This window comes from Chironomus tepperi, unplaced genomic scaffold, assembly GCF_022539635.2.
Source record: "Chironomus tepperi strain 1889 unplaced genomic scaffold, CSIRO-AGI_Ctep_v1 contig_479, whole genome shotgun sequence".
In the NCBI taxonomy this organism is placed as follows: domain Eukaryota; kingdom Metazoa; phylum Arthropoda; class Insecta; order Diptera; family Chironomidae; genus Chironomus; species Chironomus tepperi.
This window is the reverse complement of record NW_027226601.1, coordinates 1,045,261-1,170,258: the sequence shown is the minus strand read 5'-3', so window position 1 is coordinate 1,170,258 and position 124,998 is coordinate 1,045,261. Positions and strand designations below refer to the sequence as shown.

Below are 124,998 nucleotides of genomic sequence, written 5' to 3'. Positions count from 1 at the left end.
ATGAACATAACTCATGCATTAATTTATTAACTCCAATTCAATACCATTTCCAATTTGGTGCATAAACTTATTTTTTTTTTAACTTAACTGAAAACAAACGCGGAGGATTTGAAAATATTTTTATCAATTTTTTCTTGCAGCCAACTTGCAGCTGATTTGGGATGGTGCAATCGATCATCGATTGCAATGCTGATTTGTTCTATGTTATAGATTCACTTAGATATTCCTATGGTTTGACAATTGCGTACAAGTATGCTTATACTTTTTGCAAGTATTGCATTCATGTGCTAGAACATGTAAACTCAATTGTTAGTTATTCCTTAAACGACCCTTTAGTCATTTTGCATTAGGTGTTATGCCTTAAAGAGCCCCTAGTAACCGCTGCTAGTGACCAATCCACAGACCTTCATTCCTGCTACTAAGCTGATTACGGTGATCATTTTATTTTAGGATTAGGGATTCTGAGCCTCAGTGTGGCTACTAAAAGGAATCTTGTAGTGTCTTGTATCATCCGGATCAGAATATACCAAATTAAGAAGTTTGACTTTGAAGTCTATCTGGTTTCTAAATGAACGAGTGTCAAAAGAAGGTCAATGAAAGTTTCAATTGACGTAATGTCTAACGTACTTACTAGATTTTATTTGAAATTCCTATCAATATTGACCAAACCATAAATACCCATAGTTCAGCTTTAAATGTCCCAGGCTATCTCCATCCCAAAAATAAATTTCCTGCGCAATTTTGCTATCAACATTGTGCATCAATTTCCTTCCCACACTCTTTATCCTTCAACACACATCCTTTTATTATTATCCCTTTGGGAAATTCATTAGACACAAGAGCAAGTATTGAGCAATGTTGTGAAAAAGGCTATGACATTGACATTGATAGGAATATATAATGTCTTTAAGGAAAGGATAGTCGAATGACATTGAGAGGAAATTGAGTGTTGTCTCAAGATTAAAATAGAAACTTTCAATGTGCTTCACATTTTTGATCGACATATTTCTTGTTGATGGATATTATTGCAGAAAATCTAGCTTTTGACAGATTTTTGGACTGTTTCATGATTTATTTATAAGGTGGAAATTTCCGCAAGCTATTTGCAGTCGTGACAAACTGTCAATTAAGGTTATATTGAGGAAGGCTTGCTTGGCAATTTTGAGACTGGACAGCATACAGCATAGATTAAAAATGCACACAGATCCCTCTTTAGTAGACTAATTATTTATTTAGACCTTTTATAAATTACACTTTAAGGAACTGGACCATCCATTCGAGACTGCTGTTGATAAAAATATTTTCAAATTTTTGATAAACATCACACATTTTAGGCACTAAAATATCCATAATCGTCGGTCTTTGCCCTCATAAAATCTTGTCAATTTTACTTCTATAGTGCAAATCAAAGTCTACATGATGGATGTGTGGATTTGAAAATACTAGTGTGCCTTTAAATGCAATAAAATTAGGTTGAGGACGAAACTGTGTCAATAGCGTGCATTCATTTAATTTCTATATTGTAAGCAAAAAAAATTTACCTTTTCATGCTATGGGGACGCATTTACTTGTGGACACCATTACTAAGTATCCGTACAACTAAAAAAAGAATACAAGCAGTAAGTTTCTTTTCATTCATGCAACATGCTATCAAAGTTCAAACTCATAAAAAGTCGTACAATTCAGTTCCATTACCTATAGAAGCGTATAATTTCCATGCTTTATGCCATAAACTTAACTAAAATTCTAATTATTAATGAAAATTAAATCAAATTAGTAAATTAATATTAAGGAAGAAGAAAAACTTAAATTAATTAATCATGCAACACATCTAAGAATCTAAAACCAAAATTCAAAGAGAAACAAATGTCAATGATTTATGACTAAGAAAATAAGAGAGTGAAAAAGGGATTTTTGGGGGATTGATTTGACTGAAGTTGTTGAATGTTCTGAGTAGTTCGATGAACTATAATTATGGCTGATATTCAAATTAATTTTATTGATTCTAACAAAGACATTGTTAGGAATTATTTATAAGGTGGAGATTCTATGATTCGGAAATTGAAAAAGTGTTGTCTCAGAGTATTAATGATTGAAAATAGAAACTTTCTCTTAATATCCAAATGTACCAGCTATCACATTATTTGGTGGGTCCAAACAATTTGATCTGGTGACATATTTCTGAATGTTGATGGATATTAATTGCCTAGAAAATGCTAAGACTTTTGACAGATTCGAATTCTCGGACCAAAACTTTGTTTACTTACTATCTCACAAATCTATCTTATTTATAAGCGTGTTCTTGAATTTCGATTTCCGCAAGCTATTTGCAGTCGTGAAAACTGTCAATTACTCAGGTTATATTAAGGATAGGCTTGCTTGATCAATTTTGAGACTGGACAGCATACAGATAGATTAAAAATGCACACAGATCAACCTCTTTAGTAGACTAGAGTTATTTATTTAGACCTTTTATAAATTACACTTTAAGGAACTGGACCATCCATCTATATATGCTGATAAATAAGTAAAAATATTCCAAACTTTTTGATCTGTGTTTTTTTTTTTAAACAATCACACATTTTAGGCACTAAAATATCCATAATCGTCGGAATTTCCTTTGCCCTCATTTCAAAATCTTGTCAATTTTACTTCTATAAAAGGTGCAAATCAAAGTCTACATAATGGATGTGTGGATTTGAAAATACTAGTGTGCCTTCAAATGACAATGTTGTAAAAAATCATAGGTTGAGGACGAAACTGTGTCAATAGCGTGCACATTGCATCTTAATTTCTAATATTGTATATAAAAAAAAATTTACACGCTTTTCATGCTAAAAAGGGGACGCATTTACTTGTGGACACCATTACTAAGTATCCGTACATACTAGTTAAATATAGAATACAAGCATATATGTCAAGTTTACTTTTCATAATCATGCAACATGCTATCAAAGCGTGTTTATATGTACAAACTCAACTAAAGTCGTACTCATTCAGTTCCATTACCTATAGAAGCTTATAATTTCCATGCTTTATGCCATAAACTTAACTAAAATTCTAATTATTAATGAAAATTAAATTTAAATATCAAACCTATTGGAGTAAATCTGCTTGTTATAGCTTGTTGTGTAGTGGGCTTGAATTTCCAAGAAGAAAAATTAAATTAATTAATCATGCAACCCACATCTAAGAATCTAAAACCAAAATTCAAAGAGAAACAAATGTCAATAGATTTATGACTAAGAATTCGTTTAATAAGAGAGTGAAAATATTTCGGGATTTTTGGGGGATTTCGATTTGACTGAAGTTTAGCTTCGCTTGAATGTTCTGAGTAGTTTCGATGAACTATAATTATGGCTGATATTCAAATTAATTTTATTGATTCTAACAAAGACATTGTTAGGAATTATTTATAAGGTGGAGATTCTATGATTCGGAAATTGAAAAAGTGTTGTGATTGTTCAGTGTCTTGAACGGCCTTGAACTACTATTATAGAGTAGGTATCATATTGGGATTGGTACACTTGAGACAATTACTTGAGTATAAATGAGAAAATGGATCTTGGAGTCGGGTTGCCTCCTTTATAAAGCAGTATACTTTAGTTAAACTCTTAACCATACTGTCTAACTGGCTATTGACTACCAGATTTGAAGACGTATTTAAGGGAGCTAGAGTTTTTGATAGTCAACTTTTCTACCTAGTAAGTATTTTCGATGACAAGTTCAAGACTTCCCAATTTCGATTTCAATCTCGTTCACGATATGGATAACGGTTCAAATTCTCTAGACCGAGACTTCTAGACCCCAATACTTCGAGACTCGAGACCGATATCCTTAACAATATTACTTCCAGCTCTTCTTTATGCGATTCAACTAGAGTTTCTATTCTGGAAGTCTCGATTTGGACAAATTTTTGAGCCGAGACCGAGCCCGAAATTACAACAGATATCTTCGAAGACGTTACCAATTTGTGCAGTCCAGTAACATCCAGCACCGTATTTATACAGTTTAGGAAGATTCCAGAACCATTTGGTACAATTAAAGATCCAGTAACATCCAGCATCATATTTGTGCAGTATAGTAAGATCCAGTTCCAGCACCGTATTTTTACAGTTTAGGAAGATCCAGGAACATCCAGAACCATATTTATACGATATAGCAAGATCCAGTAACATCCAGCATCATATTTGTGCAGTATAGTCAAAAGAAAAATGAACCAATTTATACAGATATAGTCCAGCAATATTTTGCAGTATAGTAAGATCCAGTTTATTTATACAGTTTAGGAAGATTTCTCTCATTTTTTGTCAAATTTCATTTTTAAATGTTTTTAGCAATAAAAAAATATTTATACAATATAGCAAATCCAGTAACATAATCATATTTGTGCAGTATAAAGATCCAGTAACATAAATTTATATATTCCAAACATCCAGACCATTTTATACAATTAGCAAGATCCAGTAACATCCAGCATCATATTTGTGCAGTATAGTAAGATCCAGTAACATCCAGCACCGTTTTTTACAGTTTAGGAAGATCCAGGAACATCCAGAACCATATTTATACGATATAGCAAGATCCAGTAACATCCAGCAATATAGTAAGATCCAGTAACATCCAGCACCGTATTTATACAGTTTAGGAAGATCCAGGAACATCCAAACCATATTTATACAATATAGCAAGATCCAGTAACATCCAGCAATATTTGTGCAGTATAGTAAGATCCAGTAACATCCAGCACCGTATTTATACAGTTTAGGAAGATCCAGGAACATCCAGAACCATATTTATACAATATAGCAAGATCCAGTAACATCCAGCATCATATTTGTGCAGTATAGTAAGATCTAACATCCAGCACCATATTTATACAGTTTAGGAAGATCCAGTAACATCCAGAACCATATTTAACAATATAGCAAGATCCAGTTTCAGTTATGTTAAGATTCTTTAACATCCAGTCACACTATTTCCATAATATCAAGATTTTGTGAGAAAAATGAAGAAAAATGTGTTTTTGGAGCTAGATTGATTATGTCCCGATTCAATATTACTGAATAAATTTTGATGGAAATTTCATTTTAATTTAACGGTGATTCAAACTATAACGGTTTTTGAATTTTAAATATTCCATACAACTTTGTTTTTTCTCTTCCGAAAATACTTTGAACAATACCCGAGCACAATAAATCATAGAAACTACAACCTTATAAATGGTCAATTCATGTACATTAGCTTGATTGACTTCGGATTTTTTCCCATCTCAAATTTTATTTAATTAATTATAGCATAATTAAGAATTCTTGAGATTTCAAAATGCCTAAATATTGTATTGTCATCGGGAATACACATGTAGAAAAATTTTGAGCTCAATAGGAGCAACAGAAGTGGTCGAAAAATCGATTCCAAGATTTGACGCATACAAACAGAGTGACTTAAATAAAAGCGTGTAAAGAGCTTTAGCAGCGAAGCTTTGAAAGCTTCGGACCTGAACCTTCTTCATATCATAGCTCGGGTCATCAAAAACCACCAGCAGCCTGAGCAACACAATGCGACGAGACGCTTATTCGTCGCAAAAATTGGATCAGCCGTCATGGAGTCGTCAACAGCGTGCCCAAGTGAACACGCTGTGCCGTTCAGTATAGCTCAAGATCTCGAATTTTATGTGGAGTCGATTCGACTTAAGTCGACTTTTCCATACAAAATTTGAGTAGACTTCGAGTTCTGATCTTTAGGCAAGTCATTTACAAAATACATTTTTCTCCATTGACTCACAAATAGTATCCAAAAAAACTTTTCCATTGACCCGAATTTCTTCAATAAAAATTCTTCTTTTTTTCTTGGCGTTGTTCCTTTATACTAATTCCGATGATTATGAAGTTCGTTGACCCGGGGTAAAAAGTATTTTTTTATCTATGAGAAGTTCTACTCAAAACTGCATTTGTTTTAAACGTACAGTTTACGTATTAAGAAGAATTAAATGATGTGTGTATGTGTGTGGATAAGTACTGAACATCAATGATCATCTATATCCATTTATATTCTCTACATAGAACATTTAACATTGAGATTTGATATTCAAGTGTGGATAATTGTAAATTTAATCCTGACACGTTCTTTCGATTTTATTCAGCAATCCCTAATGAGCTTCAGCTATTTCTCATTCTCAAAATGGACAGCACATCATCAATTTTATAGTATAAAATCATAAAGTCGAGTAATTGGGACGGATTGATGTCATTTATATAAGAAATTAAATGCTTCTATAAGGGGAACTCTCTGTGTACATTGGCATGGAACAAATTGAAATAAGAAGCATGCCCTTGAGCCAAAATGGAAAGATTTTCGCCAGACTCCGTTTTTGCCAGATTTTCGCAAGATATTGGACGATTTTTTCTCGGAAAAAAATCTCCGTCCGATTTTGAAATATTTTTGGACGATATTGCCAGAAAAAATTTCTTGCATTTTCAAAAATCTGAAATCATAAACGTCCGACTGAGAATTTGCCAGACATAATTTTTGATAAAACGTCCGAAATATCTTCCAGTTTTCGGTCCGATTGTGCAAAAAATCGGATGAAAAAGCCTTTCGAGACAGAAATTGAAAGATTCTTGAACGATTTTGCCAGATATTTTTTGAATGAAATTTTTAGAAAATCTTATAAGTTATAAATTTTTTATTTGATTTGTTTTTTTTTACTAGATTAACTAAAAGTAGAGATTTCGGTGTCTCGTTATTAAATTAACTTGATTTTAAACCCAAAGTGATTTGATTATTAGATGTATATTGCATAAGGGAATTCGACTTTCCTCGCAATGCAGCTCCAATCTCGATTCTTTATCCATTTACAAATTATTGATACATAAGTTAAAAAAACCAACTTCCGAATTTAACAAATTCAATTCATTCACATATGAACAAGAATGAATTACAAGAAAATGTAAAAAAAAATTTTTTTTCAATAAGTACAAGATAAATTTAACTCGAAAAGTTAAAATCAAAATATAACAATATTTCATACTTGAAATTCATTAGTAACTTATATATGTTTTTTCGTTATATATTTCAGAAGCGGTAGCTCAGCGGTTAATGTAGGACATCAAACAATTTTCAAATCAAGCGATTTCGAATCCCATTGGCATAATCTGGCGAAAATGGACGAGTATAAAAGGTTTTAAAAAGATTAATAAGCTTGTGAAGTATATGAGAAAGAAAAAAAAAGATGGGATATAATTTTTAAAATTTTTTATTAAAAATCTTGCAATAAAAATCTGGCAAAAATCGTCCATAACTTGTATGCAAGTTGATCAAGTTATGAACGATTTGTCTGGCAAAATCTTTCAAAAATCGGACCGACAAAAAAAATCGGTCCGATTTATAGCTGTTTTCTTGCATTGTCGTGCAGTTAAGGATTTTCAATGTATGGAAAATCTTGCAAAGTCTGGCAAAAATCGTTCTCGGCCAAAAATCTTGCATTCGAATTCTGGCAATATCGTCCAAAAATCTTGCCATTTTGGCGCTAGGGTGAGCCATCCTTTTTATGCATAACATGATACTTTTTGAAGAGTAAGTAAAAAATCCGCATGAGAACTGCAGAGACGGAAAAGAGGAGGAATTGGAGTGGCTGATTTATATTTTTTCAAAAGCTTTACATTGTAAAAATGTTTAAAGAAGACTTTAAGAGCTCCTTGACCCATTCTTATTTACATTGATTAAGATGTTAAAGGGAACTAAGTTAACTTTTGTATTCGTTGGATTGAACTTTAATTAGGGATTTTGATTTAATGGTTTGAAAAATGTAAGAAATTGTGAATTGAATGGAATGTGAAATTCAGCACTATTTAGTACAAAATGATGGATTCAGTATTATTCAGCAAAACAGGCTGAATTCAGCATTATTCAACAAAACAGGCTAAATTCAGCATTATTCAGTCAAACATACTGAATTCAGCACTATTCAGCTAAACATACTGAATTCAGCACTATTCAGCAAAAAAGATTGAATTCAGCATTATTCAAAATAAATTGAATTCAGCACCATTCAGCAAAACAGACTGAATTTAGCTATATAGCAGACTATTCAGCAAAAAACATGCAAAATTCAGCACTATTCAGCAAAAAAGATTGAATTCAGCATTATTCAGCAAAAAGCTCAATTTAGCATTTTTCATGAAAAAAGACTGAATTTCGCACTATTCAGCAAAAAAGCTGCATATCCTAAATTACTGCTGAATTGAATTGATGTATCGAAATAAAATCGTTTAAAGTTACTAAAGTCAAACTTAATTCAGCAAAGTTCAATCTGATGCATCAAAATTGTAAAATAAAATTCACTATACTGTACATGTAATCCTGTACATAAAGCTTGGCAGTCGGATGATTTAGATCTACTTTGATATTTACGACTGCTGTTTAAAGTTTATCGTCATCAGACCCAATATGGATAAAATTATAAATTATTCGTCGATTCTATCAATTTTTATGAGCAAAGTTTTTTATTTTATATTTGCGGAATCAAAATTCAATTTTGGATATTTTGTAAAAAAATTATGGAAATGGAAATTCAAAAGAGAGAGAGAGAGAGGAAATTGCGTTTTTTTCATCTATTTTGATATGCGCTGTAAAAATTTTTCATTTTTCTTCTTTGTCGTTCCTATTTTTTATGTTTGTTTAAATGAGGAAAAAGCTCAGCTGTATGTCGCGTTTGAATGTTAAATCGAAAGCATTTCATGTAACTCAATTCACATCATTATGGATTGTGTAAAAAATGTAATATTTCATGCTGATGCTCACTGTACTTCTCCTAAGCGAGAAAGGAAACATCTCCAAAATTGGCTTGTGTGCGCTGAAGCTTATTTTTATGCTTTTTTTTTGTCGTATTTCTTCATTCTATTTTTTAATCTATTTTGCAGTCATGCAATGAATGATCGAGTTAATAATTCTGGAGGGATGGATGAATGAATTGCTGCATTTTGCTTTGTATTCAATTTTTTTTTAATGTTCGACAAGCTCTTATTATTGAATGATTATGGCTTTAAGTTACATTCTGAATTATTGCAAATTTTTTTTGTCTTTTGCTCATTTTTCATGCATTTTAAAAATTTTTTAATCTTAAATTTTATGGCGTTCATGCAAAAATTAAATTTTCATTCATAAGGTTTAAATATTTTTGGATTTTTTGACTTTTAAATCATTTTTTAGTAGTTTTTTGAGATCAAAAAATAATTTTTCTAATTTTTTTATATACTTTAATTAGCGTATCGCCAATTATTTTACTTAATTAATCAATTAATTATAAAGCTCACGATGAAATTCTTTTGAAATTTCCTTGGAAATTTTTGCTCGAGTGGAACTTTTGGTTAAATTTGCGATTTAACGGAAATTTTAAATTTGAATTAAATTGAATTTTTTGTAGTTTTACACCCTTTTTGTTTACATTTTTGTGCGCAAATAAATTGAAAATATTATTTTCAAAGGATGTATTTAATTGAATGTAGTGATTATTGTGAACTTAATGTGGCTCAATCTGTTAAAATTGAATCCATAAAGTCCACAAATCAATTAATATAACGTAATTCATCAGATTTTAGATTTGATTTCTAAAAGTTTATTAAAAGAATTTCTAAAATTCTTTTAAAATTCAACTTTTTATTATAAATTTGAAGTCAAACTATCAAATTCCTGCAAATTAGTCGCTTAATTGAAGCATACTAAGCAATTGCTGTCTCATCGCATTCCAAAAACCTCCACTCATATCAAAAAATTTCAAAATAAATTTCACAAGCATTTCTTTTGTATTAATTAATTAATTTCTAAACTTTTTTTTCTCAACCAGCTTTAAGAATTAAATAAAAAATTTCAAAGCAATAATTAAAAAATAGAAATAGAAAAATTATAAAAAAGAGTTCAATAATCAACAATCTTTTATCTATTTCTCAAGTAATTAAATGTTGTTAGAAAACCCAATATCATGACAAAAAGTAATTGCTTTTTCGAAAACATCGCTAGACTAATGCCATCGTTGCATAAGTCATCTTCACAGAAGCACTGCCGGGAAAAAATAGAAGAAAGAGAAAAAATTTAATTAAATTAGTAACTTTGTCATCTTTTAGTTCCAAGTGATTAAAACTTACCATATGACCAGTGCCAGAACTTTCCTGCATACACACGTGCTGTAATTAAGCAAGCGGATAGAAAAAAGTTTATCGTTATTAAAATGAATAATTTTTAAAATATTGTTAAAGTTTCTTTTGGATATGAAAGCTTACATCAACCATAAACAAGTTTATCTGCAATTGTGATGTACACAACCTTTTAATTACGAAGAGTTTTAATAATTTTCGTAGAAGGCGATGGAAGTAGATAAAAAAAATGCATTAGATTTGGAAATAAAATTATTTTTCAGTTGAATGAAACTTTTTAAAAATGTTGAAAGTTTAAAGTCTTTAAAAAGCTTCATTCTCTAAGTTTTATGGATTTTTTATTATTGTAAAAATTTAAGATTCGAATGACATGAAATCACGACATTGTTGGTATACCACAAATTTGTGGTAAATTAAGGATTTGAATTTGCAAAAGATCTAATTGAGGATTCTCAAAATTTACACTTTTTGAAGCATTTTCTGAGGTTTTAATTTCAACAAATTTTTGAAACCGAGAATTGTTCCGACTCCATGAGAATCTTAAGGAATCGGCAATTCTCGAGACCCAGGCTGAGTTGTCTTCAAGTCTATAAATTTGTATGTCGTATAAAAAGGAGCATATTCAGAGGAAGAGGAGAGTTATTTTCAAATTTGATCTGTACAGTTAGCGAAGTAAACTAATGCACAAAGCTATGCATATCAATAAGACATACATGAAGATTCTTCACGTATAACGTGACGAAACGTTGCAAACTAATATTATGGATTTTATGATTATTTTTTATGTATGTAGACGAAATATTATTAGACCTGACACTCGTTTTTAATCTTCAAATCGTATAAAACAAGCTTAACTAAGGCAATGAACTCAGTAAGCTTGCAGATATACTTTCAAATAAACAAAATAGTATATGAACATATTAGTTTAGACTTCCAACTGTCCTTATGAAAAGAAGAACTGATTTCCTGTCACACACGCAAATCAAATATTTACCATAGATTGTGTAAATATTGCTTGTCATGAAACTAGTCTCATTTCTCCGTAGACATTCTGCTCATAAAAATTGTGAATCCCCAATCAATCATTATACGACTGAGAACCTCAGAAATATCCACAATATTGACACATTTCAAATCCAAAGCAGAATTTCATGTCATTTTCTTGATAAATAATTAACATCAAATTCAATTCAAGTCTCACCAATTAGGATACAAAATATAAATTGTCTAAAAAATATCAAATTACCTTCTTACAACCTCATAAGCTGGAATGTCAGAAATAAAGATCCATTTGGATATAAGCAATATCAAAAATGTCCAACAAGATTATAATTTTAGGTTAAAAAATTCATCAGAATCAAGTTCCATCCAACTTACGTGTTTTAGCATGCCGCACCATTTTGACACAACATCCATTACATGTCATTAAAGGTGGCTGATCGCGTGGAAGTGCCGTATAATTGAATGGATCCTTACATCTTGCATCTGTCCATGAGTCGCACTCATAACAATATATCGAACGTGCTAATTGTTTGCAGAATTGTTGACGGAAAAGTTTGAAAATATGAAAATTTATTATTATTATCATTGTTGGATGTTATTTTGGTGATAGATTCAGGAAAAGGAACAAAAAAAAAGTTAAAATTTATCAATAACATTCATTTATTCAATAGCATGAGCTTTTCTGCATCCTTGAATAAGCTGAGTAAAATTTAAAAGCAAGCAAAAATATCCAGTATGAGAAAATGTGCGTGCTGAGGTTAAAATTGAGTGTAAGGCTGAAAACTGAAAAATGGCAGCTTATGTCGGGTGAAAGTGCTGATTGTTAAGCAAATATATTATGAAATAATCACTTGCATGAAAGGAAGAAAATAAAAGGAAATAAGTAAAATATATTCAGAAAAGCTCATGAATGCGGACAGCTTTAAATATAAGATATAATAATTAGCGGATATGTTTAAATTAAGGTATGGATACAAGATGTGGATGCTTTGGGAATTTTTTGGACTTTAGAACTTCCATTTTTGGCTTTAACTTGCATGTTTATATTCATTTGTTATAAAAATTTTAAACTTTACTAAAAAATTCTTGGCCTCGTCTAACATTAGCATTAAGAAAATCATCTAATAAATTGCATGTTTTGTTATAAAAGTTTGGTCTCGTCTCACATTAGCGGCCATTCACTTACTACGTTCAGACGGGAGAGGGGGCGGTGGTTATCCTTAGAATTTTCGAAATGTGTAATCAAAAGTTTCGAGCCGAAAAAATCCCAAAGCACTCACATTTTATCAAAAAAAATAAAGGCTATTAAAGCTTCATTATTCTCTATTTCATGTTTTTGTCTATAATTTGAATAATAATCTATAATTTGTTTAATATAATTTGATTAACATTTCCTGTAAATTTCATTAGAATTCGATTAAAATTTTGAAATTCATAAAATGCTAATTAAAGCAGGTGTTGCATAATTTCGATTTGATTTAAATACATTATTCCTGCAATTCTGTAATATTTTATTACCACAAATTTTACTTTAATATTCTGATTTATAAATTAATCAAATTGCTATTTTTAAGGTTTAAACTAGTAATAAACAACCTCATAAACTATGAAATTCAAAGAAAATTTGAAATTTAAAAATTCATTTGAAATGTAAAAGAAATCAAATTCTCAATTATTTAATTGGAATAGTTGAAGCATAACTGAGAATCCTCTGTAAATACATACAATCAGTAAATTCCGAAGTAAAATATTAATCAAAAAAGTTTTCAATTACAGCATGAAATAGAGAAAGATGAAAACTCTTTGAGGAACTCCGCTCAAAAGAAATTGATTAAATCAAATTAAAAGAAGTAAAAAAAGATATTTTCGCATGCAAAAACGGAATTGGAAATGATAATGAATTAATGTAAAAAAAGGAAAGGAAGTTTAGAATCTTGCGAATATTCACTTCTGTAACTAACATTTTTGTGTAATAATTGAAATTTTTTAATAATTAAAATATTCTAATTCTATATTTTCAACTAGATTCAACTAATGGAAATGTTAAAAATCACCGAATTTTCATTTCTATAAAATAAAATATTTTTTGGATTCTTTTTTTTTATATTTTCTTGGTCATGAAAGGAAGGTAAAAAAAAGTTAGTTAGTTACATTATTATAATGTTTATCACATTTTGGTATTTTTTATAAAAAAATTCTTTATTTTTTCAGCATAAAATTGCGCATTTAAGCATGTTTTTAGTCAATAAAATGAAATAAATTAAAACATTCTTACTTTGACACTCTGCTGATACTTGTGGAATTATCCATAGACATAAAAATCCATAAAGTACTGATTTGTTGGTTAGTTGGTTAGTTGATAAAGCCAATGGGAAAGGCATTGAAAAGAGATTAAAAAAAATGTGGATATGGTTAGTAAATTTTATAATGTTGATCAGTAAGGCAGCAATTCTATTGTTTATAAACAGACAGTTTATTGTTGTTTCTTGCTACTCAGCTGGTTTTATACAGCTTTAAGTGCAGTTCTATGAGGCAAACTGGTAATTATGTTCATAATATGTATTCTGTCTAAATTTATAGATCGAAATCGAGTTAAATTTGGATCGATTCATTAAAAACTTGCTGAAAATTGATTAAAATTTGCATGGAATTTTTTCTGCAAACTCTTGTGAAGTATAAAATTTTATACAAATTTTGATCAATTTTTGACAAATTTCTGCGAACTTAATTTGGTTTCGACTGGCGCACAGCCAGAAGGGGAGCCATTTGGGGACTGGAGCCCCTCTCCTTAAAAAAATTTCTTGATACGCTACTGCCAGCCGGCCGGATATTGAAAACCACGATAAGCTTCACCAATTAAAATCCCAAATCACCCACAAAAATAAACTTCCCATAAGTATTGTTATCAAATGCATAATTCTGATTTACAGCTTGTTTATATTTTTACATCACATGATTCTCACATCAATAACAACAAATTTCCCTTCTCAAAAAAATGCACAGACTATACATGTGCGTTGATCACATAATATTTAGAGTAAATCGAGGATGTAAAGGAAAGCAAAAAAAAAAAAAAGAATAAATCCGCTTAAAGTGATGACGTGAGAAAATATTCATTAAATCAAACAGCATGTTAATGTCGGAGACTCGATGATTGTTACCATATGTGTAGATTATATTTTACTATATACTTCCTTTTGTTGTGAAAAATTAATGACTTTAGAGGAAGATTGATAGTAATTGAATTTAGGTTTTTGTTGAGAGATACTAAATCAGAGGTGGGGAACCTGTGTGTGGCGGTATCCTGGCGTGCCATGATCCAAAAAAGATTGTCCACCACTGCACTAAGTCCATGTACATTTCGGTCATAACACTGCGCTGAAGACTTTCAATCTTGTTTGGAAAAGTTGTTGGACATCCAAATGAGATGTGGGAAAATGGAAGTGACACTTTAATGGGTTATGTATGTCCTGTCATCAGAAAGACTGGCATGGAATCAGAGAATCAGTAGGGAATTGTTGCTTTATGTGAACTTATGGATAAATGCTCAGACTAACCCGATCAGCACACATTATTCGTGGCAGTCAGTTGGTTGCCATTTGGGTTTTCGATTCCGGGATCAGAATTTACTGAACCCCAGGATTAGATACAAATCAATACCGGAATTGAAAGCACTAATTGCCATATACTAGTTTTCGAGGTAGACCGAAGATCTCATGGGATTACTTTGTGAACAGCGATGCAAAAGTGCTGGAAATTAGAAAATGGCAGAAGTTATCTAAAGAAAGATCCAGCTTTTGACGAACTCTAAATGCTGCAATGGCCCCCTGTTCGCCTTCCCGTCATGTAACCACCATTTGGCTACATGGGAAACACGTGTTCCAATCGGATTAGTAAGTTCAAGGACACAAGCTATCCGCTTCTAAATCCTCCCACCTTTCCCACAACCTTCATTAAAATTTAAATCACTTAATTCTTAAATAAATCACCGATTACTCACAAAAATACTTCCTTTTTCATGATTGACGATAATGAAAAATTCATAATCTAACTCATCAAAAATGCACAACCCTCAATTAGGATAGAACTAATTCATACATAAAAGTTGAAAAACTCTCAACAAAGTCCGCTTGTTTTATGTCAATTAATGTGAATAATTTATCGATCGATCTCATTTTTATTTAGCTTCGTCAAGTAGAAATTCAATGAAACCTCACAGAGGGAAGTGATTTATGTGTACATACATTTCTCACTGGACATGGACATGAAATGTCGGAAAGTGTTTCAGTTGAATTTTCACAATACATAATCGCTTTAAAATATACTTTTTTTTGCTTTATTCAGTTGTGGACGGAAGCATGGAAGTTATTGACTGTTTTTTTGTATGTTTGAGCTTTACTTTTTGTGTTTTTGAGATTTAGAATTTATAGGTCATTTATCCTTACACCCAGGATATGATTCATGTTTATTGGTCAGTTAGTTGATTAAATGGTATTCAAAGAATTTGGGATACAAAGCAGTGGTAGGCAACCTTTTAGTTTCATGGTACACTTCTTCCCTAGACAATTTGTCTCCTCATATCCAACCCGAAAGGCTTATGGTATAGAAATGATTCAAAATCTGGCTTCAAGACAGAATCAAGATGGTCTGTGGCTCAATTTTCATGTGCCTTCCGGGCAAGCTGTGTGTCGCGACAAGCTAGTATGCTGTTAAGCATTTCTGAAAATGCCATGAACCGTATGTCATGTCCGGTTTCAATCAAGGTTTACCATCAAGGTGTGCCACGCAAAATAAAAGGTTGTCCAGCACTGCCCTAGTTACCCTTCAAGGTATACCCGAGAAACTATCCCCTGGAGTAAATTATACATTCGAAATCAACAATAATCATTGCTATTTTGGATATGCCAAGTGCACTGACCTCAAACACTTCTAAATATATCGTCGATTCAATATATCATTGACACCTTAGTGCTTCCCAGTAGTAATTAAACTATTAATCAAATTTAATTACATCGTTGCTTTTGTTCAATTCCAAAACCAGCCATTACTATTCCTGATACACGTAAAAATTAAAGAAAAAGTATTCATACAGGTTGTAAATTCTCCTACTCCGCTTTGATATTAAACAATATATAGACAGACATAAATGAAAATGATATACTTAAAATAGATCATAATGAAAAATTACAATAAATATTTTATGTGAATAATATTCACATATTTAGCACAGAAAGTGAAATAGATTTTATATCCATTATTATTGGCATAGTTGGCAATATCGTGAGCATAATGAAGGTAATCGACTAGAATTTAGAATTTTATTGAATTAGGTAGTCAGAACGAATGTAATAATCTGAAGCGGCACAACAGTGCCATGAAGGAGTCGCCTAAAATTGACTTATTCTTGATACGATAGTCATATGGTTGCTACATGACTGTTGTATGACTGTCATATGGCTGTCTCTTTATTGTCATATGGATGTAACATGATTGTCATATGGTTGTAATGACTGTCATATGGCTGTCTCATCATTGTCATATGGCTGCTTCATGACTACCAAATAGTTGTCACATGATTGTCATATGGTTGTAATGACTGTCATATGGCTGCTTCATGACTACCAAATAGTTGTCACATGAGTGTCGTATGGGTGTCGTATGAGTGTCACATGACTGTCATGCCACGATATTCAGTTCGTGAGTGTTTTATTGACACTAGCCTGAATATTAGAACCAGAGTTGTCACCTATCGATTTGCTATAAAAGGCAAAAATCTATCACAGGCATTGCCTATTGAAAGGCAAACAAATTTGCCTACTTGTAGGCTTACCTAGCCAAAGGCAAAATCTGACATATAGCTGTCAAATAGTTTTTGACTTTGCCTAGGCGCTGCCTATAATAGGCATGCCTGTGGCTAGGCAAACCTACCGTAGATTTAGGTAGGTGTCTAGTGTTTTTTGTAATAATGAGAAAAAATCATGCACCTACTCAAATCTATGCTAGGTTTGCCTAGGCATAGACATGTCTATTATAGGCAGCGCCTAGGCAAAGGCAAAAACTATTGCCTTTGGCTAGGCAGTGCCTGTCAGATGCCTTTGCCAGGTAAGCCTACGAGTAGGCAAATTTGTTTGCCTTTTCATAGGTAATGCCTAGACAAAGTCAAAAGCTACCATGATACAGCTAGGCACCTACCCACAGGCACCTATCTGACAACTCTGATTACAACCATAAAATGCGCTTAACATCCTCATAACCCCTGTCGAGTTGCTCATAATCGTTACATTCTATAAACATTTAGAAATTTTCAATTTCACTCTTTGTTTATAATTAGTCTCTCTATTTTGCTAGCCTCTTTTTCACTTCAACCATAAATGTGAAATAATTCAATCAAGCGCAATGTCTAATTATCGATCTTCATTTCTTTATTTCTCTGTTTATTTTAATTATGAGTCAAAGCTACACAAAAAGCTCTTTGTTTGTGATTTTTATTTTTTATTGAATTTTAACAGCACAGAAAATCCGAGTCATAAACATTTTTCTAATCGAATTCGATGACAATCTTCAAGCTGAAAATGTCAGGGTATAATAATGATAGTTTTTGACAGGATAACAACTACATTGTGCTTTATTGTGTGATATATCAATTCAGGTAAGGTACGCTTAATGATGAGTTATGGAAAAATAATCAATTATAGGCATCAGATTGATTGAAAAGTGCCGGAAAATGAAAAAGTTCGCGTGGATCACTTGGTAGTTTGTACATGTGTCAAGGTTGACATAAATCAGAATGTTGCGGAAATCATCAAAATATGGAACTAGTTCAATTGTTCTCAAACTATTTTTCTCATACTATACTCTGTAGTAAAAACTATTGGAAAATCATTTATATTTGATTTTTTGAAGAAGTGTTGAAGGCACACAGAGTTGTCCATTTGTAAGGCATTACCAGAGTTGCCATAAGTTTGACGATACGTTGTCCATTCACTGTAGAATCAACTGATTTGACTAAAAACTTGTCATTCAGAATATCTTACTTTTACAGAACCCTAAACAGGCCATTTTCAATAAGGCAATGGCCTCAGAGAATTGAAGTGTGTCACCTTACAGACAGAAGGCATTCCAATTAGTATGGTTCAGAGAATGGTTCCCTAACAAGTAAGTAGTCTACGCTCAAGAGCATGCTCTTCTAGTAGGTTTAGAGAGTAAAACTTGTTTAAGTACTTCTAGAGCATGCTCAAAATCACGTTTATTTATGTATTCATGCTCTATGCCTGTTAGGGATACACAGTGACTTAATTAAAAATTGCAAACTTTTAGTAACAAATCCCTTACCATACCCCTAGTGTTTGTCCCCTAATATTACAAACTCCCAAATTTTCTTAAAAATCATTCAAAATTCCTCACTTAACCATAGTTTATGTTGTAGTTACTTTACGATTATTTCTTCGAATAAAAATTAACTCATTTGCCAAATGTAGCTAAATATTGACTTGTTTAAAAGATTTTTTTAATTACATCTGAATTATCTCTTAGAGCGTCTATAAAAAGCAAACAGAGAAAGAAAAATTCATAAACATTAACTAACTTCTATCATTTTTTTTGTTCAGTGTGTGACTATAGATGAGAAAACATAAACATTAGTGAGAAAAGCGGAAGCATGAGAGAAGCTTTTAAATGAAGTTGCTGTCAGCAGTTTTACTTTTTCTTCATTCAACTCTAAGAAAAATAAACAAATTTTGAGGAATGAAATTGAAATGCTCGTGCTCAATTTTGAGGCTTGAAATTCATAATTGACAACAGATCCAGTCAGTTTGTGGACAGTCAATAAACTCAATATTTCATCTACCGAATGGCAATAAACCAACTTGAAGCTTGTGTTTATACTCCAAATGACAAGTTCCTCAAGTGAATGCGTATTTATATCATTTAATATTCTCTTCCTTCCACTCATGATGTATTCATATTCAATGCGAAGTAAGTGATTGAAACTGTTTGGCTATTTTCAGATTTGTGAAATTGAAAAATATTTGCTTACTCAACTGCATACGTATGAATATGAATATGTCAGGAATTTTTTGAGTCATCAAAATATGTTTTTGATGATAGATTTATGGTTGATTTAATTGGTTTAGAAGAGTGATAGTCAACTTGTGTGGCGTGGTACGTTGGTGAGATGTAGATAATACTAAGGTATGTAGATAATACTACTTAACTATGCTAGATGAGCATGGCCGAGAGGTTTCAGTTTACTTTGCTATTGAGAACAAGCTCTTTGTCTGCTGGGGGCAATGGCGTGAAACTCTTCCAAAAATGATCAAAATGGTTTCATCCAGTAAAAAATTTCCTGTTGGGCAAAAGCGCAGTTTTCACTGATGATCTTCGGCTTAATGACTCAGATATAAGTTTAATGTAGCTGCATAACCCATTTTTCCAAAATGTATCAAACTTAAACTTAATATAAAATAAGCAAAGTTGCATGCCCCTCGAATAACAATAACCTACGCACCAAATTTCATTTGACTTAATCAAAGTTCACTTTTGTTAGAGATAGTATAGTTTATGGAGTAGTTGCATGCACCTCGAAACACATTATGACAGGGGCATACTCAAAAAGCATTTAGTTCTCCAAGCCTTTCTCTTCCCTTTCCTTTTTGGAGAAACATTCTTCAATTTGTGCAAAAATGCGAATCCCTCCATCTTTCCTTCTAAATGTGTGAGAAACCATTCCCCTACTTGGAGCCTAGACCATTACAAAGCGCTTCCTATCTGACTCTATTCCCATTCATATAGCTTGTTTCTATTTTCTACTTAAAGACAATGAACTCCACCTTCTGTCTGCACCAGAGGCGTATTTGGGGGGAAGGATGTTTAGGGTTCAATCCCCTCCCTCTTTTTTTTTGAAATTTACTAGGATTTTTCGGGTAAAAAATTTCTGACTTCATCCCTGGTCTGGACGAACAACACAAATTGTTTTACAAAAGCCATAGAAATCAATGCAAAAAAGCGGTATCATAATTCCATTATCACCACACCATCTGTTCTGCTGTCAATAATTAAATTCCTCAACCATAATTAAATTATTTCCATAACTGACTATTTCTATTTCATATCCAATCTCATGCAATTAACAGTGATTTAAATTACAATATTTAAAGCACCGCTAACTCATTTTACTCAATTTTTCCCTAAACTCTCATGCTCAGGAAATGCTCATTGAGCAGTGAAAAGTATAGAGAAAGAGTTTGTCACATGCTGTTTGTTTGTATTCACAATTTTTTTTTCTTCTCACGTCTATACACTCTTCAGATATGTATTTATAATTCAGTAACAAAAAAAAATAATATTTTTAGATTTTAAAAAGTGAGAATAAAGAAGTCTGTGTCATTTACAGAGCTTAGCTTGCATGAACCGTAAATGTGTGGATAAATTTGTATTTAATTACCACCGATTGATTGAAAATATCGTAGCACTTTAGATTATATATTGATAGACAGAATGGATATAAAATTTTATATTTTTGAAGGCTAAATTTAGCAGTAGAATTGGATATTTTCATATGATATGTAGGCAAATAGAATACAAAGTGAAGGTTTATGGTTTGAATAATGCGAGAATCGTGTGAATTTTTATTAACATAATTTTTTTATTGGATTTTAATCGAATGTTTTTTGGGTCATAACGAGGAACATTGGAAGCAATCAGAGGTGGAGTCATCAAAACCTTTTGTTTATGCTATGTATAGCTATATATTTGGGATTTGTCAGACTTTTAAAACATAAATAAAATGTTTGAATATTTTGGATATATTGACTAATATTAAGTGCCAAAACCCAAATAGTACAAGTCGGGTAATTGATAGAAAATCCAGCACGAGGTTCGCATGACTCTGACATGATGCCGGATTCGGTTTAGATTCAATAGAATTGAATATTATATTGGGTTTGCTTAAAGCAAAATCGGCACTTAGATCACTGATCTGTTGAACCATTCAAAAGCTTCTATAGAATGCCTTTGCACTTGATGAATCCAATGATGCCCAAATTTAGATCCAAAATCAGAGTCACTCCAGTATGAGGCTAGATATTGGATCTCTTAGCCAAATTGTTATATTGAGAATAGAGATTAAAAGTATTATTGGCAATAGTTGAAGTAACAATCGCTAACTGACAGCTCTCGAGAGCTTGCTCATCTCAAATAAAGTAGACAAGCCTGAATCTTGAGCATTGCTCTGCTCTAGAGAACAAGTCCTTTATCTACTAGAGAATGAAAATCGAACCCAAGTCCTTACAAATCAAATGTTTACAGATTCTAAGTTTGTTATCTGACTTCCTGTCCATAGAGGCCATAGTTTTCGACTGGCAGATTCATATACATAAGGCTCTATATCAGTGTTGTTCATACTATGTTTCGCGGTACAATATTGTATAAATGACATGAACCGCATCAAGTTTCGGATCTAGATTGTGGCTCATCACCAAGTGTCCAATGGCACAAACAATTTTGGACAACATTGCTCAACATCTCAGATTTCAGTATCCTTTCACACATCACCCATTACATTTAATTACCAAAATTTACACAATAACTGTTATTAACTCATCAAACTCTTAAAACTACCCATCTTCCATAAAATAGACAATTTATTTACAATTAAGTACAAATGAACTTTATTATACATAAAACCATAACATGAAGCCTTAATCGGTTCACACCCTGTATTTTATAGCACAAATTAAACATTATTCAAATCACACAATTGCCATGTAAATATTCATTAAGTTATTATTGGCGAATACAGCATAGGATGAATAATTTCTACAGAAAATTGTTTTTATCATTAATGCAAATTAAATCCAAAAAATTGACAATTAGGCGGAGAATTAGTATGTAGATTGGTATGAAATTAGTAGTAAATAGTAGAGTGGATGAATGGAGCTGGAAATTTACAAGAAATGTGGAAATGTGGAATTTTTGATCAAGTTTAAGATGAATTTTGAAATCATTAGACATGATTTAACTTGTCATCTATAAAAATACATAAATTTTAGCTGTTCAGAACTTAAGATCCATTGCTGCGCATTATATGTGTTTCTTGGCTAATGATAGTTTAATGTGTGAGGATTTTCGAGATCTCCCACTCATATTTGGTTATATAACTTGCCAAAATGAAACTAATTACTTGTACGCTTGAGTTTAAATCGACCTGATTAACGTTTGTAAATTGCTTATCAAACGAAATGTAACCCAAGTGGAGAAATTGACATAATCAGAATCAGACTGGTTATCCTGACAGCCAAAGAAACCGCTTTTAGGAACCGTGGGGGTCTTTCTGGGTCATAAAAGCATGTTCTTTACTAGATAATTTGACTAGAAGTGGACTAATGCTATATTTAATGGAAAGTTCCGAAGATAATGTCATTCGTCAAGAGCAGGTCTGGATCTTAGCCAGACATTACGTCAAGTTATCCACTCGGGTGATATAGTGCTTTATGTCAGTGCTGGACAACCTTTTTTGTACCATAGATCATGGGACACCTGGAAAAAATATTACGCAGCACACCTGAGATGTACGGCATACCAGAGTACCACGGCACAAAGATTGCCCAGCACTGCTTTATATTGTCTGATAAGTAATGAGGTCATTAGCTGACATAATCATTAAGGCTTAATCAAATTTGATTAAGTTTTAGCAGAAATTCTCAATTTTAATTAATTCTTGTTTTAGCCAAAATTCATAGCCTGTCTGTGATGCTTGCTTAATCTTTTCAGAAAATATAGTGCCAAAAAACTGCAATAAACAGCTAAGATAGAACTTAATCTTCTTAAAAATTCCACATTTGTCACATCACAAAACACTCCCAAAATTCACAAGATATAATTTATATTTCAACTTACATGGAAAGCAGTTGTCAGATGAGGCGATATCAAATATTGAACAAATAACTTGAAGAAGATATTGAATAATAGTGTTTAATTATTACACCTCAATCAATTAAATAATTGCGACATATTCATTGCGGAGGGAAATAATGACAATTAATTTCCATATTAAATTTCACTTCATTATTTCTGAATTGTGGTTTATTTGTTTATTTACTGAATGATGAGCAATTCATGAAGCTACACATTAAGTCTTGTAATTATTCTTAGCGATAAAATATCGCATTGTTCCTAGAGACATACTAAAGACAGGAAGATGTATCGTTTTATAAATGGACTCTAGTGGATTTTAGAATACCCGGCAAGGAACACCGGCATCAAAATGTTAGCTGGAAAAGCATATGGCGTGAAAATGACGAGATTGACGTGATTCTGAAATATTGACTTTACATCCGGTTTGAAGCTAAATTCATTTCGATCTAAAACCAGATTTATTCTATTTTAAGGAAGAACTTTTAACCTTTTCTAAATCGTGTGTTTACCGATTATGCACTACCATGCGGCAAATTTAAATTTTCGCTCTATAAATGAGTCGAAAACAGGTGTCACGTAGACATCATGTCATTCCTGCGTCTTGCTGTCAACAAGGTGGCGTATTCTAATTGAATTTAGCGAGTGTTTGACTAGACTGAAAATCTAATTAGGACCTAATATTTCGATATTGTTTCTTGGTTGTCTCAAATTCAAATTCACTTTCAAAATTGATCTAAATCCTGAGGTGTAAACCCGAGCCGTATCTTTCGCCGTGGAAATGAGTCAAAATCGATGCCATCAGAGCAACTTTATCTTGCCCCAACAGGCAAAGAGGTCTTGCTCTTCAGATCTTGTTGCAATGCTATTAGCTTACTCCGTTCTTGAGAGTATGCTCTTTACCTGCTCGGGTTACCATTAATATACAACCACGTAACGGTGCCCTAATGAACATGGTGTGCTCTTCGGGAGAGACACTGTCAGTGACGGAATAAGCATGGGTGTTTTAATGTGAAAATCTTTTATCGTCAAAAAATTTCTAAACTAAAGAAAGAAGAGATTTTAATAAATTCATAAATCCCACTAAAAAACTTAGAATGTCCTGTTTTGAAACATTTCAGATTGTACCCACCCCTGGACATTGCTATCTATTTAGATTTGGTCCATGAAATAGTAAATTATACCAATTAATTAACAGTCCACAATATGGCGATTCACAGCTCGGATTACAATTTTTTGATTAAAAACATGAAAAACTTTTTCACGATCATTAATTTTTTTTAATGACTCGCACTGTGAGTAGCTCAAATAAAAGCATTTTAGACTGCCGACGGAAATTTTATATCCATTTCGAAAAAATTTCCATACCACTTGGGGTAATTTTCGAGATAAAAAAGATTGTTCATTTGCCACTTAATCACTTGCTTTACTTACCAATTGAAATGATTAGCCAATTTGTTGACAATTTATCCCTATACATGATGATAAGTCCAACTGTGTGCTGTCTCGTTGATTACAAAATTCTATTTGACTTGCTTTACTGACTTTAATTTTCTTTTTGTAACTTTTTTTTTTTTCACTTCACAAAAATTTCGTGATTTGTTTAATCATTGCAGTCATAATTTTTACATTCTTATGGCTGGTTATAGCTTCATATAAATTCTCGAAAAATAAAGAAAGAAGGAACAGAAATTCCTAAATATTTATGCAATTTGACCACAAATCATTTGTCACTTGTTTAATTCACTTCTTAATCAGAATAATTCTCATTCCATTTGACTCATTTGACCAAAATTTTGTGTAGCCACAAGAGTCACAGAAAATATTTTGTATTTTTATCTAAAAATAATGAAGAGACACACGAATAGACGGGAGAATGAACGAATCGTAATGTATTCGCATCAAGAAATCAACAATAAATAAATAAGCCTGGCAAAAGCATGCGAGTGAGAGGCAAACTAATAAAAAAAGAAAGAATTGCAATTTTTCTCAGTCGCGCGGGATTGTCGTGAGAGAAAATAGAGAGTGGCAAGAGAAAGGAGAGAAGTTGGTTAAGTTGGACGAAGGGAGAAGAAAAATAATAAAAAAAAAAATGAAAATTGACATGAAAAACTTTTTGCTACTCTTTGTGACCTAGAAAATTGTATGAAAATTTATCACTTTTAAGTCCCATTTGAGACATTCCAAATTGCATAATTTAAAGTGATTAATTTTCAATACAAATCAACTTTCAAAATTGTTTAATTATCCTTAAGGTTTCAATAACTCTAGCACTGATTTTAAAGACTAATTTTCATCTGCATTGCGACATTGCTTATAGCGACAAAAAGAAGGAAAATTTTTATTTTTTGTGGTACATTTTCACGACTTTTCACTCATAATTGTCACTAATTTTCACATTTTTGTGACCATACACAGCACATAATCATCAATAATTGATTTTAAATCACTTAAATTTGAATTAATTTATTAAATTTTAATAATTTTCATCACAACACGGATTTTTTTCGTCCTTTTTTCACTTCTGATCGATTCTTTTTCCGATTTTGGAAAAACTTTTCCTTCCTCCTATACAGCACTCGAAAGGATAATTTTTATTCTCTGCGATGAATGAAAAGCTCTCAATTTTTAGTCTCTGAGAGGAAGTTTTTGAGAGCTTATGGAGCATTTTATGCAACATGTTTGAACGCGGTTTTTGAGGAAATGGAAATAATTCGATGCAGTTTTATTAAAATATTTGGAAACAGACGTTGAAGTCTATTTAGGTTCGCTCCGGTTCGCTAAAAATCAAATAAAATTTGCATGAATTTTTTTATGTTAAAACTTGTGCAGTTTAACATTTCATACAAAATTTGATTGATTCTTAGTGAGCCATGGCTAACTCAATTTAACTTCTACTTCTTTTGAAGACCCTTAAAGTTATTGGACGTGACATGGTAGTCAGACACGTAGCAGAGAATCATGTAGTCGGACAGACTAGTTTACTGCCGTATTTATTAAATAGTTCATATATCAATACTGCCCCGGATCACATGGGGTGAAAAAGCGGCCTCTGACCCCTAATCAGAGTAATGCCACATTTTTGATAATTTTTAGACATTTACTAGCGTGACTCCAAGGAGACCACCTCATTCCGTACAATTTCACCAAATCTAGTTAAATCCCACATTTTTACCTTTTCTACACCATGTGTTTTTATGGACATTTTAAGAAGATGAAGTGAGTCCCTTGGGCGCACCCCTGGCTGCCATTTAGAGATATTTAGACACATATTCCGAATGCGAGATAATCCACTTTAGTGAAGCAGTCGATTATGATTTTTGGGCGTATGGTTATAACATAATTATGGCATTATCGGGGATATGTTTGAAAAAAACCTCCCACTATTTTATGAAGAATATATTTTTATATTGGTATAAATAAATTAAATATCTAGTAAGTTAATTTTTAAATAGAATTTTTCAATTCCCCTCCCCGGAAAATGTTAATTTTTTCACCCTTATTTCGTTCCTACATCTACAAATTTAGGCCTAGACACACCAACCCTAAACATTTTTATTGTTATAGATATGTTATAGCTCTATGTTATATGTTCATAGCTAAATCTTAATAAAATTTTAACTGCACCATATAGACAGTCAAACATCAACACATCTAATGCTTCCCAATCATGACAATCTAAACCAAGGTCGACCGTCTATAAATTCTCAAAAAAATCTCCAAGTCAGCATAGAATTGCAAACAAAAAAATCACAAAAAGCGCTCCGCTCAACATTTATAACAGTTTATACTAATTCAGTATGTGTCATAAACTCACTCTTATGTGTTTTGTTTTGATTTTCGTTCCTTCTACATTATTTTTTTTTTACTCGTAGCACAAGAAGAGAAAAAAAAAACTATTTTTTTATTAATCCGTACTACAAATGAATGACGATGTTAGTGAGACATTTCATTGCAACGAGATTGGTTGTCAAATGAGTTTCTATACAGAACAAAATCTATCAGCTCATCGACAAGTGAAGCATAATAAATTAAATTTAGAAATTCCATCGAAAGATGCCACAATAAGCTTCTGTGAGTATTAAGAAGGGAAGATGAAAAAAATTTGTGAATTTAAAGGTCAAAAAATAGTTTTTTTTTCCTTGTCGTTGTCTTATGCCTTCATACTCTCCCACATTAGTGATACATATAGCTTAATTCTTTTTTGTGTATAATTGCAGCTGATCAAACACCAACGCCAACTAGGCTTCTAAATAAATGTGAGGAATTGCGTGTATTTGATGATCCATACATCCAGAATCTTAATCCATTTGATGAGGGTTTTCGGAAGGCAATAAGTGATGATCATCAACATTGTGGATTCTTGACAACACCATCGTCAAATCAGGATACACTTCATACACCACAAATTATACCTGATTTTATATCACGTGTTATTAAGGAAGAGAAATTAAAGCACGAGGTCCTCCTGCCTATACAAGATGAGCCTGAAAATTTATCAACAACACCTGACATTCCTAAATATACAATCACAGATCATCATGATCATCATCTAGTGGATCGATCACATCAACAGCCAATTCCTCTCCTACCAAAACCTAATATTATTTATGCTGCACCGATACTCACAAGCACAGCCTCAATGCATTTAAATAACTCACTTAATGACAGTGGGAAGTCCAGTGAAAGTGTTAAAGATAAATTAAAGAATATTATACTAAATAATAACCCGACAGGCACAACAACAACAACAACTGATGGATCTAAACGAATGAAAATGGATTCAGACTCAAAACTTAACCTTCCCGCCATCCTTATACAAACGGTTCCACTCATTGCACCAGCAAATTTTGTAATTAACAATAACAATAATGACGATGATAGTAAATTAAGAGTAACATCAAGCAACAATGGCAATAATAATTCAATAAAATTAAAGCCATTGGAAATCAAAAAACCTGAACGGGAATCAAGTACAAAAAAGCGAACACTAACAGCAAATAGTGATAGTAGTAGCAATAGCAATACAAAGCCAGATTCAGTTGCCTTAAAAGTTGAAAGAAATCGTGCTGCAGCACGACGGTATCGAAATAAAATGAAAATACAGAGTCAAGCACTACGTGATAAGTATGATAGATCGCAGAAGGAAATATCACAATTGAAAAAGGAAGTGACGGAATTGAAGAAATTACTGCTGCTGCATAAGGACTGTGAGGTGACGAAAGGTTTGAGTCGAATGTCGTAACAGTAGATTAATTTCGGTAAATTAAGGCACAATTGAGGGTGTAGATATTGAGATGGGGATTGTTGGAGTCAACTCTCTGTCTACTCTCGTTTTAAGGCAGCATGAGTAGTTTCGGATTTTTATTTTTGAGTATTCCGATCTGCACAAATTATTCATGGAAGCCAACTGGCTGCCATATGCCGTCTAAGTGGCAATTTGAATACTATTGCCATGTGGTTGCCGTGTGACTATCATGATTAACATGTGCTGGTCGGGCAAAAGTTAAATTAGTGCAGCATAAAACCTTCTTTTGTTAAACTTCCTTTCTAAGACTCAAACCTGCTTGACATTGAGACTCTTGCTGTAAAAGTGGATGCTGAGTATCCTTGATTCAGCAATCTTTATGACCCTAATTGAGATAGGACATTAATTAAATATGACAATACTTTCAATGATACATCTCTGGTAGACGAAATGGCTGCTTGCTATCACTAAAATTCATCTGCTGCCTTAAAAATTATTACACTATAAGAATTATATTTTTAATTAAGAAATCATTACTGTTACTGACGTCAAACGTCTTAGAATAAGAAGCTTTAAAGCATTGAAGACGAACAGGCAACATTAGATGAATTTTAATATTTCTCTATTCATCCTAATACTCTCTTAAGTCACGAATAATGTTGTAAAGCTTCTAATTCTATTGTCAATCACACTTGTTGAGTTTTTTCACCGTGTTGTTTCCGAAGTTTCCTTAAAAAAATTTCCTTGTTTTCTCTACTTAGTATTATAAGTCCTGAGTGGAACAGACTACGATAATTCAACCGTACGTATGTCAAGTAACAGACTTAATATAGTACAGTAGATCGGCGATCACAGTGCTACTCTGCTATAAGCAAATCCATCATATTATTCTAAATCTATTAAGACATTTCTGGAATTTGCCATGATACGTAAAGTTACTTAGAACTACGATCGATTAATCACAGCCTCTTCCACTCGAGTATGCATCAGCGACCAAGTGATCATCACAGTATTTTATTTGAGTTTACCACATAGTGGAAAAATCAGAATTTGGCCAGTATCCTTCTGAAACTTACCCGATCGACTAGTTTTTCATGACAACTAGATGGCGACCACATGACATCCAAGTGGCAATTTGCATGACAGTTAAAATGAAAATCGTCACATTGAGATCATGTGGCAGCCACTGAGTTGCCATGAATAATTTGTGCCTATCGACTAAAGCAGCATATACTAATCAGAATGCTGAAATACTCAAAACTTTACAGTAATTAAATGCCATATTCAGATTTGTTACCTACCTAAGGATGCACATTTAAGTAAACATCCTATTAAAATTTCCTGTCCAACAGGATTGCTGTAATGATCACTTAGTTACTAGACTACAACTTGCTTGTATTTTTTTTATTGTTAATTGTGTCAAACACGCTTTATTGTATTTTTAATAATTACATGACAAACATTGAAAATGTATAATGAAGATGTTTTCAGGAACTTGTAGCAAAAAATAGTAAAAATAAGCTTTGATGCTTAATGTTGAAAGATTTATGCTCTTATAAACAAAATTTTGTTTTAATTATTTTAATTTTTGCAAGCTGCACGTGCGACAGAAAGGAGACAAGATCAGTCATAACTGCCAAATAGGTGCAAATGAAGTTTTATGTCATTTGGACTAAATCAGTGGTGGACAACCTTTTATTTTCTCTGCACAACTTGGTGGATCCTCGACTAGAATCGTGATTCTGGACAACGGACACAATAGCAACACAATAGTGTACCGAAGGACATAGTTTGGCCAATTTAAATGTTTGGGCTAAATGATTAGTTTTGAAAGGACATATGGATTCAGTAAGGTCAATTTTGATGTAATTTGGATGATTGCGACGATGAAACCCTGAGCAACGCAAATTGGAAGCAGAGTGACGAGTCCTTATGGTCATACCTGCTATGGCCTTGCATTTAAAATACAAAATCATTTTCTTTATAACATCCGCAATACGATCAATCATATCAAAATCCCGAATTCCTTTACTAAAACTGATCGATCATGCACATTCTAGAATCTAGACAATCCATTAATTTTCCTTAAATCATCACGAACAAGTTAGAATGCTTCAATTTTAAACTACCTGCTTAATCCTTTGTGAATTATTATTAATTGAATTCCATTATAATTTGCTACTTCTGTGTCAAAATAATCTTGTTTCGCAACATCTTATAGTCATTTCTCATAATGTGCTGTGATCAATTTAAAGCCACAACATGAGTCATTAATTACATGTGTGCACAAAAAACAGTTCTGATTGGCAGAAAGCTTAGAGATCGAATGTGGCCTTGAGATTTGCAAATTCCTAAACCAGGCAGTATAAATCTAAAGCTGTTGACAAGTTTTTATGGATGAATATTAAGTTAATCAAATTATGGTCGGTCAATAGCCTTTTTGAGGATCATTAAAATTTTTATAATCAGTATCAAATTTATTAAGGTATGAAGACTAGCTGTGTAGACCATAAATTCGAAAAAACACATTTCCAACCCTGCAAGTAGCTTAATCTAAGCCTTAAATAACAAGAAAATGATAAACTGGTTCTCATAAAAGATGAACATTTGAATTTATTGAGTGCCTTATTGATTTACATTCGCAAAAATCAAAACAGATTTGATTGATCTTGTTGAGTCTAAAGATATTATTTGATATTCATAACAAAGCAGCAGAAACAATACGCTTGTTTTTGGAGATTAAAGGAATTTATTTATGCATTGAAATCTTATGCGATAAAAAATATTTTTCTGAATATTTTAACAAACACATTAAATTGAAATAAAATATTATCGCTATTTTATAAAGACCTGTTTCTGTGGATTAAGACTAGACTCAATATTGTCTAGTGAATTTTTGCTGAGATGTGATGAGAGGTATTCACACCAGGTTAATGATACAGCAGTGACAGATATATTGATATCATCCCAATTGACACATATAATAACAGACAAAGTGCATGATTTCTTGGTACATAATTACTCTTCTTGGTGCACATATGACAGACAAATTTGGGCGGCTTCCATTAAGTGCTACTAAAAACTACTTAAAGGTTCGTGGCGAAGCCTTCTTCATTTGTGTCGTTCGGGTTCAGTACCTAAAAGCAATCTCTTTGCCTATTAGGGATATAATGAAGTGTTGAAAATTTCGAAATGTTGTTTTCACTAAGTGATTGCTAATTTGTTCTAAGTATATTGCAAATTCGTCACTCAATAAATAAATTTAACGAAACATACATATTACTCATCAATTTGAGTCTCAATGCCATTCGCGCGTATTTATTTCAGTAAGTTAAATCGATAACATTGGGATGCTGCAATGCTCTTATATACATGAGCTATTGGTAAATTTATAATGTGATTAAAGTAAAGAAGTGAGTGGAAAATCAACATTTTTCTGAAATGTTGCATTACAGTTGTAAATTTTTAAAGAAGTTTGTTTACTTTCGTCATATTCGAGCAACATGTGGCTGCAAATATCTACATTCGCTATCAAAATGGGTCGAAAATACGAAGATGTCAGGGCATCTCCATTTGACATTTTGTATTAAGCAGGTAACAAAGTATTGTTCTGGAGATTATGCTATGCCGCTCTGAGTGGAGCTATTTAAACGTATGTAGTTCCAGGATATCAATCTTCAACAGGTAAAAAGCATGATCTCAAGTTCATGCTCATCATAAATATACATGTGCGTGAACGTTGTCCTCATCTTACTCTATTCTTGAGTTCACGCTCTTTGTCTGCTAGGAAATGAGGTCACGTTAGCTTCTTCCTCTTGACTTTTGTGAAGCTCAAAGTTGACTAGACTTCTCGAGCGTCTACAACAAAAACAACAACTTTTTACGGTGGCGTTACTGTGCTTTCATGTTGCCTTAAAAGTCTCGTTATTGCATATTTTATGTATTTACGAGAACATTGTGTTGTTGTTGATACAGCTCGGGTTTGATGCCATATTCAAGTCTTCCTCAAGCTCTTGTCCAATCCTTAAAAGACAATCATAGTAAAATGTCTTCTTTTTATCCAGAAAATCTATAGCCGGCATTTCACCATCGGCCGTAATTTCTCTCAGTAAGTATGGTGAAAATTAAAATGAATTTTTAAATCCAACTGAGTTTATTGAAAATGAAGTTGAAAGAAACGTTGGAACTTCATTAAGACAGCAAATCTACTTGCCATTTCATTATTTTATTATCCATAAGTTACAATCAATTTTAAGTCCCACATGAATTATAACAATTTTATAACAGTCGCACTTAATAACTTTAACGAACTTTTGATTTTTGAACCAAGTGATTCATGGTTGTTAATGCCTTGAGATGAATTTCAAAATTTCAACAATGTCATTTAAAAATTCATTCAAATTTAGCGATTAAAATTAATGAAATTATTAATAAAATAGAAATTTTAAGTCATCTCCAAACTTTTAATTCATAACTACCTTTTGTTTACATTGCAAATTCAATTTTCCCACGTCTACCACCAAGGAACTTGTCTATGCCATAAATTATAACAGTTTTGTGTTGTGTAGAAAGCAAATTTTTATAAGTGGCACAAGGAACATCGCGAGCGTAAATTTTATTAATATTTAAGTATTTATCGAATCAAAAAGCCTTTAAATCGTTGATAAAACCTTAATCGCATAGATGCTTTCGTAAATTGCTGAAAATTTTCTTAAAAATAAAAGAAATAGTAAGTGAAAAATGAAAGTAAAAAATTGGGTGTTACTAAAGTGATCAAAATAATTTCTTTATATGGATGAAAATTTCATGTACAGCAGTGATAAAAAATTGCAATTCTTGATAAACGATCACACCTAGTGTCATGAATGTTACATAATCGTGCAATTTATAGTGAAAAATATTGGATTAGAAAATTTTTTCATCAAATTTTCAATTCAAAATGTGAAAAAATTGTAAAAATATTAAAATATTTTACGGCGCCTACAGAAGAGAAAAAAAAAGAGAGAGAAACTGTCGGAAACATAAAGTAAAAATGCTCTCATAAGTGATTCATTCATCTTGTACAATATTAAAAATAGAACATCGCTTGAAGGAGTCATTAACTTATTTATAAACATATTCTTAATGCGGGTCCATCTTGATTTTAATTGAGTAAAAAGTGAAATTAAATCATAAGATCTGCTGATCGATTTTTATTCTCATATTTTATGTCGCCCACAAATTTTTTTTAGTTCCACATTCATTCATGTCACTTTTACGATACATACATTTTGTGGACGACCTACGCTTTGTTTATAATATTACTGTAACACCAATTCTTCTTATTATTTAAAAGATTTGAACATTCTGTCTTGTTTTTCTTATCGGATATATGTCAATCTGTGTGCAATTAGATGATCTTCATGTGTCTTTCCTTATTTTTACTTTGTATTGAGTTACATGTGTTTGGAATAATATTTGCAGTCATGAACAGATTGCAGATGTGCGAATGAAGACATCTTGTATTCATAAATTGGAGTGGAAAGTCTTCAATGACTGCACAATTTACATCTAAAAGAATTGAACTTCTTTATTTTATGGCTGTAAATGATAAGTCTCGGGATTCTTCGTTTCCGATCTTTTATTGGCTATTGTAGATTTTCTGTTGATATTAAAAGTATCAATAGACTCGTAAAAGTTACAGATTTACACACATGTGATGTCCATCTGTTTATTTTCAAATGAAACTACTGATCGAGGATACAAAACTGACCAAATGATCATGCTTTTGAGAAATTTAGCTCTCATGGTCATTATCTTTATGATAAGTGAACTAGTTTCTGCCAAAATTAAGCACTTTCAAATTAAATAGAATTGAGTACATTTATTAATATATATGACGCATAGACAATTATCAATTAAGTCTAACTTCTATAGTCAAAGTCTATATCTCGAATAGCAGAAGTCAAAATTCAGTACTTGAAGTCTATATCAATAATAGCACAAGTTGGATAATCAATCCAAAATCAACACCAGACCAGCGTGACTCTGACTTGGTGCTGGATTTAAACAGAGTCAAGTCAGAGTTACTGTTATCATACAGAAAAAGTATCACGAGGAGGACTCGAACCCACGGTCATACGATTTCCGGTCACATGCTCCTATCACTGAGCTATCGAGGGTTATTCAACTATATGGCAAAACTTCATATAATCTTACTCTAGTAGCTTTACCTCTCGCCATTACTTCTTATTAATTCCATCCACAAAGATTTCAAACAAAGACTTCCAAGTGTTAAAAGAAAGAAAATTGTAAATTTCCTAGCGGAATCTCTTGTTCCTTCATGCATATGTTACAGTGTATGTTCATTCAAGATTACTCAGAGTAGATATACATAAAAATTTAGCACGAATTTCAATTTATTTTGCTGGAAGCTACAATCGATGGTTTATAGCCAATAGTTCAAGAGAAGGTAGGACGTTGCAACATTGTAAGCTGAAGACGTTCACGACTTTTAAGTTTTGAATGCTCAATTTATTATCACTCTGAGGAGAAATGAGCTCAATGAATCTCAGTATGATTGTGGCAGTGCCATTGAATAGTAAACACGATAAAAATAATCATAAATCACAATTTAATATGAAACTTTTTAATTCTTTTTATGGATCTGGTAGAGTGATACTATATTTATTGTTTAATTACTCATATGGCACTTGATTCTTTTATAAATATGAGTTCACAGCATGGTAAAAATATTTTAATTCTAAATATTTCCTGAATACATGCAAAATTATTTGGATGATTAAGTTAGTAGCTAATTTGTCATAGAAGTGAATGAACAGCTTATGAGATTTGACTAATGTAATACTATGGGAAGGCTCGGGGTGACAAGACATGTGGAGGCGAATCTGTCATTGTGACATTGTTGAATGGTTAAGAAAATGGAACCTCTATGAACCTTTTCTGGTAGGGATTTATGTTCGATTCTTAAAAAATCTTCAATATTCAAATCCATGGCGACTCAATGATCCGAACAGCACAATGTGGTCCGTAGGAGGATCGATGGATGATTTCGGTTCATTTTAATAGCGAAAAGTGCAATTTCCCAAACAGCTCATCATGTTCACTTAGACAATGATGCGTCGCTGCATTGACGACACCGTGACGTCAGATTTTGACCCATTTTTATGGCAAAACTGCTGTTCGCCACATTGTGCTTTTCGGGTTTACTGTATCGTGCTGTTCAGACGAGCACTATGAAATCACACAGAGTTCGTCATTCCGTCCTTGTCTCATTTTGTTTCCCTTGAGAGTTGACATTAATACAGCGGCAGAGGAACTGACATTTAGTGATTTGAACTATGACGTTGATTATGAGCTTAAGCAGAAAATACAGCCAAAAACCTGATTATCACACAAAATCACACAAGAAAGTCTAAAATTCAAATTTTAATCACAATTTATAGAAATCTTCCGCAAAATCCTACGTCAAAAACTTAATAATCAAGTAGAATTTCAGCAATAAAATTCTTGTTAATCCATTCGTTCTTATGAATTGTCATGAGCACATTTGCTACTATACCAATGAAAAGAACCTTTAAAAGACAATCAATAAATAAACAAAAAATTATCAACACTAATATAATTAAACCGATGAAGTATAAAAAACAGCGCTTCCACATAAATCCGATGATGTCATATACACAACAATATATCGATAATAAGCAAGTTTGCACATTTGTGTGTTGCGCATTCAGATTTATTAGAAACTCAATGATTTTTCAACGGAAACACAACGTTGACTCATTTTATGTCTTTTATACTGTTCGCAATGATGAGAAATGAAATTAAATGAACAGACACAGAAGACGCACAGGTGATTTAAGGCACAAAATGTTAATGCTTGCCAAAAATAGTTTCTGCCAAATGTGACTTGCTCTTTTAAGTTTTTCGTGACTTTATCTTTTTTATTTTATTCTTGTGACACATGACATGATAAAGGAACACGAGTGAAATGTTGTGGCATAAAAGGAAGGACATTCCCTAATTTAATTGATTTTACTTTTGTGTATGTGGGTTTTCCTTAATGGGATATAACATTATTTACACAAATAATCTGTGTTTATTATACGTTAACCCGCATTTATTTCAACATTTCTTGTGTTCATTCTGAGTGACTTGTGAAGTTATGGTTAGGGTTTATGGGAAGTCGGTAGTTTTAATGGTAATAAAAATTTGTAGGAAGTAGAATTATCGATAGAATTTGTTGTTGTTTATTGTTGTGAAATTTTGAGGTGATTTTCAAAAATTCAAATTTAAAGATTTTCAAAAATTCAAATTTTAAAAATTTTGAAAAGTTCAAATTTAAAGATTTTGAAAAAATTCAAATTTGAAAATCAAAAAATTCAAATTTAAAGATTTCGAAAAATTCAAATTTAAAAGATTTTCAAATATTCAATTTTAAAGATTTTCAAAAATTCAAATTTAAAGATTTTCAAAAATTCAAATTTGAAGATTTTCAAAAATTCAAATTTGAAGATTTTCAAAAATTCAAATTTAAAAATTTTCAAAAATTCAAATTTAAAGATTTTCAAATATTCAATTTTAAAGATTTTCAAAAATTCAAATTTTAGAGATTTTAAAAAATTCAAATTCAAAGATTTTCAAAATTTTCATTGTAAAACATGCAGCATAAGCATCTTAAAAGTCACATCCAAAACTGCATATCCTCATATCGTTAAGCATCTGTTAAAGCAATTTCAACACATTATTTTAATTCCCAAAAGCCATAAAGCACTTACATTAACAATATTATAGTCACTTATAATGACTTTATTGTGATCATCACGATCTTTAAACAACAGAAATCATAACACCAAGCTGTGACATCTTTTTATCATCTTGTGTGACATAAGAAAAAACCAGTTCATTTAACATGTTTTCTTAATTCATTCATTCATTCGTTCTTGTTTATATTTATGTCTTACCTTCCTTCTTCTGTTTATTTTTATCATCCATAATGGAAAGAAAAAATGAAAACGAAGTTCTTAATGTAAATGTAAAGGAAAAAGGTGTAAACAGAAAGCAGAAATGACTCAGTGATTGTGATGTCAGAATACATTTTTATTTCATTTAAGCAGAATTGAAATGAATTCATCTTCAAGATAGTGAAGGAAGGAGAGATTTTCAAGTGATTCATTCTGCATTTGATTTGAAAATAAAATTAAAAATACGAGAGGCTTTTTCTTCAATTTCAAGGTTGTCGTGTGATACTGAGTTTGACTTTTGTTTTTTTGGTTGATTGAAGATTTGCGATGTTTAAATTGGGATCGTGAACTAGTGAAATTTTGTATGTGATTGCTATGAATCAAACTTAAATAAAATTCAGTTAAGACGTTTAACATGAGTTCATGATATCTCATGTTATGATCACAAAATCAATATTTACATTGTGTCATAAACTGTGATATCTAAATACCTAAGACATATTATATGAGAAGAGGGGCCATTAGCTTATTACGAAACACATTAAAAATGGTATTTCTGACAGCAATTAACTAAATAACTACCTAAGCTAAAAATACTTGATTTGCTAGCTTATACTTGAAACCTACAACAATCATTCAATCTAACCTCAGGCATGGACTTGATAATTTTTATCGGAGATGGATACAATAATGTTATCATCCGTTGGCCATGCCTGGCTCTGACCCCAAGGAAGAACTGAATCAAATTAAAAAGGTTTGCTTGTCAGCTGCTGTTCTCTGAGCAGCAAAACATAGTCACAAGGATACTGTTATAAAATCGTATTAACCTAATCTATGAGATTGTCTATAATTCCTCTCTAACTGCGCTTTTGATCTGGATGTCTTATACAGACGTGAGCAATGTGTAAGTTTCTTTGTCATATCGACAACGCTCTATGCAATGATAGGGAGATCGGTCTCTGGTGGGATGCGAACCCACGTACTCACAAAAGAGTGATATAGATTTCCAGTTTGTTGCCTAACCACTCGACCAGATAGGTCCTCCTCACGAACTGGAAGATTTCGCTATATATTTGTCGATTCTCTAGATCCCACTTTGCTCCAAAATCATAAGAATCAAGAATATTCTTTTGGTGACCTTTAAAACATATAATTAGAAAGCATGAACAAATCAAGTCGGCTTAGATTTGAATTTCGTTAATATTATTGGACTTTGAACCAATGATCAGTTTAACAGTTCAGTGAAGTCATTTGCTCTTTTGTAACCTTGAAAAAATTATCAAAGTCGTTTTTATCGAGTCGACTTGTTGAGAATAACAACTTTTTAATACACTATTCTTTATTTTTGATCAAATCTGGCAAAATGGCAAGCGGCATCTCCTAGTAGACAAAGGGTATGCTCTTAAGAGCAGACTAAGTCAAAAGCAACGCTCGCGAGCATGCTTACTTACATATTTCCTTGGTTGGGACGTACGAGGGTCCATTGCCGCGCGTAAGGAAAGTCTCCTTCCAAACCTTCTGCCAGTTCAGGATATTAAGGAATCTAGCATCCTTTTCAACATATCAAAACCAGGAATTCTTCGGTATTCCTCGCGATTCATGAGCATGTAAATCTAGAATATTTAAATTGAGCGAACTCTCGACAGCAAGCCTTTTGCCTATTAGGGTATCAACGACTTCAACCTTTGACATCTCTAGAAATCTAGACTAATCGATCCATACATGCCAAAAATCTTCAAAAGTAACTCAAATCTCCCATCATTTGTCCAAAATCTCACTTACTTTTATGGAAATGCCACATTTTATGACATAATTAATAAATTTCATTTATAGATTATTAATTATGTGTAGTCAATAGACCATTCACTGTAAGAAAGCCATGCCAAACATCACAACCACATCAATACTTTCACTAAAATAAACATTAAGCTATATCTATACTGCAAATTATCTTAAAAAACATCAATCTGTGTATTTATTAAGGCATAAGTGTTGGTTATGGGATGGGATTCGTGACATGAAATTTTTTGCCATAAAGAAATTTTTATTATGAGTCATAATTTAGTGCTTAACATTTTGACACATCAGTAACATATTTTATGGATGATCATGAGAACTTTCTAGCAACATAAATTCATCTGTTCCAATTTTTATTTGTAGATTACCTCCATTAAAGAAGAACAAAAATTATCATAAAGTGCCACATTAAAATGACCAGATACTCAATACTCCTACTCGCATCAGTGCTGTTAAGCACATTCGTAGCTATAAATTCACAAAATCTTGACAAGCCTGTCGCCCTCACCCAGAATCCATGTACAAGTAAAACAACATGTAGTGGATGTATACAGACACAAAAGTGTGCATGGTGTATGCAACCTGACTTTGGTGATCGACCTCGATGCTTCCAACCTGACTTAAGACCAGCAACGCCATGTCCCGAAGAGTTTGTTGTCAATCCAGACAATGAACAATTTTTATATAAAGCATTGGCACTCACTCGAGCTGGTAATCAAATTCTGAGTGGTGGTGGAATGGCAAGCGGTGGAAGTTATGAAGAAGAGGGTCATGCATCAGGTTCAATGTCTGGTAGTGGATCAGCATCAGGTGGTGCATCTGGTTCTGGAAGTGCTTCAGGAGGTTACACTGGTAGTGTTGTTCAAGTTAGTCCACAACATGTTGGTTTAAGGTTGAGAGTCAGTGAGTATTTAATGGATTTTTATTATGAATCTTTAACGGATTTTTAAAATTTGAAATTTAGAATTTTGAATTTTTAATGAATTTTCAAATTTTGAATTTTACCGGATTTTTAAAATTTTGAATTTTAACGGATTTTAAAAATTTGAATTTTAGACGAGAAGCACAGTATGACAGTAAGTTACTCGCAAGCTGAAGACTATCCAGTTGATCTCTATTATCTTATGGACTTGTCAAAATCTATGGAAGACGACAAGGATAAATTGTCATCCCTTGGTCACTTACTATCCGATACAATGAACAACATTACGTCCAACTTCCGTCTCGGTTTCGGTTCATTTGTTGACAAAGTCTTGATGCCATACGTCTCAACAGTTCCAAAGAAGTAAGTTGTTGTTACTTGATGTCGTTTTGCATTTAAATTTTGATTTCAGCTCAACTCAGCATTTGATTCAGACATTCAACATACATAAAAACTGATTTACATGCTAAAAAAAAAATTATTTTTTTAAATTATTCGAACACGATTTACAAAAACAAATTGCAGATTACAGACACCTTGTGATGCTTGTGAAGCACCGTATGGTTATAAGAATCACATGTCGCTTAGTAATGAAACAAAACGCTTTGCTGTAAGTGCAGATAACTCCTTAAATCTGTTATAGTCATTGTTCATGAAAATTATTATTATTATTATTATTATTTATAGAGCATATTTATCTATAAATTGCATTATTATTATTGGATGTTGTACGAATTATGTCGTTATATACACACATATTATTTATTATTTTTTATGTACCAAATTTTATTATTTTTTTATGTTTTATTTTTTAGTTCTAAATATGTGTTTAGATGTGTACGGTTAACGGAATTTATGTGTTCGAAATTTCAAAATTTTTATTATTTTTTTTTTTTTTTGTAATTTTTTTTTGTGGAATCGGCAACAAATTCTTATTCCTATTATTATTTTCTCATTACTATATTTATGTATGGAATGTTAAACATGAGAATATTATTATAAGTTTTGTGTTTGTGTTGTTAATTGTACTTTATATATTATTATGTTAGTGTTCGAAAAAATAAGGATGAAGTTTATGTCTGGAAATGTTTTTTTTTTTTTGGTTTTTTTTTTTTCAAAATTAACGGTATTATTGAATTTGAATATTTTCTTAACGATTTGTTAGACTCGGAATTTGATTGGATTTTATTTGGAATTTTTAACGGATTTTCAAAATTTCAAATATTTAACGAATATTTTGGTTTTTAGAATTATTAAATTTCAAAAATGTAACGTTTGACTAAAATGTTAACAAACTTTTTAAGATTTGAATATTTTACAAAAATATTTCAAATTTTATTCAACAAGTTTGGTTGAATTTTTAAAATTTGAATTCAATTCAGAATTTTATTGAATTTCTAAAATTTTAACTATTCAACAAAATTTTAACGAATTTTAAAAATTTGAAAAGTTTATCAAAACTCTTTGATTCAAAATGTGAACGAATTTTCAAAATTTGGAAAGTTTATCGAAACTTTTAGATTTAAATTTTTACGAATTTTTAAAATTTCAAAAGTTTAACGAAACTTTTTGATTCAAAATTTAAAAGAATTTTCCAAATTAAAAAAAATTTCAAGTTTCAAAATTTAAAAGAATTTTCCAAATTAAAAAAATTTTCAAGTTTCAAAATTTTAATGGATTTTCAAAATTTACAAATTTAACAAAACATTTTTAATTTGAATGTTTTACAGTTTTTCAAAATCTAAAATTTAACGAACTTTTTGGTTAATAGAGTTATCAAATTTCAAAAATTTAACGAATCAGTTTGGCTAAAATGTTAACGAACTTTTAAAATTTGAACTAGTTTTGTTGAATCTTTAAGATTTGAATTCAAAATTTTGAAAGTTTAACGAAACTTTTTGATTCAAAATTTTAACGAATTTTCAAAATTTTAAAAGTTGAATGAAACTTTTTGTTTCAAAATTTAAAAATTCAATGTTTTCTAAAATTTCAAATTTTTGGCTTAAAATCGCGAGAATTTCCAGATGTAAAAAAAACTTGAATATGAATGTTGGGCATGATAATCAATAGATGTTATAAATGTATGTTGTTGTTATTATTATACTTCCTATATATATGTATGACGCATAATCAAGCGAATCGAAATTCCCTACATAGCACATAAAAATCGTCATAAGCTGAGTTGAAATGAACTAATTATCATCGCAAATTCTCTTAAAACTATCAACAAATATTTTAATAATCACATACTTTATTCCCTTTCATCGCATACCTCTATAAAATTCTAAATAATTAAAGTTTGAGAGAACCATGTCAAAATTGCGAAGCTCCTTACGGTTACCACAATGTCATGGCATTGAGTAGCGACACAAATCGTTTTGCTGTAAGTTTAACACATATTTGGCCATGACTCACAGTCGTTTTTTTTAATTTTTTTTTTTTCTTTTCTAAGAATTTAATTGCAATTAATTTTTTTTACTGCTATTTATGATGGTTGGTTTCATCATCACCCATACACAGACTGCCCACTGACAATACGTACCAAAAAAAAAAAAAATTACATAAAATTCTTTTTCATATCTCATAATTTTAAATCATCATGGAATTCTGCAATTATTAATTTCTTTTTTTATGCATCTTTATGGTTATGATTTTTATGAATGGGAGTTCCACTAAAATGACAATAATCTAGCGGTTTTTGGTATGCTAATATATGATTTTGTGACTTTGAGGTTATATATAACCTCAAAATGATTCAGTATTCTTGATAATTTGCTTCTTACTAAATGCATGTCTGCTGTAAATTTTAGAATTTGTCCCGAGTGACAAAAATGAAGAAGGCTCCGCCAAGGTACTTTGAAGGCTCGGTCACAGAACGATTCTTGGCAGCCATATGGCCGTCAAATATAGGATGCAGCCATGTGGCCACAAAATGGTGGCTGCAGCCATATGGTCAACAACATTAAGGATGCAGCCATATGACAGGAGCCAAATGAAATTGTTTATTTGGCTGATGGCAGTCAAATGAAGACTACAGTCATATGGCCGTCAACGAAGACTATAGCCATATGACTGTCAAATGAAGACCACAGCCATATGGCCGTCAAATGAAGACCACAGCCATATGGCCGTCAAATGAGAACTGCAACCATATGGCCGTCACATGAGGACTGCAGCCATATGGCTGTCAAATGAAGGCTGCAGTCATATTACTGTCAAATGTAGAATGCAGACATATAACTGTCAAATCTTCATTTGCAGCCATATGACAGCCAATATAATAAGTTTATCGGACCCTTCTTCATTTGTGCCCTTCGGGTTTCTTATGCTTGCTGTGATAATGCTTTTGTTCTTACTAGTTTTATGCATGCTTATTATTAATTTTGTAACTAACTAGAATTTTACTCAAAATAATTTATTTTTTCTTTTAAAAACTTCAACTAATAAAAATTTTCATCACCAAAATCAGGAAAAAGTGATGAATGCTCATGTATCAGGTAACTTGGATGCACCAGAAGGCGGATTTGATGCCATCATGCAAGCAGTCGTATGCAAAGATCACATCGGATGGCGTGATCGTGCTCGTCGTCTTTTACTCTTCTCAACAGATGCTGGCTTCCATTATGCTGGAGATGGTAAATTAGGTGGTGTTATTACACCAAATGATGGTGCCTGTCATATGGCCAATGACATGTATACACACTCAACAATCCAGGATTATCCAAGTATCTCGCAGATTAACTTGAAAGTTAAGGAAAATGCTATCAATATCATCTTTGCCGTTACTCAGTCACAGCATGAAGTTTATAGGGAATTGTCAAAGCATATTGAAGGATCATCTAGTGCTATTTTATCTGAGGATTCATCAAACGTTGTCGACTTAGTTCGTGATGAATACAATGTAAGTTTGAATCCTAAAAATTAAATCCTAGGATTTAATTTAATCCTAGGATTAATTCTAAGGATTAATCTCACAATTTAATCTCTTTATCCACAATTTTGTAGAAAATCACATCATCCATCGAAATGAAGGACACAGCATCAGGATCCGTCAAAGTCACATACTGGTCAAAATGTTTAGGTGACACAAGAATCCAAACAAGCAAATGTGATGGCCTCAAAGTTGGCGATGTTGTTGCATTCGAAACTGAAATTGTTGTTACGTCATGTCCACCTGAATTGAAGAATCGTAATCAAACTTTCCAAATCTATCCAGTTGGTGTTGGTGAGGCATTGACAGTTGATCTTACAATGCTTTGTTCATGTGACTGTGAAACTAGTGGACCAACATTTGAAGTTGATTCAGCTGTTTGTAAAGGAAGTGGAACTCTTACTTGCGGTATTTGTGATTGTAATGATGGATTCTTTGGACGTAACTGTGAATGTAATAATAAGGATCTTGGTGAATCAAGTCTCGATGCATTCAAATGTCGTCCAGATAATACAACTGATGTTGAATGTAGTGGACGTGGTAATTGTGTTTGTGGTCAGTGCCATTGTAATCCACGTGAAAATCCAGAGGAAATGATTACTGGACAATTCTGTGAATGTGATAACTTCTCATGCGATCGTCATAATTCAATTTTATGTTCTGGTCCAGAACACGGATATTGTGATTGTGGAACCTGTAAATGTCATGAAGGTTGGGAAGGACCAGCTTGTGAATGTAGCAGCTCAGTTGATACATGTAGAGCACCAAATGGTGAAATTTGTTCAGGACATGGAACATGTAGATGTGGACGTTGCGAGTGTGATATTAAGGAGGACGTTAGATATTCAGGAAAATATTGCGAAAAATGTCCAACTTGTCCAGAACGTTGTGAGGAATTGAAGGCATGTGTTGAATGTCAAATGTACAAGAAGGGACCATTGAAGAATGAAGATGATTGTGCCAGAAATTGTACATTGTTTGTTCCAGTTGGTGTGGAACAAGTTGAATGTGAGTATTTTGTTGGAACTAGACATTAACATAAGGTGGTCTTACTGATTACAATTTGATTCTAATTCCAGTGGATGATGAAAAAGACGAACATTTCTGTCAATTCTACGACGAGGATGAATGTCGTTACAAATTCGTATATAACGAAACTGTAGAGAAGAACGGAACTGTTACTTTACATGTAAGTATAAAGTCATATCGCAAACTTCCTGCATATACTTAATACTTCTTAAAATTTTCAGGTTCGCGCACAAGAGAAACTCGAATGTCCACCAAAAGTATTCTTACTTGGTATTATTCTTGGTGTTATTGCCGCAATTGTGCTGATTGGTATGGCAATGCTTCTTCTGTGGAAACTCCTCACAACCATCCACGATAGAAGAGAATTCGCCAGATTCGAGAAAGAGAGAATGATGGCCAAATGGGATACGGTAAGTTGTACAAGATACTAAGTATAAAACTCAGGGTTTGTTGACGGACATTGGTTGTGATCGATGTGGTCGTGATGGCTAAATTTGATCAATGATCATCAATAATCTATTAAAATAGTCAAATTTACTTTGGTAATTTTGATCGGTTGATCGATGGTCATTCGATAGCTTTTGATCGATGATCTTGAATGATTGACATTTGGTAGCCATATGGACGCCAAACGGAGATGCCTATTAGTGACCGATCACTAATCGATCAAGTTGCTCGATCACGATCATAAACTTTTCTCAATCCTTTGATTGTCTCTGCATGCTCCGAAACAAAATCACTAATTTTAATTCTTATCAATCCAACAGGGCGAGAATCCAATCTACAAGCAGGCAACATCAACATTCAAGAATCCAACATATGCTGGAAAATAAATTTTGTATTCAATATCTTGACATCGATCTGGAATCGTGTGTCAAACTGCCATAAGAAACATTTTTTTCACAGATGTGATTTTGTACATCCAAAATACAACAAAATTGGTGATTAAGAAAAGCGATTTTAAATTGAATATCAAGGAAAAGAAAAAAAATTTTTGGACATGCGAAAATTTCGCGTTTAATATTTTTGTGTATAAAAAGTCATTCATTAAGACATAAAAAAAGGATTAGTGTCTTCTTAGAAATTAAATTAACAGTAAATCGGCCTTATAACAAGTGTCTTTTGCATTGTAGGAATTAAAAAGAATTGATAAAACTGTTTTAGTCATTTTATAACAAAATTAACTTTACAAATTTTTGAAATGCGCACATTTTACAAATAATAACTTAAAAAAATGTTTGGTTTCCAAATTTATTTTGGAAAATTCGATCGATTTTCTAATATAAAATAGAAAAAATAGTATTTAAAAATGGATTAGAATTGAATGAGGAACTTAACTTTGTGAATTTGATTCTATTTTGTTGAACGATTTGAAGTTAGGAATGAGCTAATGGTTTAGAATTTAACTAAATGACAAAATTTACCAAATTTTACCTTTCGAATATCAAAATTCTAAATCATTATAAGCAATTTCCATAAACTTCGAATGGCAAACGTTGAAAAATCTTGAAAAAATCAAAAATTATTTGAAATTCTGTGAAAATCTTAGACTTTTACTTAACAAATTTCTAGGAATTTTCCTACTTGGGTAGTTTTGACCAACTTATCAGCCCTAAACAAGCAGTAGATTTGTTGCTTTTGGACACATTTCGGTATATCTGTTTTTCACGACCATCATAAGTCTGAATCTGGCATCAGTACACAAACTTGTCGGCCTAGACTCAGGTTTTCAACCATTTCCCTCCGGGTATTAATTACAATCGCGTAGACTCTACATTGCCTACCATTATTTTGTAAAGATTAGAATCAAATATCACAAAGTTAGTTAACTTACCTCTTATTAAACTTAAACATTTCGATACATAAAATCAAGTTTAATCTGTTAGCGAATTATTTATTTTTAAATGAAATTCATTTTACACATTTAGAGACTAAGAGTTTTGTTTGCATCTAAGAATTTGACACTCATTTGAAACAGAGCTCGAAATCGAATCGTATTTTGTATGAAAAAGTCGATGCGAGTCGATTTCACTTCATACGAATTGGAGTTGACTTCGAACTCTGATCTAAGAATCTAATAATTTCTGATGAGTGTTCAAGTCTTTATTAACATCTTTTAAAATACTTGAAAGGCTTTCGGTATGGAAAAATCAAAAAATAGTGTTTTACGCCGACGAGACTAGCATGTAGCTAAATTTAGTTGAACCTTGACTTAGCCAAAATCACGTATGCCTTGAAACACTAATTTCCGACTTTTCTCACACTGTGTGCTTTTTGAGACAAGTTTGTGGACGTTTGAGGTATTTTATAGTGTAATGACAAAGTACAGCAGCTGAATACTTAAGCCAAGAATTGAGTAAATTTGTAGACCTTTTACAGTCTAATAAAATATGCTAATGACAGAATATTAGGGGATGCAACTAGTAATGTCTTGTTAATTTTAGGCAAGTTGTGTCCAATCCCCTTGCTTGTATATTCAGAAGATTCATTTCCTAATGATAAGCACTACTCAGAAAAGTGCCAAAAGTACGTAACTTCGTCCACTAATAACCCTCAAACTCACATAAGATGCATTCAAAACTCAATTTGGTATACACTTTGGCTAACAAGGAGAAAAATTTTTTGGAAAAAAAGTAAACTCGAGTGTTGAATTCTTTTAGTATTTTTGCTGTACTTAGGGAGAGACATGATCAAAAAATTAATGAAAAATAATCAAATAACAAGCAATATTTTTTTGCTAAACTTTGTCGTCGTTCTTCATCGAAAGTTACATTAATTAATTAATAAATAATTATTTTATATAGATGCCAAATTTATGAATGAAATGTATGAATGTTTCCAATTTTTTAATTTTCTTTTATATGTTAAATTAATTAATATTATTAACTCTCTAAAAACTTAACAAAAAACTTTATTTTTTTCTCCTTTTGTAAAATTTTAATTAATTTTATTATTTTTTTGATGATAGTTTAAGTAATTAAAACAAATGATGGAAATGCTTGTAATTTTTTGTGCCTTTAATTCTATTGAAGGAAGTGAAAAAAAATTAATAAATTAAAAAAATGTTTAATTAAACAAGGAAATTAAAATTGTTTTTCATTATTTTGTCTGGACTTTTTTTTGCAGATGTAAGGAAATTACAGCTGATGTTGGGATAGGAAAATAACTGAGATGTGTAGACTTACTGATGCTATTTTGAAAATCAGCTGGAGATGACCTAATAGGTCAGGCTGGAAATTATTTTTGTTTTGCTAACTTTTATTGATTCATTGGATTAGGGTAGACTTTTAGGAATCCCTATAGGGCTTGTGAATCAGTGTTTATAGTAGCTTCCATTCCAGCTATTCAGTAAGTTTCAAAATTTACATTCAATTCCAGGATTAGATCAATTTACGTGCATTTTAATCCCTGAATTGAAAACTACAGTTCCAAATGTATCCAGGCATAGTATCCAGTAAGTGTTTTTTAAGGGGCACTTTCCTGATTCGAACCTTGATAAGTAAGCTATATAAGCACTTTAGTAAATGACACAAAGAGTCGATAAAGTAGATTCCATACACAAACGATCAAAGATCATGCTAAGTTGTATATAGCAGCATCTTCATCTGTTATGAATAATTCACATGCTTTTAGAAAATCAGATTGAGTCCTTAGCTGACAAAGTCATGCTGAAATGGGAAAATTTTATTAAAATCGCGTGACGCAATGACAGATCAATAAATTGCTCATCACTCATCCCACCCTATAAAAGCTGATCATTCAAGTTACAAAAAGGAAAACAAAACTTCACCTATATCGCTAAAAATATTCCATAGCTAGGGCAGCCATCTGTTTCATTTTTGCCGAGACAGTGCTGTATTTTGCTCTAGTGCTGCTGTGTACTGACAAAGTCATATTATGTCTCGTTTTTGGGTTGAGAAATTTATCATTTGGAAAGTTAACTTGACAACATTTGGACGACTTTAACTTGTTTATCGTACAATAAAACTCAAACTAATCCAAAAGATTGCCTGATTTAAAACTATCTTGACCATTTCAAATTTTGTTCCGATATAAAGCGAAAATCGTATGGTCATCCTATCCATGATTCAACACGTCACGTTATCAGTGTCTACCTCTTCCAATCAGATGAAAGTGCAACAAAGTCGACACCAGAAGTAAACAATAAATGAGACAAATTAAAAATAAACTATTTAATCTGGACCGAAAATTGCATCAGCAAAGCTTTTATCTGCTCTAATCAATAATTTAATCGACAGTAAAAACAATCATTATACCTTTCTAGAACTGCTAAACTTGCATTTATTAAAGTATATAAGGATAGATTCTCTATTCAAAAGTCATTCAGTCTCGTCTTGTAATTCAATCAAGAAGAAACTATAACAAAATGATCAAGTTTATTTTTCTAGTTGTTTGCCTGATATGTATTGCTCAGGCAATGCCAACTGGTAGCGACCATAATGATTCCTCAAATAATAGTCCTGTTCGCCATACAGATGATAATACAAGTGAAAGTAACAGCAATGAGCACGGAGAAAATAGAAATAAGAGAAATGTGATTAACAGCGTCTTTAATGATGGTGATGATCGCAATGATAGTGGTGGTGACAATCAGGACAGAAGTAAAAGAAGTGTAGGAAATAATGATGATGATAATAACGATAGTGATGGAGACAATCATGACAGACATAAGAGAAATGATGACAATGATGATGGTAAAAACGATAGTGATGGAGACAATCATGACAGAAATAAGAGAAATGATGATAATGATGATGGAAACAACGATAGTGATGGAGACAATCATGACAGACATAAGAGAAATGATGACAATGATGATGGTAAAAACGATAGTGATGGAGACAATCATGACAGAAATAAGAGAAATGATGACAATGATGAAGGTAAAAACGATAGTAATGGAGACAATCATGACAGACATAAGAGAAATGATGACAATGATGATGGTAAAAACGATAGTAATGGAGACAATCATGACAGAAATAAGAGAAATGATGACAATGATGATGGTAAAAACGATAGTAATGGAGACAATCATGACAGAAATAAGAGAAATGATGACAATGATGATGGTAAAAACGATAGTAATGGAGACAATCATGACAGAAATAAGAGAAATGATGACAATGATGATGGTAAAAACGATAGTAATGGAGACAATCATGACAGAAACAAGAGAAATGATGACAATGATGAAGATAACAACGATAATGATGGAGACAATCATGACAGACATAAGAGAAATGATGACAATGATGATGATAAAAACGATAGTGATGGAGACAATCATGACAGAAACAAAAGAAATGATGACAATGATGAAGGTAACAACGACAATGATGGTGACAATCAGGACAGACATAAAAGAGATTTGGGAAGCAATCAACATGGCATTCGAAGAGATAATCAAGATAGAAATAGAAGCAACAATCATAGAGACAACGATTATGAAAACAATCAAAACAAAAACTTGAACGATCAAGGCAGGAACTTAAACAATCAAAGTCGAGATCAACATCACGGATTAAGTGACAGTGATCGTAATTCAGGTAGTAAGTATTCAGGTAGTAACAGTAATTCAAATTGGAGTCATGGTAGAAATGAAGATGGACGAAGTATTCATAACCAAGATCATATGTCTGGTCATAGAAATCAACATAACATTAGAGATGGACATCGTTATTAAGGAACTTAAGAAGTTGTTTTTTTATGCTTTTTAATGATACTATAGATCACATATATTATGTAGAAATCATACAGAAGTTATTTTTTATAAAAATATTCAATGCTTCAATAAAAAATTATAATTTGATTAAATATCAATTTGTCTATTTGGATTTGTCAATATTCGGTCAATTTATCAATGATTCTTTTTAAAAGTTGTTTTCTTGTTTTCACAAATTAGCACAAAAAACCCATTGTGTTTCAAAACTCGTTAGGTCACCGTAAGGTCCATATGTTCATTTACAGAAAATTTTATTCACAGCAGACTAAACTGATCGATGTACATTGAAATGCTGCAAAACGGCGATTAAGTAGCAATATATGTACTTAGAGCCATACCAAGTGGCTTCCAATTGTCCAAATTGTTTGTCTTTGCCAAATTTGATTGTCATGTCTGCCACCTTTCCGCTGAAGTAGCAACAATTCAATATGTATGCGTCAGTTGAGTGATAGCAAACTGTTCATTTCAAACATAGGTATTTGAAAATGGATTCAAATTACACTGTATCACAATTTCAAAGAGAAATAGAAACGAACTACTATTAAGCATACCCATCAAGGTTTAATCTACCCAAAAGTACATTAACTACCTCATTATTCAAAAACCAATTACCCAGAACCACTCAATATTTATTGCAAAAAATTATTCATTCACAATGCCTTTTTCATTCGCAAAATTTGATTATAAAAAGCTATAAAAATCCCACAAAAAAATCACAAAAATTCATCATTATAATCATTAAATTATCTATTATTAAGCTGTCTCCAAATAGTTGTGATAGTAAAAAATTAACTTTACATTTATTCCAATTAACTTATTGAATTTACTTTTTTTCATCTCCATACATGCGTGAACTATAGACACGCTTTTTGTGATTGACTAGGAAATGTGTGTTCGTTCAGCATTGAGCGGGAAATGAAATTTGTCAGTTATGTATTGACACTGTCTAACCCGAACAGCATAATTTGGTAGATCCCAGGGTAAACGAATAGAAAAACTGTCAGTTATTTTTGTATGGTTTTGCAAGAATTTGTACGGTTTTTAGCATCGGATATTTGAATAAAAAAATAACGGTAGAAATATTAAATTTTTAATGCTAATTTAAATTGATATTTGCTGAATTAATCAAATATATTGGTGTTATTTCTGCAAGTTATCAACAAATAAACCGTAAAAATTTAATTAAATGTTTTAAACTCAAAAATAAATCAAGTTTTTGTGATAATTTCTAACGGTTTTTCAAAATTCAAACATAAGTGCTAAAAGCAGGACACTGCTAAAATTGATTTGCTAAAAGCAGGACACTTTCCGTTTACCCTGGAGTAGATCAATTCAAATTTTGGGATCAGGCCGGAAAACTGACCGGATTAAAACCGAATCCGGCAACAAGTTAGAGTTACCCCCAGACTGGTATCGGAAAATTGAACAGTTAAGCTATTTGTGCTTCAGAAGTCAATTCACGGTAAACGACCGAATGATCAAAATTGATCTTATGTGTTTGATCAATCTTGCACCTTTAGCATTACCATATACCAATGTTGTCCAAACTGTCCTGTGTACTGAAAATATTTAGAACGGATTGCAAAAATTTAGAGGGCGGTAGACGATAGTCTAGAGTCATTTACAGGTTTCTGATTAGATGACCGGATGATCAAGACACCTTCTTCCTTTTCGAATCCTTCCTCCGTCACACTACACCATCAAGATCAGTTCTATATGAAAGAATCAAGTGATTGATCACATATGAAATAGTCAATTCCGACTTACAACAGCCAGACAAATCATGAAAATTATAAGAGCCTATTTTTACAAACACAATGTCATAACTTTTCACAAAAATCTTCTATACAAATTTTGACAGATCACAGTCGTGAATAATAATTTGAAGAACTTGAACGTTTGAGACATTTTGTGTAGTTCAAGATTTGCATAATTTCCTGCTCATAATTATGGAATCTCAGAAAGGGTCAGAATTATTTTTTTGATAAAGACATTATGTGAAAAAAAAATTAGATAAGCATGTGCTCAAGTGCTGCCTGCAATCATCATATTAGAATTGAACATAAGCACTGGCGCCTGTAATTTGATTAACTTATTAATTGAACATTATGTGTTTCTGTACAGGTCAAAAGATTATGATAAAGATATTACGCTTCAAAGCTACTTTCAAATTGGACGAATTCATGGGATCAAGTATTTAACGAGCCATAAAAAATATGAAAAGTAAGTGACGGGAGATTAAAAAATTGTTATTACTTTTTGTGAATATTTATATTGATAAGAAACGTTTTGATGAATAATGAATGAAATAGTGATTTGGAAATAATGTAATAAGATTTTTTGGAGTTTAAAATTTGGAACTAGCTTTTATATAATTTAAAGCAACTATCATCAAATATTATGATTATTATTACTAATTTCTGTGAAATTCCTTTAGATTAGACTAGTGTCGTCTATTATTTATCCCACAGTGTTACTAGTGTACTGTAGAAATACTTAAGTGAGAATAAATCAACCGTCGTTTATAATTCAAATTATATTTGAAACTGAATTTAGTTGATTTTCCATTTTAATAGTTGCTGGCCCCTTCATATTTACATTTAGTTTGTTTTCGATTTTCAAAGTGCAAAGAACTTGTTTATTTATATTTTCGTTCAGTTGTTGTTAACTTGATATAGTATGAACTAGTAAGTTCCTTCATTTACACTGATAGAGACCTATAACTTTCTTAATTTTCAAGTTAAAGCTGTGATTTCAACAAGTTTTCAGTAAATTTTCAATTTTCAAAGCAAAAAGATTGATTCAAATGGTTTTAAGCATTTAAAAATCCCAGCTATCAATGATTCACAGCGGTGGTCAGCAATCTGTGTACCACGACAGCTTAACTAGCAAGTTCTTTGCCAAAATCACTTCTAAGTTACAACCAAAACACTCTGAAATTCATCAATTATTCAAAATAAAGATCACATTACCCATAAGTGAGCATTTACACTCACTAATATTTCACTTAAATCATTACAATAAACATTACTTAGACTTCCTTCTAATGTCTCAAATAACAACTTATTTCTATTTATTTTTAGAATATTTTGGGGATTGGCTATAGTTACATCGCTAATATTTATGGTTTATTTCCTATTCATAAATCAAAATCAATCAACAATTGTCGAAATTAGTGAGAAGCTTCCCATACATCAAATTCCATTTCCCGCAGTCACAATTTGCCCCGAAACAAAAGCAAAAAAGTCAATCGTGAACGTCACTGATGCATATCACAACATAATTTACAACCTCACTGACTATCAATACGATCATGAATAGTAAGTTAATGCACCAGAAATGAGACAAAAAATGTCAACAAATTCATTAAAGCAGTGACTTTTGATTTTTTTTCAGTCTGTCGTATATTGAGGCACTCACGCAAGTTTGTGATCCACATTTGTTCTCGAGCGTGAACGTAAAAAGTGATTCGCCCACGCAAGGCGAAGACTTTTTACAAATTCTACGCGAAATTGCCGTCCCAAGGAATGAAATGATCTTGTTCTGTAAGTTTAGAAATGAAATTATAGACTGCTCGGAACTGTTTACTGAGTCAATTACGGATGATGGAATATGCTACACATTTAATATGATGGATTATGAAGATCTTTATCGTAAATATAATCATGATCCAAAAGAGCAGCATGAATGGAATTTAGAGAAAGGATATTGTTCATCAGATCTTGATGTGTGTCCTAAACGTGCACTAGCTGGCACCGATTATGGACTAAATGTTGTTCTTAATATGAAAACTTCAGATTTAGATTTTATGTGCAAAGGACCTGTTCAAGGATTTAAAGTTCGCGTCCATTCGTCAGATGAACATCCACAAATGATGAATGGATTCTTCCGAGTTCCATTAAATAGTGATGTTGTTGTTGCAATTCAGCCAGACATGTCTGTAGATGAGATTAATGTAAATAATAAGTGCCATACATCAGCAACAAAGTCACTCGATTTCTTCCATGGATATTCACAAAGAAACTGTCTTACCGAATGTTTCTCAAAGTTCGTATTCAACAAGTGTGACTGCATCAAGTATTCAATGATCCATAAAAATGAGACGAAAGTTTGCAGTCAACAAGACACTCGATGTGTCATTCAAGCCATGAACTCATTTTTCATAACTGAACGTTTTAAGTCAGAATTTTTGTGTGACTGTAAGCCATCATGTAAGAACCTGAACTATAAAGTTGAGACAAGCTCAGCAGAATTTGACTACAAAAGAGTATTTAAGGCATATAATGCACCGATGGATGAAGAGTTCCCTAAATCTGTTATGAGTCGAATACATTTATTCTTAGCTGATGATCACTATGTCAACAAAGTATTGAGGCACAAGGAAAAAGAAGATATGACAATAAGTGAGAAAATTTCACAAATTGGCGGACTTATGGCATTTTTCATCGGCGCATCAGTTCTGTCAATCATCGAAATTTTGTATTTTATACTTAAAAAAGTTTTACGTATTTAATTTCTGTGGCTTGTTATGTGTCAATTGTTATAGATTTGAAAATGCCGTGAACTGTATTAAGAATATTCAAAGATTTTACTCTAGTTTCTGTATTTAAAATCAATAAAAATAAAAAATTTAAAACTTAAATTTGACAGTTTTTCAAAAAAGAAACCAAAAAAGTGACAAAAAGTCAACAGCACGTAGCGTTCCCAAGCGGTCACCCATCTAAGTACTAACTACGCTCGACGTTGCTTAACTTCGGTGATCGGACGAGAACCGGTGTTTTCAACGTGATATGGTCGTTGACGGAGATTGTTGTGGCTAGTTCCACTTGTTAAATCATTTTGTGTTGTTATTAAATAGACATTTAAAGGTTGTTTTATCATCACAAATTAAGTCTGACATTCAATTATACAGAACTGATAGTCGTGGCTTTAAAAGCACAAATCCAGAATATTGTAAGTGCAATTAATTAAATCAACCATATTTACGGATGTTAAAAGCTTGTGCATATTAAATATGTATAAATTTGTTAAGTGTCCACCTGACACCAACTTAATATATTAAGCTTATCAGGGAATTTTCGTAAGGAAAGGTATAAATTCAGCACCAAAAGCCATAGAAATTCAGTCTAATTTTGAGAATCGTAAAGTAATGTGGAAAGGAATTTCAAGATTGATTGTTTTTTGCTGTTTGGCTGTAAAGCTTAGTGATTGTAAGAAGTAAGTTTGAATGTAGCAGAATCAGCACTTCCTGCTTAAATTGGATAGCATTAACATTTTATTTCTTTCAAAATGTTAATTTAGCTCATTTATAGTCACTGGCTCCAACATAATCCAGTTTCAAGGTAAATATTCAGTAGCAGTAGCATCAACTGGATACACTAAGCCTGAAACTCTTCAAATAAAACTTTATGGCAAGTCTGGAGACAAGATAGTTTATGAAAATATCAAAAGCGTAACTCTGAAGAACAACTCACTAGAAAAAGTTGATTTTGATGTAAGTCTGAGCATGTAACCTTTTAATCCAAAATTATCTCATTGCATTTTCACAGCTAAAAGACCAAGTCTTGGGAAACTACTTCCTAAAAGTCAAAAATCAGACATTCGAACAGACCACAAGTCTTAATTTGAATACAAAGAAATTTTCTGTCTATATTCAAACTGATAAGGCAATTTACAAGCCTGGTGAAAAGGTGCAATTTCGAGTTCTTGTTTTAAATGCAGAAACAAAGCCATTCCCAACTACAAATGTTGATATTTTTATCTCTGACGGCAGTAATAACCGAATTAAGCAGTATGAAAATATATTTTTCAAAAGAGGAGTTTACAGCCAGTCATTGCAATTGTCTGATGAACCAGTGCTTGGCATTTGGATGATTCATGTAAAAGTTGATGGTAAAAATCCAGAAACTACAAAAATGTTTGAAGTTGCTGAATATGTATTGCCGAAATTCGAAGTTACTCTAGTCACTAAGAATAAGGTATATTATTACCATGACATCATAGTTTCATACAGAGCTAAGTATACTTATGGTAAGGATGTTGAAGGAAGTGCAGTGGTGTCTATAACACCACTGTCTTACGCGGTAGGAAGTTCTGTTAGAAGGATAGAAAAGTCATTAGACAATTCAACTAAAACCACATCCATCAATATTCAAAATGATCTGAAGTTAGAAAGGTTTTATTATTCGACACGACCATTTCGTCTGACAGTAACATTTACGGAAGCACTAACAGGAATTCAAAGAAATGTAACAGAAATAGTTGATGTCTATGGACACTTGTACGATCTTGAATTAATCAAATCCGATAATAATTTCAAAGTTAACTTACCATTTACAGTGAAAGCATTCGTTAAAGATATTTATGGAACTCCAATAACTGATGACAGTGATCCTGTAAACCTTGATGTTGCTTTCAGTTTTATGAATGCATGGTCATATGAAAGAGTGACTTACAAGAAATTCTTGAACAATGGCATAGCTGAATTTCAAATTGTAGCAGCATCAAATGTCACATCAATCAGTATTAATGCAAATTATAAAGGATCATATGGATATTCTTATGCTTTAGTCATGCCAACAATAAACAAACAATATATTGAAATTAAAGTTCCAGGAACGCTTCCAATGGATAGATCAACATCATTAAAAATTGTTTCAAATGTCAACATTAATCAAGTTAACTACCTCATTTTTGCCAGGAACAAGATAGTTGCTAAAGGTCAAGTCAAAGGATCGAATACAAAATGCTTGAAATTTGACTTCCAACCAACTTACAGCATGACTCCGTCGGCTAGAATTATTGCATTTTATGTAACATCGGATGGAGAAATTGTTTCTGCTAGCAGAGTTTTGAGCTTTGATAATTTGTTGTCTAACTTTGTAAGTATCCGACTTTTCAATATTACCTACAAGTCCAACCGGCATGTACAATAGATTTAATTATTTAAGACTAATAATTTAATGCGTTCCTTTATCTAGGTAAATATTGATTTATCAAAATCGGACGCAAGACCAAGCAGTCTACTCAACATTTCAGTCAAGTCTAAGCCATTATCATATGTTGGATTACTTGGTGTTGATCAGAGTGTCTTACTGCTTAAATCTGGAAATGATATTGATCTGGGAATGGTTGAAAGTGAATTATATGGATATACAAAATTGGATCAGTATAATACCGACACGAATGAGCCTGTAAATTATTATTACCTCGCAGACTTTGCAAATTCAGATATTTTTATTATGTCAAATGCTAATTCTCAGTTTGGTGAGTATAAAGTTGTTTTATTACTAACAAAATATCAGCTTTTAAAGCCCTGACTTTTCTTAATTTCTTAGATGTATCTAGACCCTCGACCGGAGGTGGTCCACACGGAGGTAATTACACATTTATAATTAATATTCTAAGCTACAACAAAGCTTTTCATATCTTGTTTTGTTAAGAATGTGAATATAGGTCTGACGGCTAGTTTAAAGTAGTCTTAGTGCAATGCGAGCTCTGTGCGCCAAATATTTCACATGTTACTTTAATGTAACTCTTAAGTCACTCTCTTGTCGATTATCATTCACAGATATTTGGCTTCGGTTCCAATTTCTTTCTGCTTATGTTTTTTTAAATATGGAAACACTCTTCCCAACATGATTGCTGAGTCATTCTTGGAGAAGAAAGGAGGTTTTTTGAAGTGCAGGAGAGCTCTTTAGCTCTTTAGGCTGTTATTGTGGAAGCTACTTTAAGGAAGGTCTTTAAGTCTAACTTTGCAGAAGGTAAAATATCACGTGGCAGTCAAAAATAGTCATAAATGGAAGCTGTCGATAGAGACAGTATAGCACTTGAATTCGGAATTGGCAAGAGTTAATCAGTGATAGAGGTAGTTTAAGGAAATTATTGGAGGCCATGGATCACTATTGATCTTGATGGCTAGCGAAGTAAGTAAGTAAATAAGTAAACAAGCACGTTCAGCAGACATTAATCTTTTTAAAATTATTATCTTTGCAACATTTCATGCTTGGTGATATTTTTTAAAATAACTAAATAAATTGTATTTATTTGAAATAAAGTACCAATTCCACCACCTCCTCCTGGACAAATACCTAGACCAACACCTGAACCAATACCAAGCATTCCAGAAAACATTCAAAGTAGCAGTATTGTAATAAGGAAGAATTTTCCAGAAACTTGGTTATTTGATTGTGTAGATAAGTATGTGCTCATGTTTTACTTCCTTCTTATGCTATAAACCTTTGATTTTTTAATGCAGCGTCAACGGATTTAAGAACATAACAAGAAAAGTTCCAGACACAATAACATCATGGGTCATCACAGGATTCTCGATGAACTTCCAAAATGGATTTGGATTGACCAAAGAACCAACCAAATTAACAGTCTTTATGCCTTTCTTTATCTACTTAAACCTTCCATATTCCATTAAGAGAGGCGAAATCATTTCAATTCAAGCTGTTATATTCAATTATATGAATGCTGATGCTTCAGCCACAGTCACGATGTTTAATGAGAATCAGGAATTCGAATTTGTGGAAAAGACACAAAATCAGAAGATGTTAGCCAAGAAAATCACATCTAAAGCTAACAGTGGAACATCTGTGAAGTTCATTATCCGAGCATTGAAAGTTGGATACATCACTCTCAAAATGGAAGCTATAACATCAAATGCCGGTGATAGAATTGAACAAAAACTGCTGGTTCTGCCTGAAGGAATCACAAGATACATAAATACAGCTGTTCTTGTCGACTTGAGATCTCAGAATAAATTTAACAAAAAAATCGACATTGTCGTTCCAAAAGGCATTGTCCCTGATTCATTGAGGATTGAGGCTTCACTTATTGGTGACATTTTAGGACCAACTCTTGATAATCTCGACAAGTTAATGTAAGTAATTAAGGAAAGTTATTTTTTTTGATTCTAATTTTTAAATTTTACAGTCAAATGCCTCACGGATGTGGAGAACAAAATATGGTGAACTTTGTGCCAGATATTATAGTCCTTGACTACCTCACAAGTGCAAACAGACTGACTTCAGATTTAGAAACAAAAATCAAACGATTTATGGAATCAGGCTATCAGCGAGAACTAACATACAAACATGACGACGGATCCTATAGTGCTTTTGGAAAAAGAGACAAATCGGGATCAACATGGCTTACAGCATTTGTTGCTAGATCCTTTAATCAGGCTTCAAAGTACATAACTGTAGACCAAAACGCAATATCTCAGTCACTTGCCTTCTTACAAAACGTTCAAGCAGATGATGGAAGTTTTCCAGAAAAAGGGGTAGTTTTCCAGAAAAATTTGCAAGGCGGATCATCGAGTGGAATTGGACTTACTTCTTATGTATTACTTACTTTCTTAGAAAATCAAAAGCTTGCTCCAACTTATAAGAAAACAATTGACAAAGCTGTGGACAATATTGTCAAACATGTCAGTGAAATAGATGATGTCTATACGATGTCTATTGTTGCTTATACTTTATATATTGCTGGCAAAACATCCACGGCAGATATGCTATTGAAAAAATTAGATCAGCAAGCAAATAATAAAGATGGAACTAGACATTGGGACAAAATGTCAAATGAGTTGTATCTTACATCGTTAAGCATTGAAACATCAGCATATGCTTTATTGGCTTACTTACAGGCTAATAAGGATACGGATGCATTGCTTATAGCTAAATGGCTGGTCTCACAAAGAAATTCATTTGGAGGATTTGAATCAACACAAGATACAGTCGTTGGACTATTAGCACTATCTAAAATTGCATCCAGGATATCCTCAAAAACATTAAGCATCAAAATTGACTTGCAGTATCAAAATAATGTCAAGTCATTGAATGTTGATCTGGAAAATGCTTTAGTTCTTCAAAAGATTGAACTTCCATCAACCATTCGAAGCATTGATATCACGGCAACTGGAACTGGATTAACTATTGTCCAAATTTCTTATCATTACAATATAAATGAACCCAAGAAGACAAATAATTTCATTTTGAATGCAAAGGTTTCAGCTAATGCTGATTACTTCTTCACTTTAGAAACTTGTGTTGGACTTAAGAACATGAATCAATCGAACATGGCAGTCATGGAAATTTCAACTCCAAGTGGCTATGCCTTTGATTCCGACAGTTTAAATTCTATTGTTGGTTCTTCAAGTAATGTTAAGGTATGATTTATTTCTTGATTCTGTTTTGTGTCATATCTAATCAGAAGACATCCTTTAATTTCTATCCATAGAGAGTTGAGGCCAAGAATGGAAATACTTTAGCAAATGTCTATTTTGACTATCTTCAATCACAAATTCAATGCATGAATGTAAATGTCACTAAAATATTTGATGTTGCTGATCAAAAACCAGCTTCAATTGTTGTTTATGACTATTATGCCAATGGTAAGTTCCTTGAAATTCCAAATTTCTTCCATATACTCAAAATGAGGATGATTTTTCTAGATTTGCGCTCTGAAGTTTTCTACACGCCAGCAAAAGTTATTCTATGTGACATTTGTGGTCCTAAGGATTGCCCTGATGCTTGCAAATAATATTTAAATCTTCATTTATATTTCCTGCATAACCTCCAATAAAACTGATGTGTCAGAAATAAATAAAAGCTCTTAATAAACTTAAAAATTATTGATGACTTATTCTTTGTTTCATTTCCAATTTGTTTCATTTAATTTGCGTGTTTCATTTCTGACCGATGCAAAAAAGTAGCAAACAGTCAACAGCACGTAGCGTTCCCAAGCGGTCACCCATCTAAGTACTAACTACGCTCGACGTTGCTTAACTTCGGTGATCGGACGAGAACCGGTGTTTTCAACGTGATATGGTCGTTGACGAATACTGTTTTGGCTAGTTCCACTAGTTAAATCGTTCTTTATTCATGCTCTGTACAAAAATTAATTTATCGAAATTAAATCTGCAATAAAATAGACAATTTAAGGTAGTTTTATCATCACACATTAAGTCTGACATTCAATTATACAGAACTGATAGTCGTGGCTTAAAAAGCACAAATCCAGAATATTGTAAGTGCAATTAATCAAATCAACAATATTTACGGATGTTTAAAGCTTGTGCATATTAAATATGCATAAATTTGTTAACTGTCCACCAGACACCAACTTAATATATTAAGTCTTATCACCAAAAGAGAGGTATAAATTCAGCACCAAAAGTTGTTGAAAGCCAGTTTAATTTTGAGAATTGTTAAGTTATGTGGAAAGAAATTTCAAGATTAATTGTTTTTTGCTGTTTGGCTGTAAAGCTTAGTGATTGTAAGAAGTAAGTTTGAATGTAGCAGAATCAGCACTTCCTGCTTAAATTGGATGGCATTAACATTTTATTCTCTCCAAAACCTTATTTCTCATTTATAGCTCATTTATAGTCACTGGCTCCAACATAATCCAGTTTCAAGGCAAATATTCAGTAGCAGTAGCATCAACTGGATACACTAAGCCAGAAACTCTTCAAATAAAGCTCTATGGCAAGTCTGGAGACAAGATAGTTTATGAAAATATCAAAAGCGTAACTCTGAAGAGCAATGCACTAGAAAAAATTGATTTTGATGTAAGTCTGAGCATGTGTCAATAACTATCCTTAAATCCAAAATTATCTCATTGCATTTTCACAGCTGAAAGACCAAGTCTTGGGAAACTACTTCATAAAAGTCAAAAATCAGACATTCGAACAAGCCACAAGACTTCATTTGAATACAAAGAAATTTTCTGTCTATATTCAAACTGATAAGGCAATTTACAAGCCTGGTGAAAAGGTGCAATTTCGAGTTCTTGTTTTAAATGCAGACACAAAGCCATTCGCAACAACAAGTGTTGATATTTTTATCACTGACGGCAGTAACAACCGAATTAAGCAGTATGAAAATATATTTTTCAGACGAGGAGTTTACAGGCAGTCATTGCAATTATCTGATGAGCCAGTGCTTGGCAATTGGATGATTCATGTAAAAGTGGATGGTAAAGAATCTACAAAAACGTTTGAGGTTGCTGAATATGTGTTGCCGAAATTCGAAGTTACTCTAGTCACTAAAAATAAGGTATATTATTACCATGACATGATCGTTTCATACAATGCTAAATATACTTATGGTAAAGATGTTGAAGGAAGTGCAGTTGTGTCTGCAGAAGGACTGTACTTGTGGGAAAGTTCTATTAGAAAAGTAGAAAAGTCCTTAGACAATTCAACTAAAACTACATCCATCAATATTCAAAATGATCTGAATTTACAAAATTATTTTGTGCAACAACCTGTTCGTCTGACGGTAACATTTACGGAAGCACTAACAGGAATTCAAAGAAATGCAACATCAATAGTTATTGTCTATGGGCACTTGTACAACCTCCAACTAATCAATTCCGACAACAACATCAAAGCTAACTTACCATTTACAGTAAAAGTATTCGTCAAAGATATTTATGAAGCTCCAATAACTGATGATAAGGAACCAGTAATCTTTGATGTTATAACCTATTATAACGATTCACGGTTGTCAAATGAATATATTGCTTACAAGAAATTCTTGAATAATGGAATGACTGAACTACAAATTGTTCCAACATCAAACATCACATCCATCAGTGTTAGTGCAAATTACAAAGGAGTATATAAATATAGTTTTGTTTCAGTTATACAAACAATAAGCAAACAATATATTGAAATCAAAGTTCCAGAAACGCTTCCAATGGACAGAGCTTCATCGATAAAAATTGTTTCAAATGTCAACATTAATATGATCAACTATCTCATTTTTGCTAGGAACAAGATAGTTGCTAAAGGTCAAGTTAAAGGATCTAATACAAAATGCTTAAAATTTGACTTCCAGCCAACATTCAGCATGGCTCCATCGGCTAAAATGATTGCATTTTACGTCACTTCGGATGGAGAAATTGTTTCAGCTCGTAAAGTTTTGAACTTTGATAACTTGTTGCCTAACTTTGTAAGTATCCATCTGGTCGGAATACATCAACTTTGTAATGTTGCCTACAAGTCCAACCGGCATGTAAAATGGATAATTATTTAAGATTAACAATTTAATGCGTTCCTTTATCTAGGTGAATATTGATCTATCAAAATCGGAAGCAAGACCAAGCAGCCTTATCAATATTTCGGTCAAGTCTAAGCCATTATCATATGTTGGATTACTTGGTGTTGATCAGAGTGTCTTACTACTTAAATCTGGAAATGATATTAATCAGGAAATGGTTAATAACGAATTAAATGGATATACTAATTCTAATCAGTATAATGAAGATAGAAATGAGCCTGTTAATAATAGTTACTACACAGAATTTGCAGCTTCAGATATATTTATTTTGACAAATGCTAATCCACAGTATCGTAAGTATACAGTTGTATTGTTACTAATAATATATCATCTTTTAATACCATGAATTTTCTTAATTTCTTTGAAGAATTTAGACCCTGGCCAATTCCTAACAATAACCAACAAGTAGTTATCCCACATGGAGGTAATTACACATTTATAATTTTTATTACAAGCTAGTAGTCCTGCGTAGTCCTCAATGGAGGGTATTTTTTTACTTCTATATCTACATCCGATATCCTTTCATATTATTTTTTGTTAAGAATGTGAACATGGGTTTCATGGCTAGATTGTAAATGAGAAGTTTTTTTCGAACGTCGAGATGTGAGTTACTACTGATGAGGGAATAAAGTAGTCTTTGTGCAGTGTGAGCTCTGTTAGTCATATTCTACGTGCTGCTTTAATGACACTCTGTTTTCATCTATCATTCCCTGGTATTTAGCTTCGGTTTCCCATTTGATAATTTCGTTGATGAATTTGATGTTGTCATTTGGAAGTTGCCTGAAGTACCTATTTATGATGAATAAGTTATGCTAGACTCTTTCAGTCAGTACAGTGTTTTTCCAGAATGATATTGTTATCCTCCAGATGCTCATTCATTTTATTCAGGAACACTACCTCCAATATTTTGTTTATGGAACTAAGGAAGTTTATTGGGCTAGAGTCATTTTTGGCCCTAAGAAAAATGGGGGTTGTTTTAAGTGCAGAAGACACATGAAGATACATCAGTTCTTTAGAGAGGCTGACATTGTAGAAGATAAAATATCATGTGACGATTCAAAATACTCATAACAGTAGCCTGTCGACAGAGACAGTAGTGCACTTGGAATCGAAAACTGGCTAGCGTTAACCTTTGGATCATAATTGATCTTGATAGCTAGCGAAGTAAGCAAGTAAAAAAGCATGTTAAGCAAAATTAATATCTTCCCACCATTTCTTGCTTGGTGTTTTTTAACATGACTAAATACTATTTATTTTTAACAAAGTACCAATTCCACGACCTCCTGTACCAGTACCAGTACCAAGCATTCCAAATAACATTCCAAGTATCGATATTGTAACAAGGAAGAATTTCCCGGAAACTTGGCTATTTGATTGTGTAGATAAGTATGTGCTCATCTTTAGATTTTATATCAAATTGATCATCTACTCACTTACTTGTTATGCTTTAAATCTTTTTTTTTTTTTCAATTTAGTGTCAACGGATTTAAAAACATAACAAGAAAGGTTCCAGACACAATAACTTCATGGGTAATCACAGGATTCTCGATGAACTTCCAAAATGGATTAGGATTGACTAAAGAACCAACAAAATTAACAGTCTTCATGCCTTTCTTTATCTACTTAAATCTTCCATATTCCATTAAGAGAGGCGAAATCATTTCAATTCAAGCTGTCATATTTAACTATATGAATACTGATGCTTCAGCCACAGTAACAATGTTCAATGAGAATCAGGAATTCGAATTTGTGGAAAAGACACAAAATCAAAAGATTTTAGCTAAGAAAATCACATCCAAAGCTAACAGTGGAACATCTGTGAAGTTCATTATCCGAGCATTAAAAGTTGGATACATCACTCTCAAAATGGAAGCTCTAACATCAAATGCCGGTGACAGAATTGAACAAAAACTGCTTGTTCTGCCTGAAGGAATCACAAGATATATCAATACAGCTATTCTTGTCGACTTGAGATCCCAGAACAAATTTACCAAAACAGTCGATATTGTCGTTCCAAAAGATATAGTTCCTGATTCATTGAAGATTGAGGCTTCACTTTCTGGTGACATTTTAGGACCAACTCTTGATAATCTCGACAAGTTGATGTAAGTAATTAAGGCAAAGTTATTTATTGATTCTAATTTTTAAATCTTACAGTAAAATGCCTTACGGATGTGGAGAACAAAACATGATGTTCTTCGTACCTGATATTATAGTCCTTGACTACCTAACAAGTGCAAATAAACTAACTTCAGATTTAGAAGCAAAAATCAAAAAATTTATGGAAGAAGGATATCAAAGAGAATTTATATTCAAACGTGACGACGGATCCTTTAGTGCCTTTGGAAAGAACGACCAATCGGGATCAACATGGCTTACAGCATTTGTTGCTAGATCCTTTAATCAGGCTTCAAAATACATAACTGTAGACCAAAATGTGATTTCTCAGTCACTTGCTTTCTTACAAAATGTTCAAGCTGATGACGGAAGTTTTCCGGAAAATGGAGTAGTTTTCCACAAAGCAATGCAAGGTGGATCATCTAGTGGAACTGGACTTACTTCTTATGTCTTATTGACTTTCTTAGAAAATGGCCAGCTTGCTGCAACTTATAAGAAAACAATTGACAAAGCTGTGGATAACATTGTCAAGCATGTCAGTGAAATAGATGATGTCTATACAATGTCTATCGTTGCTTATACTTTATACCTAGCTGGCAAAACATCCACGGCAGATATGCTATTGAGAATATTGGATCAGCAAGCAAATAATACAGATGGAACTAGGCATTGGGACAAAAAGTCAAACGACTTGTACCTTACATCTTTGAGCATTGAAACATCAGCATATGCTCTATTGGCGTACCTACAAGCTAACAAGGATACTGATGCATTGCTCATAGCTAAATGGCTGATCTCACAAAGAAATGCATTTGGAGGATTTGAATCAACACAAGATACAGTCGTTGGACTATTGGCACTTTCGAAAATTGCTGCCAGGATATCCTCAAAAACATTAAGCATCAAAATTGACTTGAAATACCAAAATAATGTCAAGTCATTGAATGTTGATCTGAAAAATGCTTTAGTTCTTCAAAAGATTGAACTTCCATCAACCATTCGAAGCATTGATATCACAGCAACTGGAACTGGATTTACTATTGTCCAAATTTCTTATCATTACAATATAAATGAACCCAAGAAGACAAATAATTTCATTTTGAATGCAAAGGTTTCAACTAATGCTGATTACTTCTTCACTTTAGAAACTTGTGTTGGACTTAAGAACATGAATCAATCAAACATGGCAGTCATGGAAATTTCAACTCCAAGTGGCTATGCCTTTGATTCAGACAGTTTGAATTCTATTGTTGGTTCTTCAAGTAATGTTAAGGTATGATTAATTGTTGGTTGGTTCTGTTTTGTGTCATATCTAAATAGAAGACATCCTTTATTTTCTATCCATAGAGAGTTGAGGCCAAGAATGGAAATACTTTAGCAAATGTCTATTTTGACTATCTTCAATCACAGATTCAATGCATGAATGTAAATGTCACGAAAATATTTGATGTTGCTGATCAGAAACCAGCTTCAATTGTTGTTTATGACTATTATGCCAATGGTAAGTTCCTTAAAATTCCAAATTTATTCTATATACTCAAATTGAGGATGATTTTTCTAGATTTGCGGTCTGAAGTTTTCTACACGCCAGCAAAAGTTATTCTGTGTGACATTTGTGGTCCTAAAGAATGTCCTGATGCCTGCAAATAATATTTAAATCTTCATTCATTTTTGCTGCTTAACCTCCAATAAAATGGATGTGTCAAAAATAAATAAAATCTCTTATTGAACTAAAAAATTATTGATGACTTCTGCTGTGTTTCATTTCCAATTTGTTTCATTTCATTTGCGTGTTCCATTTCAAATCGAAGCAAAAAAGTGGCAAAAAGTCAACAGCACGTAGCGTTCCCAAGCGGTCACCCATCTAAGTACTAACTACGCTCGACGTTGCTTAACTTCGGTGATCGGACGAGAACCGGTGTTTTCAACGTGATATGGTCGTTGACGGGGATCGTTGTGGCATGTTCTAGTTCTTATTCAGCTTCTGATTTTCAAAGTTTGAAAAATTTTAAATTCTAATTCTAAACATAAGTACATAACCCTAATATTTTTAAGTATAGATATTACGATACATGAAGTCTTCGAGCAAAAAATATACTCCTGCATTGTCCGGGAATCGAACCCGGGTCGTCCGCGTGGCAGGCGAACATTCTACCACTGAACCAACAATGCGTTGTGAGATATAGATTTATGCTTAGAATTTGGAAATGATCTCATAGTAAACCTAATCTATGAACTGTCTAACATTTTTCCAATTTTTGTTCCTTTTTGCCATAGATATTTTGAAGATCATCGCATATGATTAGTGCTATTCTACTATGAAATTAATTCATTTGTACAGCACATGAATGAGAGACGGTTTAAGAAGTGGAACTAGCCACAACAGTCTTCGTCAACGACCATATCACGTTGAAAACACCGGTTCTCGTCCGATCACCGAAGTTAAGCAACGTCGAGCGTAGTTAGTACTTAGATGGGTGACCGCTTGGGAACGCTACGTGCTGTTGACTTTTTGCTACTTTTTTTGAATCGAGTAGAAATGGAACACGTAATTAAAATGAAACGATTTGAAAGGAAAATCACAGAATTTTTTATTTTTGAATCTTACAGATTGAGTCAACAAGGAACTCAAAATAATGTCATTTGAATTTAAACACGGGATGAAATTTTGTACATAATTTCATGTTTAGGTGTCAACACGAACTGTCTTGCATCATATTCCAGTTCTGTGTGTAAAAGCTTCTTATCGTCAAGTTCAAATTTAAACTTTGATAGAACAGCAACAAGTCCAAGTTTTGTTTGTAGCTTTCCCATTCTAGCTCCAATACAGTTTCTATGGATGTAAAATTGCGTAAGAAATAATCAGCATATTATAAAAGTAATCATTACCTTGGTCCATCACCGAATGGCATATAAAATAGTCCTTTAACTTTTCCATGTCCATGCGTTGAATCCAAAAACCTTTCAGGTCTAAATTCCATTGGATTATCATAAATCTCTGGATCTCTCTGCAAACCCATGACCGGAATCATTATTGGTATTTTGCTCTCAATTTTCAAGTTGCTGCTTGAGAATTTGTGATCTTTTGTGGACTCACGAATCAATGCAGGAACAATTGGATACAATCTTAAAGCTTCATCGATACAGCATTCAAGATACTTCATTTCACTCAGCATTTCATAAGTTATGTCACTTATGTCTGTATCTTGAAGGATCTTATCAAGTTCTTGATGAACTTTCTTCTGCTTCTCTGGATTCCTGCTTAGTTCAAACAAGCAGAAATTCATAGTCGAACTGGAAGTCTCAAATCCAGCAGCAAAGAACAAAAATGCTTGTGCTGCAATTTCATTAAATGTCAACTTTTTCACATCTCCATTGCTGCTCTTTTCTTGTTCCTCATCATCTTTATCAGCCGATAAGTATCCTTGATTCTTTAGCTGGATCATGAGCTGCATAAAATCTTTTCTTTCATTTTCCTTGCTTGCTTCACGATGGTCAACAGTTTGTTTCACAATGTTCATGAAAAAGTCTTCAAGATCTTTAGGAATAAGCTTTATTCTAGCTTTAACGACCAAGTTTGGTGCGAAAAATAACAAAGTTTGGATAAGTGCTTGCTTGAATGATATATGAAATATTTTTAATCCCATTTTACGGAAAATATTATCAGGTTCATTGATACAGTCGTTATCAATACCAAATGCCACAGAAGATATCACATTTGTTGTGTATCTAGCCATTAAGTCTCGCATATTTAGAACATTTTTACCATCTTTGACATTTTTGATCATGTATGATTCTAGGATTTTGACACAGCTACGGATTGTTGGGAACATTTGTCTTAATTTACCTGATGTAAATGTTGGAGATAACTTGACTCTCAAGTCACGCCATTTTTGGCCATCAAGATTAAATAAATGTGCAGCTAGTGGATCAACTTCATGATTGAATACAATTCCACGATTATGGAAACTGTTAAAGTCACGAATCATCACATCTTGCACTAATTCTGGATCATTGATGATCAATGCTGGCCGGTAGGAGAAGTAAATTCCAGTGACTTTTTGGCTGTTTTTAAATTTTTTGTAATTATTTGTGATAAATTCACCAAAAGACTGCTTCAAAAGAATCGTCTCACTGATGGCTCCAAGGATGAATGTTGGATCTTTTTGAAAAACTCCATGCTGTGTCCAATAATTGTGATAATGCTTGTCAGCAAAATAAATTAAAGTCACTAAAAGTGCTAATAATATCCAAAATATCATCTTAACTGCACGACTGATTAATACTGAATGAAATAAATGGATGTGAATCATATTTATTTTTTTGTGCCTGGTCATCCACACACAAACTCAATTATTAAGAATGTGTGAAATTTCCGTGTAATCTTATCTATCTACAGCAGTGGTGGACAACCGGTTTGCCACGGTACAATAGTATGTGGCTATAAATGTTATGAAATGCCATGAACTGTATGTCTTGCACGGTTTGAGTCGAGTGTTACCAAAAAATATTAAGTTGCCCACCACTGACCAACAGTAAATTGAATTTTAGCTGTATTGAAGGTCAGTTCCGATTTTTGTCAGTCAATGTCAAAATCATTGATATTTCGATATCATAAATGTCACTGACCTGCCAATTATTTTCATATGATTTTTTGCATCATCATTCAAAGACAACAGAATTAGAATACATTCCGTTCAATACAGTCACAATGGACTTAAGTATAGAATTAAAACTCAACAACAGATTAGATTACTAAATTACATCATTTTATTGTCAAAAATTGATGAAAATTTTCAACATGTTTTGAAATTGTAATCTGCCATATCATCACGGCTAGTAACAAGTAACGCTGCGGTCATATATGTTACGCAATTAAGCTTGGGTTGGATTGTAGAATATTTCAGTGCGGTAGTCTAAAAATATAATTAAGGAATAAGTAGTCATTCATTTTGAAATTTAATGTGATCCAAACAGGCAATGATTATGCTTTCATGGCACAGAAAGACCAATATGGTACATAAAAGCAGTCTCATTGCCTGTTAGCGTGACTCACCATTTTCATAATAGTCATAAACTACGATCGATGAATTCTTTTGGTCGGTAACTTCGAAAACTTTGGCTGATGTTACTGAGATGCATTGTTGTTCAGCTTGGAGATAGTCAAAGTAGATGTTGGTCAAAGTATTTTGCTTGTCAAATTCGACTCTCTGAAATGTATTGAATTATCTGATTAGTAGTTTGGTCGCAGTTATTATTTAGATTTGATAAATTCATTAGCACTCAAGCTCAAAACTCTAACAATCTAGTGGTTTGGTTAGTATCACACTCCCTAAACAGACAAGAAGTATGGTCATGATTGTGCTCATAAACTTGAACATACTCAATTATAATGATTGAGCTTTCTCATAAGTGGGTCGAAGTGGCTCGGTGGCGAAATGCATTCGTCCTTCAATACCTAATTATTGTGATACCGACCAAGCGGTCATGGGTTCGAGACTTGGCAAGAGGATCTTTTCATCTGCCCTTTTTCGAATCATATACAGTTGAAACGAGGCTAATAGTCTGCCTTTGTAGTCCTAAAGGACCATAAGCTGTGACAACAGCATCATAAAAGGACTGGTTATGATCCCACTATTAGCTGTAGATCTACAGAGTGCAATGGTCTGGCAAACTGTTTTGAGTATATTCATGAGCACACTCGGACTATGACAACTAGGCATTGGAAGTAAAATTCTGTGCTTAGCTGGTATACCACCTAGATCCTAACCCTGTATCAATCCTTCACCAGTCTCAAAATAGCTTACTCACCTTAATGTTACTATGAGAATTCACAATATCGCCAACAATACTAGCTTCAAAAATATAACCACTTGGTGCGGATATTTCCATGACTGCCATATTTGATTGATCCATTCCATTAAGTCCAGCACAAATTTCAAGAGTAAGTGAATAAGGTTGATTAGCAACAATTCTAGCACTTAATTGGAAGTAGTTTGATGACTTGAGATTGTTAATATTGTAATGATAAGAAACTTGAGCGAGTGCAGTTCCAGTTCCATTAGCTACTACCTCAATATGTCTAAGACTTGGTGAAAGTTCTAATTGTTGAAGGACCAATGCATTAGAATTATCGATATTCAATGTCTTAACATCATTTTGATACTTAAAGTCGACTCTTATGTTCAAGGAATTGGATGAAATTTTGCTAGCAATTTTCGAAAGAGACAAGAGACCAAGAACTGTATCTTGAGTTGACTCAAATCCTCCAAATGAATTTCTCTGTGTAACCAGCCATTTTGCAATTAAAAGTCCATCAGTGTCTCGATTTCCTTTAAGATATGCCAATAGTGCATATGATGTAGTTTCAATGCTCAAGGATGTAATGTAATTGTCATTTGTAGATTTTTCCCAATGTCTATTTCCATTTGAATTAACGGCTTGTTGATCTAATCTTTGAACTAATGAATTAGCTTGAGCTGTTTTGCCTGCTAGATATAAAGTATATGAGACAATTGACATGATGTAGACATCATCAACATCATTGACATGAGACAGAATATTATTGACAGCTCTGGTTATTGTGTCATTATAGTTGGCAACAAGTTGTTCATTTTCTAAGAAAGTCAGTAAGACATAGGCAGTTAAACCGATTCCATTTGATGAACCACCTTGCATTGCTTTATGATAAATAACTCCATATTCAGCAAAGCTTCCGTCAGGTTCTTGAACATTCTGCAAGTAGCTCAGAGCTTGTGCAATGACATTCTGATCCACACTTATGTATTTTGAAGCTTGATTAAAGGATCTAGCAACAAATGCTGTAAGCCATGTTGATCCTGATGGATCACTATTTCCAAAGGCACTAAAGGATCCATCATAGTGCTTGTATGTAAGTTCTCTTTGATAACCTTGTTCCATATAGTCTTTGAGTTTGGCTTCAGTTTGTGGAATCAGTTTATTGACACTTGTAAGATAGTCAAGAACGATGATATCAGGTACGAAGAACAACATGTTCTGTTCACCACATCCGTAAGGCTGGTTACTGTAATAAAGTTAAGTCTTTTATGTCTTCTATGCCTAAATATTTCAATACTTACATCAAATTGTCCAAATTGTCAAGTGCTGGTCCCAAAAGATCTCCAATAAGTGAAGCTTCAATTTTCAAAGAATCAGGAACAAAGTCATTAGGAACAACAATATCAATATTTTTTGAGAATGTATGTTGAGTTCTTAAGTCAATAAGAATAGCTTCGTTGATGTATCTTGTGATACCTTCCGGTTCGACAAGCAATTGCTGTTCAACTCTATCACCAGCAACTGATGTTGAAGCTTCAATTTTCAGTGTAATATAACCGACTTTCAATGCTTTGATTACAAAATTAACAGAAGTTCCACTATTAGCTGTTGCATTGATTGTTTTAGTCAAATAGTCCTGCTGAGTTCTTGGTACGTTCTCAACAAATTCAAATTCCTGCTTCTCATTAGACATTGTAACTGTAGCTGGATAATCTTGATCCATGTAATTGAAAATGACTGCTTGAATTGAAATGATTTCACCTCGCTTAATGGAATATGGAAGGTTCAAGTAGATAAAGAATGGCATGAAGACACTAAGCTTTGAAGACTGTTTAGTTAATCCTAAACCATCTTTATAGTTCAATGAAAATGCAGTAATAATCCATGATGTAATGGTGTCTGGAACTTTCTTTGAAATAACTCCTGATCCTTTGGTGCTGAAATAGTAATAGAATGTATTAAGAAATTAACAAAAGAACAGGCAATGACATACTTATCAACACAATCAAACATCCAAGTCTCAGGAAATTCTTGTCTTGTACTAATTTGAGGGTTTGGATTAAATGTTTCTGATCCAGATGATTCTGATGATGGGAAAAAGCTCGACTCTTGTGAAGACATTTCAGGAATTGGAGGGAATTCTGAGAAGCTTTCGGCTAAATTTTTATGATAATTACTTAAAATTGGTTTTGGAACATGCTAATTGTACTTACAAGATTGCTCGGAAAACATAGTTCCTTCTTGATATTCATATGTATATGATGGATATGTATAACTAGGATAAATGTATGGTCGGACTGTAAAGAAAAATAATTTTGATGAAGGCAGTAGTTCTTGGCAGAAATGTTGCCGCCATGACAATGAGGATGCGGTATACTTAGATCCAAGTAGCAGTCAATAGGCCACATTCAAATTTAGTTGCTTTTGTCAAGTGACTGCTACTTGGATCTAAACATACTGTCAATATGTGCCAATCGGATTCAGATCATTGACTTGCACTCATTTGTCGATATCATGCTAAGCAAGTTCAGCAATTAAGCCAAAGTTACAGCATATTAATAGCAATTTATTTGTCACTTGTTTGTCACTTGGTAGTGAGTTGATAGTCATTTACCAGCTACTGTGTAGCAGACATGGTTCTAATTTACTGTCCGCGTTACTATTATGTACTTACCATATTCCTGATTGGCATTAGTAATGATGAAATTATCGGATGTTTGAAAATCTGTGTAATAATTATAAGCTGTTTGTTCACTCCAATCGTTGTTATACTGATTAAATGGTAAATAAGTAGAAACTTCATTGCTGACCATATTGATGTCAATATCGTTTCCTGACCTAAGCAACAGTACACTTTGATCAACACCAAGCAATCCTACATATGACAATGGCTTGGATGTGATGGAAATATTAACGGAACTACTAGGTCTGACTTCATTTTGGGACAGCTCAATGTTAACCTAGACAACAGATATTAAATTGCTAACAAGTTATTTTTTTAAAAAAATTGTAGGTATGTCAAGACTCACGAAGTTCCTTAATTCGTTATTAAAATTCAAAGTTTTATAGTCAGAAATTATTTCTCCGCCAGTCGTGACATAAAATGCAATCATTTTTGCTGTTGGTATCATTTCTGCTGTTGGAACTAAATTTAGTATGAAGGACTTAGAATTAGGAACATTCAACTGTCCTTTAGCTGCTACCTTATTACGTCCGAAAATGACATAATCTACACTGTTGAGATTCACATTAGACAGGATTTCAATTTTATTTGTAGTTGTGGCTGAAAGTGTTTTACTTGGAACCTTAATAGATAGATATTGATCACTTTCCGTTGGCTTAACATCTCCCCAGAAAGATGAATCAGCTCCCATGTAATTTACATAAAATGAAACTTGAGTTACATTTGGTGTCACACTAAGTGTCACGTTAGCAAGTCCATTATTCAAGTATGTCTGACGATTTTCATAAATGGTCTTGAGTGGCTGCCACCAATAATAATACCAATAGGATGTATCATACTCATTTAATGTATAAGTAATGCTGAATGATACTGGATTTGTTGTATCTGTGATTGGAACTTCATTAATGTCCTTAACGGATGCAGTTAAGACAAATGGCAAGTTTGGTCTTATTAGAGTATCCGATCCAGTCAAGGAGACGGTGTATGGATTTTTATAAACATAAACTGTTGATATTGCACTTCTTTGAACGCCTGTTAATGCTTCCGTAAATGTTAAGGTGATTTGGACAGTCCGTGTGTAATAAACTTGCAAGTTCAAGTCATTTTGTAAGTTAAATGAGACTGTCTTTGTTGTATTGTCTAAAGTTCTATCAATAGTCGTTGCCCACCAATCGTCAATAACACGAGCAGTTATAACAGCAGTACCTTCAACGTCCTTACCATATGTGTACTTTGCACTATATGTGACTACAATATCCTCATTATCCTTAATTTTGCCTTTAGTGATTAAAGAAACATCGAATTTTGGCAACACGTATTCAGCAATTTCAAAATTCTTCACAAATCCAGAGTCTTGGTCATCAATGATGACATGAATACCCCATACACCAAGGACAGGCTCTTCTGACAGTTGCAATTCTTGTGCATAAACACCTCTTACACAATTAACTTTGTCGAATTGCTTAATTCGATTGTAATTGGCATCAGTTATATAAACTTGAACACTTTCAGCAGCAACAGGCCTAGTTTCACCATTTAGAATTAAAACACGGAACTGAACTTTATCACCAGGCTTGTAGATTGATTTGTCAGTTTGGACATAAATTGACCGTTTTTTAGTATTCATATTAAGTCGCACAGTTTGGTTGAAATTTTGAGTGTTTACATTTATGAAGTAGTTCCCAATTGATTGATTCTTGAGCTGTAAGAATCATATGAGTATAAATTATCACTGCTTACAGCTTAAATCCAGTTTAAACTTACATCAAACTCTACACTTTGCACAGCACTATTTTTAAGCAAAACACTCTTGCGATCCACGTATCTAGTTCCATCATTTAACTTACCGAATAGCTTTACTTCGAGATTTTGAGCTGTTGGATATCCAAATGATGCAATTGCTACTGAATATTTATTTTGGAAAGACAACGTATTCGATCCAGTAACAATGAATTTTCTGTAGGAGAAATGACAAGTGTTCCTTACTATAAGCCACTAAAACTTTTAAAAATTATCCATTACCGATCACTACGTGCACCTTTTAAGGCAAGGCACAACAGAAAAACTAAACTTATCACTTTTTTCCACATTTCCTTGACTAAAATCAAAACTTGACTAGCCACTTGATTATTTTTGCACTATATTTATAGTAATTTGCCTGTAATGAATTTTTCATATTTCGTGATGTTATTGAATGACTTTTTAAAATTAAAAATTGGAAGTAGTTGAAAGTCCAAAACAATAAAACAAGGAACAAGGAAGCTTATTGTAGAAACAATTCCTTTTAAAATTCTTGTTTTTTGGATCAAATTTTATTAAGGACTTCATTAAGATGGTGCCTGGAGCTAGACATTTCGGTGGATACTTCATGCTTAGTATCAAACCCTAACAGACGGTAAGCATATCTACCTAAATAAGCGTGCTCATGATACTCAAAGACTTTAATTGAGCATGATCCTTGTCTGGTCTGTAAGAGCAATAATATCCTATAATCAAGAAACTCGAATTTTCCACTTCAAAGCAAAGTTTATAGTCAGCCTATCAATTGTTCCTTTAATTATTATTATTTTTATAGACTATCGTGCCTCCAATACATGACTCGATGATTAAAATTTTATTAACCTAAAAGGAATTTTTTATCATTATTTTTCCGTGAACCGTGATTGTGACTAAGTGTTACACCTTGATACGGAAATTCGTCTATACTTCGCGAATTGCTATGTTATGCAACATGCTTGACCCCCAATTTTTCTGCCTTGATAATAATTTTCTATCCAGGAAAAAAAATTAATAACCAACAATACCTAATTTGGAATACTTTAAAGTGCATAGGTAAGGCTTCTCTATGTCTAGACAGAGACTTAGACTTCCCACGTAGTCTTCACTGTCTCGTAGTCTCGGTCCCAGCATCGATCTCGAGAATTTGTTGAAACCGAGACTTCAAGAACCTCTTACTTAGGACAGAAACACATAAAAGACGTGATACGATATTTTATGCAACACATATGTTTTATTTGGACTGGGTTAGGTAGGAAACTTATATAACAATTTCAAATATTATTTGCAGGTATCAGGGCATTCCTTAGGACCACAAATGTCACACAGAATAACTTTTGCTGGCGTGTAGAAAACTTCAGACCGCAAATCTAGAAAAATCATCCTCAATTTGAGTATATTGAAGAAATTTGGAATTTTTAGGAACTTACCATTGGCATAATAGTCATAAACAACAATTGATGCTGGCTTCTGATCAGCAACATCAAATATTTTCGTGACATTTACATTCATGCATTGAATCTGTGATTGAAGATAGTCAAAATAGACATTTGCTAAAGTATTTCCATTCTTGGCCTCAACTCTCTATGGATAGAAATTAAAGAATGTCCTATATTTAGATATGACACAAAATACCAACAATAAATCATACCTTAACATTACTTGAAGAACCAACAATATAATTCAAACTGTCTGAATCAAAAGCATATCCACTTGGGGTTGAAATTTCCATGACTGCCATGTTCGATTGATTCATGTTCTTAAGTCCAACACAAGTTTCTAAAGTGAAGAAGTAATCAGCATTAGCTGAAACCTTTGCATTCAAAATGAAATTATTTGTCTTCTTGGGTTCATTTATATTGTAATGATAAGAAATTTGGACAATAGTAAATCCAGTTCCAGTTGCTGTGATATCAATGCTTCGAATGGTTGATGGAAGTTCAATCTTTTGAAGAACTAAAGCATTTTTCAGATCAACATTCAATGACTTAACATTATTTTGGTATTTCAAGTCAATTTTGATGCTTAATGTTTTTGAGGATATCCTGGACGCAATTTTCGAAAGTGCCAAAAGACCTACGACTGTATCTTGTGTCGATTCAAATCCTCCAAATGAATTTCTTTGTGAGACCAGCCATTTAGCTATGAGCAAAGCATCAGTATCCTTGTTTGCTTGTAAGTAAGCCAATAGAGCATATGCTGATGTTTCAATGCTTAACGATGTAAGATACAACTCATTTGACTTTTTGTCCCAATGCCTTGTTCCATCTGTATTATTTGCTTGCTGATCCAATTTTTTTAACAGCATATCTGCCGTGGATGTTTTGCCAGCAAGGTATAAAGTATAAGCAACAATAGACATCGTATAGACATCATCTATTTCACTGACATGCTTGACGATGTTATCTACAGCTTTGTCAATTGTTTTCTTATAAGTTGCAACAAGCTGTTGATTTTCTAAGAAAGTCAGTAAGACATAAGAAGTAAGTCCAGTTCCACTTGATGATCCACCTTGCATAGCTTTGTGGAAAACTACTCCATTTTCCGGAAAACTTCCATCATCAGCTTGAACATTTTGTAAGAAAGCAAGTGACTGAGAAATCACGTTTTGATCTACAGTTATGTATTTTGAAGCCTGATTAAAGGATCTAGCAACAAATGCTGTAAGCCATGTTGATCCCGATTTGTCGCTATTTCCAAAAGCACTAAAGGATCCGTCATCGCGTTTGTATGTAAGTTCCCGCTGATAGCCTGATTCCATAAAACTTTTGAGTTTTGTTTCTTAATCTGAAGTTAGTCTATTTGCACTTGTTAGGTAGTCAAGGACAATAATATCAGGTACAAAGAACAACATGTTTTGTTCTCCACATCCGTAAGGCATTTGACTGTAAGATTAAAAACTTAGAATCAATAAATAACTTTGTCTTAATAACTTACATCAACTTGTCGAGATTATCAAGAGTTGGTCCTAAAATGTCACCAATAAGTGAAGCCTCAATCCTTAATGAATCAGGAACAATGTCTTTAGGAACGACAATATCGACTTTTTTGTTAAATTTGTTCTGAGATCTCAAGTCGACCAGAATAGCTGTATTGATATATCTTGTGATTCCTTCAGGTAGAACAAGCAGTTTCTGTTCAATTCTATCCCCGGCATTTGATGTTAGAGCTTCCATTTTGAGAGTGATGTATCCAACTTTTAATGCTCGGATGATGAACTTTACAGATGTTCCACTGTTAGATTTGGTTGTGATTTTCTTTGCTAACATCTTCTGATTTTGTGTCTTTTCCACAAATTCGAATTCCTGATTTTCATTGAACATTGTTACTGTGGCTGAAGCATCAGCATTCATATAATTGAATATGACAGCTTGAATTGAAATGATTTCGCCTCTCTTAATGGAATATGGAAGGTTTAAGTAGATAAAGAAAGGCATAAAGACTGTCAATTTTGTTGGTTCTTTAGTCAATCCAAATCCATTTTGGAAGTTCATCGAGAATCCTGTGATGACCCATGAAGTTATTGTGTCTGGAACTTTTCTTGTTATATTCTTAAATCCTCTGACGCTGATTTGAAAGACAAAGGATAAATATTAAGTGAGCAGTTTGGATTGGAAATCTTAATGCTATGTTAAACTAGTGATAACTTACTTATCTACACAATCAAATAGCCAAGTTTCTGGGAAATGTTTTCTTGTAACAATCTCATTATTACTACTGGTACTTGACCCAATTTCCGGAATGTTTGCAGTTTGTACTGGTTCAGGAATTATTGTACTTGTTGTTGGAGCTGATTTGCAAACGTATTAAAATTAGTTTCTAATATTAATAATAGAATGATTACCTATTTCGTATGCGACATGACCTGAAAAAGTTCTATAAAATTCTTTAAAGAAAATTCAAAGCATTAAAAGATGGCATTTTGTTAATAATAATCAACTTTAAACTTACCATATTGTGGATTAGCATTTGTCAGAATAAATATATCTAAATTTGCAAAATCTGAGTAGTAATTATAAGTTACAGGCTCATTCCAGTCTTCGTTATACTGATCTAAATATGTATATGAACGTAGTTCATTATTAACCATTTCTTGGTCAATATCATTTCCAGATTTGAGTAGTAAGACACTCTGATCAACACCAAGTAATCCAACATATGATAATGGCTTAGACTTGACCGAAATGTTGAGTAGACTGCTTGGTCTTGCTTCCGATTTTGATAAATCAATATTTACCTAGATAAAGGAGGAGAACACAGTAAATTGAAAGTCATAAATGCAATGTCGATGTATGCCGACCAGATGGATACTCACAAAGTTAGGCAACAAACTTTCAAAGCTCAAAACTTTACTAGCCGAAACAATTTCTCCATCCGATGTTACATAAAATACAATCATTTTAGCCGTCGGAGTCATGCTGTACGTTGGTTGGAAGTTGAACTTTATGCTTTTTTTATTCGATCCTTTGACTTGACCTTTGGCAACTATCTTGTTCCTGGCAAAAATGAGGTAGTTGATCAGATTAATTTTGACATTTGAAATAATTTCCATTGAAGTAGATCTATCCATTGGAAGCGTTTCCGGAACTTTGATTTCGATATATTGTTTGTTTGTCGTTGGCATGACTGGAGCATAAGAATAACTATATGATTCTTTATAATTTGCTCTAACACTGATTGATGTGACATTAGATGAAACTATAATTGGAAGTTCTGTCATTCCATTTTTCAAGAATCTTATGTAAGTCACTATTTCCATCGGAGGTGGACGCCAAGTAATCCACCATTCTGTTGGAATAGTTGTTTCTCTTCCGTCTGACGATGCGCTTGTTGTTGTTTCAGGAGGATATTCATAAGTATAAGTGACTTCAAAAGTTACAGGTTCTTTATCATCAGTTATTGGAGCTTCATAAATATCTTTAACGAATGCTTTAACTGTAAATGGTAAATTAGCTTTGATGTTGTTGTCGGAATTGATTAGTTGGAGGTTGTACAGATATTTATAGACATTAACTATTGATGTTGCATTTCTTTGAATTCCTGTTAGTGCTTCCGTAAATGTTACCGTCAGACGAACAGGTTGCATCCAATAAATACTTTCTAAATTCAGATCATTTTGAATATTGATGGATGTGGTTTTAGTTGAATTGTCTAAGGACTTTTCTACTCTTCTTATAGGACGTCCCCACCAGAAAAACAGTCCTTCTGCAGACACAACTGCACTTCCTTCAACATCCTTTCCATAAGTATATTTAGCGCTGTATGAAACGATGATGTCATGGTCATAATATATCTTACTCTTGGTGACAACAGTAACTTCGAATTTCGGCAACACATATTTAGCAACTTCAAATACTTTTATAGTTTCTGGATCTTTACCATCCACTTTCACATGAATCATCCAATTGCCAAGCACTGGTTCATCAGACAATTGCAATGACTGCCTGTAAACTCCTCTTCTGAAAAATATATTTTCATACTGCTTAATTCGGTTATTACTGCCGTCTGTGATAAAAATATCAACACTTGTTGTTGGGAATGGCTTTGTGTCTGCATTTAAAACAAGAACTCGGAATTGCACCTTTTCACCAGGCTTGTAAATTGCTTTATCAGTTTGAATGTAGACAGAAAATTTCTTTGTATTCAAATGAAGTCTTGTGATCTGTTCGAATGTCTGATTTTTGACTTTTATGAAGTAGTTTCCCAAGACTTGGTCTTTCAACTGTTAAGATAAGATAAATTTCAGATTCAATAAGTAAGAATTGTTATTGACACATGCTCAGACTTACATCAAAATCCACTTTTTTAAGTCCATTATTCTTCAGAATCACATTCTTGCTATTTTCATAAATTATCTTGTCTCCAGACTTGCCATAAAGCTTTATTTGAAGAGTTTCAGACTTAGTGTATCCAGTTGAAGCTACTGCTACTGAATATTTGCCTTGAAACGGGATTGTATTGGAGCCAGTGACTATAAATGAGCTAAATTCAGGTTTAAAAGAGAATAAAATGTTAATGCCATCCAATTTAAGTGCTGATTCTGCTACATTCAAACTTACTTTTTACAATCACTAAGCTTTACAGCCAAGCAGCAAAAAACAATCAATCTTGAAATTTCTTTCCACATAACTTAACAATTCTCAAAATTAGACTGAATTTCAACAACTTTTAGTGCTGAATTTATACCTTTCTTTTTGGTGAAATTATGAAAATTTCCTGATAAGGCTTAATATATTACGTTTGTGTCAGGTGGACATTTAATAAATTTATACATATTTAATATGCACGAGCTTTAAACATCCGTAAATATTGTTGATTTAATTAATTGCATTTACAATATTCTGGATTTATGCTTTTGAAGCCACGACTATCAGTTCTGTATAATTGAATGTCAGACTTAATGTGTGATGATAAAACAACCTTAAATTGTCTATTTTATTGCAGATTTAATTTCGATAAATTAATTTTTGTACAGAACATGAATAAAGAACGATTTAACAAGTGGAACTAGCCACAACAGTTTTCGTCAACGACCATATCACGTTGAAAACACCGGTTCTCGTCCGATCACCGAAGTTAAGCAACGTCGAGCGTAGTTAGTACTTAGATGGGTGACCGCTTGGGAACGCTACGTGCTGTTGACTTTTTGTCACTTTTTTGCATCGGTTAAAAATGGAACACGTACATAAAATGAAACATATTGGAAATGAAACACAGCAGAAGTCATCAATAATTTTATAGTTCAATAAGAGATTTTATTTATTTTTTTGACACATCAGTTTTATTGGAGGTTAAGCAGCAAATATGAATGAAGATTTATATATTATTTGCAGGCATCAGGGCAATCTTTAGGACCACAAATGTCACACAGAATAACTTTTGCTGGCGTGTAGAAAACTTCAGAGCGTAAATCTAGAAAAATCATTCTCAATTTGAGTATCTTGAAGAAATTTTGAATTTTAAGGAACTTACCATTGGCATAATAGTCATAAACAACAATTGAAGCTGGTTTCTGATCAGCAACATCAAATATTTTCGTGACATTTACATTCATGCATTGAATTTGTGATTGAAGATAGTCAAAATAGACATTTGCTAAAGTATTTCCATTCTTGGCCTCAACTCTCTATGGGTAGAAAATAAAGGATGTCTTCTATTTAGATGTGACACAAAACAGAATCAAGAAATAACCGTACCTTAACATTACTTGAAGAACCAACAATAGAATTCAAACTGTCGGAATCAAAGGCATAGCCACTTGGAGTTGAAATTTCCATGACTGCCATGTTCGATTGATTCATGTTCTTAAGTCCAACACAAGTTTCTAAAGTGAAGAAGTAATCAGCATTAGCTGAAACCTTTGCATTCAAAATGAAATTATTTGTCTTCTTGGGTTCATTTATATTGTAATGATAAGAAATTTGGACAATAGTAAATCCAGTTCCAGTTGCTGTGATATCAATGCTTCGAATGGTTGATGGAAGTTCAATCTTTTGAAGAACTAAAGCATTTTTCAGATCAACATTCAATGACTTGACATTATTTTGATATTTCAAGTCAATTTTGATGCTTAATGTTTTTGAGGATATCCTGGATGCAATTTTTGATAGTGCCAATAGTCCAACGACTGTATCTTGTGTTGATTCAAATCCTCCAAATGAATTTCTTTGTGAGACCAACCATTTAGCTATAAGCAATGCATCCGTATCCTTATTTGCCTGTAGGTAAGCCAATAGAGCATATGCTGATGTTTCAATGCTTAATGATGTAAGATACAAGTCATTTGACTTTTTGTCCCAATGCCTAGTTCCATCTGTATTATTTGCTTGCTGATCCAATTTTCTCAATAGCATATCTGCCGTGGATATTTTGCCAGCAAGATATAAAGTATAAGCAACAATAGACATCGTATAGACATCATCTATTTCACTGACATGCTTGACAATATTGTCCACAGCTTTGTCAATTGTTTTCTTATAAGTTGCAGCAAGCTGGCCATTCTCTAAGAAAGTCAGTAAGACATATGAAGTAAGTCCAGTTCCACTCGATGATCCACCTTGCATTGCTTTGTGGAAAACTACTCCATTTTCCGGAAAACTTCCATCATCTGCTTGAACATTTTGTAAGAAAGCAAGTGACTGAGAAATAACATTTTGGTCTACAGTTATGTATTTTGAAGCCTGATTAAAGGATCTAGCAACAAATGCTGTAAGCCATGTTGATCCCGATTTGTCGCTATTTCCAAAAGCACTGAATGATCCGTCATCACGTTTGTATGTAAGTTCCCGCTGATAGCCTGATTCCATAAAGTTTTTGAGTTTCGTTTCTAAATCTGTAGTTAGTCTATTTGCACTTGTGAGATAGTCAAGGACAATAATATCAGGTACAAAGAACAGCATGTTTTGTTCTCCACATCCGTAAGGCATTTGACTGTAAAATTTAAAAATTAGAATCAATAAATAACTTTCTCTTAATTACTTACATCAATTTGTCAAGATTATCAAGAGTTGGTCCTAAAATGTCACCAATAAGTGAAGCCTCAATCCTCAATGAATCAGGAACAATATCTTTAGGAACGACAATATCGACTTTTTTGTTAAATTTATTCTGAGATCTCAAGTCGACAAGAATAGCTGTATTGATATATCTTGTGATTCCTTCAGGCAGAACAAGCAATTTTTGTTCAATTCTATCACCGGCATTTGATGTTATAGCTTCCATTTTGAGAGTGATGTATCCAACTTTTAATGCTCGGATGATGAACTTCACAGATGTTCCACTGTTAGATTTGGTTGTGATTTTCTTAGCTAACATCTTCTGATTTTGTGTTTTTTCCACAAATTCGAATTCCTGATTCTCATTGAACATTGATATTGTAGCTGAAGCATCAGCATTCATATAATTGAATATGACAGCTTGAATTGAAATGATTTCGCCTCTCTTAATGGAATATGGAAGGTTTAAGTAGATAAAGAAAGGCATAAAGACTGTCAATTTTGTTGGTTCTTTAGTCAATCCAAATCCATTTTGGAAGTTCATCGAGAATCCTGTGATGACCCATGAAGTTATTGTGTCTGGAACTTTCCTTGTTATATTCTTAAATCCTTTGACACTGATTTGAAAAAAGATTCAAGGATACAAATTAAGTGAGCAGTTTGCAACTCTTAATGCTATGTTAAACTAGTGATAACTTACTTATCTACACAATCAAATAGCCAAGTTTCTGGGAAATTTTTTCTTGCAACAATCTCATTATTACTACTGGTACTTGACTCAATTTCTGGAATGTTTGCAGTTTGTACTGGCTCAGGAATTATTGTACTTGTTGTTGGAGCTGATTTGCAAACGTATTAAAATTAGTTTCTAATATTAATAATAGAATAATTACCTATTTCGTATGCGACATGACCTGAAAAAGGTCTATAAAATTCTTTAAAGAAGATGCAAAGCATTAAGAATGACTCTTGTTAATAATAATCAACTTTAAACTTACCATATTGTGGATTAGCATTTGTCAGAATAAAGATATCTAAATTTGCAAAATCTGAGTAGTAATTATAAGTTACAGGCTCATTCCAGTCTTCGTTATACTGATCTAAATATGTATATGAACGTTGTTCATTATTAACCATTTCTTGGTCAATATCATTTCCAGATTTAAGCAGTAAGACACTCTGATCAACACCAAGTAATCCAACATATGATAATGGCTTAGACTTGACTGAAATGTTGATTAGGCTGCTTGGTCTTGCTTCCGATTTTGATAAATCAATATTTACCTAGATAAAGGAAAAGAACACAGTAAATTGAAAGTCATAAATGCAATGTCGATGTATGCCGACCAGATGGATACTCACAAAGTTAGGCAACAAACTTTCAAAGCTCAAAACTTTACTAGCCGAAACAATTTCTCCATCCGATGTTACATAAAATGCAATTATTTTAGCCGACGGAGTCATGCTATACGTTGGTTGGAAGTTGAACTTTATGCTTTTTTTATTCGATCCTTTGACTTGACCTTTAGCAACGATCTTGTTCCTGGCAAAAATGAGGTAGTTGATCAGATTAATTTTGACATTGGAAACAATTTCTATTGATGTAGATCTATCCATTGGAAGCGTTTCTGGAACTTTGATTTCGATATATTGTTTGTTTGTTGTTGGCATGACTGGAGCATAAGAATAACTATATGATTCTTTATAATTTGCTCTAACACTGATTGATGTGACATTAGATGAAACTATAATTGGAAGTTCTGCCATTCCATTTTTCAAGAATTTCTGGTAAGTCACTATTTCCATCGGAGGTGGACGCCAAGTAATCCACCATTCTGTTGGAATAGTTGTTTCTCTTCCGTCTGACGATGCGCTTGTTGTTGTTTCAGGAGGATATTCATAAGTATAAGTGACTTCAAAAGTAACAGGTTCTTTATCATCAGTTATTGGAGCTTCATAAATATCTTTAACGAATGCTTTAACTGTAAATGGTAAATTAGCTTTGATGTTGTTGTCGGAATTGATAAGTTGGAGGTTGTACAGATATTTATAGACATTAACTATTGATGTTGCATTTCTTTGAATTCCTGTTAGTGCTTCCGTAAATGTTACCGTCAGACGAACAGGTTGCATCCAATAAATACTTTCTAAATTCAGATCATTTTGAATATTGATGGATGTGGTTTTAGTTGAATTGTCTAAGGACTTTTCTACTCTTCTTATAGGACGTCCCCACCAGAAAAACAGTCCTTCTGCAGACACAACTGCACTTCCTTCAACATCCTTTCCATAAGTATATTTGGCATTGTATGAAACGATGATGTCATGGTCGAAATATACCTTACTCTTGGTGACTACAGTAACTTCGAATTTCGGCAACACATATTCAGCAACTTCAAACATTTTTGTAGTTTCGGAATCTTTACCATCCACTTTTACATGAATCACCCAATTGCCAAGCACTGGCTCATCAGATAATTGCAATGACTGCCTGTAAACTCCTCGTCTGAAAAATATATTTTCATACTGCTTAATTCGGTTGTTACTGCCGTCAGTGATAAAAATATCAACGCTTGTTGTTGGGAATGGCTTTGTGTCTGCATTTAAAACAAGAACTCGGAATTGCACCTTTTCACCAGGCTTGTAAATTGCCTTATCAGTTTGAATATAGACAGAAAATTTCTTTGTATTCAAATGAAGTCTTGTGGTCTGTTCGAATGTCTGATTTTTGACTTTTATGAAGTAGTTTCCTAAGACTTGGTCTTTCAACTGTTAAGATAAGATAAATATCAGATTCAATAAGTAAGAATTGTTATTGACACATGCTCAGACTTACATCAAAATCCACTTTTTCTAGTTCATTGTTCTTCAAAGTTACGCTTTTGGTATTTTCATAAATTATCTTGTCTCCAGACTTGCCATAAAGTTTTATTTGAAGAGCTTCTGGCTGAGTGTATCCATTTGAAGATACTGCTACTGAATATTTGCTTTGAAACGGGATTGTATTGGAGCCAGTGACTATAAATGTGCTAAATTAAGGTTTTGGAAAGAATAAAATGTTAATGCCATCCAATTTAAGCAGGAAGTGTCAATTTCTGACCTCGTGCAATCACTAAGCTTTGCAGCCAAACAGCAAAAAATTATCAATCTTGAAATTTCTTTCCACATAACTTAACAATTCTCAAAATTAGACTGAATTTCTATGGCTTTTGGTGCTGAATTTATACCTTTCCTTACGAAAATTCCCTGATAAGCTTAATATATTAAGTTGGTGTCAGGTGGACACTTAACAAATTTATGCATATTTAATATGCACAAGCTTTTAACATCCGTAAATATTGTTGATTTAATTAATTGAATTTACAATATTCTGGATTTATGCTTTTGAAGCCACGACTATCAGTTTTGTATAATTGAATGTCAGACTTAATATGTGATGATAAAACTACCTTAAATTGTCTATTTTATTGCAGATTTAATTTCGATAAATTAATTTTTGTTCAGCACATGAATGAGAAACGGTTTAAGAAGTGGAACTAGCCAGAACAGTTTTCGTCAACGACCATATCACGTTGAAAACACCGGTTCTCGTCCGATCACCGAAGTTAAGCAACGTCGAGCGTAGTTAGTACTTAGATGGGTGACCGCTTGGGAACGCTACGTGCTGTTGACTTTTTGCCACTTTTTTGCATCGGTTAAAAATGGAACATGTACATAAAATGGAACATATTGGAAATGAAACACAGCAGAAGTCATCAATAATTTTTTAGTTCATTAAGAGCTTTTATTTATTTTTGACACATCAGTTTTATCGGAGGTTAGACAGGGATTTTGAATGAAATAATCAAATGTTACTTGCAGGTATCAGGACATTCTTTAGGACCACAAATATCACATAGAATAACTTTTGCTGGCGTGTAGAAAACTTCAGAGCGCAAATCTAGAAAAATCATCCTCATTTTGAGTATATTGAAGAAATTTGGAATTTTAAGGAACCTACCATTGGCATAATAGTCATAAACAACAATTGAAGCTGGCTTTTGATCAGCAACATCAAATACTTTCGTAACATTTACATTCATGCATTGAATTTGTGATTGAAGATAGTCAAAATAGACATTTGCTAAAGTATTTCCATTCTTGGCCTCAACTCTCTATGGATATAAATTAAAGGATGTCTTCTATTTAGATATGACACAAAACAGAATCATCAATAAATCATACCTTAACATTACTTGAAGAACCAACAACAGAATTTAAACTGTCAGAATCAAAAGCATAGCCACTTGGTGTTGAAATTTCCATGATTGCCATGTTTGATTGATTCATGTTCTTAAGTCCAACACAAGTTTCTAAAGTGAAGAAGTAATCAGCATTAGCTGTAACCTTTGCATTCAAAATGAAATTATTTGTCTTCTTGGGTTCATTTATATTGTAATGATAAGAAATTTGGACAATAGTAAATCCAGTTCCAGTTGCTGTGATATCAATGCTTCGCATGGTTGATGGAAGTTCAATCTTTTGGAGAACTAAAGCATTTTTCAGATCAACATTCAATGACTTGACATTATTTTGGTATTTCAAGTCGATTTTGATGCTTAATGTTTTTGAGGATATCCTGGATGCAATTTTAGATAGTGCCAAAAGACCTACGACTGTATCTTGTGTCGATTCAAATCCTCCAAATGAATTTCTTTGTGAGACCAACCATTTAGCTATAAGTAATGCATCCGTATCCTTATTAGCTTGTAAGTAAGCCAATAGAGCATATGCTGATGTTTCAATGCTTAAGGATGCAAGATACAACTCATTTGACTTTTTGTCCCAATGCCTAGTTCCATCTGTATTATTTGCTTGTTGATCCAATTTTCTCAACAGCATATCTGCCGTGGATGTTTTGCCAGCAAGATATAAAGTATAAGCAACGATGGACATTGTATAGACGTCATCTATTTCACTGACATGCTTGACGATGTTATCTACAGCTTTGTCAATTGTTTTCTTATATGTTGTAGCAAGCTGGCCATTTTCTAAGAAAGTCAGTAAGACATAAGAAGTAAGTCCAATTCCATTTGATGCTCCACCTTGCATTGCTTTATGAATAATAGATCCAGTTTCCGGAAAACTTCCATCATCAGCTTGAACATTTTGTAAGAAAGCAAGTGACTGAGAAATCACATTTTGGTCTACAGTTATGTATTTTGAAGCCTGATTAAAAGATCTAGCAACAAATGCTGTAAGCCATGTTGATCCTGATTTGTCGCTATTTCCAAAAGCACTAAAGGATCCATCATCGCGTTTGTATGTAAGCTCCCTCTGATAACCTGATTCCATAAAACCTTTGAGTTTTGTTTCTAAATCTGTAGTAAGTCTATTTGCACTTGTGAGATAGTCAAGGACTATAATATCAGGTACGAAGAACAACATGTTTTGTTCTCCACATCCGTAAGGCATTTGACTGTAAGATTTTAAAGTTAGAGTCAATAAATAACTTCCCTTAATTACTTACATCAAATTGTCGAGATTATCAAGAGTTGGTCCTAAAATGTCACCGATAAGTGAAGCCTCAATCCTTAATGAATCAGGAACAATGTCTTTAGGAACGACAATATCTACTTTTCTGTTAAATTTATTCTGAGATCTCAAGTCGACCAGAATAGCTGTATTGATATATCTTGTGATTCCTTCAGGCAGAACAAGCAGTTTTTGTTCAATTCTGTCACCGGCATTTGATGTTAAAGCTTCCATTTTGAGAGTGATGTATCCAACTTTTAATGCTCGGATGATGAACTTTACAGATGTTCCACTGTTAGCTTTGGATGTGATTTTCTTGGCTAACATCTTCTGATTTTGTGTTTTTTCCACGAATTCGAATTCCTGATTCTCATTGAACATTGTTACTGTGGCTGAAGCATCAGCATTCATGTAATTGAATATAACAGCTTGAATTGAAATGATTTCGCCTCTCTTAATGGAATATGGAAGGTTTAAGTAGATAAAGAATGGCATGAAGACTGTTAATTTGGTTGATTCTTGAGTCAATCCAAATCCATTTTGGAAGTTCATCGAGAATCCTGTGATTACCCATGAAGTTATTGTGTCTGGAACTTTTCTTGTTATGTTCTTAAATCCTTTGACGCTGCATTAAAAAAGCATTAAAAGCATTAAAAGGTTTATAGCATAAGAAGGAAGTAAAACATGGGCTCTCAAAGGTGGTGAATGCGGAACACATGGAGCCTAGTGCTCCACTTAGCCTAACACCACTAAGTACCAACCCCACCTTCCCGCGGTGAGAGACCGTTAATCCAAGCCACATAGTGGGGCGGAGACGAACGGGGCTCTGGTCAACCAGGATGCGTTGGCTTAGCAAGCCGCCATCCTTAAACCAAAGCTACGAGACCTAAAAGAAGGAAAACCGGACTGGATTTATCAACGACGACCAAGGCTAAACGAAAAAGGATTAACGACTGTAAACTCAGCAGCTGGAACGTGAGAACGCTAACAGGACCGGGAGCGTTGTCATCACTAGTGCTGGAATTAAGACACTACAAGTGTAACATAACAGCCATCCAGGAGACCAAATGGAATGGCCAGGAAGTGTTTGAGTGCCAAAGATTCACAGTCTTCTCCAGCGGCGGAAACAGAGGCAGATTTGGAATGGGATTCATTGTGGACCCGAAGTGGTCAAAGAGCGTCATCGACTGGAAGCCTGTAAGTGACAGAATTTGTGTGTTACGTGTTAAGGGCAAGTTCTTTAACTACAGTGTGATTAACGTACATGCACCTCACAATGAACGACCAGAAGACGAGAAAGACGCTTTCTACAGGCAGATGGAAAAAGTTTACGACAATTGTCCGCGAAATGACATCAAGATTATAATTGGCGATCTTAATGCGCAGGTTGGAAGGGAAGAAATCTTCAAACCTACAATTGGGAACTTCAGTCTGCACGCTGAATCGAATGAGAATGGAATGAAGCTAATCAACTTCGCTGCCTCGCTTAACATGGTGATTAGCTCAACATACTTCAGGCACAAGAACATCCACAAAGCGACATGGAATGCACCAGGAGGCAGAACGAGCAGTCAGATTGACCACGTAGTTATCGATAGGAGGCACGCATCGAATATAATGGACGTCCGAAGCTATAGATGTTTAGAGTCAGACATCGAGCATCATTATTCTGACCACCTGCTGCTGGGAGCTAGGATCAGAGCACGGATCAGTAACATCAATAAGGAGAAAGGCGTAAAGTGCAAGCGTTATGATGTAGCTAAGCTCAGTAGCAGGGAATGCAGAGAGTCGTTTAACAAGGACGTGAGAGAACGGCTTGACGAGCATGAGCATGAGGAGATTACATGGCAACAATGCTGTACGGCCATGCAGGCTAGTGCAGAGAAATGTCTGGGACACAAACAGTTCGTCAAGAATGCGTGGTTTGATAAAGAGTGTGAGGAGGCAGTCCAACGAGTCATTGATGCGAGGAAAGGAAGAATCACTAGAGCAAAGACAGATGAGATTAGGAGGCTCCAGAGAGAGAAGAAGAGTTTACTGCAAAGGAAGAAGAGATCGTATGACTTAAAACTGATCTCGGATGTACAAGAAGCACACAGCATGAACGAATCTAGGAAGTTCTACAAGGCCATTAACAACACTAAGAAATCTTTCCATGCAAGAGTATCAGTATGCAAAAGACTAGATGGCAGTCTGGTGTGTGACAGAAATGGAGTATTAGAACGCTGGAAAGAACATTTCAGTGAACTTCTGAATGCTGGAGTTGATGGCAGTATGAGACAAGTTAGACGACCATACGAAACAGAGGATGGTAAGGCTTTCGATCCCCCTTCATTAGATGAGGTAGCAGCAGCCATCAGCGGTCTTAAGAATAACAAGGCTCCCGGCATGGACGGTTTACCAGCTGAACTTTTTAAAACGGGATGTGAGGAGTTAATTTCTGTACTCCACCAGCTGATTAGGCGTGTATGGGCAGAAGAGCGGCTACCAAATGAATGGATGATTGGAATAATCTGCCCAATCCATAAAAAGGGATGCAAAATAACTTGCAGCAACTACCGCGGAATTGCCCTTCTTCCATCGGCATACAAGGTGCTCTCGAAGATTCTATCCCAACGATTGGAGCCTTTTGCGGAATCTTTCCTTAGTCAATATCAGGCAGGATTTAGAAGACAACGCTCCACAGCTGATCAGATATTCAGTATTAGACAAATAGTGCAGAAAAGCTATGAGATGAATGTGGAAACTCTTCACCTATTCATAGACTTTCGTTCAGCGTATGACACCATCGACAGAGAGGGACTTTGGAACATAATGGCGGAATTCAACTTCCCTCATAAGCTGATAAGGCTTATTAAGGCAACGCTGTCGAAAGTCATGTGTGGAGTCAAAGTACAAGGACATACATCTGGACTTTTTGAGTGTAAAACTGGCTTGAGGCAAGGTGATGAGCTCTCTACGAAGTTATTCAATATTGCACTAGAAGGAGTGTTTAGAAGAGCAAAGCTGGAGTTAAGTGGCACAATCTTCACCAAGTCAATTCAGCTACTCGGTTTTGCAGACGATATTGATATAATAGGAAGGAACATCAGGTCGATTACGGACGCATACTCCAAGATGGAAAGAGAAGCAAACAAGATCGGATTGCAGGTGAATGAGGACAAGACAAAGTTACTCATGGTTTCTGCATCAGAGAGGACAAAGAGTCATGTCGGCACGCACCTTGTGATTGGTAATAAAAGTTTTGAGGTGGTCAATGAATTTGTATACCTCGGCTCTATCATAAGCAACAATCACGACATTTCCATCGAGGTGAGACGGAGGATATTGGCAGCGCAACGTGCATACTTCTCGTTAAGAAGCCTACTAACATCGAAGAGAATCTCCAGAATCGCTAAATTGACCATTTATAAGACGCTTATCCGCCCTGTAGCGCTGTATGGTGCTGAGTCATGGAACATGACCACAGCTGACGAAAATGCAATAGGCGTTTTTGAGAGAAAGGTGCTTAGATCAATATTTGGACCAAAAAGAGTGGGTGACCTTTTCCGGAGCAGGAGCAATGAAGAATTGTATCGGCTTTTCCATGAAGCTGATATTGTGAGACGCATTAAAGTGAATAGACTTAGGTGGGCTGGACACGTTATCAGAAGGCCTGTTGATGCTCCATTGGTAAAGGTATTTAAATCCAACTTTTTAGATGGCAAGAGATCGCGTGGCAGACCAAAGAACTCATGGAAGGAAGCTGTCGATAGAGATAGTGTCACACTTGGAATTGGAAATTGGCAAGCGGTAGCCAGCGATAGAGCCAGCTTCAGGAACCGACTGAGGGAGGCCATGGATCACACTTGATCTGTACGGCCAGCGAAGTAAGTAAGTAAGTAAAACATGGGCACATACTTATCTACACAATCAAATAGCCAAGTTTCCGGGAAATTTTTTCTTTTAACAATCTGAATATTACTACTAACACTTGGCTCATATTCCGGATAAGGTGAAGTTTCTTTTGATTCATGAGGTGTTACAAAAAGTCCTAAAATTATAGTATATTTCAAATTGAGTTTTTAACTGCAGCCACTTAAATTAAAGTTATTTTAATGTGTGTACTGATTACATATTATGTATATTTACCTCCACTTGAAAGATTAATTAAACCTGGTTTCATGTATTTAAGTTCTAAGAAATTAAGAAAAGTCAGGGCTTTAAAAGCTGATATTTTGTTAGTAATAATACAATTGTAAACTCACCTAATTGTGGATTAGCATTTGTCATAATAAAAATATCCGAATTTGCAAAGTCTGTATAGTAACTATTATTTACAAACTCATTCCAATCGTCATTATACTGATCCAAATTTGTAAATCCATATAATTCATTCTTAACCATTTCTTGGTCAATATCATTTCCAGATTTAAGCAGTAAGACACTCTGATCAACACCAAGTAATCCAACATATGATAATGGCTTAGACTTGACAGAAATATTCATTAGGCTGCTTGGTCTTGTTTCCGATTTTGATAGACTAATATCTAACTAGATAAAGGAACGCATTAAATTATTATTCTTAAATAATAATCAATTGTACATGTCAGTTGGATTTGTAGTCAAAGTCGGATACTTACAAAGTTAGGCAAAAAATTATCAAAGTTCAAAACTTTTTTGTCCGAAACAATATCTCCATCCGGTGTGACGTAAAATGCAATAATTTTAGCCGATGGAGCCATGTTGAATGTTGGCTGGAAGTCAAATTTGAAGCATTTTGTATTCGATCCTTTGACTTGCCCTTTAGCAACAATCTTGTTCCTGGCAAAAATGAGGTAGTTAACTTCATTAATGTTGACATTTGAAACAATTTTTAATGATGAAGCTCTATCCATTGGAAGCTTTTCTGGAACTTTGATTTCAATATATTGTTTATTCCGTGAAGGCTTAACTCCAGCATAAGAATACCTGAATGCTCGTTTATAAGTTGCATTAAAATGAAATGATGTGATATTTGGTGTAACTATTAAAGGAAGTTCTGCAATGCCATTATTCAAGAATATTTGGTATGTCACTACTTTAGTTGGAGCTGGACGCCACATAACATATATAGGAATATCTGTTTTTTGCAGTTCTTCCAGTGTAAAGTTTAAAAATGCTGTCTGATATGGATATTCATAAGTGTAAGTGACTTTAAATGATACAGGTTCCTTATCATCAGTTATTGGAGCTTCATATCGATCCTTAACGAATGCTTTAACAGTAAATGGGAAATAAGCTTTTATATTGTAATCGGAATTGACAAGTTGAAGGGTGTAGAGATTATCGTAGACATTAACACTTGCTGTTGCATGTTTTTGAATTCCTGTTAGTGCTTCCGTAAATGTTACTTTCAGAAGAATAAATTGTATGCCGGAATTTATTAAACGCAAATCATTTCTAATATTGATGGATGAAGTTTTTGTACCATTGTCTAAGGACTTTTTGTATAGGACAAGTCTCTGTTTGTAATGTATTAACTCTGCGGATACAACTGCACTTCCTTCAACGTCCTTTCCATAAGTATACTTAGCGGTGTATGAAAATATGATATCATCTTCCTGATAAACCTTACTCTTGGTGACTAGAGTAACTTCGAATTTCGGCAACACATATTCAGCAACCTCAAACGTTTTTGTACTTTCTTTACCATCAACTTTTACATGAATCACCCAATTGCCAAGTACTGGCTCATCAGACAATTGCAATGAGTGCCTGTAAACTCCTCGTCGGAAAAATATATTTTCATACTGCTTAATTCGATTGTTACTGCCGTCGGTGATAAAAATATCAACACTTGTTGTTGGGAATGGCTTTGTGTCTGCATTTAAAACAAGAACTCGGAATTGCACCTTTTCACCAGGCTTGTAAATTGCCTTATCAGTTTGAATATAGACAGAACATTTCTTTGTATTCAAATGAAGTTTTGCGGTCTGTTCAAATGTCCGATTTTTGACTTTTATGAAGTAGTTTCCCAAGACTTGGTCTTTTAGCTGTGGAAAATGGAATAGGATTATAATAGATTCAATAATTAAGAGTGGACAATTACACATGCTCAGACTTACATCAAAATCCACTTTTTCTAGTGAATTGTTCTTCAGAATTACATTCTTGGCATTTTGATAAATTATTTTATTTCCAGATTTGCCATAAATTTTTATTTGAAGAGCTTCTGGCTGAGTGTATCCAGTTGATGCTACTGCTACTGAATATTTGCTTTGAAACGGGATTGTGTTGGAGCCAGTGACTATGAATGAGCTAAATTAAGGTTTTGAAGAGATTAAATGTTAATTCCATCCAATTTAAGCAGGAAGTGCTGGTTCTGCTACATTTAAACTTACTTCTTACAATCACTAAGCTTTACAGCCAAACAGCAAAAAACAATCAATCTTGAAATTTCTTTCCACATTACTAAACGATTCTCAAAATTAGACTGAATTTCTATGGCTTTTGGTGCTGAATTTATACCTTTCCTTACGAAAATTCCCTGATAAGCTTAATATATTAAGTTGGTGTCAGGTGGACACTTAACAAATTTATATATATTTAATATGCACAAGCTTTAAACATCCGTAAATATTGTTGATTTAATTAATTGCATTTACAATATTCTGGATTTGTGCTTTTGAAGCCACGACTATCAGTTTTGTATAATTGAATGTCAGACTTAATATGTGATGATAAAACTACCTTAAATTGTCTATTTTATTGCAGATTTAATTTCGATAAATTAATTCTTTTGTACAGCACATGAATAAGAAACGGTTTAAGAAGTGGAACTAGCCAGAACAATCTTCGTCAACGACCATATCACGTTGAAAACACCGGTTCTCGTCCGATCACCGAAGTTAAGCAACGTCGAGCGTAGTTAGTACTTAGATGGGTGACCGCTTGGGAACGCTACGTGCTGTTGACTTTTTGCCACTTTTTTACATCGCTTTGAAATGGAACATGTACATAAAATGGAACATATTGGAAATGAAACACAGCAGAAGTCATCAATAATTTTTAAGAGAGTTCATTAAGAGCTTTTATTTATTTTTGAAACATCAGTTTTATTTGGACTGGGATAAGTAAGCATCATTATTTGCAGGCATCAGGGCATTCCTTAGGACCACAAATGTCACATAGAATAACTTTTGCTGGCGTGTAGAAAACTTCAGATCGCAAATCTAGAAAAATCATCCTCATTTTGAGTATATTGAAGAAATTTGGAATTTTAAGGAACTTACCATTGGCATAATAGTCATAAACAACAATTGAAGCTGGCTTCTGATCAGCAACATCAAATACTTTCGAAACATTTACATTCATGCATTGAATTTGTGATTGAAGATAGTCAAAATAGACATTTGCTAAAGTATTTCCATTCTTGGCCTCAACTCGCTGTGGATAGAAATTAAAGGATGTCTTCTATTTAGATATGACACAAAACAGAATCAAGAATAAATCGTACCTTAACATTGCTTGAAGAAGCAACAACAGAATTCAAACTGTCGGAATCAAAGGCATAGCCACTTGGAGTTGAAATTTCCATGACTGCCATGTTCGATTGATTCATGTTCTTAAGTCCAACACAAGTTTCTAAAGTGAAGAAGTAATCAGCATTAGCTGAAACCTTTGCATTCAAAATGAAATTATTTGTCTTCTTGGGTTCATTTATATTGTAATGATAAGAAATTTGGACAATAGTAAATCCAGTTCCAGTTGCTGTGATATCAATGCTTCGAATGGTTGATGGAAGTTCAATCTTTTGAAGAACTAAAGCATTTTTCAGATCAACATTTAATGACTTGACATTATTTTGGTATTTCAAGTCAATTTTAATGCTTAATGTTTTTGAGGATATCCTGGACGCAATTTTAGATAGTGCCAATAGTCCAACGACTGTATCTTGTGTTGATTCAAATCCTCCAAATGAATTTCTTTGTGAGACCAACCATTTAGCTATAAGCAATGCATCCGTATCTTTGTTAGCCTGTAAGTAAGCCAATAGAGCATATGCTGATGTTTCAATGCTCAAAGATGTAAGGTACAAGTCATTTGACTTTTTGTCCCAATGCCTAGTTCCATCTGTATTATTTGCTTGCTGATCCAACTTTTTCAACAACATATCTGCCGTGGATGTTTTTCCAGCTAGGTATAAAGTATAAGCAACGATGGACATTGTATAGACGTCATCTATTTCACTGACATGCTTAACAATGTTGTCCACAGCTTTGTCAATTGTTTTCTTATAAGTTGCAGCAAGCTGGCCATTCTCTAAGAAAGTCAGTAAGACATAAGAAGTAAGTCCAGTTCCACTAGATGATCCACCTTGCATTGCTTTGTGGAAAACTACTCCATTTTCCGGAAAACTTCCATCATCAGCTTGAACATTTTGTAAGAAAGCAAGTGACTGAGAAATCACATTTTGGTCTACAGTTATGTATTTTGAAGCTTGATTGAAGGATCTAGCAACAAATGCTGTAAGCCATGTTGATCCAGATTTGTCACTATTTCCAAAAGCACTGAATGATCCATCATCGCGTTTGTATGTAAGTTCCCGCTGATAGCCTGATTCCATAAAACCTTTGAGTTTTGCTTCTAAATCTGAAGTTAGTCTATTTGCACTTGTGAGATAGTCAAGGACTATAATATCAGGTACAAAGAACAACATGTTTTGTTCTCCACATCCGTAAGGCATTTGACTGTAAAATTTAAAAATTAGAATCAATAAATAACTTTGCCTTAATTACTTACATCAACTTGTCGAGATTATCAAGAGTTGGTCCTAAAATGTCACCAATAAGTGAAGCCTCAATCCTTAATGAATCAGGAACAATGTCTTTAGGAACAGCAATATCGACTTTTTTGTTAAATTTGTTCTGAGATCTCAAGTCGACGAGAACAGCTGTATTGATATATCTTGTGATTCCTTCAGGCAACACAAGCAGTTTTTGTTCAATTCTGTCACCGGCATTTGATGTTAAAGCTTCCATTTTGAGAGTGATGTATCCAACTTTTAATGCTCGGATGATGAACTTCACAGATGTTCCACTGTTAGATTTGGATGTGATTTTCTTAGCTAACATCTTCTGATTTTGTGTCTTTTCAACAAATTCGAATTCCTGATTTTCATTGAACATTGTTATTGTGGCTGAAGCATCAGCATTCATGTAATTGAATATGACAGCTTGAATTGAAATGATTTCGCCTCTCTTAATGGAATATGGAAGGTTTAAGTAGATAAAGAAAGGCATAAACACTGTCAATTTCGTTGGTTCTTTAGTCAATCCTAATCCATTTTGGAAGTTCATCGAGAATCCTGTGATGACCCATGAAGTTATTGTGTCTGGAACTTTTCTTGTTATGTTCTTAAATCCTTTGACGCTGAATTGAAAAAAGGGAATAAATCTCGTTAGTGAGTCACCAATTTGGAATGCAAATCTTAAAGTATTGTTTAACTAGTGATAACTTACTTATCTACACAATCAAATAGCCAAGTTTCCGGAAAATTCTTTCTTGTTACAATCGCATTTCCACCGTTCTCATTTCCACCGATTGGCACGATTCCTGGAATTTTCGGAGTGACTGGTGGTGGCCCTAGACTTGTTGTAGGAGGTACTAAATTTATGACATTATTCAAATTTATTTTTAAACAGTCTTGTATATTAATATTAGAATGAAGTTACCTGCGTCAACAGGAGAACCTGGATACCAACTAATTGTTTCTCCTAAGAAATTAATATTAATCAATGTTTTAAATCATGGTTTTTACAACTGTAAACTTACCATATTCTGAATTAGCATTTGTCAGAATGAAAATATCTAAAACTGCAAAGTCTATGTAGTAATTATAAATTACGGGCTCATACCAATCTTCGTTAAATTGATCCAAATTTGTAAATCCATATAATTCATTTTTAACCATTTCCTGATCAATATCATTTCCAGATTTAAGCAGTAAGACACTCTGATCAACACCAAGTAAACCAACATATGATAATGGCTTAGACTTGACCGAAATATTGATTAGGCTGCTTGGTCTTGCTTCCGAATTTGATAAATCAATATTTACCTAGATAATGGAACAGAACACAATTAATTGCTATTCTCAAATAATTACCTATTCTACAAGTCGGTTGGACTTGTAGACAATATTGCAAAGTCTATGTATGTAGATACTTACAAAATTTGGCATTAAATTATCAAAGTTCAAAACTTTGCTGGCTGAAACAATTTCCCCATCCGAAGTGACGTAAAAAGCTATAATTTTAGCCGAAGGAGTCATGCTGTACGTTGGTTGGAAGTTGAACTTTATGCTTTTTTTGTTCGATCCTTTGACTTGACCTTTAGCAACTATCTTGTTCCTAGCAAAAATGAGGTAGTTGATCAGATTAATGTTGACATTTGAAATAATTTCAATTGAAGTAGATCTATCCATTGGAAGCGTTTCTGGAACTTTGATTTCGATATATTGTTTGTTTGTTGTTGGCATGACTGGAGCATAAGAATATCCATATGATCCTTTATAATTTGCATTGACACTGATTGATGTGACATTTGATGAAGCTGTTATTGAAAGTTCTGTCATGCCATTTCTCAGGAATGCCTTGTAAGTCACTACTTCCATGGGAGGTGGACGCCATGTAATCCACCATTCTGTTGGAAAAGTTGGAAACGTTGTTTCTTCATCGTCTGGCGATGCGCTTGTTGTTGGGAAAGTTGTTGACTCAGTAGGATATTCGTAAATATAAGTGACTTCAAAAAATACAGGTGTCCTATCATCAGTTATTGGAGCTTCATAAATGTCTTTAACAAATGCTTTCACTGTAAATGGTAAGTTAGCTTTGACATTGCTGACGGAATTAATTAGTTCAAGATTGTATAAATGTCCATAGACATCAACTGTTGCTGTTGCATTTCTTTGAATTCCTGTTAGAGCTTCCGTAAATGTTACCGTCAGAAGAACTTGTTGTATCCAAAAAACATTTTGTAAATTCAGATCATTTTGAATATTGATGGATGTAGTTTTTGTGGAATTGTCTAAGGACTTTTCTACTCTTCTTATAGGAGCTCCCCACCAGTAGTCTATTGTTTCTGCAGACACTACAGCACTTCCTTCAACATCCTTACCATAAGTATACTTAACGTTGTATGAAACTATAATGTCATCTTCCTTATAAACCTTACTCTTGGTGACAACAGTAACTTCGAATTTCGGCAACACATATTCAGCAACTTCAAATACTTTTATAGTTTCTGGATCTTTACCATCCACTTTCACATGAATCACCCAATTGCCAAGCACTGGCTCATCAGATAATTGCAATGACTGCCTGTAAACTCCTCGTCTAAAAAATATATTTTCATACTGCTTAATTCGGTTGTTACTGCCGTCAGTGATAAAAATATCAACATTTGTTGTTGGGTACGGCTTTGTGTCTGCATTTAAAACAAGAACTCGGAATTGCACCCTTTCACCAGGCTTGTAAATTGCCTTATCAGTTTGAATATAGACAGAAAATTTCTTTGTATTCAAATGAAGTCTTGTGGCTTGTTCGAATGTCTGATTTTTGACTTTTATGAAGTAGTTTCCCAAGACTTGGTCTTTCAGCTGTGAAAATGCAATAAGATAATTTGGATTTAGGGGTTACAAGCTCAGACTTACATCAAAATCCACTTTTTCTAGTGCATTATTCTTCAAAGTTACGCTTTTGATATTTTCATAAACTATCTTGTCTCCAGACTTGCCATAAAGTTTTATTTGAAGAGTTTCAGGCTTAGTGTATCCAGTTGACGCTACTGCTACTGAATATTTGCCTTGAAACGGGATTGTGTTGGAGCCAGTGACTATAAATGAGCTAAATTAAGGTTTTGAAGAGAATAAAATGTCAATACATCCAATTTGAGTAGGAAGTGCTGATTCTGCTACATTTAAACTTACTTCTTACAATCACTAAGCTTTACAGCCAAACAGCAGAGAACAATCAATCTTGAAATTCCTTTCCACATTACTTTACGGTTCTCAAAATTAGACTGAATTTCAACAACTTTTGGTGCTGAATTTATACCTTTCTTTTTGGAGATAAGACTTAATATATTAATTTGGTGACTGGTGGACACTTAATAAATTTAAAAATATTTAATATGCACAAACTTTAATTAATTGCATTTACATTATTCTGGATTTGTGCTTTTTTAGTCATGACTATCAGTGTTGTATAATGGAATGAATGTCTATTTTATCACAGTACAAAATTATTTCAGAAGTAGCCACAACAATCTTTGTCAACGACCATATTACGTTGAAAACACCGGTTCTTCCAGTTCTTCCGATCACCGAAGTTAAGCAACGTCGAGCGTAGTTTGTACTTAGATGGGTAACCGCTTGGGAACGCTACGTACTGCTGATTTTGCCACTTTTTTGCAACCTTTTTTGAAAAAAAATTGTCAATTTTACTGCTGGAATTTGAAGATTAAGTTAATTATTTTATACAGAACATGAATGAAAAATTGTTTAAGAATTGAAATTTATATTTATTAAAAGCTCTTCATACATATGTACATCTCATCTTGCTTAATACTAAAGATTAGATTGTAAGAAATTGTAAAATACTTCAGACCTTGAACCTGAAAAATAAATTTGAGATCGTCCATTTTTGAGTGCCATATTTATTAATTAACTTACTTTTTGTATAGTAATCATACACAACAATTGATGCCGGTTTCTGATTTTCGATATCAAAAGCTTTCGTTAAATTTAAATTAAAACATTGCATTTCTGGTTTCAAGTAGTCGAAGTAAATATTCGCATGAGTGCTGGCATGTTTCGCTTCAACCTTCTGAAAATAAAATCATAATTAATTCAGAATCATATTTGATGTATTTTTATATATCGTCCTAATAAAAAAGCATATGCTCAATGAGCATCTTACCATACTTAGTGAGGATGCTCACCTTTATAGTAAGATTATCCATTAGTGTGATCATTGACCATATGCTTGTATGCTAGGGTTGATTCCAGTTTTTAAATCTTGAACAACTTACCTTTATACTCTCCGATGAACTAATCAATGAGTTTAAGCTTTCAGTCTCAAAGATATATCCACTAAGTGTAGAAATTTCCATGACTATCATGTTCCTTTGACCACCATCATTGCATCCAACACATACTTTCAGGGCACCAGAATAAGGTTCATCAGATATTATACTCGCATTTAAAATATAATTGCTAGTTCTTTCAGGATCAATCACATTGTAATGATATGAAATCTGAGCAAGTGCCAATCCACTTCCATTTGATGAAAATTCAAAATTCTTCACATTTGATGGCAATTCAACTTTTTGAAGAATCAAAGCTTTTTTACGGTTGATTTGTAAAGTTTTGATATTATTTCCATATTTTAAATCAATTTTCATGTCCAAAAAGCTTGTTGAAATTTTCTCAGCCATTTTAGAAAGTGCCAAAAGACTAACGACAGTGTCTTGTGTCGATTCAAATCCACCAAAATTGTTTCTCTGAGGAACTAGCCATTTTGACACAAGTAATGCATCAATACTTCGATTTGCTTTTAGATAAGCTAATAAAGCATATCCTGATGTTTCTATACTTAAGGATGTGGCATAATCCTCATTTGATATTACATCCCAATGCCTTACTCCGCCTGAATTGTTTGCCTTTTTGTCAAGTTGTTCTAACAATGATCCAGCAACAGAATTCTTTCCAGCTAGGTATAAAGCATATGAAGCTATGGACATAGTGTAAACATCGTCGATTCTGTCAACATTTCTAACAATATTGTCAGTAGCTCTGTTGATTGCCCTTTTAAAGCTTGAATTATAATTTCCATTTTCAAGGAACGTTATAAGAACATAAGCGGTCAGGCTTAGACCACTTGATGATCCACCTTGCATTTCCTTTCGATAAACAGTTCCAACTTCAGGAAACGATCCATCCTTTTGCTGTTCACTGTGCAGAAAGCTTAAAGCCTGAGTTATTGCATCATCATCAATTGTGATGTATTTTAGGGCATAATTTAAGGATCTAGCAACAAAAGCTGTAAGCCACGTTGATCCTTTTTCATCAAACTGTCCAAAGGCACTATAGGATCCGTCATCAAGTTTGTAAGTCAATTGTGATTGATATCCAGTTTCTAAATATGTTTTTGACTTTTTGTAGATTTCCGGAGTTAGCTTGTTGACACTTGATAGATAATCCAGGACAAGGATGTTAGCTGCAAAGTTGAGCATGTTTTGTTCACCATTTCCTGATGGCAGTTGACTGAAATGAGAATTAATTAATAGTCAAAATGGCTTATATTTAATAAGAATATTCACATTAAGTTGTCCAAATTGCCCAATGCTGGACCTAAAAGATCACCAATAAATGAAGCTTCAATTTGTAGAGAGTCAGACACAATATTTTCTGGAACATCAATTTCTACAGATTTTGTGAATTTGGTGTGATTCTTTAAATCAATCAGGAAAACATCATTCTCATATCTCGTGACTCCTTCAGGTTTAACAAGCAGTTGCTTTTCTATGCTGTCACCAGCAACTGCACTTAAAGCTGTGATTTTTAAAGAGATAAATCCAGCTTTTAAAGGTTTAAGTTTGAACGTAACAGGTGTTCCTTTATTAGCATTGGATGTGATTGTCTTAGCTAACATTTCTTGACTTTGTGTCGTTTCCACAAATTCAAATTCATGATTTTCATTTGACATTGTTACTGTGGCTGGATAATCATCCTTCATGTAGTTGAAGATTATAGCCTGAATTGAAATGATTTCGCCTCTTTTGATTGAGTATGGAAGGTCTAGGTGGATGAAAAATGGCATGTAGACATTCAATTTTGATGAGTGTTTGGTAAGTCCAAGTCCATGTTGAAAATCTAATGAAAATCCTGAAATGATCCATGATGTCATTTTGGCTGGGACTTCCATTTTAAGTGTTGTGTTGCCTTCAAAGCTGAAATGCAGATAGTGAGGATTGCTCGACATAATAATTTAAAAGAAGCTTACATACTTAACAACGTGATCAAAGAACCAAGTATCCACAAAATTCCTCCTTATTGGTATTTTTGAAGGTTGTTCAAAATCAATGAAGGAACTTCCCGGTAAAGGTAGAAATTGTTTGGGAGAAACATGATCTGATTGTTCATCTCCAAAGGGTGGTTTGGATGAAAATGGTAACGGTTTTCCTGAAAAATGAAAATTAATCCTTAGATCAGTTTTGTGCAAAATTTTTTGAGCCATAAAGGTTCTGAAGCTATTTTACTGATACCAAATGGAAGTCGTCTATGAGAGCTTTAATAGAACATTAAAAGCTCTATGGTCGGCCCTCATTATTTGTGACGCAAAGACCTTAAAATGCACTGCTATAATTAAATATGTCTTACGGTATTCCTTTTTGGCATTCGTTAGCACCACCGCGACTGAAAAGTCTCTATAATTATTGAATGTGACATTTTCTTCCCAATCATTGTTAACAATATTGTCTAAATTGTAGTCATTCAGCTCACTGAATATCATGTCTTCTGTAATGTCATTTCCAGATTCTAATAAAGCCCTTTGATCAACGGCCATGAGACCAACATATGATAAAGGTTGAGATTTTATTGTTATGTTAACGTAGCTGCATGGCTTAACTTCAGAGTTTGAGAGTTCGATGTCCAACTATAAAGATTTGATATTCATATTATAAAGGTTTTCAAAGGTTCAACTCTCTATGATACATATCATAGAGCATACTCAGGGGCGTACCAAAGAGAAAGGAAAACTAAGAGTTAAAACCCTTTTTCCCCCTTTTTAGGTAAAATTGCATCCTTTTCTTCCTCTGAGCACACAAATGTCTCAGTTTTTACACCAACTTACAAAGTTTCTCAATGTCTTCACAAACTTCAATGACTTCCGATCCGAAATGATTTCACCAGTTTCTGTTACATAAAACGCAACCATTTCAGCTCCTGGTACCATCTCAAAAATTGGCTGTAGATCAAAATTAAAGCTTTTGGATTTCAACATCTGCAACTGTCCTTTTTCGAGTAACTTGTTGCGACCAAAAATGACATAGTCGATCCTATCAATTTCTTCATTTGACACTATTTCTATAGTCGTAGAATTAGATATAGAAATTTCATCAATTGGAACTTTAATTTCAATATATTGATTATGTTCAGACGGTCTGGTTCCGGTGTAAAAGTTTCCAGTTGCACCTTTGTACAAAGCTTTCAAATTAATTGATGTGACATTTGGGGTGACTGTTACAGGAACATCCACGAATCCATCTTTAATGAATTTTTCGTATGAAATTGTAAATTTTTTTGGTGGCTGCCATGAAGGAAATAGGCGTGAACTGGCTGATATCTCATTTTTGGAATCTAATGTTAAAGTGACATTGATTAGGATAGGCTCTATAGTGTCTGTAACTGGAACATTATCAATATTTTCAACAGTAATCTTAATATTATATGGCAAGCCAGGCTTAGCATGTTCATCACTTCTGTACGTATCAATAATGTATGGAGATTTATAAATTGATATTTTGGCAGTTCCAGTTTCTTCTTTTCCTGTTAAAGCTTCGGTAAAGGTTACAGAAACCAATCCATCAATTGTGTACGTTATGTCCTCTAATTCCATAGCATCCTTAATACTAATGCTTGTTGTTCTAGTGGAATTATCCAAATATTTCACAACTTTCGTTCCTTCCGATCCTAACCAATGATTTGTTAAGTCTACAGTGACAACTGCAGTTCCTTCAACTTTCTTGCCATAATCATATTTGGCACTAAAGGACACGATGATGTCATCATCCACTGTAACTTTCTCTTTCGTATTGACAATTACTTCAAATTTTGGAACCAAATATTCAGCAACTTCAAATTGCTTGACAAATTCTGGTTCCTGTTCATTTACAATCACATGAATATTCCATACACCAAGCACAGGCAGTTCAGACAGTTGAAGTTCATCACTAAACACTCCAGATCTAAAAATGACATTGTCATATTGCTTAATTCGGTTGAAATTGGCGTCAGTGATAAACAGTTCGACACTTTGTGGCAAATAAGGTTTAGTGTCTGAATTTAAAATAAGAACTCGAAATTGCAATTTATCGCCTGGTTTATAGACTTTCTTATCAGTTTGAATAAGCACCGAAAATTTCTTTGTATTTAAATTAAGTCGAAAACTTTGCTCGAATGTCTCATTCCTTACTCTTAAGAAGTAGTTTCCTGGTGTTTGGTCTTGTAACTGGAAGAAATGAATTAATGATGGGAATAATTGATTATTTTAAGGATACATACATCGAATTTCACTTCCTTAAGCTCATTGTTTTCTAATGTTATGTTTTTGCACTTTTCATATCTGTTGCCATCTTCCAGAAGTCCATAAATAGAAATTTCAAGATTTTCAGGCTCTTCTTGAGATTCTTCGGATCCAAAAGTTGAAACTGCGACTGAATATTGTCCTTGATAAGCAATTGTTTGCGGACCGATGACTAAGAAAGTTCTTAAATAACAAGATTTGATGGTTTTAGAGATTAGTTCCTTTAAATTTAAATTTTCAAGAATTTGCCTAAAGTCTACATAAATTTGACTCAACTCCGAACAAGCAATGAGCATGCACATGATCTCATAATTAAGACATCCAGACATGCCTGTAAAACACTTTTCAGTTTGACCGATTTATCGAATCCATCCAAAGAAGTTCGAAGATGGACACAAGATTGCTCATCATACCCAATTATTTTGATTGAGAATACTCATGAGCAATATCATTTGGGTAAGTTTGCTCATTGTCTGTTAAGATAAATAGTCCCAACTCCTTCTTATACACATAAAAAGCCTATATATCACTAAACTCCATTCACCTTTTACAATCCACAAATTTCACAATCAAGCACAAAAGAATCGCCGAGCACAAAACTTTAATCAACATTTTTACCCAAAATTTGAATCCAGACTGAGCCTTATTTACTTCTTTCAACTCTATTTATATCATTCTCATTCGTGAATATTTAATTTAAAAAAAAGGAATTCCTAAATGATAAGAAACGGCTTTAAAAAATAATATATTGTTGACAGTTAGTCAATTAGCAAATTTATGAATATAAAATGGGCACGATACCGTTAGTCTGTTTATACAAAATATTACATAAGAGTATTTTGTTTTGGGGTTTCATGACCTACCTTTGAAGTTGTTGACTGCAAATTCTGATAGGCTCGTTTTATGAATGAATTTGAGTTTTGTATTTCAAGGTGAACATGTCTGTGCTTTCTTTTTAAACTGGTTTGATGAGTTGACTGATAAGTGATAAGGATGGAAAAGAAATTTTGGCATATATATTAACTTTAAAGCTGTAAACTGCTTTCTGTAAGAGAACTGACTGATTCTGAAGCTCTAAAGCTGAGCGACACAATGGACTGAACCCAAATCGGCTTCCATTTGGAGTTAATAAAGGAGTTTTAACGAAGTAAAACTAGTAAGCACAGTGACTCCTTGTCTTCTTCATTTGTGTTCCTCAAGAAATTGAATAATTTATTATTATGATGAAGCCATCAAAGTCAGATCAATGATAAATTAAGAAAAACGAGGTAATATCCCGAGCGACACAACTGATAATGGCTCTGAATCGGATCGGCCCCGCTAAACCTCTTTTAATATCACCAAATGGAAGCCGTTTATTATTAACAGTCATAAAGACGTCAAACTGAGAGAGCTTCCATTTGGTATTAATAAAAGAGCTTTAGCGGAGTCTTTAAAGTTGTGAACCTTCTTTATTTGTGTCTTTCGGATATTGCAGAGTTCATGTCTATATCCTAACAATCCTGCCATAAAGACCATTTTTAAACAATAACAAATTCGTCGTTGAACTCAAAATCATGAGGATGAACGAACTGTCAGCGCCACACGTTTGAATAAATCTGAGTAAATTATAACAATGTTACCCACATTTACACAAGTTTTATGGCATATCGCATTAGTATTTATCCAGAGCTTAGTTCAAGTTTCTATGTATTCTTTAAATTTTCAAGAGATGGCGCTACTCATCATCAGCATGTCTTAACATTGTTTAATCTTTTCTTTTATTCAACTTCTTTTAATTCTCCTATTTAATTCAGCGGATTTCTCTATTTCTCTCTCAATAGATCTCTCAATAGATCTTGACTATGAATTCACTCTCAAAAATTATGTTAAAGCGGCTTTTGCTTAAGAAGAAAAGAAAGAGGTAAATAAGAAATTTCAAATCTTTATTTAAGTTCTGAGAATTATTTACTTTCTATTTCAGAACTGGTAGTTTATGTTTATTTGTGTAACTTCATTTTTACTTTAAGATTATTTGAAAATTCTGTGATCTTAAAGATTATGGACATACATTAATACCATTATCGATTTTGAAGCGTTATTGTCCATACAGAAAACCATGTTCACTAGGGCATCGATACATCGCTGTATTAATAGTAAGATGATGGCACCGATTGATTTCGTCCCATATTTGCGGCGAAAAATGATGTTTGATGGATTTGCTGCTCGGGTTGATTGTCATTCAAGCTTTTAATTTTAAGCTTTAACTTTATTTGAAAATTTAATATTCACAAAAAATTTAAAAAAATTGATGTTTTCAGTACAACTAAATGTATGATGTCACAAATATACTTTCCAGATTTATCTGAGTTTGTCCACGTCTTGCGTAACCCGAGCAGCAAGATGTGACAAAATGAATTTTTGGCAACAGATAGGTCTAAAATTAGCATCACTAAACATTAATGGCACCCTCTTGTGTTGTCATCAACACAGCAACATAGCGGTACCCTGGTGACTAAATAATGCTACTCGGGAAAGAATTGCCAATTCATAAGTCGACATAAGACTTATGTACATCATCAGCATCAACATTTCCTCATATTACCGATGATACACGTAAACTTGTCTCAATTAAAAAATCTCACTCGTACATTTTCATCACAAAAATCCACAAAACAACTTTAATCAGTTTTTCTACATCAAATAAAATTAATTTAATGATCAATTAGTCAATAAATTGGATTTAAATTGGAAATTGCTCAATGCGGCACATTCTGCATTTAATATGAAATTAATTTGATTGACTCTTTTCTGCGTAATTTTCGCGTATGTTGAACCTGGACATGTTAAATAATATTCAAAATAGATTGCAAATTTTTTCTAACTTTGAAGGAATTCCACATCATTCAAACTCTATTTTTTGTCGAATCATTAATTAAAATTTCTTATGTCCATTGCTAAATTACTCTCAAGAGAGTAAGAAGAGTTGCTAATTGAAAATGGTCATAACAAGTCTGAAGTCAATCGAGATGAGATTAGCAAATTTGAATGAAGCATAACAGATGACAGATGTAATCGATATGATTAAAATTGGGATTTTTGACTAGACTTAAATGGCATTTGTCCATCAAGTAGTCGATTTATGTCTTGAGTAATTAATTGACATGTGCCAAATTATGCCTGACAATTTGGAATTGATTTTTTCGTGAATTTGGTTTCAAATTCATCATGTCAAGCTTAATGCACTAAATATTTCAGCATCTAGTGTAAAAGTATCGAGAAATATCCAAGAAAAGTTTCTAAAATGCGTTAAATTTGCAATTTTAAAATCGCATGTGCTACTTTCAACATTTCCTTCCATCTAGTCTTTAGAAAATGTCACACAAGCAGCTCGAGTCTCTTTTTATTTTGTAGATCGAATTTAACTTTTAGATTTCATGTTCATTTTTATTGGCTATTTTATAGGCATGTAATGTTGTGTAAACAATATGGTCCATAAAGTCACAAAACACTGAAATTTATTGTTTCTTTAAATTGAGATTATTGTCTTCAAATGTCAAATTTGCATGACATCAAGTTCAAATGACTTTTATGGCCTATGAAGTTGATTTGATGATAATTCAATTATTTTCGAATGATTATGAAAATCTTTAAGTGCTACAAGGTTCAGAATCTCACTAAAGCTCATGAGGATGTCAGTAGCTCTTAGTGTCGCTTGAGCATTAAAATGCAATTGTAGATAAAAGCTCAGAATTCATGAAGATTTCTAATAATATTTGAATCAAAGCAACCAAAGTTTTTGAGAATTTTTGAAAGATCATTTGCAATTTTGTGGAAGTTGTATGAAGTAAAGGCACAAAATAGAAGTTAGGACCAAGAAATTAATTTCAAACAGGAAACCATCTCATCTTAAAATAGAATTGCAATCAAAATGTTCCAAATCTGTGTCACAACATTCCATAATCCCCAATTACCAGCCAATAATTCAAAGTGTTTCCAAAATAATTCATCGTATCTCCTAACAATCACATCATAAAGCATAAGGTAAGAAAGAAATCATTGACCCCAAGTCACATAAGATTGAAAGCGAAATGATGAGATGAGAATACAAAGAAGGTCAATTGCTGTGTGCCATTTTCTGTGAAATTTGAATCGATCAAGGTACAAGAAAGCTTCTTATGGATATAAAAGATGAGGAAAAATTCACTTTCATTTCATAATTTTTTTTTAACAAACTAAACGATTAACTGATATCCATAAATCAATGTTTCAAGTGTTTTAATTGCAAATAATCACGTCGGAATGTATTTTAAGTTTTATGCTTAACAAGCTAGCTTTAGTAATCATTATAAAGATGTTGATGATGATGAATCAAATGTCGATTTAATTCACGCACATCACGTAAGTGCTTCACAAGACAATTAATGGAAATTAGCGAAAGTTGCTCCACTGATGGTCACTAAATCAAATCAAAGCATTAATGTTTTTGGGGGAAATAAATTAGATAAAATTTGAATTTTAATTTTCCGAGCATGCGATGCACGTACAAGACATTAATGCTGTGCTTCCGGCTGTTTCTTTTTCATCACATGATGACGATTTCTCGATGATAAAGTTGCTTAAATGTACATGAATTTATGATTATGATTTTGTTTTATTACTGGACTTAATTTATGCCTTTAAGTAACTTTCAGTCATGAATTTTTATAATCTTAATGCTCAAGTCGAATAAATATTTCTTGATTCATGTTTAATGGTCGTCTCGTGATGACGAAAGTTTGTGCAAAAAATTAAAAAATTTCGTAATTATTGTTATCTAAAATTGTGAGATGATGCTTTGTTCCATATCGAGGCCTTTTGTATGTGCAATTGAATCATATGAATTATTGCTAAAATATGAATTAGATAAAATTTCTTTTTAAGAGGCTGGAAATAAATTATCAGCAATTGTTTAATTATAGATGCTTTGTGGAAGGAAATGAATATCACTTAGTTACTTACTATCACTTTCATTTGATTAATGCGATGACAAGTAATTTGGAATGATTGTTATTAAATAATAAATTTGCTGAAATTGAAAATATCTGATCTACCTAATTGATTCATTGTGAGTGTGATATATCATTTGAATGTATCTAGCCACTATTAGTGAGTGGTGAATCCCACAAATTGACTGTTATTGCTCGAATGCAAAAATATCGTTTAAATTTCTCCATACTTAACATGTGATAAAGCTCGGTATAGTTGATACACAATAGAAAGTAATCACCCTAACCCTTCCTTCTTTGCTACTTTATTGTCTGATATGTCATCACCTTTTCTTATTAATTATTTATTAACTTCGTTGGTCGTACAGATCAATTGTGAGCCATGATCCCCTCTATCGCTTGAAACTGGCTTTTTGCTGGTTATACAGCTGGCTTCAGCTTGTCGATTTTAAATGCCATCAATAACAAAATACTATCTCTATCAACAGCTTCGTTCCAGGAGTTTTTTTTGTCGTCCACGAGCTCTTTTACAATCAAGAAAGTCAGATTTGAAAACCTTCATTATTCCCTTCTCTTACTGCCACAAAATGTTTTATACAGATCAAGAAAAGCTCTAGCTTTAAATACAGTTTCACTACATATTCACTACTTTGCCAATAACATTTGAATAGTGACACTAAATTTATGCTGAATGTAGAGTTATAAGAGATATGCTGTAAATTAAAAATACTACATTAAGCTTCAATTCCAAGAATTTTAATGATCTCCAAAAAACCCATCCAATTTTTAACATTTCCTTTCGCGAAATCCAAACTCAAAAAGCAGCCAAACATTAATAAATTAAAAAGCATTCGCAATAGTTCATAAATTTTTTCTCCAAACAGAAATTATAGATTGAAAAGTTTATAGTCTTAATAGTAGATCAGACTAGTAATTTATTTCATACCACGTGATTGCTTCAGTTCATTCGCCTATGGCTGACTTTTCTCACAATAAATAGAAGGTTACAAAATGACATTTATTGAATATGCTGTAACAGGTTTGAATTTTATGGAATTTTTTTATAATCTTAAAATTTTCAATAAAGTCAGTTCTATTGTAGAAGTTATCTAATTTAAAGTCATAACTTGATCATGTCACCGAGCAGCATGATGCGGCAAGTTTCATTCCTTACTAAAAACTAGGCTAAAATCAGTCGTCATGTAGCCGTTAGGCACTGTTATGTCTTGCTGTCAATGCATTGTGCTGATCGAATTCTATCAATCTAGTTCAGAGTTGGGCAACCTTATGTACCGCGGCACACTAGTGTGTTGCCAAATTCTTTTATAAATGCCATGAATGGTACACCGTGTGTGATTATGATCGATGCATACAACTAAGGTGTGCCTTGGAGAAAAGGTTGCTCATCACTGATCATGTCAACCAAAAATTTCAACAGAATATAATATTTGACATCCATAATTTAATTTTGCCTCAATTCAAAACATTTGCCAAAAACTCTCAAACCTCACTTGAAACTTTATTTACTGCCGTAATCATCTTCAATTGAATGGTCAAGATGCACAACAATGAAATCATTTTGTACACAATTTACAGCCAGTTGACACACAAAAGCTTGTAAAAGTTCCTACAACGGTTATTATAAATAAAATTATTTTCTTTTTTGTGTTGAAACTTCTTATTTTCCATTCATGTTGATAATGCACAGCAGATGCCAACAAAGTCACTTGATCCATTTACGAAAAAGCAGCTATTTTATTAGCATTTTCAATTAGTATTCAATTAGCGCAATTCGATTTGTCCCAAAAAAGTTTTTCTTTTTATTTTGTTGTATGAAAATGGATTCTCAACTGAGCAATTGCGGTGGCTTAATCATCATCAGCAATGGAATTACTTAATTGAATATTAATATTCGAGTGTGGACATCAGTGGATTTGTTGAGCAATAAGGGAATTTGGGTAGGTATTTTAGGAACTGAAATAAAAATGATTTTCCGTTAAAATTCAAAATAAGTCATGAAGTTAGGAATATGGGGCTATTGAGTAACAACTATTGTAATAAACCATCAAAATAAATACAGACGGTGTAGTATAAAAATCGGATCAAAATCCAAAACTCTATAGATATTTAGATCTTAAGATCAGGAAATGTGTACCTAAGATCTATGTGGAACTATTCTTTTCCCGAAATCCCGGAACCGGAACGAGATTTTACGGGATTTTTCAGACTCGATTCCGACATCGGGAAAGGTTATTGTGTGCATAAAGGTTAATGGCCGCCAAAGGAATGAAAATTTGTCTGATGTTCCGCTTGAAACTTGACCTAAAGCATTAATTGGGATTCGAAAAGGAATCCTAAACTCTCTTTTGATGAGTTTTTTGCTAGACGCTTGCAAAGTATGGTTGTCACTTCACTTTTAGTACATATGATTCGAAAGAGCAGCAAGTGATCAATCTTGATCCCGACATCGGAAATCCCCACGCAGACACATTAAGCTATTCCTGACTTTCAGTTCCTCATCAAAATTAGCAAATCAATCAACAAGTTGTCACATTTAATATGTTAATTTCTTCCTCTAACCCAGAAATGATCAAGAAAAAAAATTAAATATTCAAGTCAAATACAAACTTTTTAATTTTTGGCATTTCTCACATCCAGTCATAAAACATGAATTTCTTTTGTTTTACCAGAAAAAAAATCTACACAAATGCTTCATGTTTGACACTTTTTTTTTATGTCTTGCTTCAATCACGTCTATTCCCAAACAACATAATTGACAGAGAAAACAGTACAATTTAACATTTTTATTGTGTCGTTCTAATTTAATAAAAGAGTCAATGGATGTGCGCTAATTACCAAAAACATTTACGAGTTCATAAGTTGATCAACAATAGGTTCTGTGATTCTCATTTGATGAATATATAATTAAGTTGTTGAAACTTTATTCAATGCTGAATTAGGTACATCATAAAACAGCTGTTCCTATGTTTAAAGCATAAAAAAGTTGCTTAATTGTTTTTTAGGTCATAATGTCTTTTATTTCTTGTGCTTATCGTTTTATATTTTGTAAGAGTTTGGAAAAAAGAGAAAAGAAGAAGTTGGAACAACTAAATTTAACGCTACAGTGGCTGTGGGTATTTAAACATTTTGTTGGGAATCATTTAAAGATTATGGTTAATATTTCGGATTCAATAAATGGCAGTGATGGATAATCTTTTTTTTGGCACATCCTTGATAGTAAGCATAGACTGAAACCGTACATGACATACGATTTATGATTTTTCTCCAAAAATATTTGGCAGCACTAGTAGTGTACCGTGGCACAGAGGTTGCTCACCACTGATATAGTGCAATATTGCAAACTTTGCATATGGGGTATGATTACGACTAGTTCTTTTGTAATTTCTTCAAAATCATTCAGAAAGTCTTGGCATGTATCAGAAAATTGTCTAGCGTATGGGCGTATTCTGGGAGAGAGGGGTAAATGGGGGTTAGGGTCAACCTTTTGACTATAAAAATTGTACCTATGTAGTAGGCTGTAATCAAATTTTCAGTCAGTATTTGAACTTTATCAGTAGAGACAGTTTCAGGCGCCATGAATTACAATTGATCTGTACGGTCAGCGAAGTAAGCAATTAAAAATTAGAAGTTTACTTAAATTCATGATTGGCTCCATGACAGCAGCAAATTTAGAGTCAAGTATTCAATCGGCAAAAAACGGTCAAGTCGACCACCACTTGATGTTAAGTTTCCTGCCATCTCAGAATTCTGGGAGCAGCAAATTTGCGAACAGCTCTTTGTATCTTGAAAAAGTTAGATTTTAAAAACAACAAATGCAAATTTTGACATTTTTCAACATGCAACAACAATTTATCTTTTGGGAAGGTGTCTTCACTTCTTAGAAATCCACGAAAATGTCATTTTTACGAAACTCAATTCATTGTCTCAAAAAATCATTACAAACCATACCTAATCAACCTCTATAATTGCCAAAAAGGGGACAAATCTCTTTTTTATACCTCTAAGCAACAGCTTTTCTGCCTCAAAAAATCATTCATCATGAAAATCGCGACCATAAACCTTTTGTTAAAGCATATAAAGTATAAAAATCAAGTCAATATTTCTCGTCATAATTCAAATACTTACAATATTATTATTATTTTTTTATTGATTTCATTTCTTTCTGCTTTCTCTGTGTCCATAAACAGTTACTTCATCTGACGTCGTCGAACGCATAGACATTTTCTCAATCCATTTCATTTTATTGTTTATTTTGGTTAATAGTTCAATTTACTTCTTTTTTTACCATTTTCTGTTTGTCTTTTTTGCGTTACGATCAATTATTGCCGCACATAGATAGGAAATTACAGCTGCTGTATATCAAACGATAGAGTTTAACGACCGAACGATGACGAACCATAAACATTTGGATTGATGTGAATAATGTCACTAGATGAACTTGAAAGTTGCTAATTTCAATAAATTTTAGCTTCATCACCTTGAAAACAATAGTGTAATTATCGTTTTTTTTTCTGTGGCTGTGCTTGATTCCTTAATTTTTTCTGATAGATACTAGATCTAAAAAAAATTTTATTCTTAATTGCTTACATGAATCACGAAATATCAGCATTGTTTGTTGTGGTAAAATTTCATGCCAGCGTTGAGATAGATGGAAGTTGATTGGGAGGTTTTGATTGAGTTTGAAGTGTCTAAAGCGCATTTTTGATTCACATGATTTAGCTTACTGTACCCATGTTCCTTTTGGGAGCTTAGGCTGCAGCAAAAAGGCTGTCATCTGACTGAGATGCTGGATCTGTTATCTAGTTTGTGCTAATCCTCTTTCAAGTAGTTAAGCTGAAAATTCTTCACTCAAGATCATTAGATACATATAAATCATATGCTACCCCAGACACCCAAATCGACCAATTTAGAGTCCCAACTCCGAAATTTACAAACAACAGCATGTTTCATAAAAAAGTAGTCTGTGCTGTGAGATTTAATAATTTCTTTAACCAAACAAGAAACAACAAGCAAAACAGTAGAATTTTAAGTCTGCGGAGCACGAATCAACGAAAAAAATAAATAACAAAATAATTCTCACATAAAATTAAACAGAAAATAATTAGCATGGAAATTGAGTAATTCAATTCTGATTTAATTTATATACATTAAAGTAACGGCTGGCAGTAATTACAACATTCTAAGATAGTTTTTTTTGAGGGCAATTCCATGACTCGCCTACATCTAGTCACTCATTAATGTGTACAAGTTTCAAGGACCATTAAAAAAAATTATCAAGCACCGACAGTGAGGAATTCCAGCGGAGATAAAAAGTGAAAACGTTCAATAAACTTTTTTTCCGTTCGAATTTAGATCAACCTCTTATGCACGTATGCAAATTTTTTGTAGCCGACCGTTTCGTTTTCACTTGCTGCTGCCTTCGACGTAAAAAGTCAATGCATTCACCCATCCAGTTATTGATCGGTTTATCGCTTTTATTGCAATTAAACCAATTTCTTCGGATATTGTAAATATATATGAGGAAATTGGTATGAATATGTATACAAAGTGTAACACTAAGCATAGCGTTCAAGTGATCACATACTGGAACAATATATGCATGAATATTGGAGTTCACAAGATGTACAAGACATAGCTTTATCAGGAAAGCGGAATTTTTGTGAATAAAAAATTGATTACAATGAAAATTACACAAAACAAGCTGAACAGCACAGCACATGTACATGCACAGAGATTATGAGGAAGTAAATAATTTAATGAGAGAAAATGTTTTTTTGATTAATTTTGTTTTTGAAGAATTGAGTTAAATGGCTTGAATTAGTAAATGCTGTTGAATTGATGATGATTTCCTGAAGATCAGTCTGGCGAAAATTATCAGCTGTGGATGTGTTTTGATTGGTCTTGTGGTTTTTGAAGACACAATTTGAGGCAGATGGAAAGCAATTGATGACTCTTACTTTGCCAAAGTGAGGGTGCTCTGCTGATTCAGAACTTCAATAAATGGATCGAATAGTACAAATCTATCCAAAATCTAGAACAATGTCGACTCTGGAATGGTAAACTGAAGCCGGAACAAAGTCAGAATCACGCTGGTTTGATGTCGGATTATTGATCGATTAACCGATGAGTGACACGTACAGAAGCGCTTGTCAAACTAAGAACCACGACACTTCAAATTTCCCTAAGAATTTCAGTCACAAGAAAGAGAAAATTCGGACCACTTAGGACCCCCTAAAGAGCAGCTTAAATAGAAAATGCTCCAAACTAACACAAAATTTCCAATATAGTTTAGGGGTCGTTCAATTGTTACGTCATGTACAAAATTAGGGTGAGTTGGTCTAGCATTCTGTTACATCATTAACAGCAATTTAACATGGAGGTCAGGAGAGGGATCTACAGTGTTATATAACATTTTTTGTACAACGGTACACCTTGGCGGTAAGCTAAGAACAAAATTACACTCGAGATGCGATTCATGAAATTTCCAAAAATTTCGTAGGCGCTAGTATGTCCTGGAACACAGTTTAGACATGACTGGTCTAAAAATTCATTTTTTTTCCATAACGTAATAAATGAACGGCCCATTACTTCCTCATCACATTTCCTTTCAACTACTCAAGATCAACATGAAGACAAATCCAATTTAAATCATCAATTTTCCAATTCAAATCATCATTTCTCATCTATTCCATTTATCAAATCAACTTTCAATTTTTCTTGGTATTCTTCATTCCAATAAATCCATTAAATCAATAAAACACGTTCATCACGTCTCGCATACATAGTTTAAATGAGAGGGCCTCATTCTTTCATATTCACCAACAGTAGCGAACGAGATAGACCTACAAGACTGATGTAAAAAAGCAACTAATCAACAATTCTATACAATAATTTGAATTATTCAATAAGACGTGTATAGTTAAGCTAGTTAGCTTTTAATTCTATTGATATGTGTGTGCATATTAAACAAGTCATTTCTTCATGTACATTGATAGATAGCGGAATGGGAATCTTTTTTTTTATAGGTAGAAACAGCAACAGAAAAGAAGAAGAGAAAAAAATATGTAGGTAAATGTGGCAAGATTAGAAAGTAAAATAAATATTCGAAGAGTTTTTTTTGCTCTCGCTTCTTTTGCTCTTTTCCTATTCTTCACATTTCTTTTTCTTCTTTCACGATACTTGTAATTTGATTTATGAGGCATTGATGTCTTTGACGCATTTTTTGGGAATTTAATACATTGAATTTTTGCAATTAAATTACTTGAAGATTCAAAAGAATTGGTGAACATTTAACGGCGTTTTGAAATTTAAATTGTAAAAGTCTATTTAGGAGTTGGTCACCAATAAGGTCTATCAATGAAATTTAGTTCTTAATGAATGCAATTTTAAAGTTAGTCACTTACCACAAATTTAGAAATATGTAGACAGAGACATTGTCAAAAATTTTTAAGAGATGACTGCAGGTGTTTAAAACTACGCATTTCGTATCGAAATCTCATTGGCAGACGTCAAGCTTAGTCAAAGGTAGAAAAACCATGCATTGATAAATTTAAAATTCGACACCAGGCCGGCATGACTCTAGTCTAAAACTGATTTGTGTTTAGGAGACTTGTGATATCAATTGATCTGTAAGACCAGCAAAGTAAGTACAGTAACTAACCGATGTGTGCTATTCAGTCGTATCTAAAGACAAACTGCATCAATCACAACACATCTTCTCTAACAAAACTTTCTTTCAATAATCATGCATCGGCATACCGCGGCATAACTACGATCATCGTTCCTTTCTTCTTTTTTCTCTCAATTTGTAGCTCTTTTTTGGGCAGAGTCACAGCAAGTGTAAATATTTAAACACTTTTTTAACGATCTTTTAATTATCAGTTTCTCGAATGGACTTCTTTTGTCGTCTCATAGAGAATATTTTAAAGCTATTAAGTCAACATATAGTTCAGTTTAATAAGTAGGACACTAGGCAAAGACGTAAATAAATAAATTCGATAATTAAACAAATTTTCTCTCTTGAAGGAAATGCCGTTAAAATTAAATTATGCTAATTCTATGCTATATGTGCACTATATGTGTGGATGATGATAGTGCTTGGCACGCTGCATGATGCAACTAATTATACATCAAACAGATTCTTTCTTACATAAATTTTACTCTTGAAAAATCACAGCTGGAATTCACAATTGCTTCTCCATCCAAATTATAGCGCCTACTAATCTGCTGAAGAAATTAGAATTATCGTTAGATATAATCTTATGCAATGGATGGAGATGAAATAAGAGCAATCTCGTGCAATCGTTTTGTTAATTCTAGGTTGAATTCTTGTTGTGGAAATTGTGATGGATGAGGTGTTTTTTGATTATTTTAAATGGTTAGTTGCTTTTGATAATCTGGAGATAATGTAGTTAAGTAAGAAAACTTTTGGATGTTACGTAACACTTTGGGGCCGTTCCCTTGGAGGTAATACGTAACAAAATATCAATTCATTCCCTTAGAACGTTGCGTAATAAATGAACGACCCCTTAAGGGTAGGAAAGCTTATAATTTTATAAGGGATTACAAATTTTGGTTTTGGGATTTTTGGAGAACTTTTGAAAGGAAGTCATCGAAAGAGATTGCACTTGGGATTGGAAATTGAAAAATGGAAACCAGTAGAGTCAGCGAAGTAAAGTAAGTAAACGTTCTGGTTCATTATTTTGTTACAAAGCTTTATGCTGAATGAAAAAAGAGGTAGCGAGGGATAGGGAATAGTAGAAAGAAGTAGATGGAGGTAGGAAGAGGTGGGGGGAGTAGGAAGCAGTAGGGAAGAGTACGAAAGAGTAGGAAGGGCAGGAAGGGCAGGGAGAAGTGGTAAGATGAAGAAGGGGTAAGGAGTGGTTGAGAAGAGTAGGAAGGAGTAAGAAGTGGTATGAAGAGTGAGTTTATGTGATTTCCAAAAGTTCCTTAATACTAAAAGTATGTGGTACTTAACTTGTACAGATAATACATTATGTTGACTGATAGGGGAGATTGGAAATCTAGTATATGGTATTATCTGATAACTAAGAAACCTCTTAAAGTCTTTCATAAATCATCAATTTCCATTTAAATGCAGTTACTAAATTATCAAACATAAAGCTACATTACAGTCCCAAATGCACCATCATCATTATCTCAAAACTGATAACTGAACATTTAAAAATAAAAGTTATTGCTTCTAAAATTATCATCACAAACCGAAACTTCTTACCACTTTTTAAACGTTTATGCTCACATCATTAAAACATAAAAAAAGAGTTGGTGTAAAATGTTAATAGCCTAAGTCATAATGATGCAATTAAGCTTCTTAAAATATGCTGTCAATGTTTTAAAGTTGTTGAAAATTTCTTTAGCACTTACCGTTGACTTATGCTTAAATACTAATAGAGATGTCTTTAATCGTGTGCATATGTTGAGAGATTTCTTAAATGAAGGAGCTTAAAATAATTTATGTGATGATAAATAAGCATCAAATTGATTGTAGAAAAATTATTGGGAAATGTGGTAAAATCTTAATGAATTTTTAATGTCTTAAGGAGGATGGCGACTAGGTTATTGTTGTTAATAGATGAAAAAGTTGTGAAAAGTGTCATTAATTCTGACTTTTGTTGTTGAGCTTTAAGAAGATTTTACATAAGTTTCTAATTTTTGTTTGTGAGTGAATTATGAGTAGACATAATGACAGAGATGCTTATAAAGAAGCATTTAAGAAGGATTAATAGTCAGACTTCATGATTTAACTATCCGATATTTAATCGTTATGATAGAACATGATGCATGATGTAAGTTACTGTGTATCTATCCAAAGAGACACATTCTGTACCGTAAGATTTATTCTTTACATAGCTAGAAATCGATTCAAATTTTGTATGAAAATCTCAATTTGATGACAATGAACTTATTTACCTACTTTGCTGGACATACATATCAACTGTGATCCGTGGCCTTTCTCAGTTGCCGTCTCAACCTGTCACTTTGCCATAGAGCTTTTCTACGTCTTCAATCTGGCTGTCTTTTGCCAATTACCAATATCAAATGCTATACTGCATCTATCAATAGCCTCTTTCCAAGATAATTAAACTTAAGTAAATTAGATAAATTAAAGATGTTCGCTGATCATACAGATCAATTTTGATCTATGATCTCCTTGAAATTGGCTCTATCGCTGGCTATTGTATGCTAATTACCAAGTACATTGCTGTTTCTATTGGCAGTATATTTCCAAGAGATCTTTGATCCTCACGTGACAGTTCCTTGATTTTCAAGCAAGGGTCCTGACCCTTGGAATTCAAACAGAATATCTAGAAAATCTGACTCGCAAGACTTAATGCTTTTTGACTAAAACCATAGACAGTATTGTATTTTACAGATTACTTGTGTCACATTTAAAAAATGATTATTTTCCACAATTAATTTCATCACATGACATAAATATTTTCAACAATTATCAGCAATCAACCTACTCCATATCAGAATCTCAACAACTTTTTGTATCACAAAATCAATCATTCATAGAAGTTATTAAAAAATATTTATTTTTATCGTACTCAAAATTACCCTAACAGCACATAAAACCTTATTACCCGTAAGTAGCAGTATAAAATTGCAGAATCTAACGGAATGCAAAAAAAATAATTGAGGCATAACCAAAAAAAGAAGTTTTTTAATGTGCATATAATAAAGAACTCCACCTATAATCCAATTTGATTCTTCTTTCGCAATTCTTCTTGCGGTGAACGTGCAAAATTCATTATTTTCAACGGTCTCAATAAACATATTTGCCTTTCCTGTACAGAATAATCTAATTTTGTACGTTTCCTTTATTACAAACTTTTTTATTTCGATGGTCATGCATTTATAATAATTGTGAATCTCTGTCACGAGACAATGGCAAAAAATATATTTCTTTTGTCCATAAAACGCTTGAAGATGTTGAAAAAAGAGAGAGAGATTTATGATTCATTAAATTTTTTAAGTAAAAGTCAGTGGCGGAGCAAGGAGAGCAGCAATAAACTCTTTGAGATCCTAACAACTAACTTGGGAATTTTTAAAAAAATTCTGGATTGGATTACACATCCAAAATATGCTAAAGTTCTGATTTTTTCAAACTGACTAAGGCATAGTAACATTCAAACATAATCTTCGAGTGGCTACATACCTACAAATCAGCTAAAGAAGTAAGCCAGTGGATTTTTCATCCACAAAAGTCTCAAGTCACTAGTTGCATCCCTAAATCTAGGTAAATTTCCCAAAAAATCTCAAGCTCTTCTTGAAATCTCCTTTGATATCTCTACTAACAGTTGATGATTACCCTTGGAATTTTCTAAGCTGAGATTCACATGTATCGGGGTGTCATATGCCACACCTACATCCCCTTTGATAATTCAATTTAAGGTCAAAGATCGGTTGATTAGTTGCTAATTGTTTAGTTGCTTTGTTGCTCAAAGATCGGTTAGTTTGTATCCATTTGCAACAGCACTAAGCTAATGCCTACCTAAAATTAGACACGAGTACAGATGAACACCAAAAAATTGCCCAAAACATCCAAAACCCCTCAATACATCACTCACCAAACATGAAAAAATAAATTCTTCCGGGACAATTGCCATTACGAATGTATTTTCATGTCATCATCAAGTCTTTAATCTTATTTTCTCATGTTTCTATTTCTGGCAAAAATTCTGGCTGAAAATGTTGTGCCCTCAAATATTTAATATCTAGAGCTATCTAAATTGAATTATGTATGGATGTCTACATTTGTACCATGACATTACAAAAATGAAATAACAGTGAAAGAAATAGAATTGAAAAAAGTAATTCCATTTGTTATGACAAGCAATTCGACCTTGTACAATAATGTGTATTTCTCACATAAGGCATAGATGAAAGATGAACACAAAAGAAAAATTGAATTTGAAGCAGCGGTAGGAACAACAACAAATCATTGCACTGATGGAAATGTTCACGCGGTAGAGTCAGCAATTTTTTGAGCTGATTTCTAACGGGTCTTAATTTATTGAGATCTGAGAATTGTGAATTCTTTAAATTGGTCCAACACTTATTATCTTTAGATTGAATTGAGATATTCCACATTAATGATACACTTGTAGATTATGATGACTTTGTGATTTTTTTATTCAATGTGCATGCATGTTTCTAGTCATAGACATGCTCATTATATTGATGAAGATCAGACATTTAACCTGTATTTATCATAAATGAACCTTATTGTCTCTCATGTACATATGTGTCAATATTGTGGATGTTGAATGTCCTTAGAGCATCTTGTGCTTAATATTTCATGATTTGATGACTGTAGATTTATTTAGAAAGGAAAGGTGATCAGATGGATCTTTCAATCGCATATATTATTGAGGACTGTTATATTAGTGGATATATGCATACCTGAGTGGTGCAACGTAGATAAAGGGGAATCGTCCTGTAGTTGTTTAGACCGTATAATGTGTACAGATATGAATAATTGACCAGAAAACTTTGT

The 124,998-nt window shown here is 33.2% G+C and overlaps 14 protein-coding genes, 8 non-coding genes and 1 pseudogene across 26 annotated transcripts; 13 read left to right on the top strand and 10 right to left on the bottom strand.

The window, feature by feature from the left end:
• Positions 1–8,170: 8,170 nt before the first annotated feature.
• On the bottom strand, positions 8,171–25,644 carry qvr (protein quiver). Of its 4 annotated transcripts, XM_070652203.1 has the most exons (8): positions 25,421–25,644; positions 24,498–24,902; positions 13,429–13,485; positions 11,529–11,675; positions 11,398–11,416; positions 10,278–10,320; positions 10,143–10,181; positions 8,171–10,056 (listed from the first exon to the last, which is right to left on the bottom strand). In XM_070652203.1, the coding sequence occupies exons 2-8, from the start codon at positions 24,541–24,543 to the stop codon at positions 9,934–9,936; spliced, it is 474 nt and encodes a 157-aa protein (XP_070508304.1). In that variant the 5' UTR covers positions 24,544–24,902; positions 25,421–25,644; the 3' UTR covers positions 8,171–9,933. The 4 variants fall into 4 exon arrangements, with proteins under 4 accessions (XP_070508304.1, XP_070508303.1, XP_070508306.1 ...); XM_070652202.1 differs by lacking the exon at positions 25,421–25,644 and having other exon boundaries at positions 24,498–25,180; XM_070652204.1 differs by lacking the exons at positions 13,429–13,485; positions 25,421–25,644 and adding an exon at positions 23,049–23,096 and having other exon boundaries at positions 8,173–10,056; positions 24,498–25,172.
• Positions 25,645–26,884: 1,240 nt separating this feature from the next.
• Positions 26,885–29,128, top strand: Atf-2 (Activating transcription factor-2). The gene is made up of 2 exons (XM_070652185.1): positions 26,885–27,137; positions 27,284–29,128. The coding sequence occupies exons 1-2, from the start codon at positions 26,987–26,989 to the stop codon at positions 28,306–28,308; spliced, it is 1,176 nt and encodes a 391-aa protein (XP_070508286.1). The 5' UTR covers positions 26,885–26,986; the 3' UTR covers positions 28,309–29,128.
• A 3,753-nt stretch (positions 29,129–32,881) lies between these two features.
• mys (position-specific antigen beta subunit myospheroid) lies at positions 32,882–47,951 on the top strand. 2 transcript variants are annotated; one of them, XM_070652065.1, is made up of 9 exons: positions 32,882–33,040; positions 39,438–39,977; positions 40,131–40,359; positions 42,295–42,379; positions 43,466–43,897; positions 44,002–44,935; positions 45,007–45,116; positions 45,178–45,366; positions 45,724–47,951. In XM_070652065.1, exons 2-9 carry the CDS (start codon positions 39,488–39,490, stop codon positions 45,787–45,789), a joined length of 2,535 nt encoding a protein of 844 aa, XP_070508166.1. In that variant the 5' UTR covers positions 32,882–33,040; positions 39,438–39,487; the 3' UTR covers positions 45,790–47,951. The 2 variants fall into 2 exon arrangements, with proteins under 2 accessions (XP_070508166.1, XP_070508167.1); XM_070652066.1 differs by lacking the exon at positions 42,295–42,379 and adding an exon at positions 40,522–40,606.
• Positions 47,952–49,361: 1,410 nt separating this feature from the next.
• Positions 49,362–50,663, top strand: LOC139099601 (GATA zinc finger domain-containing protein 14-like). Its single transcript, XM_070652112.1, has one exon. The coding sequence runs from the start codon at positions 49,395–49,397 to the stop codon at positions 50,661–50,663; it is 1,269 nt and encodes a 422-aa protein (XP_070508213.1). The 5' UTR covers positions 49,362–49,394.
• A 1,906-nt stretch (positions 50,664–52,569) lies between these two features.
• Positions 52,570–55,272, top strand: LOC139099631 (pickpocket protein 28-like). Its single transcript, XM_070652145.1, has 4 exons — positions 52,570–52,668; positions 52,827–52,925; positions 53,786–54,022; positions 54,099–55,272. The coding sequence occupies exons 1-4, from the start codon at positions 52,652–52,654 to the stop codon at positions 55,213–55,215; spliced, it is 1,470 nt and encodes a 489-aa protein (XP_070508246.1). The 5' UTR covers positions 52,570–52,651; the 3' UTR covers positions 55,216–55,272.
• A 113-nt stretch (positions 55,273–55,385) lies between these two features.
• LOC139099696 (5S ribosomal RNA) lies at positions 55,386–55,504 on the bottom strand. Its single transcript, XR_011545342.1, has one exon. It is a non-coding gene; the product is annotated as a 5S ribosomal RNA (ribosomal RNA).
• A 347-nt stretch (positions 55,505–55,851) lies between these two features.
• On the top strand, positions 55,852–58,180 carry LOC139099600 (CD109 antigen-like). Its single transcript, XM_070652110.1, has 6 exons — positions 55,852–55,919; positions 56,004–56,196; positions 56,252–57,583; positions 57,683–57,968; positions 58,040–58,078; positions 58,158–58,180. The coding sequence occupies exons 1-6, from the start codon at positions 55,852–55,854 to the stop codon at positions 58,178–58,180; spliced, it is 1,941 nt and encodes a 646-aa protein (XP_070508211.1).
• Positions 58,181–59,350: 1,170 nt separating this feature from the next.
• Positions 59,351–60,792, top strand: LOC139099599 (CD109 antigen-like; the record flags this gene model as incomplete). The annotated part of the gene is made up of 2 exons (XM_070652109.1): positions 59,351–59,589; positions 59,643–60,792. Coding segments are annotated over exons 1-2 (1,389 nt in total), but the record flags the coding sequence as incomplete, so codon positions are not given.
• Positions 60,790–61,287, top strand: LOC139099684 (thioester-containing protein 1 allele R1-like). Its single transcript, XM_070652212.1, has 3 exons — positions 60,790–60,876; positions 60,948–61,101; positions 61,162–61,287. The coding sequence occupies exons 1-3, from the start codon at positions 60,796–60,798 to the stop codon at positions 61,248–61,250; spliced, it is 324 nt and encodes a 107-aa protein (XP_070508313.1). The 5' UTR covers positions 60,790–60,795; the 3' UTR covers positions 61,251–61,287.
• Positions 61,288–61,427: 140 nt separating this feature from the next.
• LOC139099695 (5S ribosomal RNA) lies at positions 61,428–61,546 on the bottom strand. Its single transcript, XR_011545341.1, has one exon. It is a non-coding gene; the product is annotated as a 5S ribosomal RNA (ribosomal RNA).
• Positions 61,547–65,320: 3,774 nt separating this feature from the next.
• LOC139099598 (thioester-containing protein 1 allele R1-like) lies at positions 65,321–67,540 on the top strand. The gene is made up of 4 exons (XM_070652108.1): positions 65,321–65,877; positions 65,930–67,163; positions 67,238–67,391; positions 67,452–67,540. Exons 1-4 carry the CDS (start codon positions 65,321–65,323, stop codon positions 67,538–67,540), a joined length of 2,034 nt encoding a protein of 677 aa, XP_070508209.1.
• A 177-nt stretch (positions 67,541–67,717) lies between these two features.
• On the bottom strand, positions 67,718–67,836 carry LOC139099712 (5S ribosomal RNA). Its single transcript, XR_011545356.1, has one exon. It is a non-coding gene; the product is annotated as a 5S ribosomal RNA (ribosomal RNA).
• Positions 67,837–67,991: 155 nt separating this feature from the next.
• Positions 67,992–68,062, bottom strand: TRNAG-GCC (transfer RNA glycine (anticodon GCC)). The gene has a single exon. It is a non-coding gene; the product is annotated as a tRNA-Gly (tRNA).
• A 219-nt stretch (positions 68,063–68,281) lies between these two features.
• On the top strand, positions 68,282–68,400 carry LOC139099711 (5S ribosomal RNA). Its single transcript, XR_011545355.1, has one exon. It is a non-coding gene; the product is annotated as a 5S ribosomal RNA (ribosomal RNA).
• A 42-nt stretch (positions 68,401–68,442) lies between these two features.
• LOC139099650 (probable cytochrome P450 6a14) lies at positions 68,443–70,175 on the bottom strand. The gene is made up of 2 exons (XM_070652175.1): positions 68,780–70,175; positions 68,443–68,723 (listed from the first exon to the last, which is right to left on the bottom strand). Exons 1-2 carry the CDS (start codon positions 70,150–70,152, stop codon positions 68,540–68,542), a joined length of 1,557 nt encoding a protein of 518 aa, XP_070508276.1. The 5' UTR covers positions 70,153–70,175; the 3' UTR covers positions 68,443–68,539.
• A 536-nt stretch (positions 70,176–70,711) lies between these two features.
• On the bottom strand, positions 70,712–78,909 carry LOC139099597 (CD109 antigen-like). The gene is made up of 11 exons (XM_070652107.1): positions 77,800–78,909; positions 77,579–77,732; positions 76,137–76,276; positions 74,719–76,074; positions 74,364–74,649; positions 73,903–73,986; positions 73,683–73,845; positions 72,991–73,626; positions 71,702–72,935; positions 70,947–71,100; positions 70,712–70,806 (listed from the first exon to the last, which is right to left on the bottom strand). The coding sequence occupies exons 1-11, from the start codon at positions 78,907–78,909 to the stop codon at positions 70,766–70,768; spliced, it is 5,358 nt and encodes a 1,785-aa protein (XP_070508208.1). The 3' UTR covers positions 70,712–70,765.
• A 21-nt stretch (positions 78,910–78,930) lies between these two features.
• Positions 78,931–81,996, bottom strand: LOC139099596 (CD109 antigen-like). Its single transcript, XM_070652105.1, has 6 exons — positions 81,988–81,996; positions 80,464–81,870; positions 80,100–80,385; positions 79,800–79,938; positions 79,086–79,715; positions 78,931–79,033 (listed from the first exon to the last, which is right to left on the bottom strand). The coding sequence occupies exons 1-6, from the start codon at positions 81,994–81,996 to the stop codon at positions 78,931–78,933; spliced, it is 2,574 nt and encodes an 857-aa protein (XP_070508206.1).
• A 677-nt stretch (positions 81,997–82,673) lies between these two features.
• On the top strand, positions 82,674–82,792 carry LOC139099710 (5S ribosomal RNA). Its single transcript, XR_011545354.1, has one exon. It is a non-coding gene; the product is annotated as a 5S ribosomal RNA (ribosomal RNA).
• A 142-nt stretch (positions 82,793–82,934) lies between these two features.
• Positions 82,935–87,811, bottom strand: LOC139099595 (CD109 antigen-like). The gene is made up of 9 exons (XM_070652104.1): positions 87,744–87,811; positions 87,480–87,672; positions 86,006–87,412; positions 85,642–85,927; positions 85,344–85,482; positions 84,631–85,260; positions 83,345–84,578; positions 83,121–83,274; positions 82,935–83,060 (listed from the first exon to the last, which is right to left on the bottom strand). The coding sequence occupies exons 1-9, from the start codon at positions 87,809–87,811 to the stop codon at positions 82,972–82,974; spliced, it is 4,200 nt and encodes a 1,399-aa protein (XP_070508205.1). The 3' UTR covers positions 82,935–82,971.
• Positions 87,812–88,197: 386 nt separating this feature from the next.
• Positions 88,198–88,316, top strand: LOC139099706 (5S ribosomal RNA). The gene has a single exon (XR_011545351.1). It is a non-coding gene; the product is annotated as a 5S ribosomal RNA (ribosomal RNA).
• Positions 88,317–88,395: 79 nt separating this feature from the next.
• Positions 88,396–96,594, bottom strand: LOC139099594 (CD109 antigen-like). The gene is made up of 10 exons (XM_070652103.1): positions 96,520–96,594; positions 96,244–96,436; positions 94,780–96,171; positions 94,405–94,690; positions 94,289–94,333; positions 94,058–94,190; positions 90,153–90,782; positions 88,868–90,101; positions 88,644–88,797; positions 88,396–88,583 (listed from the first exon to the last, which is right to left on the bottom strand). The coding sequence occupies exons 1-10, from the start codon at positions 96,585–96,587 to the stop codon at positions 88,495–88,497; spliced, it is 4,224 nt and encodes a 1,407-aa protein (XP_070508204.1). The 5' UTR covers positions 96,588–96,594; the 3' UTR covers positions 88,396–88,494.
• A 381-nt stretch (positions 96,595–96,975) lies between these two features.
• LOC139099694 (5S ribosomal RNA) lies at positions 96,976–97,094 on the top strand. The gene has a single exon (XR_011545340.1). It is a non-coding gene; the product is annotated as a 5S ribosomal RNA (ribosomal RNA).
• Positions 97,095–102,450: 5,356 nt separating this feature from the next.
• Positions 102,451–102,576, top strand: LOC139099709 (5S ribosomal RNA; annotated as a pseudogene).
• Positions 102,577–124,998: the final 22,422 nt, after the last annotated feature.

Bases quoted from the DNA above. Each gene is read 5' to 3' on its own strand.
- qvr (XM_070652203.1), bottom strand. From the start codon at position 24,543: ATGTATAGGGATAAATTGTCAACAAATTGGCTAATCATTTCAATTG. The intron at 13,486-24,497 runs GTAAGTAAAGCA...CCAACAAATCAG, and splicing joins TTGGCTAATCATTTCAATTG to TACTTTATGGATTTTTATGT. The intron at 10,182-10,277 runs GTAAGCTTTCAT...GCTTAATTACAG, and splicing joins TAAACTTGTTTATGGTTGAT to CACGTGTGTATGCAGGAAAG.
- LOC139099598 (XM_070652108.1), top strand. From the start codon at position 65,321: ATGAACTTCCAAAATGGATTAGGATTGACTAAAGAACCAACAAAATTA. The intron at 65,878-65,929 runs GTAAGTAATTAA...TAAATCTTACAG, and splicing joins GATAATCTCGACAAGTTGAT to TAAAATGCCTTACGGATGTG. The intron at 67,392-67,451 runs GTAAGTTCCTTA...TGATTTTTCTAG, and splicing joins TTATGACTATTATGCCAATG to ATTTGCGGTCTGAAGTTTTC.
- LOC139099601 (XM_070652112.1), top strand. From the start codon at position 49,395: ATGCCAACTGGTAGCGACCATAATGATTCCTCAAATAATAGTCCTGTT.
- LOC139099594 (XM_070652103.1), bottom strand. From the start codon at position 96,587: ATGTGGAAAGAAATTTCAAGATTGATTGTTTTTTGCTGTTTGGCTGTA. The intron at 94,691-94,779 runs GTAAGTATCCGA...TCCTTTATCTAG, and splicing joins ATAATTTTTTGCCTAACTTT to TTAGATATTAGTCTATCAAA. The intron at 94,334-94,404 runs GTGAGTTTACAA...TTAATTTCTTAG, and splicing joins AAATGCTAATCCACAATTAG to AACTTAAATACATGAAACCA.
- LOC139099595 (XM_070652104.1), bottom strand. From the start codon at position 87,811: ATGTGGAAAGAAATTTCAAGATTGATAATTTTTTGCTGTTTGGCTGCA. The intron at 87,673-87,743 runs GTCAGAAATTGA...ACCTTAATTTAG, and splicing joins AAGCTTAGTGATTGCACGAG to CACATTTATAGTCACTGGCT. The intron at 85,483-85,641 runs GTAAGTTTAAAG...TTTGCAAATCAG, and splicing joins AAATGCTAATCCACAATATG to CTCCAACAACAAGTACAATA.
- mys (XM_070652065.1), top strand. From the start codon at position 39,488: ATGACCAGATACTCAATACTCCTACTCGCATCAGTGCTGTTAAGCACA. The intron at 40,360-42,294 runs GTAAGTTGTTGT...AAATAATTAAAG, and splicing joins GTCTCAACAGTTCCAAAGAA to TTTGAGAGAACCATGTCAAA. The intron at 42,380-43,465 runs GTAAGTTTAACA...CACCAAAATCAG, and splicing joins GCGACACAAATCGTTTTGCT to GAAAAAGTGATGAATGCTCA.
- LOC139099684 (XM_070652212.1), top strand. From the start codon at position 60,796: ATGGAAATTTCAACTCCAAGTGGCTATGCCTTTGATTCCGACAGTTTA. The intron at 60,877-60,947 runs GTATGATTTATT...TTCTATCCATAG, and splicing joins GTTCTTCAAGTAATGTTAAG to AGAGTTGAGGCCAAGAATGG. The intron at 61,102-61,161 runs GTAAGTTCCTTG...TGATTTTTCTAG, and splicing joins TTATGACTATTATGCCAATG to ATTTGCGCTCTGAAGTTTTC.
- LOC139099650 (XM_070652175.1), bottom strand. From the start codon at position 70,152: ATGATATTTTGGATATTATTAGCACTTTTAGTGACTTTAATTTATTTT. The intron at 68,724-68,779 runs GTAATGATTACT...TTACATCCATAG, and splicing joins CCATTCGGTGATGGACCAAG to AAACTGTATTGGAGCTAGAA.
- LOC139099600 (XM_070652110.1), top strand. From the start codon at position 55,852: ATGTGGAAAGGAATTTCAAGATTGATTGTTTTTTGCTGTTTGGCTGTA. The intron at 57,584-57,682 runs GTAAGTATCCGA...TCCTTTATCTAG, and splicing joins ATAATTTGTTGTCTAACTTT to GTAAATATTGATTTATCAAA. The intron at 58,079-58,157 runs GTAATTACACAT...ATGTGAATATAG, and splicing joins CGGAGGTGGTCCACACGGAG to GTCTGACGGCTAGTTTAAAG.
- LOC139099596 (XM_070652105.1), bottom strand. The intron at 79,939-80,099 runs GTAAGTTTAAAG...TTTGCAAATCAG, and splicing joins AAATGCTAATCCACAATATG to CTCCAACAACAAGTACAATA. The intron at 79,034-79,085 runs GTAAGTTATTAA...TTAATCTTACAG, and splicing joins GATAATCTCGACAAGTTGAT to TCAAATGCCTTACGGATGTG.
- LOC139099631 (XM_070652145.1), top strand. The intron at 52,926-53,785 runs GTAAGTGACGGG...ATTTATTTTTAG, and splicing joins AGCCATAAAAAATATGAAAA to AATATTTTGGGGATTGGCTA. The intron at 54,023-54,098 runs GTAAGTTAATGC...ATTTTTTTTCAG, and splicing joins TATCAATACGATCATGAATA to TCTGTCGTATATTGAGGCAC.
- LOC139099597 (XM_070652107.1), bottom strand. From the start codon at position 78,909: ATGGAATCAGGCTATCAGCGGGAACTTACATACAAACGCGATGACGGA. The intron at 76,277-77,578 runs GTAAGTTCCTAA...ATAAATATTCAG, and splicing joins TTATGACTATTATGCCAATG to TAGCAATTGCATCATTTGGA. The intron at 70,807-70,946 runs GTGAGTCACGCT...TTATATTTTTAG, and splicing joins TTATGACTATTATGAAAATG to ACTACCGCACTGAAATATTC.
- Atf-2 (XM_070652185.1), top strand. From the start codon at position 26,987: ATGAATGACGATGTTAGTGAGACATTTCATTGCAACGAGATTGGTTGT. The intron at 27,138-27,283 runs GTGAGTATTAAG...GTATAATTGCAG, and splicing joins AGATGCCACAATAAGCTTCT to CTGATCAAACACCAACGCCA.